Source organism: Mesocricetus auratus, unplaced genomic scaffold, assembly GCF_017639785.1.
Source record: "Mesocricetus auratus isolate SY011 unplaced genomic scaffold, BCM_Maur_2.0 Super-Scaffold_100028, whole genome shotgun sequence".
Taxonomy (NCBI): Eukaryota; Metazoa; Chordata; class Mammalia; order Rodentia; family Cricetidae; genus Mesocricetus; species Mesocricetus auratus.
Window position 1 is genome coordinate 19,538,649 of NW_024429209.1, and position 142,250 is coordinate 19,680,898.

Here is a 142,250-nt window from a genome sequence, read left to right on the forward strand (position 1 = left end):
TGAATTGTTTGTTTAAAAATAGATCAGGGGTGCCACCTGGTGGCCAGCGTCTCAGCCATGGCCACCTCAGCCCAGGCCTCTGTCCTGGTGTGTCAGCGTCCCAGGTGGGCTCAACAAGACAGCCCCGCACGCCCCCCAGTTAGCACGGGTGCTCTGTAGGTGTCACGACAGGTGAGGGGCCCTAACGACATCCATGGGCTGGCGTTTCACACCCGGGCCCAGCCCCTCTTCCCACACACTCTGATTCCCTTCCAGGCTTTCCTCCACACACCCAGGTACTTTCTAATGTAAGAAGTGATTCACGGCCCACAGAGTCAGGAAGCTGCTGGCTCCCACGCGCGGAGAGACGGGGCTTCTCCCCCTCTGTCGGCTGGGGTTCCTCCTGGCGGGCAGAGTGGCTCCGTGATGCCACCAGGCAGATGTTGTCAGCAGCCAGGTGAGCTTCCAAGGTGTCCTCCTGTTCTGCCTCCACCAGGAAGATTAGATGGCCACCGCCTTCAGCAAGAGGCCAAGAAATAGACAGATGTCACCGCCCACCCTTCTGTCCACGAGGGTGGCATCTCAGGACATCCACTGACCTTTGACTGTCCCAGGACCTCCCTGACCTGTGGTCCTGCCTGCAGGAGGTGGGCACCTGGGAGCCAGGACAGAGCAGACCCAGCCACGAGGCACCTCGGGCCCAGGAACTGCCAGCGGGCACCTGCAGTGCTTCTCGTGGGCTGCTGTTGGGTCACCGTGGCCGGTCGTCCCGTTCCCCCACTCAGAGGACTTCAGAGCCTGTTGCTGACTGGGGCACTGGAGCAATCTCCACAGTCGCCAGCCTGCTCCTGTCGCTGGCTAAAGAGGCTGCATGGGGACCTCCTGGCAGGAGGCCATTGGTACACCAAGTATACTCATCCGTTGCTTCTGTGAGATTAACTGTGAGGCAGCCGCTGACACCGGAACCACGCCATCCTGGCCACCTACAGCCCTTGAGACTCATTTAAACTTCCATTTTACAGATGGGGAAACTGAGGCTTGCGGCGGTGAACAATACGCTGAGTCACACATTTGTTGAGTGGCCAGGGACCATTTACTTCCCTCGAGGAAAAGTTCTGGGGGGCTCTCCCTGGGCGTGTGACACAGGTGATGCAGCTGTCTATGTGGAGACCTTTCCGGCCCAGGCGCTGTTGATCTGTGAGTAGAAAATGGGTCATTTAGTTTAGAGGACACAGTGGTCAGAGGACAGCCTGGCCCAGCACTAACCAGGGGCTCCTGAGGTCTGGCTTGTAAGCCCTGCTGGAGTGGCTGCCATTCTCAAGTCAGGTGTGGGATGGGAAGGAGGGAGGGTCCCTGACAGCCCTAGGTAAGGTTTGGTGATGGTGGGTGGTGACAGGGGACATTTGAAGGATGAACATGGCCAGAGATTTTCTCACCTTGTCCTACAAATAAGCCCAGAGGGAGGAAGGTGGCGGTCCCATCTAACAGACATGGAGACTGAGGCGTGGAGACTAGGAGCCTGCTCAAGGTCACATGGCTGGAAGATGTTGGGGCTAGACCCTGAAGCCGCAGTGACCGAATTCCTGACCTCGGTGGACTTGAGCCATTACCCACATGGGGGTGGTTTGAGGGGTTGTGGGCTGGGCGTGTGCCCTGAGACCTCATGGGTAAATCACCACCCTCGGCTGGGACCCAAGTTTCTCATCTTTGCCCCACCCGCCTGGAGGTGTTTCCACAGCACAAGGGGCTTTTCCCTACCCGCAAGGGTTGGTAGCCCTCGCTCCTGAGTTTAATCCTGATGGGCATTTTACAGGCTCTGCTGTCTCTGGCAAATAGTTTTAACATCTCCGTGCTTCTTGGAATGGGCAGTTCTTCACAAACAGGCACGGTGGGTTAGTAAGCTGGTGTTTGTAGGAGTCTGATGATGTCAGCGACTGCTGGACGAACTGTGGGCTTCAGGAGCGATTAAGCGAGTCTTGGGTGGGTGGGAGCATGGTGCACCGCTATCCCCTAAGAGCGCAGGGTGCTGGTGCTGCGTCCTTTTCCTTCAACTTTGAGCATCGGTGTGCCCTGGGGAGAACCCTGTGGAAGGGCAAACCTAACTTTGAGTCTGTTCACAGCTTTGGTGCTGGAATGCAGAAACTCAGGAACATATTGTATGTCCAACCACGAGGGTGGTGGGCTCTGCAATCCTCCATCTGGCTCGCCAGAGACCCTGAAGTTCACCAGCCAAAGTGAGTATATGGGGTGGTGGTCAGACAGTGCATGGCCAGCAGAGGGCGCTCGGACCAAGGCTGTGAATCTGCAAGAGCCAGGACACCAGCAAGGTGGCCACTTCCCTATACAGCACCTCTAGTCACCAAGAGCGGCCAGAAGGCAAGGCTAGGAAAAAATCGATTGTGTAGCCAGGAGGACTAGGGTTCCTGGGTGCTCTTGGTGTGTTCAGCTGGTGGCCAGCTGAGGTGTCTCAGTTCTGGGGTTGGGGGACTCCAAGGATGCTGTAGTGACCCTTCCCACTCACACAGCCGAAGCCTACCTTGTCCCTGCGCTGGTTTTGGAGTGACCAGGTTGTTGCTCTGGGGTCTGCCCTCACATTGCCCTCCCCCTTGTTCCATTTTACCAAAGAGAAGCCTGGGGGCCAGAGGAGATGGGGGTGGGCAGGGTCCTTCTCAAGTCACATCTGGTTACGTACACCTGGGATGTCTCATCAATCCTGATCCTTTTGTTCATTTTCGTGGTATCAGCAAGGTAGACAGACAGATAGACAGACAGATGTGGTTCATCCTTGGCTAGAGGGCTGTGTGTAGAGCCTGTCTTGTGATTGAGGGGCACTCTGCACTGATATCCCGAGACGCTGATATTCCCAGAGGCCACAGTTGTTACCTTACCCGTAGATGCATATTTTTCAGGATAACAGTTAAGTGTCCTGAGGCAGGGGATTGTCCTTTAGGTTCAGAGCCGTTAAGTGGGCTATCGAGGTGGCAGCCTCTGTCCTGACTCCTAGGCAGGCCACGCCCTCCGGGCTACCTGTAGACGTAGCCAGTGGCCTGGTGTCTCCAGAGCACATTAAAGTGGGAGCCAGGAGTAACCAACTCCTCACCCCACCCTCTGATACCCCGGACCCCAAGACTGTCCTCGAGAGACAGTCGCCTAGCCCAAAGGATTGGGGGGACAGCAAGTGAGCCATGAAGACACTCGGGGAGGAAGATGACCACAGAAGTGGACTAGGGGTGACAATTACGTCTAGGGGCCTTGCAGTCTGGGGTTGAAGCCTGTCTCTGTCCCTTGAGCAAAGGCCTAGACTCTCTGTTCCTCGCTTTACCTCCCTGGGCAGTGGTGGCTGCTCTGGGCCTCGGGGCTACGAGAGGGTGAAGGGGAAGCCCCAAGTCACACAGGCCCCCACGGGAGGAGGGGTTTTTCAGGGAGTGAAGGACACTGGTTCTGCCACTCCCTACTGGACACGGCCTTGCTGGATATCAGGGGGCCTGGTGGGCAAAGGGCTCAGGCGCAGGAGACAGGAAAACCTGGGCTGACTGAGTGTTGGGGTAGACCCCACGCATTAGCACTGTACCTGACTGAGTGTTGGGGTAGGCCCCACGCATTAGCACCGTACCTGACTGAGTGTTGGGGTAGGCCCCACGCATTAGCACCGTACCTGACTGAGTGTTGGGGTAGGCCCCACGCATTAGCACCGTGCCCTTCTCTTTCCTTATTCTTTAACTTTCTATTTAAAATGAAGTTGTTTTCGTACAGTATATTCTGATCACAGCTTCCCCTCTCTCCCTCATCTCCCATGTTCTCCACGCCCTTCTAACTCCCTGCCTTCCTTTTCTCTCTCTTAAGAAAACGGGCAAAAAAAAAAAAAAAAAAAAAAGACAAACAAGGATAAAACAAAGTGAGAAAACTAACAAACAAAATGAAAAAAATGAAACAAAAGAGCGTGAGAAATGCATACACAGACATACAGACACACACACACACACACACAACCACAAAACCCACAAAAATGGAAACCATGGTGTAGGAGGAAAACAATGCTGGCATCAACCATGTGACTTACTAGAGGCACACACAGATGAGGTAATAAAAGGGCGGTTTACCACACCGCTAACCACACCCACTTTAGGCATGACTAAAGACGTATACGGACGGACGTAAAGATATATACATACATAGGCGGTGAACTACGTCACTAGCCAGGCCCACTTTTGGGCATGGCTAGGGGGCGTTACGAGGGAAGGCATAAAAGATTGAACAACGGAAGTCTTGGTCTCTTTTTCTGGCTTACGGCTTCCAGTTCGGCAGTGGAAAACTACTCGGCTCATCTGGGTTACTTGTTTGGTCTCTTGTGAGTAATTTCTACAATAAATACTTAGTTTTACTTTCAGTAAGTGTGCCGCTTATCGTTACAGCATCACCATGGTATACAAGTAAAATACCAGTAAGGTTAAAAGAAAAGAAGTCCACAGAAAACAGCATGAGATAAAAAAGTTCTCCAAAAATAACCCATGAATTAATTTTTTGTTGACCATTTACCTCTGGGTATAGGGCCTCCCTTAAAATGTGGTTTGTATATCCAATGAGACTCCCTTGGGGAAACTAATTTCTCCTGTGTGGCAGACTGTCACCTGGAGACAGCGTCTCTGTTACGGACGGAGATTGTGTCCACCGCCGCACATTAGCGCTGGGACCGCCTTCATGCGTGCTGCCCGTCTCTGCGAGCTCACGTGTGCATCAGCCCTGCTGTGTCTGGAAGACACTGTCTCCTCGGTGTCCTCCATCCTCACTGGCTCATGCAACCCGTCTGCCTCTTCTTCCACGGAGCTCCCTGAACCCCGAAGCAGGGCATTGCTAGAGACACCCCGTTTAGGTTAGGACTGAGTGTTCTCTCCCACCTACTCCTCTGACAGTGGCTGAGAGCACGCTGACCTTCGAATATAGGCAGAAGGTTTTTGTTTTGTTTTGTTTTGTTTTGTTTTGGTTTTTAGAGACAGGGTTTCTCTGTATTGTTTTGGAGGCTGTCGGTCCAGCCTGGCCTCGAACTCACAGGGTTAGAAAAGCAGTTGAATGATTTAAGTGCTGCTTATCGGCCATACCAGTAGGAGCATGGAAGACAGTGGTGATGGGGTGATTTGAACTGTGGGGGCCTGACTCAAGAGGTTTCAGAGGAGAAGAATATTTATTTATGTGTGGCCTAGGCACCACTCTTACGATATTTTGGTGAAGGATATGGCTGCTTTTTGCCCTTGTCCAAAAAGTTGGCCTGAGGATTAATTTTGTTGGCATGTGGTTATTAGTGTTCACTCTTATGAAGATCTGTAATGGAAAGGAGCAAGCTGAGCAAGGAAAAATGCAAAATGTACAGTTCAAGGAGAAGAGGGGACACCGGGAAGTGGAATGGAGCTAAACCCTGTGTTCAAGGAGACAAACAGATTAAAGGAAAGCCTGATATTAGATGGAATAAAGGGAGTGGTGACCTCAGGGCAAGATCCTGCACAGCTACATTTCCAACTTGTGAAAACGAAGTAAAGAAAAGCTTAGAGCTGGGGGTGCACACCTTTAATCCTAGCACTCCTGAGGCAGAGGCAGGTGAATCTCTGAGTTTGAGGCCAGCCTGGTTTGCACAGGGAGTTCCAGGACAGCCAAGCGTAGGCTGTGAGGGAAATCACTGAAAACAGACAGCTGGTGAAGATGTAATTGAATGAGGGGTCCATGTTCCAGCCCCAGAAAGCAGCAGAATTCGGCGGCTTCAGCCAAGTGGTTCTGGCTTTAGAGTCAAGGGCAGAAGAAGGGGACTATGGAGTCTCCAAAGCTGCTGAGGCCAAGTGTGTGTCAGGGTTGCCCCAGTATGGAAGCCCAGAGAGGCTATAAAGGTGAAGCCTGGATTGCCTTGGAGACCCCAACATGACGGAGATGCCAGAGCTTGGGATGCCTGCCGAGGAGAGCTGCTAACAGGGAGGGGAACCAGCTCTGGAGAAAAGAAGTGTGTTGCAGTCAATGCTGAAAGGAGTTGGAGAGCTGAAGAGCGTTTGACATCAGACATGGAGAGGCAGTCTGGAGCTTGTCCAGTTGGCTTTCAGCCTTGCTTTGGTCCAGCATTTCCTCACTATGCTCCCTTTCCTCCCTTTATAATATAGATGTGTATAATAATATAGATGTGTATCCTGTGCCGTTGTATGTTGAAAGTGTGTGATCTGCTTTTCATGTTGATTTTACAGGGGATCACAGTTAGGAGACTGCATGAATCTCAGAAGAGACTTCGAACTTTTGAGTTTTGAGACTGTTATAGACTATGGGGACTTTTGAAGTTGGGCTAAATGTGTTTTATATTATGTTATAGTTATAAACCTATGGGGCCAGGGAGTAGAGTGTGATAGTTTGAATTAAAAAAAAAATCTCCTATAGGCTCACAGAGAGTGGCACTCTTAGGAGGTGTGTTCTTGTTGGAGTGGATGAGGACTTGTTGAAGGAGATGTGGCCTTGTTGGAGGAGGTGTGTCACTGGGGGGGCAGGCTTCGAGCTCTCAAATGCTCAAGCCACTCCCAGTATGGCGGTCTCTTCCTGCTGCTTTTGGATCTGGATGTAGAACTCTCAGCTACCTCTCCAGCACCGTGTATGCCAATGTATAGTCATGCTTCCCACCATGATGACAATGGACTAAACCTCTGAACTGTAAGTCAGCCCCAGTTAAATGCTTTCCTTTATAAGAGTTACTATGATCTTGGTATCTCTTCACAATAGAAACCCTAGCTCAGACAATGTCCAAGAACATATGGCTGGATCTTGAGCTATATTTATTCCCAGCTTCCTGAGGAAACCACCACACTGGTTTCCACAATGGCTGTACAAGTTCACACCCCCACTAACAAAGGATGAGTGTTCCCTTTCTCCACACCCTCAGCATGAGCTTTTACATGTTTTATTGATCTTGGTCATTCTGATAGGTTTAGGATTAAACCTATCAGATGGTAAGGTTGTTGAACATTTTTAAATTGTCAGCCACCCGTGTTTAATCTTTTGAGAATTCTCTGGTTAGATCTGTACCCATTTTTGATTGGGTCATTTGTTTTGTTTTTGATGTCTAGTTCCTTGAGTTCTTTGTATGTATCATTTCTCTTTGTGTATATTATTTCTTAGTAGGCATTAGTTCTCTATCAGATGTGGAATTGGTAAAGGTCTCTTCCCACTCTGTACGTTGCCACTTTATCTGAATGACAGTGTCCTTTTGCTGTGCAGGACCTCAGTCTCATGAGGTCTCCCTTATTAATCGTTGACCTTAGCACCTGTGTTATGGTGTTCTGTTCAGAAAGTCTTCTCCTGCACCAACGAGTTCAGGGCTATTCCCCACTTGCTCTATCAGGTTTTGTGTTGGGTGTTTGAATCATTTGGAGTTGAGTTTTATGCAGGGCAAAAATGTGGATCCATTTGGTTTCTTTTACATGCAACCATACTGCTTGACCCCCAGTATTTGTTGAAGATACTTCTTTTTTCCAGTGTGCATTTTATTTTTGCTTCTGTGCCCAAAGTCAGATGTCACCAGGTGTGTGGACTTATGTCTGGGTCTTCAATTCCATTGATCAGTGTGTTTGTTTTTATGCCAATACCATGCTGTTTTCTTATTATAGCTCTGCAGTGCACTCTGAGGTCAGGATGGCGATACTTGTGTCAGTATTTTTGTTATTCAGGGTTCTTTTAGCTATCCTGCTTTTTTTTCCTGTTCCCATAGGAAGCTAAGAACTGTCCTTCCATGTTCTGAGAAGAATTGTGTTGGGATTTTGATGGGGACTGCAGTGAATCTGTGGATTGCTTTTGGCAGGATGGGCATTTTTACTATGTTAATCCTACCAGGCCATGAACATGGGTGATCTTTCCATCTTCTGATATCTTCTTCAATTTTTTCTTCAAAGACTTGAAGTTTTTTAAATCATACTTATCTTTCATTTGCTTGGTTGGAGTTGCACTGAGATATTTTATATTATTTGAAGTTATTCTAAAAGGTGTTGTTTCCCTGATTTCTTTCTCAGTCTATTTATCATTTGTATATAGGAAGGATACTGATTTTTGTGTGGTAATTTTGTATCCTGCTATTTTGCTGAGTATATTTCCTGGTGGGGTTTTTACAGTCATTTATATTATTTATGATTTAATAAAGGTTTCCTGAGAGTTCAAGATGCAAAGCCAGCCACTAGCTATAGAGTTCAGGCAGTGGTGATATACACCTTTAATCCCAGCATTAGGGAGGCATATAAGACAGGAGCAGGGTCTCAGAGCTGACTTCGGTCTGAGAATCAGTCTCTAGCCACACTGAGGAGAGCATAGCAGTCTGAGATTTGGTGAGGAGCAGTTCAGTCTGGAGATGCAATCTGAGGTTCAGTGGATCACCCTTTCAGTCTGAGGTGGCGGTAAGAGCTAGGGACTGGCTGCTTTGCTTCTCTGATCTTCAGCTTGAACCCCAGTATCTGTCTCTGGGTCATTTATTTTTTGTTACACACTTATGTATAACATCGTATCATCTGCAAATGAAGAGACTTTGACTTCTCCTTTTCTAATTGTAATCCCTCGATCTCCTTCAGTTGTCTTGTTTCTCACTCTGCAGACCAGGCTGGCCTCGAACTCACAGAGATCCACCTGCCTCTGCCTCCCGAGTGTTGGCATTAAAAACATGTAGAAGCACACCCTGCAAGTTATCTATTTTTCTAGCTAAGACTTTAAGTACCGTATTGACAAGGTATGGAAATAGTGGACGACCTTGTCTTGTTCCTGATTTTAGTGGAATTGCTGTGAGTTTCTATTTAAGTTGATGTTGGCTGCAGCCTTGCTGTAAATCGCCCTTATTATGTTGAGGTATGTCCCTTGTATCCCTGGTCTCTCCAGGACTTTTATCATGCTGAGGTGTTAGATTTTTGTCAAAGACTTTTTCTGTATCTAATGAGATGATCACATGGTTTTTTTGTCTTTCAGTCTGTGTGGTAGATTATTTATCTGTTTATGTATATTGGACCATCATTTCGTCTCTGGGATGAAGCCTGCTTGATCATGGCAGATAATCTTTTTGATGTGTTCTTGGATTCTGTTTGAAAGTATTTTGTGAGTTTTTGCATCTATGTTGATAAGCAAAATTTGTCTGTAATTATCTTTCTTGTTGGTTCTTTTATGGTTTAGGTATCAGGATAATTATGGCCTCTTAAAATAAATTGGGAATGTTCCTTCTGTTTTTATTATAATTTGGAGAGTATGTGTATTCATTTTTCCTTAAAGATCTGATAGTGTTCTGTGCTGAATCCATATGGCCTTAGGCTTTTTGTTGTTGTTGTTGGTTGGTTAATGCATTTTTAATTACTGCTTCTGTTTCACTAGGGGTTATGGGTCTGTTTAAGTTGCTTATGGGTCATTTATATCAAGAAATTCATCCTTTCTTTTAGGTTTTGTGGAGGACAATTTGGTGGAGTACAGGTTTTTAAAGTATGTCCTATGATTCTCTCGATCTCCCCAGTGTCTGTTGTCATGTTTCCCTTTTCATATCTAATTTTATTAATTTGGGTTATTTCTCTACCTTTTAGTTAATTTGGCTAAGCGTTTATCAGTTTTATTGATTTTCTCAAACAACCAACTCTGTTTCACTGATTCTTTGTATTTTTGTTGTTTCTATTTTATTGATTTCAACCCTGCATTTGGTTATTTCTTGTCATATACTCCTTTTGGGTGTGATTTCTTCCTTTCTTCCTTCCTTCCTTTCTTTCTCCCCTTCTTTCTTTCTTTTTTGTTTGTTTGTTTTGAGACAGGGTTTCTCTGTGGCTTTGGAGGCTGTCCTGGAGCTAGCTCTCATAGACCAGGTTGGTCTTGAACTCACAGAGATCCACCTGGCTCTGCTTCCCAAGTGGAATGCTGGGATTAAAAACATGCGCCACCAACAACCAGCATGATTTCTTCTTTTTGTTCTAGATCTTTCAGATGTGTTAGCAAGTTACTAGTATGATTTTCTCTCTCTCTCTCTCTCTCTCTCTCTCTCTCTCTCTCTCTCTCTCTCTCTCTCTCTCTCTCTCTCTCTCCCTCTCTCTCTCTCTCTCTCTCTCTCTCTCTCTCTCTCTCCCTCCCTCCCTCCCTCCCTCCCTCCCTCTCTCTCTCTCTCTCTCTCTCTCTCTCTCTCTCTCTCTCTCTCTCTCTCTCCATGCAGGCACTTACTGCTATGAACTTGCCTCCTATCATTTCGTTCATTATACCCCATATGTTTTGGTATGTTATGTTTTCATTTTCATTCAACTCCAAAATGTCTTTATCTTCATTTTTAACTTTTGTCTTGACTCGTTTTTTCACTCAGTAATGAGTTTTTCGGTTTTCATGCATTTATATATCTCTGATATTGTTAATATCCAGTTTTAATCTGTGGAGTCAGATAGGATGCAGGGTATTGTTTCGATTTTCTTGTATCTCTTGATGCCTGCTTTGTGCCTAAATATGTGGTTAATTTTGGAGAAAGTTTCATGAGCTGCAGAGAAGGTATGTTCTTTTGTATTTGGGTGGAATGTTCTGTAAACATCTGCTGGGTCTATTTGGTGTATAAAATCATTTAGCTCCAGAATTCTCTGTTTAGTTTTTGTCCGGATGACCTGTCCATTGGTGAGAGCTGGGTTTTGAAGTCACCGCTATCACCGTGTGAGGGTCAATATGTGATTTTAGCTGTAGTAGTGTTTCTTTTGTAAACCTTGGTGCCCTTGCCTTCATTACATAAGTGTTAGAATTGTGAAATGCTCTTTGTTGGCTTTCCCTTGGCTGGCATGCAGTGTCCTTCCCCATATCTCCTGACTAGCTCTGGCTCGAAGTCTGTTTTGTCAGATATTTACACAGCTACACCAGCTTGCTTCTAGGTTCTACTTGCCTAGAATATCTTCCATCCTTTTATCATGAGGTGATGTCTGTCATTTCAGGTAAGGTGTGTTTCTTGGATGCATAAGGAAGATGGATCCTGTTTTCTGATCCACTATGTTAGCTTGTGTCTTTTTATTGGAGGAATTGAGCCATTACTATTGAGAGTTATCAGTGAGTAGTGTTTATGATTCCTGTTATTTGTTGTTTGCTCTGGAACAATCTTTGTACACGGTAAACATGTATTACTCTCATTGGTTAATAAAGAGCTGACTTGTCTGTAGCTGGCCAGGAAGAGATTGGACAGGAGAGCCAGACTAGGAGGACACTGGAAAGAAGGTTGGCAGCTGAGGAGTCTCCTGAGCTACTGGCCGAACATTTATAACTAATATCAAGTGGTTATTTGAGAGTAGCTGCTGAGACACAGAGAAACTGCCCCTACAATTGCTTATGGTGTGTGCCTCCCTCCTTTGATTTTATAGTCTAGGATTATTTATTCTTTATTATTTTAACCTGATTGAAGCTTTTCCTCTAGAGATTTCTGGAGAACTGGATTCGTAAACACATACTGCTTAAATTTGGTTTCATCATGGAATGCCTTCCTTCCTTCCTTCCTTTCTTCCTTCCTTTTTGTTGTTGTTGTTGTTGTTTTTTTGAGATATTGTTTCTCTGTGAAACAGTCCTGGATGTCCTGGAACTCACTCTGCAGACCAGGCTGGCCTCAAATTCTCAGAGATCCACCTGCCTCTGCCTCCAGAGTGCTGGGATTAACAGCATGCACCACCACCACCCAGCTGAATGCTTTTCTTTCTCTGTCTATTGTGGCTGATAGTTTTGCTGGGTATAGTAGATCCTGTGACACCTAGAGACAGGGACTCAATGGAGCTGGGGGTGTGATAGGAAGAGGGGATCAGTATGTTGCAGTAAGGCAATGCATTGTTTGGAGAGACAGGAATCAAAGGGTTAGGGGACCCTGAGTCTGGACCAAGACCTAGAGTTTCCAGGGAATGGAGTTGAGGTGGGGGAGGGCTCATGTAATCAGGCTGCTACTGGGCTGAGGATGGGAATGGAGAAATGTGTTGGAGGACAGGAAGACAGTGTGACTCGCAGACCTGAGTCCCTGCTGGGCGTGGTCACCGGGAATCCCAGGTGGAAAGTGTTTCTAGGTATCAGTGGCTGACACAAAGCACCAGGTGCCAGGATCTGGGTCCTCCAAGCCAGGTTTGGAGGAGTCCCCAGGGAATGGCTGTGTGGAGGGGGGAGGGGTCCCTGCAAGCATGCTGCCACAGGGGTGGGAGGAGACTGAGCAAAGTGGTGGGCAGGGAGGAGAGAGGAATCTGTTTGCTTCTTGCAAGGCAGAGCTCTTGTTAGAGGGTCTCCGCGTAGCCCCTGAGAAGGTCACTAAGCTACACTAGGAGACAAGCCCCTCCCCAAACAAAAAACCAGCAATCAAAAAAAAAAACACTGGCAAAAAGCTCTTTATGTCTTAATTCCAAAGTTCCACACAGTGGGTAGCACTCTAATTTGCTTTTTTTGTTTGTTTGTTTGTTTTTTGTTTGTTTCCAAATGCCTGGTTGAGGTTTTAAAATTCTTGATTGGGGTGGGCGAGATGGCTTCACAGGAAAAGGAGCTGGCAACCAAGCTTGCCAACCTGAGTTTGACCCCTGGGAGCCATAAATTGTCCTCTGACCTGCACACATGTGCCCTCCAGAACAAGATACCTAACATGCAATTTAACCATTTTAAATTCTACCACTCCTGCCATGGAAGCAGGTCGGGAACTCAGATCTTCATCTCCCCCTGTGTCCCTGACCCAGTGCCCAACCTCATGCCCAGTTCTGCAGCAGGACACCCATGCCAGCGTCCCTGCCCTCTGCCCCATCTTCTGTGGATCCCACAGACCTTCCCCCTTCTAGCCCCCACCCCCCAATTCATTGTTTTACCCTAACCCCAACCCCAGCAGGCACCCCCTGCTAACCTCAGGCCACGCCTGCCAGGGAAGCAGGTGAGCTGATTATTACAATAAGGCGAGAGGGAGATCTTTTCCGGATTATATGGCAGGCAAGGGTGACCGAGGTGGAGGGCCAAACACGCCAGGCAGACAGAGTTTAGAGAGAAGTTTTTCTAGAAAGGGAGAAAAGAGGTAAAGAGACAGAGAGGACAGAAGAGAAGAGGAAGACGGGAAAAGTCCTGTCTGCCCCAGAGGAACAGCAGGAAGAGAGAGGGAAAGAGAGCATAAGTGGGTGGGGTCTTTTAAAGGGGTCCTTTGCACCTGCTACTGCTTGAGTGCATTCTGCCAGCTGACAGGGGCAGGCCAGCATAATGCCCGAATCCTTACACTTACTCCGTCTGCACCCCCAGACACAATCCCCCAGCTTCATGCCTAGCTCTGTAGCAGAACACCTAATGTCATCACCCTTTCCTCTCTGACCCCATCCCCAGTGGTTCACAAAGATCCTCTCCTCCAACATTCCTTCCCCCAGCTCATCCCACGACTCCGACCTCCAACACCAGCAGGCATTCCTTGTGAGCACTCCAGCAGAGCAGGCCAGGGAAACAGGTCCACAGAAATGTCCTACCAGGAAATACACAGACATCACGCTCCCTTAAAATCCAGACAGGAAACAGAAACCAAGGACCATAACACCTACCTTACAAAGATCATGGCAGATATCATTACTGTGGTAGCATGAATGTAATTGGCCCCCATGAGCTCACAGGGAGCGACACTCCTGGGAGGTGTGGCCTTGTTGGAGGAAGTGTGTCGCTGTGAGGGCGGGCTTTGCGGTCTCTTTTGCTTAAGCTTTGCTCAATGTTGCTTGTAAGATACAGCACTCTCAGCTACTTCACCAGCACTGTGTCTGCCTGCGTGTCGACGTGCTCCCCGCCGTGATGATACTGGGCTAAACCTCTGAGCGGTAAGGAAGCAACCCCAATGAGATGTTTTCCTTTATAAGAGTTGCCGTGGTCATGGTGTCTCTTCACAGCAATGGAAACCCTAACAAAGACAAGTACCTAGACCTGTAATCATCCCAATCCCAGATGCCTAGATACCAGTGTAAAACCACAAGCAACAACATGCAGGACAATATGTCTCCGCTAAAGCCCAGCAACCCAGCAGGCTAAGGATATTCCAACACAAATGACATGCAAGAAAAAGATCTCAGAACAGCCCGTATGAAGATGATAGAGGTCCTCAAAGAGGAGACAAATAAATCCCTTAAAGAACGTCAGGAAAATACAGTGTAAGGAAATGAATAAAACTGTTAAAGTCCTGAAAATGGAAATAGAATCAATAAAGAAAACCCAAACTGAATGAAGAAATCTAGAAATGAAAAATGTAGGAATTTTAACAGGACCTACATAAGGAAACTTCACCAACAGAATACGAGAGATAGAAGAGAGAGTCGTAGATGTTGAAGATACAATACGAGAAATGGACACATTATTCAAAGAAAATATTAAATTAAAAAATGATACAAAACATCTAGGAAATCTGGAGCATTGTGAAAAGACCAAGTCTAAGAATAATATATGAATAGAACAAGGAGAAGAAACCCAACTCAAAGGCCCAGGAAATATTTTCAACATAATTATAGAAGAACATTTCCCTAAACTAAAGGAGTCACCTATCAAGGTATAAGAAGATTGGACCAGAAAAAAGTCCCCTCGGCATACAGACATACAGAGCAAAGAAAGGATATTAAAACCGCAATGGGAAAAGACCAACATATAAGGGTAGACCTGTCAGAGTTATCTGACTTTTCAATGAACGCTCTAATTTCCATAAGGGTCCAGAGAGATGTGCTACAAACCCTAAGCGATCACAGACACTAACCTAGACTATTATACCCAACAAAACTTTCCATCACCATAGATGGAAAAAAATAGGATATTCTATGATGAAACCAAATTTAAGCAATATTTATCTACAAATTGAGCCATGCAGAAGGTGCTAGAAGGAAAACTCCAAATTAAGGAGGCTAATTACAACCATGAAAACACAGAGAATAAATAATCTCAAACCAACAGAATCAAAAGAAGGGAAGCACACACACACACACACGTGCTCACACACACATGTGCTCACACACACGCACACACACGTGCTCACACACACGCGCTCACACACACATGTGCTCACACACACGCACACACACGCACATCATATGTGCACACACACTCATACACGCACACACACACACGCACACGCACACACAGTGCTCACACACACGCACATCATATGTGCACACACACTCACACACACTTACACACACGCTCACACACACACACACACACTCCCCACCACTACCACCACCGATAGCAACAACAGAGTAACAGGAGTCAACAATCGTTAATCATTGATATTTGTCAACAACAACGGTCTCAATTCCCCAATAAAATGACACTGGTTAACAGAATGGGTGTGAAAACATTCTTCTGCTGTATACAAGAAACACACCTCAACCTCATGGGTAGAGATTACTATGATGATATATTATTTATGATTTACTACAGCTTGCCTGAGGATTCAGAAAGCAAAGTCAGTCACAAGCCATAGAAGCCAGGCACACAACTTCAATCCCAGCAGCCAGAAGCTAGGAGGTGGTGGTTCACACCTTTAATCCTAGGACTCAGGATTAAGATGTAGATGGATGTCTCTGAGTTCAAGGCCACCCAGGGATACATGAGATTGAATCAGTCTAAAAGAGAATTACAGCTCACACATTTAATCTTAGCACTAGAGGGGTATAAAAGACAGGAGCAAGGAATCAGTATAAGGCATTCAGTCTCTCCAGCCACTCTGAGGAGAGAGGTTACAGTCTGAGGCTTGGTGAGAGCTCATGGAGATGCGATCAGTCCATTCAGCCTGGGGTAGAGCTAAGAAGCTAGTGGTCGGCTGCTTTGCTTTTCTGACCTTCAGCTTGAATTTTTGAATCCCAGTATCGGTCTCTGGGTCTTTTATCTTTTCCTGTTAAAGATGACTTCAGAGTAAAGGGTTGGAAAAGGATGTTATAAGCAAATGGACCAAGGAAGCAAGCTGGTGTAGTCATTTTAATATCTTATAAAACAGACTTCAAAGAAAAAGCAAATCAAAAGAGATGGCAAGGACACCACACACTCATTAAATGAAAGTACACTGAGATGTACTTAGCATCTATGCCCCAAACACAAGGACACCCAAGTTTGTAAAACAAAAACAAAACTACTGTAGCTTAAATCACATATTGACTCTTATGCACTGATAGCGGGAGACTTCAAACAGCCCACTGTCACCAGTAGACAGGTCTTCCAGACAAACACTAAGCAGAAATGCTGTCATAAACTAAACAGAGCCGACAAGTATTTCCCCCAAAGAACATACATTCTGCTCTGTACCTCACAGAACTTTCTCCAAAACTGACCACAGACTTGGACACAAAGAGAGCCTCAAGAGATATAAGGAAATTGAAATAACTCCCTGAATCTTATCTGACCACCACAGATTAAAGTTGGCTATCAACAACAGAAATATTTTGTTGCTGTTTTTTTTTTCATGACAGGGTTTCTCTGTGTAGCCCTAGATGTCCTGGAACTAGCTCTTGTAGACCAGGCTGGCCTCGAACTCACAGAGATCCACCTGTTTCTGCCTCCTGAGTGCTGGGATTAAAGACATGTGTGCCACCACTGCCCGGCTAAACAACAGAAACCTTACAAACTCATGGAACTCACTACTGAATTAAAAAAATTGGCCAAGACAGAAATAAAGGAAGAAATGAAAAACTGTCTAGAATTCAATACAAACGAAAACACAACACACCCAGACTTAAGGCACACAATGAAAGTGGTTCTAAGATGCCTGTTCACAGCACTAAGTGTCTACATAAGAAACTGGAAAGATCTCATATTAGCAAATTAGCAGCACACCTGAAAGATCTAGAACAAAAAGCAGAAAGAATCACACCTAAAAGGAATAGATGGTAAGAAATAACCAACCACAGGGCTAAAATCAGTAGAATAGATACAAAGACAACAATACAACGAACCAGTGAAACAAAGAGCTGGTTCTTTGAGGAAAGTTAGGCAAACCCTTATCTAAATTAACTAAAAGGCATGGAGAGAATAGCTAAATTCACAAAATCACAAATGAAAAGGAGGACGTAACAACAGACACTGAGGAAATCCTGAGACTCATAAGGACATTCTTTAAACAACCTGCATCTACCAAATGGGAAAAATGTAAAAGAAACAGATAATCTTTTCCATAAGTACTATGCACCAAAGTTAAATTCAGACCAGATAAACAATTTAAATAGATCCATAACTCTAGTGAAATAGAAGCAGTCATTAAAAGTCTCATAACCAAAAAAGTCCCAGGGCCAGATGGTGTTTTGTTTTGTTTTGTTTTTATGCAGAATTCTACCAGACTTTCAAAGAAGACTTAATGCTAATACTCCTCAAATTATTCCACAAAATAGAAACATGTGGAATACTGCCCAACTCGTTTTATGAGGTCACAGCTACCCTGAAACCCAAACCACATAAAAACCCAACAAAGAAACAGAATGATAGGCCAGTTTTCCTTCTGAGCATAGAGTCAAAAATCCTCAATAAAATACTTGCAAACAGAATCCGTGAACACATCAAAATGATGTCTACAATGATCAAACAGGCTTCATCCCAGAGATGCAGGGATGGTTCAATATGCAAGACTCAATAAATGTGATCCACCATATAAATAAACTGAAAGAAAACCGCCACACGATCATCTCATCAGATGCAGAAAAGCCCTTTGACAAAATCCAACACCCCATCATAATAAAAGTCCTTCAAAGACTAGGGGTATAAGAGACATAGCTCAACACAATAAAGGAGATTTACAGCAAGGCCATAGCCAACATCAACTTAAATGGAGAGAAACTCAAAGTAATTCCACTAAAATCAGGAGCAAGACAAGGTTGTCCACTTTCATATCTATTCTATATAGTACTTAAAGCCTTAACTAGAACAACAAGACAATTGAATAGATTAAGGGGATACAAATTGGAAAGGAAGAAGTCAAAAAGTCTGTTTATTTGCAGATGATATGATAGCATATTGAAGTGTCCCTAAAAATTCCGCCAGGGAAATCCTACAGCTAATAAACACTTTCAGCAAAGTAAATGGATACAAAACTACCTCGCAAAAATCAGTAAACCCTCCAACATACAAATGACAAATGGACTAAGAAAGAAATCAGGGAAACAAACACCTTTCACAATAGCCTAAAATAATATAAAATATCTTGGGGAAACTCTACTCAAGCAAGTGAAAAACTTGTATGACTAGAACTTCACATCTTTGAAGAAAGAATTTGAAGAAGGTATCAGAAGTTGGAGAGGTCTCCCCTGCTCATGGATTGGTAGGGTTAACACAGTAAAAATGGCTGTCCTACCATAAGCACTCTACAGATCCAATGCAATCCCCATCAAGATTCCAAAACAAATTCTCTTCAGAATTTGAAGGAATAATTCTTACCTTCATATGGGGGAAATAAAAAACCCTAACAAACCCTGGATACCTAAAGCAATCCTGAATAAAAAAATAACTGATGAAGGTCTCACCATTATGGATTTAAAGTTGTACTGCAAGAGTTACAGTAATGAAAACGGCATGGTATTGGCATAAAAATAGACACCCTGGCCAACGGAATTGAATTGAAGACCAAGACATAAATCCACACACCCATGGACACCTGATCTTTGATACGGAAGCCAGAAATACCCACTGGAAAAAAGACAGCGTCTTCAACATGGTGCTGGTCAAGCTGGTTGTTTGCATGTAGAATACAAGTGGATCCATTCTTATCAACCTGCACAACAGTTCAACTCCAATGGATCAAAGACCTCACAAGACCAGATACACTGAACCTGACAGAAGGGTGTCTTAGTTAAGGTTTTATTGTTGTGAAAAGACGGCATGGCCACAGCAACTCTTACACAGGGAAGCATTTAACCTCTGGCTTACAGTTCAGAGGTTTAGTCCTTTGTTATCATGGCAGGAAACAGGATGACAAGCAGGCAGACATGATGCTGGTGAGGAGCTAAGAGTTCTACATCTGGATCCACAGGCAGCAGGAAGAGACACACTGTTCAGGCTTGGACATCTGAGACTTCAACGCTACCTCCAACAAAGCCACACCAACTCCAGCAAGGCCAAATATCCTAGTTGTGCCTCTCCCCGTGACCCTATGCGGCCATTTTCTTTCAAACTACCACAAAGGGAAAGTGGACAGTCACCTTTAACTCATGGGCACAGGAAAGATTTTCACAGGACACTATTGTCACAGGCACCAAGGTCAACAATTAATGAATGGGACCTCATAAAACTGAAAAGCTTCTGTAGGGCGAGGGACACATCACCATTTGAACAAAGCAGTAGCCTACAGAATGGGAAACAATTTTTGCCAACTCCAAATCTGATAGGAGATTAATATCTAAAATATATTTTAAAAACTCAAGAAATTAGTTATCAAAAAACTCCAAATACTGTGAGTGAAAATGGGGTACAGATCCAGAAAGAGAATTTTCAATAGAGGAAACTAAAATGGCTGAGAAACACTTGAAGAAATGTTCAGCATCCTTAGTCATCAGGGAACTACTTTGAGATTCCATCTTACACATGTCAGAATGGTCTAAGATCAACAACACAAACAATGGCTCACACTGCTGCTGGTGTGGGGGTAAGAAGAAAACTCTTCCATTGCTGAAGGGAGTGCAGACTTGTGCAGCCACTATGGAAATAAGCAAGGCAGTCTCTCAGAAAGATGGGGCTTGGATCTACCTCAAGATCCAGTTATAGCATTCTTGAGCACAAACCCAAAAGATGCTTCATCCTACCTCAAGGACACTTGCTCAACCATGGTCATTGCTGCTGTATTCATAATAGCCAGAAATGGAAACAACCAAGATGTCCCTCGACAGAAGAATGGGTAAAGAAGAGAATGTGGTACATTTACACAATGGAGTACTACTCAACTGTTAAACAAATGACCTCATGAAATTTGCAACCAAATGAATGGATCTAGAAAAAAATCATCTCGAGGGAGGTATTTGCTTATATGTAGATATTAGTCATTAAATAAATGGTGACCAAGCTATAATCCATAGACCCAGAGTCATAAAGGAAGGGACTACAGAGGACACACGGATTTCCCTGGGAGGAAGAAATAGAATAGATTTTATGTGCGGACTGGGGGTGGGGTAGGAAGGGGAGGATCAGGTGGGAAGGGCAAAGGGAAATGGGATTCAGGAAATCAGCAAGTCGGTCTCTCAGAAAGATGGGGCTTGGATGTGGGGATGGACAGCTAGAATAGAGGGTCATTTGAGGGGTGGTATGTAAACTTAGTGCAGCGGAAACTTCCTAAAATATCAAGGGGATTCTAATGAAGTCTCCAAATAATGAGGAACACTGGCCATCTCTTTTCACCAAATGAAGCTTCCAGTACTGCGACATGGTAACATCCAACTGGGTTATTGGCCAAAGGACTCCCATGAAAATCTCAAACACCCCAGGCTGTTGCCAAGACAATAAATAGGTTGCTCTCCCCGACTGACAGCAGGGCCCCACTGTTGAAGACAACACCCACACAACCCATTGAACATGGAGCTGGTGCCTACACAGAGCCTTTACCCACCATGTTCTAGGGTCTTTGGTATGGGAAGGTACATTGGAGGCTACCAAAGCAGAGATGTGAATATTAACCTTGGCACAAGACCTCTAATCTACAGTCTGCCCTTCTTGAAAATTGTGCTGTGGCGATGATGGCTCAAAGCTTGTGTGAATAACTAGCCAGTGTCTGATTTGACTTAAGGCCCAGTCCACGAGATGGAATCCATACCTGACACTCCTTGGATGACCAAGAATCAGAGGCTAGACATCCCAGAGAACTACAGTAAAACCAAATACTGCTGTTCTAAAAACAAAACAAAACAAAAAACCAAAAGTAACAATAAAGTAGTTCTTAATGATGTCCTGCTACCCTCACAGATCGGTGCCTTATTCAGTCATCATCACAGAGAAGCTTCCTCCTGCAGCAGATGGGAACAAATACAGAGACCCACAGCCAGGCATTAGAGAGAGAGAGAGACAGACAGAGAGACAGACAGAGAGAGACAGAGAGAGAAAGAGAGAGGGAGAGAGATATACAGAGACAGACAGAGAGAGAGACAGAGAGAGACAGAGAGAGAGAGAGAGAGACCTTGGAGCACACACCTCTAAATGGGGTGTCTCCATCAAATCCCTCCCCTCAGAGCTCAGAGAACTCGGCAGAAGAGGAATTAAAAAGACTAAGAGCCAGAGGGGATGAGGACACCAGGAGATCAAGGCCTCTGAGTCAGCGGGGCAAAGCCCATATGAACTCGAGAGACTGAAGCAGCAAGCCCAGGAATCGCAGGGGTCTGCACCAGGTCCTCCGCCTATGTACTGTGGCTTACAGATGTGTGTTTTTATGGGCTCCGGAGTGTGTGAATGAATGCATCTCTGATTCTTGTGCTTCTCCTGGGGCTCCTTTCCTTCTGTTGGCTTGTCCAACTTCCAGGCAACAGTTTTTGTTTTGCCTTATTATTTTATTACATTAAAGGAATAAATATATACAAAAACAAAAAGACTTAATTCTTTGTTTCCATTTTCTTGCTTGGAAAATGGAGAAAACTTCTGCCTTAGTTTGTTTTCTGCTGCTGTGACTAATGCTATGACATAAAACAACCTAAGGAAGGAAGGATTATTTCAGTTCACAGGTAACAGTCTGTCATCCAGGGAAGCTGAGACAGGAACTGAAGGCAGGAACTTGGAAGCAGGAGCTGAAGCAGAGGCCATAGAGGAGTGCTGGCTTGATCCCCATGGCTTGCTCAGCCTGCTTTCTTATACACCCAGACCCGTCAGTTATCAAGAGAATGCCCCATGGCTGAGCATTGGTGGCGCACACCTTTAATCCCAGCACTCGGGAGGCAGACGAACCTCTGTGAGCTCAAGGCCAGCCTGGTCTACAGAGTAAGTTCCAGGACAGGCTCCAAAGCCACAGAGAAACCCAGTCTCAAAAAACCAAGAGAGAGAGAGAGAGAGAGAGAGAGAGAGAGAGAGAGAGAGAGAGAGAGAGAGAGAGAGAGAGAGAGTGAGAGAGAGAGAGAGAGAGAGAGAGAGAGAGAGAAATACAAAAATATTAAGATACGCAAAATAGGGGCTGGAGAGATGGCTCAGTGGTTAAGAGCACTGGTTGCACTTCCAGAGGACCCGAGTTCAATTCCCAGCACCCACATGGCAGCTCACAGCTGTCTGTAACTCCAGTTCCAGCAGATCTGGCATCCTCACACAGACATATATGTAGGCAAAACATCAATGCACATAAAATAAAAATAAATAAATAATTAAAAAAGATACACAAAATAGGGATGTTCTATGATATTTTATTGAGACAGAAATCACTTACGTGAGAAGCCAAGAAAGCCAAGAACCAAAGGTCTGCATACTGCTCTCCAGGCCACAATCAGAACCCAAAGAGAGAGAGTCTCCTCCCCCTAGCTCTTTTTATCCTCCTTGTACATTCTACGTACCTGTGAACACACCCAAATGGGTGTGGTCAGCTCTACGGATACATATACCTCTCCCTACAATTCCCCTTTTACTCTAAAGATATAGACTTAAAACAAAACTAAATTGTGTCAAGACACAAAATGTCTCAGACATATATAAACCATATATATGTATATATATATTAGCTCATAAACAAATTATAATCTACCTATATCCTATCCTAAACATATCTATCCCACCTAAACCCCAAACTTATCTGAAAGAGATGCCCAAGTCTGAACACCTCCTTCCATTCCCAGCCCTAAATAATGGAAAAGTAACTCTAACAGGTGTAATGTCAACAGTAGGGAAAGGGGGTGTAGTGTTCTCAGAATTACTTCCTGCTGAAATGGGACAATGATAACCTTATAGGATCCTGTAGGAATAAATGTTAGTGTAGTGAAAGCCTCCAGTGGACTGGCTACAACATTCATACCCAGTCTCTGTTTGGTGGGAGATGCTTGACTGAAGTTCTTGACTGAAGTTCTATTCTTGATTGAAGCTCTTGACTGAGGCTCTGGCCAGAGTGTAGAAGATGCACCATATCAGTTCATTAGTCAGGAGTTGTGTGGAGCAATGTAGTCCCAAACCGGTTTCAGGGTGGTAATTGTCAGTTCAGGTGCATCAAGTTGGATCAGGTGGAATCGATGAAGTTGGGCCCCATTTTCTTTCCGAGGTCTTTGAAATGCCTTGTTCTCTGTGGAAAACTCAAATGTTGATGTCAGCAAAGAAATTTCAACTTTTATATGTATGCATACTGGGAAAAGCAACAATAAGGTAGATGGTAACTGTGAGGGAAATTAGACTTTTAGAGAAAGAACCTAGTATAAACAGATGACAGTCCCTAGACTTGGTTTTCTTCTGTCTTACACCAATTGACTCCTTGATATAATACAGGAACTCTGAATTTTATTTTAACGACATGCTTGGATTTAGAGAAGGAGAGTCAAATTCAACTCCAAAGCCAGCATTGTTTTAAGTGACTTGGGGCCAAAAGAGTATTAGGAAGTAAAAGGAAATAGTTATTATAAGGACAAAGTTAAGAGAATTAGACATAGGTACCAAACATCAGATTCTTCTTTGTTTGATGGTCCTTTGGGTAGGCAACCTCTCTTCTTTAGGTATCCACCCGTTTAGTATCTTCTTGCTGTTTGGAGATGAGTGTTCCTGTGAAAACAAAACAAAGCACCTCCCTTTCATTTTGTGAGGTCTCTTACACATCATAGAATATGACTTTGTGGATGAGCTGTCATATTTCCTCCTCCCTAGGTTTCTCCTGTACGGATCGAATCTTGATCAATTTTGATAGAATCCAAAGCTTTTCTTCTCCTGTGGAAACAAAAGCAAAACCCTCTCCCCAACGTAACACCTGGTTTCCAAACTGAGGTCATAACATCCTTGAAATACTCTGGCTGATTTAGTTCAGAAGTTTTTTTTCTGTAGTTCAGCGTCTTTCTGCAACTGTTTGTCCTTTTTAGCATTAAGAAAGTTTAATGTTAATAAAGCATTATGTAATCTGTGCTTGGAGGTCTTTGTTTCCCCTGGCTGTTTATGGAGCATTTCTTTTAAAGTGCGGTTAGATCTTTCAACCACTGCTTGTCCTAGATGTGAAATCCATAAGTACCATGAGAACGGTGTACAACTCTACTTTTTGTAGAGAGTTGTAAGGGCTTTGAACTACTTTACTTATATTTCCTGATTATAACCTGCTTTTCCTTACTTGTTTGCATCAGTGTAGAACATAAGAACTTCAGAGATTGGCATTTTTCTTACAATACATGGAAGGATTCAAATTGTTTTCTTTATGAATTTGATTCTCTCTGTTTTGGGATAATTGTTACTAATTGTTCCCAAAAAGTTACTGCAAGCCCTTTGCCAATATTCATTATCCTTTCACAAAGAAGAAATTTCTTCATTAGTTAAAGGTACAATAATTTCTGTTGGGTCACTTCCAGTTAGTTGATGAAGCCTTAATTTATCTTTTAAAATAAAATCAGAGATCTATTCTATATATGTCTTCAGTTTTTTATTTTGTTTATGTGGCAGTCTAGTTTTGGATCCACACAGTTTGCATGTGCTTCTAGTATTCTCTTTTCTACCCATTCTAATTTTTTTCAGCCTCAGCTGATAATATTTGTGGACTATTTAAGTCCTTGTCTCCTTTTAGGACCATTATTAGGTGTTTTAAATCATGCTTTCTACTCCAATAATTGTCTGTAGTTGGGAAATCTTTCCTAGTAGTTTTTGAAGATCATTAAGAGTTTGGTAATGATGTCTCCTGATCTGTACTTTTTGCAGTCTAATTTTCTGCAAATCTATTGTATAACCCAAATAGTTAATAGAGTCTCCTCTTTGTATTTTTTCAGGGGCAATCTGTAGTCCCCAGTGAGGTAAAATTTCCTTTATTGCCTTAAACATCTTTTCCAATGTTCCTTCTTTCAAATAACCCAGCAGTATGTCATCCATATAATGTTAAATTATGGATTGCAGAAATTGTTTGTGAACTATTTCTAAAGGCTTTTACACAAAATACTGGCACAAAGTAGGACTATTTAACATTCCCTGTGGCAAAATCTTCCATTGAAATCTTCTAGCTTGTTGAGAATTGTTATAGGCAGGCACTGTGAAGGCAAAGTTTTCACTTTTTCTAGTAAAGGTATTGTAAAGAAGCAATCTTTTAGATCAATTAGTATAATTGACAGTCCTTTAGGTATCAGAGAAGGTAATGGCATCCCAGACTATAGAGAGCCCATAGGTTGAATTACTTTATTGATGGCTCTCAGATCAGTAAGCATCCTCCATTTATCAAACTTCTTTTTGATAACAAATATAGGAGACTTCCATGAACTGAGAGATTCTTCATTATGTCCAGCATTTAGCTGTTCCTGAACCAGCTTTTCTAAAGCTTCTCATTTCTCAGAGGTCATAGGCCATTGCCCTACCCAGACATGTTCATCTGTTAGCCATTTTAAGGGTAGTGCTTTTGGTTCCTCTGTAGGTTTGGCACTAGCATCCTGTTTCTGTATAGACTGTATGTTTGACATCTGTTTTCTGTAGTGCCTTACAATATTTTTTCTGCCAGAAATAGCTTGTTTATGATTCATATCTGATACAGAAAGAATGTTAATCTGGGTATTCCATTGTTGCAATAGATCATGACCCCAGAGATTTATAGCAATATCTGCAACATATGGCCTCAGTCTTCCTCTTTGTCCTTTGGGCCCTATACAGTTAATCCATCTCATGATTTGTTTTACTTGAGATAGTGTTCCAGTCCCTAAGAATTGAACATTTACTTCTTGTAGGGGCCATTTTAGAGGCCAAGATTCTTGAGTTATATTAGTAACATCCTTTCCTGTGTCCACCAAGCTTACCAGCATAATGTTATTTATCTGCACTCTTAATTTTGGTCTTTTATCATTTATAGAAATCTGCCAATGTATACTTTTTTGTTTCCTCCAGTTACCATTGGTTCATCCTCAGTAATTAATCTATCATCCAGAGTGTTAGTATTCTTTACAATAGGTACTGAATCTTCTAATTGTCCTGGGAGAGATTGTCCTCCACAGTGGCTGAGAATGACCAGACCACTTTGGTAGTCTTTGAGAGTTTCCCAATTGTAAAGGGTTACCTTGTTTGTCTGTGGTCGACCTACATTCATTGGTCCAGTGTGGGTCTTTGACACATCTCCTACATAATTCAGAAGGTTGAGGCCTTCTGTTTGGATCATTCCTAGGAGGAGCATTATTTCTAGTAATGCTTTGCCTACAATTCCTACTTAGAGGTCCTATTATACCACAGTTAAAACATATGGTATTTAATGTCTTTTTAACTTCTGGAAATTGTTTCTCCTACTCAAGTTTCTATCTCCTCACAGTTAAGGCATTTGGCATCTTGGTGCCTCTTCAAACCTTTAGAAATTGCATCTCCTACCCAAGCTTCTGTATCTTGATCTTTATACTCAATATTAGCTGTATACAAGATCCGTTTGTCCAATGGTGCAGATCTGATTTTTAATGGCCAAAGTATCTGTTTGCATCATTGATTTGCATTCTCATAAGCTAGAGATTCTATAAGGATTCACCTAGAATCTGAATCAGTTACCTGTAATTCTATTGCTCTGGCCATTTTTTGTAAGAATTCAGTGAACCTTTCTCTTGGTCATTGTATCACCTTGGTATAAGACTCTATTTTATCTCCTGGTTCATGAACCTTATTCAAAGCACTCAGAGCTGCTGTACGGCATAAAGACAAGATGTGTTCATCATATTCAGCCTGAACCTATAGGTCAACATAAGCGCCCTCACCAAGAATTTTATTTTGGGGAGCTTCATAACCTTTCTTTAGGCCTTGAAGCTCAAGGGCCTTCATCCCTCCATAAAGCTCTCCATTGTATTTGAGATGAATTTTCTAGTACAGCTGAGATCAATTGACTCCAATCATTTGGGATCATTCTAGTCTGAGAATTCAGTAATTCCCTGACATAAGGATAGTGAATACAATAATAAACAATGGCTTATTTGATCCCCTTAAGGTACTTCATCTGTATTAGTTCCCACTGATAAGCAACAGAACCATTAGGATGCCTCCTCGTTACTGGTTTTTCAGTCATAGATACTGGGAAGGCCATAGGAGATGGCATAACAACCTCAGGAAGATCTTCCCGGCATCTGAGAAGTGTAGGTAAACCTCTGTGATGACCTGCTGCTAGTGCATCTGAATCTGATGTATCAGATTGTAAGTCTTCTAAGACCACCATTTCTCTGAGTGATTGAATTTCCTGGGTCAAAAATTTTTCTAAGGACTTCATAGAGTCTGTCCATTTCTTGGATTCATCATTTATACATGATTCCAAGCATTTAATATTCTCATCCTTAGATATTATGTGAATGGCATGCAAGTTACCTTCTAGGTACAGTGTTCTCTATCTGATAACCAGTCATTATCCTCAGACACAGAATGAATTGTTTCAGTAAGTTTAACAATCTGTTTTTCCAGCTTTTGAGTTTTATTAGTCGAGTCATCAGACATGGGAGTTGTTTCTGCCAGCCTGATAATATCCTGCTGAATTGATTCCATTTTGGTCACAAGGGCAGTAGGCATGGAATCAATTCTCTCTTGTAAGTGGTTATGTTTAAGTTCCAAGGTATCTACTTTGTTAGACATTTCACCACTGACCTGAAGATTTTGAATTTTTGTCTCTAATTTACCAATAGTTTGCACAACTTCTCTGCTTTCTGCCCTATGATCAAGTCCTCTCTTCCAGGATATTATGTGGATTATGAAGCTAATTTTTAACATTAGACTTAAATATATTTGGGGCATATTATAATCCTCCTATGTTCTGCATCATAAGATTATCTGCCATTGTATCAGCTTAAACTACCAGAATGCAAAACTTACCTCCAACGATACGGGGTTGAGGAAAGAATTTTTACCTGCAATAACACAGGTGTGCCACCAAACACAGCTCTGCCACAGGTGCTCTGCAATTTTTCCCTGTGGATTCTGAAAAATCCTAAGTAGCTTTTGCAAAAATTTAGTGAGGAGGATTTTATTAAAAGGAAGGGAAAGTGTCCTGCACAGATTGTGGGAACCTGCAGGTATGGAATACTGCCGAACCTTGCAGGCAGGAAGGAAAGCAAATGCTGCCTGGCTTTCAAGACTCCTGCTTTGGCAACTGCCGATAGAGGCGCGGCAAACAGCCAGGGGGAAGCTGCAGTGTTTAGCGACTACTCAGGGGTGCTAGTTCCGCAAGCTCCCTGGTGAGGCGGAAGTGATTTCTGGGTGGGCGGGAGGGCTCCAGGAACGGCAGAGGTCTTTGGCGCAGCCAGATGAACAAAAGGGATGGAACCCGGTTCGGTGGAAGAAAACAGCGCCGAGAGCAGGAGAACGGGACTGAGTTGGGAAGTCCCAGTAACTTAGGAGAACCTCCCCGGGGCACCAAGAGGCACCAGGCCATAGGAGGGAGGCAGAAGACCAGGAGGCTGGGTAAACTTACTTGTTGACACCAGATAATGCGGAGATATCAAGAAACACAAGATAGGTATGCCCTATGATGTTTTATTGAGAGAGAAGTCACTTACATGAGAAGCCAAGAAAGCCAAGAACCAAAGGTCCCCCTGCTGCTGTCCAGGCTGCAACCAGAACCCAAAGAGAAGGAGTCTCCTCCCCCAGCTCCTTTTATCCCCCATACTTTCTACGTACCTGTGAACACACCCAAACGGGTGTGGTTAGCACTACGGGTATGTAGACCTCTCCCTAAGAGAGACGGGGGGGGGCCCACAAATTCTCTCACAGGCCAATCTGATGGAGGCCAGTCCTTACTTGGGGGGGGTCCCCAGGTGACTCTCATTTATGTCAAGTTGACAAAAATGACCGGCATGCTCACATTCGCCCTGTCACCACTCCAACTGCCCTTCTGTCTTCCCACAGGGCACCTTCCTTCTGTTCCAGGCTCTACCTGGGGCAGGAGCACAGATGGGACAGTCTTGAGGAAGCACCTGCACCCCCTTCTACTCCAGCCACCAGGTCTCTGCAGGGAGATGGAGAAGGGAAGTGTGAAACACCATGTATCTGTGAAGCCATCCTGTACCATTTGAATTCCAGAACGTTCCTGTGCACGGCCAGTTTTTGCTTCTCTAAAGTATCTTCTTAATGATGATCTACTCTCTACATGTGTGTGTAGTGGCAATCTTGCTTTGCCAGTGAACGTGTGGTGGTGGCCACATCCTGTGGGCATGGTTTCAGGTGTGCAGATGTGACCCCTTATAAGGAAGAGGAGAGGCTGGCTCACGCTCTCGGGTTGCAGAGAGAGAGAGCATTGGAAGGGCAGAGGCTGCAGCTTCTGGAACAGGAAGACCACGGCGGTCATGTACTCTTACCTGTGTAAGTCCTTCCCTAATAAATACCTGTTTGTCATTTGTCTTGGGTCTGGTGGACTCACGCGAACCCCGCCTTCACAGATGGGTGTTTTGCTGTATGTATGCCTGTGCATCATGTGTGTGCCTGGCGCCTGCAGAGACCAGGAGTCACAGGATCCGGTGGGACTGACATTATGAGTGGTTGTTGACACTGTGTGGGGACTGAGCACTAGACCCTGGTTCTTTACAAAAGCACCCGTGTGCTCAGTCACCAAACCACCTCTCCGCCCCTGACTCCTCCTTATCTCTGGTTTTGGGGTTCCCCCAACTAGTGGCTCTCTCAAGAGCAGAGAGACTTCTCTAAGGGGAACACTGTTGGAAAATGTCCCACCGAGGGTTCTCATTGGTCAAGTATGGGTCACATGATGATCTTTGAACCAATCAGAGGGTAGAGTTTTTCTCCCCTGTAGGAGGAAGCCTGTATGCCGCCATTAACCATGTGACTTACTAGAAGCGCATACAGATGAGGTAATACAAGAGTGGTTTACCACACCGCTGACCACACCCACTTTAGGCATGACTAAAGACGTATACGGACGGACGTAAAGACATATACGTACGTAGGCGGTGAACTACGTCACTAGCCAGGCCCACTTTTGGGCATGGCTAGGGGGCGTTACGGGGGAAGGCATAAAAGACTGAACAACGGAAGTCTTGGTCTCTTTTCCGGATTTCAGCTTCCAGTTCTGTAGCGGAAAACTACTCGGCTCATCTGGGTTACTTGTTTGGTATCTTGTGAGTAATTTCTACAATAAATACTGAGTTTTACTCTCAGTAAGTGTGTCGTTTATTGTTACAGCGTCATTTGGAGCATCACTCCCCCCTCTAGAAATTCATAGTTTCCCATTGGGGGAAATAAAACAACTTTTAAACTACAATTCATAGTTCCCACCTTTCCACACTTTTGTGCTTGAGCCGCTAGAAATCCAAGCCCCTAGAAACTTTTCACACACACTGGCTCCCCCTCCACATTGTTGTCCTCCCTATAAGTAAGGCTTCAACGGCTGTTCCAGTTTCACCTCTATTCCCGTGGCAAAATACCCTGAGAGCAATTTAGGAGCAAAGGGGATTCGCTCAGTTCACAATTCCAGACTATACAGCCCAGCATTGTGGGGAAGTCAAGGCAGGGACCAGTTAGCGGTTAGCGACACCACATCCGCAGTCAAGAACAGAGAGAAATGAATGCGTTTCCTGTTTGCCTGGCTGCTGGCGTGCAGTGTCAGATCTCTCCGCTCTGACGCAGTCCAACATGCCGTGCTTAGGGAGCGTTGCTGCCCACAGAGGGCTGGGATTTTCCTCTCGTCGGCTGCCTTAATCAGACAATCCCCTACAGACATGCTCCCAAGCCAACATATCTAGACGATCTCTCATTGGGGCAAGCCTTTTATAAACAATCTCTTCCAGTCCTTATGCCACACTGAAAAATGTTTCCTCTTCGGCACAGCGACACGCAGACTCCCGTCCTTGTCCCCTAGGCATCCCATGCCAGGCTGACCAGCCTGCTGCAAGGCGGCCCCCTCCCCCAAAGAGTGTTGACACAACAGGTCAGAAGCCCCTCTGCTCACTGCTCCCCCCCATCCCTTGCAGTGCCCACACCACAAGCAAGTCCGAGGTATCAGGAAAAGAAAGACCAGATGTCCAGCTGTTTGTACGAAGAAGTGTCTTTATTTTTGCAAGTGCTAAGAGGTCTCTCTCTTATAGGAGGGAGCAGTCATATATATAGTCTTACAACACAGTAGAAAAACCCCCAGGACTAGAAAACAGGATGCACCTGTGGCTATCAGCTGACAAACAACTCAGAGACCCTGTGGGAGCTAGGCCCCAACAATTCGTCTAAGACCTTGACTTTGCTTCTGACTGTCATGTTTCCGAGTTTCCTTTAAAAGAAATACTCCAAGTAGAAGAGGGTTTTCTGCAATCTTCGGGGCACTTGCCCCGAGCTCCGCTGTGCACATGGCCCAGGGTAAAACTGCAGCTGAGCTCCAGAGTGCATGCCTGGCATGCGCAAGTGCAGGAACGTAAACCCAGTGCCAGCTGGGCTATCACAGACCCACAGTTCTGCAGAGGCTGCAGAGGAGGAAGTTCTGGTGTGGGACAAGAAGGGTCAGAGGCCACCGTCACAGGAAGCTGTTCTGTGAGCTACTCTGTGTCCTGTAGCTGGTGTCTCTGTGTAAGACCCCGCCCCTCCAAGCACAGCCAGCCCGCAGCCCGGGAGCCCACGGGGAGGCCTCAGCTGAGCCTGAGTCTTTGCCATCCCTTAGCCGGCCTCCACATCCCCACTGCTTTCTAGTGAAGGCACTTTCCCTTCCCTTTAAGAGTCTTGCTGCATTCTGAGGGTTTCTAGAAACATCAACAGCTGTGGCTGGAATGGGCTCTGGTTTCTGCCGGGCTGAAATTGCTTCCCTCTTTCCTGGGACACGCTTCGCAAAGGAACTTGCGCTCGTACACCAGCAGGGAGTGAAATTTGGCTAGACTGTCACCTTTCATCGTTCTGGACAATGGCTGGTTCAAGGATAACCATGTGACCTGTTCCCAACCAAGCGGAATCCTCTGCGGGACATTACCTGGTATTTTTCTACTTGAAATCTCTGATAACTGGCGAGGGTGTGCTGTAGGTGGGTTGAGTGCCTGGGTACAGCAATTCCTAAAGCCCGCTGTCCTATGGTTTCTGGGGTACTCGACTACATCCATTCAACGACACCTGAGTAAATGAAGCTTCTGTCGCACAAAGCCAACGGGACTCTGGCCCCCTTTCCTAGTCTCGGCTTCCAGTGTTAGCTGCTGGTCTTCTGAAAACATGGGTGAAGGGCCCCGTGAGCAATGCAAAGCCGTTTCAGCATGAGCGGATCACACAAGCCCCCATCTCCCATCCGAAGGCCAGGTTTACTCCTTACCCCGAGGTGGGGGTGGGCAGGTGGGCCGGAGAGCTGAGGGCCGAGGACAGGGCCGAGGACAGGGCCGAGGACAGGGCCGAGGACAGGCTGACTCAACCGCTTCTTGCTTTTAATGGAGCCTCGTTAATTCCCTCCTCTGAGAGATGGCTTCGGCCTTCACCTCCAGCCCCCATTAGCCGCACAGTGCTTTGTCAGCGCATTTATGAAACCGTGCCGGGCGGCAAGGACTCTGCTTGGGCAGGCTCAGGAGCTCCAGCTTGTTCCCAACTGACAACTGGCCCCGCTCAGCTGTGGACCTCAGGCCGGCTCTGAGATCCACCCCTGGCTTTTAGTTTGGTGCAGAAGGAAGGAAGCCGCCTGGGAGAGCCAGCCACCCGTGGTGCTCTAAGCTCGCATTGACAGTGGGACGTCCCAGGGCAACAAGCTCTGGAGACTGCGGCATACCACCGTGACCAAGAAGACTGCGCACGGCGCAGGATCCTAACTGACATCGAGCCCCGCTGCCCACCTGCCAGGGAACACATTTGCGGGCCAGCTAAGATTTGTGAAAACCTGGCCCTGACTCCTCCTTTCACCAGTTTCGTCCCAAAGGGCCCACCTCATCTCTGTTGCCTTACAGTGAGCTTCATGCTCTGGTCACGCTGTGTCCCCACAAAGTACGGTTCACATCCCAGACGTACTCAACCGAATGTAGACCAGAATCTAGAGTCCTCAGCTGCCCAGCCTGGCTCCGGGGCTCAGGTCCTGCCAGCCTGTGTTCCACACTCCTGTTGTCTGTTGCAGCCGTCCCTGCCGACAGGAGCCATTGCCGTCCGACTCCCTGTTGTCATACTTCTTTCTGCAGTCCCAGGGCCCAGCGCAGGCTTTAGAACGGCATGCAAAGGCCCCAGAAGATTGAAAGTGAGGAATCCAGGCCATGAGCCATGGAAGTCTGTTACGAGAAGCTTTTTCTTTGCTAGCCGCTTTGGTTTATCTCCCGCCAGCCGCCTGGGCTCTGCTGCATTGTAGTCCCCAAATAAACACACAGGACGCTGTATTAATTATGAAGCTGTTGGCCTTGCTTGTTTCTTACTGGCTAGCTCTGACTTAAGTAATTACCCCATAATTGTTAATCTAAGTATGTCTCTTACCGGAGAATAGTTCCGGGCTCCTACCCCATGGCGTTACATGTTGAACTCTCTTGTGTTTCTCCTTCCCAGAATCCTCCTGGACTCCTAGTCCCACCCATCTAGATTCCTATTGGCCAACAGTGCTTTATTAACAAATGTACAGGACTTCCCCCATCAGAAGTCCCTGATGGGGGATGTCCTTCTGGATATATGTTTCTCTTATTGATTGATGAATAAAACACTGTTTGGAAGGTAGGCAGAGGGAGCCCACCAGGACAGACTCCGTATAGCCATCAAAGGAGTAACAAAGTCCAGGCATTCTCCGGGGCAGTCTGAGACCATGTGGAAATATATAGATTAGTAGTTATGGATTAATAATTAGGACTGAGCTAACCAATAAGAAGCCCTAGTCATCGGCCAACAGTTTAATAATTAATACATCTTTGTGTGCTTATTTGAGGCTGAGAAGGGCGGCAGAACCTGGAGGAACAAAGAAAACGCCACAGCAAAATGGCGCCGAACGTGAAGCATGAACCATGACCCTGAGACTAAGAGTCTTGTGTTTTACTGACTGAGCCAGCCAGGCTCCCTCTGCCTACCTTCCCCAGAGTTCTCCTCTTCTCCTAGTCCCACCTATCTTCTTGCCTCATTGGCCAAACAGTATTTTATTTATCAACCAATAAGAGAAACACATACAGAAGGGCATCCCCATCAAATCCCCACTCAAGTGGCTCCTGGGGCCAGGCAGAAGAGGGCAATGGATCCCCTGGAACTGGAGGTATAAGCCATTGTGAGTCATCTGTTGTGTGTGCTAGGAACCAAACTCGGGCCCTCTGCAAGACCAGCAAGTGCTCTTAACCACGTAACCATCTCTTCTAATCTAAAAAATGTTTTAAAATTTCCATTTTTTTATTGGGGGTGTTGTGGGCACTGTGCCCCAGGCACACCTCTGTAGGTCAGAGGATGGTTTGCACAAGCCTGGTTTCTCCTTTCACCATGTGGTTCTTGGAATTCCAACCTGGGTCGAGAGGCTTGGCTGCAGGCCTCTCTTGTGCTGAGCTGTCTCACTGCCCCTTGTTTAATTCTTTAACTCAGTTTTCTGAGTGATTTAGATGCTCTCTAGTCAGATGAAACACTAGCTGTGGGGGGGGGGAGCTGATTTTATGTTTTCTTTATAGCGGGGGCGTTTAGGCACTGTATGTGGGTTTCAGAGGCACACTTTTTTGCAGACATACATCGCTCTCAACCAATGCTCTTCCCCCACCCCTTGTTTCCTCTGTCTTCCTGTTGGTCCCTTTCACCCCCTGGCTAGCTTTACCTCTGCTTTGGTGTCACATCCACAAGTATAATTCTACATATCTATGCAAAATCTAGGAGCCACGGCCATGAAGTGGTGGCGCATGCCTTTAATCCCAGCACTTGGGAGGCAGAGGCAGGCGGATCCCTGTGAGTTCGAGGCCAGCCTTGTCTACAGAGCTCCAGGACAGGCTCCAAAGTTACAGAGAAACCCTGTCTCGAAAAATTAAAAAAAAATAACAAACAAAGAAAAACCAAGCAACAAAAAAACACAAAACAAAACAAAACAAAACCAAAAATGAAAACAAAAAAAAATCTAGGAGCCACAAATGAGAGAAAACTTATTTTTTTCCTGAGGTGATTTTATTCACTTAGCATGGCGGTCTCTGGTCGCATTCACTTTCCAGCATATGACACAACATCATGATTTTGTGTGGCTGTATGCATACTCCGAATTTCCTCTACCCAGCCTCTGTTGGCAGACAGCAAGGCTGGCTCCGTTTCTCAGCTGCCGTGAACAGGACACAGTCAACACGGATGGGCTGATATCTGTACGCTGTGTTGACTTGTCCCTTCTGGTGAATACCCAGGAGTGGTAGAGCTGGCTCATACGATTGATTGATTGGTTGATCTTGAGGCAGGAAAGGTTGTTTTGGCTCATGGTGGCAGAGGTGTCAGCCCACGGTCTCATGGCTGCATCGCTTTCTGGCCTGTGGCAAGGCAGAGGAGGGTGCTCACCTCAGGACAGGCAGGGAGAAAAGATGGGCAGGCATACTGCAAGGGGCATGGCCCAAGCTGGGGCTGTGGCTGTGCTGGCAGAATACTTGTGTTCCATGTGTGAAATTTCATCCTTAGCATCTCATGAACTGGATGCGGTGGTACCCACCCTTTATCCCAGAGCTCCTCATAAACTAGATGCGGTGGTACCCACCCATTATCTCAGAGCATCTCATAAACTGGATGTGGTACCCACCAGTTATCCCAGCACTCAGGAAATAGAGGTCAGCAGATGAGAAGTTCAAGGTCATCCTTGGCCACATAGTGACTCAAAGCCAATCTGGACTACAAGAGACCCTGATGTCTTCATGGACACCTTTCCTTCCTCCTCTTAAAGTCTCTACTCCCAACAATGTCAGACAGCAAACCCTTCTAGAGACCGGAGTGTGGGTGATCTCAGGGCCCTCAGAATCCTGTCACTTCATAGTGATCAGTCCTGGCCTGGGGTCAAGCTGTCAGTAAATACCTGGGCCTCTTCAGGAAGGGTATCAAATCCAAATCACAACAACAACAACAAAAAACAAGAAAAAAAAAAAAGAAAACCTAGTCCGAGCCCCGTGCGCAGCCACATGAAGTCCCACACAAAGGCTGCTTGCCTGTGCCCTCCCCACCTCTCCCCTCTCCCCTCACTCCTGCGTCTGACCACTCCCCGTACCGGGGGCTCCATCCTCCCTCAGCACAGGTTCTGTGGTCTGGGGGCCGCTGTCTCCCAGAGTCATAGTTCCCAGCTCAGAAGTGAGGAGTCTTGAGCTGCTGGGGTTGATGAAGCAGCTTCCGCCGGGCATGGCGTTAGAGCTTGTGTCTGGAGGGAGGAGAGAGAGGGCAGTGAAGGGGCAGGTGAGGTCTCGGGTCACCATGTCATTTAGCTCACCAGGAGTGGCAGACATCCTGCAGGCTCCTGGGGGGGGCGCCCGCAGTCACTGTGGTGGGTTTCTGCCTCATGGCTTTGTTCCCAAACTGTCCTTGCGGAGACTTAAGCCTCCCCCCACCACATACATCTATGTATCTATCTATGTATCTATGTATCTATCTATGTATCTATCTATCTATGTATCTATGTATCTATCTATCTATGTATCTATCTATGTATCTATGTATGTATCTATGTGTCTATCTATGTATCTATGTATCTATCTATGTATCTATCTATCTATGTATCTATCTATGTATCTATCTATCTATGTATCTATCTATGTATCTATGTATGTATCTATGTGTCTATCTATGTATCTATGTATCTATCTATGTATCTATGTATCTATCTATGTATCTATGTATCTATGTATCTATCTATGTATCTATCTATCTATGTATCTATGTATGTATGTATGTATCTATCTATGTATGTATTTATCCATCCATCCATCTATCTATCTATGTATCTATCTGTTTGTTTTGTGCATACTTGTGTGTGTGGGTGGGCTCAGATGGTAATGGGTGGGAATTGTTTCTCTCCTTCAACCACGTGGGCCCTGGGTATCGAACTCGGGTCTTCAGACTTTGCACCAAATGCCCTTGCCCACTGTGGGAAACATGGATGCCACATCACGTGCCTCTGTCCACACTCTCCAGGCCTCCCCAGTTCATTTCAAATGAGGTGGAGACATCTCACACACGCCTTCAGCCTCTGAAAGACGGGGAGGGCACCCACCAGGCTCCTGGGTGTCCACCCCTCCTGATTCCCAGACTACTGACCCTTATGCTGCTCCCACTTGCCACCTGAGGGGATGGGGTGGCATTGGCACCTGCTATGTCTGCACTTGCAAATCCCCACACAGAACTCCCAAAGCCTCCCTGAATGCAGGGCTCCTGCGCCTCTCCTCGTAGGGGACAGCCAGGCCTCATCCCTCCTAAAGGGCTCCTCGCCTGGGCCGGGTGACTGTGACCCACAGCAATGGCCTGTTTTCACAGTGTGAGCCATGCAGCAACTCCACCACCGGGAATGGCAGGGTGGGGAGGGGTCCACTCGACATCCACACATCCTGGTCCCTTCATGCTGACTCTAACTATCCACTCGAGGGACTGTTTACGTGTGATTCTCTTACTCCAAATCCCAGAAGTCTCTGCTCCCGTCCTGCCCAATGCCTTTCTCCGTCTCCTCGTCACCTTGGTGAACACCTGGCGCTGCATGCTGCCGTTTGGTTTGCCCGCTGAGCCCCAGACCCGAATGTCCCTGCTCCGGGCCCTTGCCTGACGGCTGTGTGAGGTGGGCACTCACACAGACAACCGTCTGTGCTCGGGGCTCACCTGTGCCTCCCTTCGGCTCTTCGCTGCCTCCAGGCTCCACGACCCCACCCTCTGAAGTAGCGTGGACGGTCATCTTGTTGCTGTTGCCGATGGTGGCGTCCACCAGCAAGCAGGATTTGATGAGGACTTTCTGGGCTGTGTCTGCGTCAGGGTGAGGAGGGCCTGGCTCAGGCGACTGCATGTTGAATGAAGCCCCTGGGTCAGCAGAGGCGGCTGAGACTGCAGGAACACCGAAGAGAAGGCGGGAGAAGCGGGCACCAACACCCCACCCGGCCGTCCACCCTCAGGGCTGACTCTCACAGTGACCACGCAGGTCTGGCGCACAGCCTTTGCCCAGCCACCTGCTTTCAGGTCCTTTCTGGGTGTGTGGGGTGGTGGAGGCCGTGATACCTGGGGGGCTGCCACTAAAGCTATAAGCAGTGTGTTCCACTGGGTCCTCCGGGAGGGTCATCTCATTGCCGTGGCCCAGCTGCACACGCCTGAGCATGGATTTCTCCATATGGATGAGCTGAGCTCCCCAGGCACCAGCTGGGGTGTCCTGAGAAGAGGGGTCCTCTGGCACAGGTAGCGAGAGAGGATGGCGGGGCCTGGGGCCTGGGAAGAGCAGAGTTAAGGAATTGCTAGAGGTGATTCTAGATTGTTCCAGCTGGAGCTGGGCAGCCTGCGGCATTTCCAGCTGGGCTCAGCGTATTGCTGGGGTACCCGCAGATCCAGGGGGCCACATGCCACCTGCCTCCTGGATCTCCTCAACCTTTCACCCCCCCCCCATCAAAGGCAGTTCCCTGCATGGGGAATGAGTCCTCCATGCCTCTTGACAAGAGAGTTCGAGTCTTTAAGCACAGCCAAAACAGCTTAGTTGGGAGAGCGTTAGACTTAGGAGAGTTCGAGTCTTTGCCCTGGTTTTAGTTCCCTGGAGCTCATTTTTAGCCTCACTTTTATGATTTTCAAATTAAGGGAACGCAAAAGCTTTCAAACACATTTGAGTCTGAAAAAATGGTAAGCCACTTAACATCCATAAGTGAAATATCCAGACAGGACGGCTGTCAGAACCAGGAGAGTTATGGTTCTGAGGCCTGGGGTAGAGCAGATTTCTCCCAGGGGCAGGGGAGGGGGATCTGGGCTTGGAGCCGATGCTGTTATGTGTGGGCGAAGGGCTAGGGTGTGAGGCGGCCCGACACCCTCTAAGCCGCATTGCCTGTTACAGAGGAAACTGGCTGGGAAGCTCCAACTTCAGCCAAACCAGGGTGCTGAGGGATGGCTGGGAATGGGTAAGAGCACTGTTGGGAGAGCATGAAGACCTGAGTTTGGATCTGAGCATCCTCATAAAAAGCCAGGCGTGGCCACATGGGCCCGTACTTCTGGTGCTGGGTGACACTGAGACAGGGGGACTGCTGGGGCTTACTGGCTGCAAGGCTTGCTCCAGGTTTAGCGTGACACCCTACCTGGGGGCAATAAGGTGGGAATGACAGAACAGGACACCTGACATCCCCCTCGGGGTCTGAATGGACTTCACTAAACACACACGGGCACATACACACAAATACATGCATACACACATCACACACACAGTACCACACACAACCACACAAATACATCACACACACACCACATACATCACACACACCACATACACCACACACTATCACACAAATACATCACACACACCACACACATACCTCATACATCACACACACATCACATATACCACACACACATCACACACATGTAAACACATATACACCCCATGCACACAGCAGGGGTCCCCGCCAGGCCCTCCTCTTACCGCTTTGATCACAGGCTAGCTGCCTTAGCATGCTATTCCCATGGCCGATCTGGATGGCTTTTGACTCAGCGATGGAGATGTGGTTGTTGGTTCCTTGCTGGGAGATCACATTGGTCGGATTCTGCTGGTAAATAATCACAGCGGACTCTTGTTTCGCTCCAGGATGAGCTACGGAACAATGTTCCATTAAGTTCCTCTGTTTCAAGGGCACGGGGGCACTTGGATGAGCAGCACTAAACTTCCCTGGGAACTTGCTGCAACATGAGACCAGACCCCGTACTGGGGGGCCAAGAACGAGGGTGCCAGGTAAGACTTGGGAGCTATCTGGTGCTGGCCACAGCCTTCCTTCCCTGTGTTTGATGGACATTGTGGTACCTCAGAGGGAGCCTCCCCTGAAATCCCTGCATCAGGTACCTTACCTGTGTGTCCTAGCCACAGTGACTCACAATGGACACTCTCTGCCTATCCTGCCTCTGCTGATGGAGCCCTCCAGAGTCCCCCCTGAGCCCTCCTGAGCCCTCCTGAGCCCTCCTGAGCCCTCCAGAGCCCCCCTGAGCTCCCCTGAGCCCTCCAGAGCCCTCCTGAGCCCTCCAGAACCTCCCTGAGCCCTCCTGAGCCCTCCAGAGCCCCCCTGAGCCCTCCAGAGCCCTCCTGACCCTCCAGAACCTCCCTGAGCCCTCCAGAGCCCTCTAGAGCCCCTTGAGCCCTCCAGAGCCCCCCCTGAGCTCCCCTGAGCCCTCCAGAGCCCTCCTGAGCCTCCCTGAGCCCTCCAGAGCCCTCCTGACCCTCCAGAACCTCCCTGAGCCCTCCAGAGCCCTCTAGAGCCCCCTGAGCCCTCCAGAGCCCCCCTGAGCTCCCCTGAGCCCTCCAGAGCCCTCCTGAGCCTTCCTGAGCCCTCCAGAGCCCTCCTGACCCTCCAGAACCTCCCTGAGCCCTCCAGAGCCCTCTAGAGCCCCCTGAGCCCTCCAGAGCCCCCCTGAGCTCTCCTGAGCCCTCCAGAGCCCTCCTGACCCTCCAGAACCTCCCTGAGCCCTCCAGAGCCCTCTAGAGCCCCCTGAGCCCTCCAGAGCCCTCCTGAGCCTTCCTGAGCCCTCCAGAGCCCTCCTGACCCTCCAGAACCTCCCTGAGCCCTCCAGAGCCCTCTAGAGCCCCCTGAGCCCTCCAGAGCCCCCTGAGCTCCCCTGAGCCCTCCAGAGCCCTCCAGAGCCCTCGGTGCTGACCGAGCTCCAGGCTCTTCTCACTTCAGCAATGGCCGGAAGATGACTCCTATGTTTTGTTGGGCTCTGTTGACTTTATTAAAGTCTTAGCTATGTCCCTGTGTTTAAAATCTGGCTACCATCCACACTGTCAGGCTTCTTCCAGTAGGTGAGACCCACCTGAGAGAGGGGGAAGGGGCAGGCCCCCACCAGCCAAGGCCAGCCACCTGCTCTGTGTTCTACATGCCTGCTCAGATTAGAGTTCTGTGAGTCTCTGTGAGCTCCCTTCTCCATAAATGACTGTGAGCTCCCTTCTCCATAAATGAAATTAGCCAAGCATGCTGACAGACACCTGAACAGTAACAGGACAGACACCTGCATGCTGATAGACACCTGCATGGTAACAAACACCTGTATGGCAACAGACACCTGCATGCTGACAGACACCTGTATGGTGACAGGACAGACACCTGCATGCTGACAGACACCTGCATGCTGACAGACACCTGCATGCTGACAGACACCTGTATGGTGACAGGACAGACACCTGCATGCTGACAGACACCTGCATGGCGACAGATATTTGTAACCCCAGCACTTGGAAACAGGAAGATGAGTAGTTCAAGGTTATCTCTGCTACATGAAATTGTCTCATGAAAGGAAAAAAAATTAAGCCATGCTTTCTACCCATCTTTGTGTAAAGACAAACATACTTAAGCTGGGGCATTTTTGATATTCATTATTAAAAGGTATATTTCTTTATCTGGCTGTAAAAGACATTTTTTCCAGGTGTAGTGGTACATGCCTTCAATCCTAGAATTTGGTAGGCATATCTCTGTGGGTCTGAGCCCAGCTTAGTCTACATGGTGAGTTCCAGGACAGCCAGGGCTACACAGTGAGGTTATCTCTCAAGAAAAAAACCAAGACATTTAAAATGAACATGCTGGAAGGTCCCTGAGAATACTGGGGCTCAGACTCGTTACCAAGTCTGACTCCAAGGCTGGAGAGGCGGCTAGGCGGTTAGAGCACTGGCGGCTCTTGCAGAGGGTGCGGCACTAGGCACCCACAGGGCACGTGGTCTGCCACTCCAACTCCATCCAGGAGATCCGGTTCCCCCCTCTGGCCTCTGCTGCCACCGCACGCATGCGTTGTGTATACATACTCGCAGGCAAACACTTATAAGACATAAAATAGAATACACAAATCCAAAACCAAAACGAAACAAAATCTGACCCCAGGCCATCCAAATCCTTACCCTTGACTTTTTCAATCTGACCCTAGATGGCTTAGTCCTGATCCTTGATCTTCCTGACCTGAACTTTGAACTTCCCAACCTGACCCTAGGCCATCCACCCTGACCTCCCCAAACTGACTTTGACCTCTCATACCTAGCTCTTGAACTTTCCGACCTGAGTTGTAGATCATCCATGTGTTCCCATCGTAGCTCAGAAGGTGCCTGCTCCTCATGGCGTACAGGTGTGGGTTCACCTCTTTGGCCGTGTTCATTCCCAGAGCCTTGGCGATGTGCAGGGCCCTGTGAGGCCCGCTGGTCTCCAGGAATCTGAAGATCCTTTCATCTGCAAGTGAGGGGTGGCCGTTTAGCAGGAGGAGGGCCCTGGGCTTGCATCTGTCCAGCAACCCCTGGCTGTAGCCTGAGATGCTTATGAAGCCCAGGGGCCATGGTCCTGCTTTGTCGGAGGCGCATGGTCGTACTGGGTACAGTGTCACCTGGAGACCAGATATGTGCATGAGGCTCTCACCCTAGAGGCTGGGCTCAGGCTGGCACACGCGTGTCAGCACCTGTAAAGTAAAGACCCTTTGGCTTCTGACACCGAGTCTGGCCTGAGATTCCTGCGGAGCCTGGGTGGTGGACGTGATCCTGAACACCCATTCCCCTTGTGCCCCTAAGAGTAGTTTGGCGAGGCCTTCGGTGTGCACGGAGCTGCAGGCCAGGACTCCCTGGAGCCGTGCCTACGTCTTTGGGGTCTTGGGACTGGAGGAAGAGAGATGTGTCCATTGGAGACAGGAGATGCTCTGATCCACTGAGCAATGGAACACTTCCACAGGAGAGCTAGGGGACAGGACATTAGGCTGGGGTCCCAGGGTTTCCCATCTGCGTGGGTGGGTGGGTCACAGCTGCAGAAGGGCGGGGTCTTGAGGCTGCCTCCTCTCCTGGCTCCAGCGGTGGGAGTTACTGAAGGCAAGGCAGCCTTGGTACAGCACCAGCAATGGACTTGCGAGCCCTCGCCGCTCAGTGGCTGTCAAAGTCACCCGAGGGCTCTGAGTGAATCCCTACCATCAGCACTCACTGCCATTGTGACTATTGCCTGGACAGTGTCTTCACTATTGCTGGCGTCTGTCGTACACCCACCACGTACAAGCCCTAGGCTCTACATTAGCTCCGTTGGCAGAAAGAAATCAAAAGTGAGAGAGAGAGAGGATGACAGACTTGAAGCCAAGCCTGGACCTGGACTTGCCCACTGTTGAGATGGCTCTTGAGGGGAGTCCGCTTTGTCCCCAGATGACAGATTACCGAGGCTAGGCTGGGCAGTGGGGTCCTTAGGGATTGCAAGGGCCTCATCTCCAGGAGCATCCCCGCCTAAGCACCATGTTGCAGGGGCTGGGGAGTGCACTTGGCCCTCCTTCTTCAGGCGGTAAAGGACTTGGTTGAGTGTTTTCTTGGGCACTTGGCACTCCTTTACCAGCTTGGCGATCTTCACAGGGCTGCCGGCTTCACTCAGTACCCGTAGGATCGTTTTCTCCAGGTTGTCTTGGGGAGGGACAGAGAGAAGAGCTGAGTCAAGCCCATGGGAGGCTAGCATCCAGCTCCAGAGGTAAGAAAGATCTGGGAGAGAGCCCAGAGCGGAGAAGGCAGCTGTGGTCTGGGCCAACCAGACTGCATCGAGGACGTCACTGAGAGGCAGGATTGTCAGACCGAGTGGACCCAGGCCCCACAGCCGAATGGTTGGAAGGTCATATGGTACAGGAGTGTGCGTGCTGTCCTGTGTATTGGTGTGGAACCCCGGACAGGTAGGAGCCCTCAGCTCTCAGATGGGGAGCCAGAGGGAGAGGCATGGAGCCAAGCCTGGCCCGGAAGCCCCTCCGTGGTGCGTGATGCCTGTCCCAGCCTGTATGGGGGAGTCCCTTTCTCTCCCTCTCAGCACTCACATGGATGGCATGGGCATTCTCATGTCTCCCTTCCCATGCCAGGTGGATCAGGAGCCCTGAAAACCTAACTCAGATGTCTCCCACTTCCCTTTTATCCCCTATCCCAGCCTCAACGACATCTTCCTGATGGCATCACTAGTCTCCCAGGTGACCACCGACTCCAGAAGGGTTCCCGACAGCGCCCTTGACCTAGAGGTCAGGTGGACCGCTGCTACCCAGCCTCCTCTGCGCCTGACCCCAAGAGTCACCCAAGTTCCACCTCGTGCTCCTTCTGGTTCCTTCCGTCTGCCTGCTCTTAACTTTCCTTTAATCCCCCCCTCTTGGGACAAGGCCTCACCACATTTCTCAGGCTGGCCTGGAACTCACAGCGATCCTCCTGCCTCAGCCGCCCGCCTCCCCTGCCGGGATTATAGGGTTGAGCTTTTTCCCTGCTGGGGAGTGTGTCCTGCAGTGGGCGCTCCGGCCCTCCCTTCCCCTACTGACCCCTGAGGGCAGCGCTTTCTCCAAAGGGAGATCGTGAAGGGATGATAGAGGTGACTGCCTGGCCGGGGTGGTGTTAGGAAGCCACAGGGGCCAGGCAAGGGTTACTTTCTGGTCTTCTCTGCCTGGTCCCGAACCTGCCACCTGGCCTGGCTCCTCCCCCTTTGAGCAACATCCCCTAGAACGGTGTGAGGATCGAAAGGGGTGGCTTTTGGGGGCTGGAGAGACGGCGCAGGGGTCGAGAGCAGTGGCTGCCCTTCCAGAGGTCCTGAGTTTGGTTCCCAGGGACCACACAGAGGCTCACAACCCGCCTAGAATGAGATCTGGTGCTCTCCTCAGAAGCGCAGACAGACATGCAGGCAGAACACTGTATGCGTAGTAAATAAACATATCTTTAAAAAAAAATTCAAAACAACGAAGAAAAGCAGTAGAATAAATCCTGTCCACAGCCGCACAGCCTTGCCCTCAACAGTTTGATAGCCTTGCCACGCCCTGCCCCGCACACCGCCCGGCACCCATAGCCTCGCACCGCCCTGCACCAGGGAGAAGAGCGTGAGCATAGGATCAGAGCCAAATATTCTTACCAAAACAAAGTCCCCTCACACAGCTCAGAGCCCAAAGCCTGCCACATGCCTTAGTGGCCTCATCTGTGAGGTGAGAGCTACCACTTTTACCTGAGGGCTGTTACGAACCAGCCCAGGGGTCAAAGTATGAAGCACAGGATCCTTTAAGCAAGCTGCTTCTCATGGTGCTCTGGTGTCCTTGGAATATTGCTGTTGTCCGGGTCAAGGAAAGAACTAGAAGGAGCCATATAAACCCACCCAGGGTCGATGCTGCTTGAGGGAAGGAAGAGGCTCGCCCAGCTCACCTCCTGTGCTCAGATCAACAGCAGCTCCTGCCATGCTCACGGAAACCTCGGGGCACCTTTGGGGGGCTGGGGGTGGCAGGTCCCCGCACTGTGGCCAGGCCTGAGGCTGAGTCCACAGGAGAAGAGTGGCTTCTCAGAGTTGCAGACACCATCTGTTTCCACCCGGAAACAAGCACCCATCTGGCCCTATCCACCCAGCTTTCTGGAGAAAGAGAAAATGAAACTTTGGTGTGGTTCTCAGAAGAAATGATGAAATCAGGGTGGGTGAGCAAGTTGAAGCTGAATAAGTGACGAGGAAGAGAGGAGCCTTGGCCTCTGGGGTGGGGACTGCCCATCTGGACTCCTACTCGAGGGGGAAAAGATGCCTACTGTGGGCTCCCTACATGCCCACAGGATGGGGCTAGTACTGTCAACCCATATACCTTCTAGAAAAGGGGCCCCTCACTTTCACGCATTCTCAAAGAGGTCAGTGATCCCCGAACAGTCCAGAAACACTCTGTTCCAATCACAGGCTAAGGGACCGAGCTCATAGAGATGGCCTCGCGCCCACAACTCAGCCTACTATATCCCTGAATCTGGGTCTCCGCTGCTCGTGGGAGACAGGGTGCAGCAGGCAGGTCCTGGGCACCCCTGTAGCATTGGTGCATAGGGCAGGGCAGGAAAAGGAAACCAGCAGGAGGTATAGATGTTCCTGCAAAGTGTCTGCAGTCCACACAGACAGTTCCGCGGGCCTGTGCACAGCGAAGCTTTAAAATTCCCAAATGATTTTTATGACTTCCAGGGGGAAAACCAGAGCCTGCAGAAGTGGTCAAGGGAAACAGAAAATTGTTGCGGCCCAAAAGAAATAAGGTCACCTTTTAAATGCTCTCAGCTGAGCCAATTGAGGGACATCACTCCGGCTCCCTAGAAGGGGCTGTTTTGAGACCAACCCCCAGGTGGTGCCCACTCACTAACCAGCTCTTGCCTGGGGGTCTCAGTGCTTGGCCAAGCTGGCTCTGGCCTTAGAGTGCTGGGCTTCAGGATGTGCCTGCCACCAGAACCTGACACTGGGGTTCTGCTGAGAACATCTCAGCATTCACCATTCTTTATTCTTCTTTGTTTTTGATACAGGGTCCCACTCTGTAGCCAAGCCTGAATTGACATTCTTGACCCTTCCACCATCTCTTCTTGGTTGGCGGGACTGTACCCCAATCAATGCCTGCCTGAAGCCCCCTCCCATCCCTGTCCCCCCAGACAAGGTTTTACTGTGAAGCCCTGACTATCCTGGAACTCGCTCTGTAGCCCAGGCTGGCCTGGAATCCAAAGAGATCCGCCTGCCTCTGCCTCCCGAGTGGGGGGGGGGTTTAATGCATGTGCCACCACCTCCTGGCCAGAAGCCTTACTTCTAAAGGATTATTTCATAGTCTTTGTCTTTGTTTAGGGAAAATCTCGAGCCAGTGTTCAATACTGGGAGCGCCCCTAGCCTCCCCAGCAGTGGACTAGGCAGATGTACCTTTCCCTCCTGTGCACGTCACCGGCGGCAGACACCCAGCTTCCTTTTCAATCTGCTGCTCTGCCGCCATCTGCAGCCTCCGTGCTTACGTTTCGCAAGGGTGGCTGGAGTCCCACCTATTACACGGGCACTCCTTCTCGCAGGAAGGGGCAGAGGACGGGTAGCCAAGGCAGCTCCAGCAGGCAGCTGAGGCTGCAGGGTTGCCCGGGTCCGATTGTTTGTGGACACGTCGGTGGGAGAGAGACTATCGTGACTGCTGGTTGGTGTGAGAGGACCCAGACCACTGCGGGCGGCGTCATTCCCAAGCTGCCTGTTCTGGGCTGTGTATAAAAAGCTGGTTGAGCATGATCTGGAAAGCGGCACCCTCTGTGGTCTCTGTTTCAGTTTCTCACAGCACTCCTTCCTGAGATGGGCTGTGAAGCATACGCCAAAATCAGCCCTTTCCTCTCCAGCTGGCTTTCGTTTGTTTGTTTGCTTGTTTTGTTTTTTTGTCACAGTGTTTATCACAGCAGAAAAAAAATACAGTGGACATCTCCCTTTAAAGAACACATCCTGTAGGCCCCCACACCCTGTCCACTCATATCCTAACAGACGGAAGTTAGTCTTATGGTCCCGACATCCGTGGAATGCTGGGAAAGGGGGTCTGTATGCGGGATCATTGTGTGCCCAGGTAAAATTGGGGTCACATTGCTTCAGATCACAACAATATCTATCACAACAGATGTTGGCAGAGACCTAGGTGTCCTTGTCAACTCAAGGGTCTTCCTCAAAGACAGAGGAAGGGCATGTCCCTTTGTGTCTGCATCGAGGCCGTCTCCTACCCCACCCAGCAGTTCCCAGCTTCTTTCTCTAGCAGAAGCTATGCTGAGTCTGAATCTGATGAGGTTCAAGGCCATGGGGAAGGAGGGGAGGAGGGAAGGAGGGAAGGAAGGAGGGAATGAGGGAAGGAAGGAGGGAAGGAAGAAAGGAAAGAAGGTAGGTAGGTTCTTCCTCCTCCAGGGAAGAAAGGGCCCAGACATACAAGATGACATGCCAAGCTGGTCTCTTTTTATCCTGGAGAACACACTCCTTCCAAACAGCTCACGTTTTTTCTAGAAACTATTAGAACTCTCCGCCCAAAGCAGGGGATAATTACATGTTACTGATCTCAAGTCTTCAGGTTTTGTGATCTTTCTTTTAAAAGAAATATATTTTTATCACATATTGTGTTGGCAAAATCCACCTCCTATCCTCCCCATAACCAGACTCAGGAAAGAAGGAAGGAAGGGAGGGAGGGAGGAAGGGAGGGAGGGAGGGAGGGAGGGAGAGAGGGAGAAAGGAAGGAAGGGAGGGAGGGAGGGAGGGAGGGAGGGAGAAAGGAAGGGAGGGAGGGAGTGAACTTAGTTTGGTCAGAGACCAAACATGGTTGGTGACAGCAAGGTGTCTCTGGTCCCTGCTTAGAGCCAAGAATAAAGAGGATTTATGACAGGTGTGTTGGGGTGACAAGCCCCTCTTCAAGTCCCTGGGGGTGTGGGTCCTGCAAGACAGAGCGATCTGTGGGTCTAGTGTCACGCTGTCCACTGGAGTCGGGCTCGCTGGGACATCCCTTCTCAGCCCTGGGCCTCGAACATGGCCCTGATCCTGATGGGTGCTAGTTCCCCTTTGGCAGTGGGATCCCACAGATCCTAACCCAGGACCGGCTGTGTCAGAGGTCCCTTCCGAGCACTGAGGACATGGGTACAGGCTGCTTGCACTTTTGCCACTGTCCCCAGCTGTCTCTGATTTGGCCAGGATGGCTAGCCAGCAAGCCCCAGGATCTCCAGATTGTGCCAGCCCTACCGCTGGCGTGCTGGAGCTGTAGACAGCCGATGTTACGTGGGGTCTGGGGATCCGAACTCAGGTCCTTATGCCCGTACGGTCAGAACTTTACTACTGAGCCATCTCCCCGTGCCCCAGAAAGACTGTTAAAGGAAAATTATTTTCCAGATTATCTGCCCACAAGAGATCCACTTAGTCAAAGCTGGCCACGATCTCCTCGCCAAGTATCACACTTGGGAATGCTTACTGGGTGAGACTATTTCACCATAAATTCTCCTCAGCTATAGCGAAGTATCATGAAATTTTCATGACAACTAAATGGAACGATTAATGAATTTGACACGATGCTCAGGTTTCCAGACGGTTAATTAAACATTTACTGTGGTTTTTTTTTTCCTCCCTCTCCACAGTTTGAGGTCCAAACTCTCTTTCATACTCAGACTCTCATCTGCGGGTGCTCAATTCTAAGCTGCTGACCTGGGCACCTGTAGGCACACAGCCAGCCAGCACTGGCTGTCCATGGCTGGGCTAGGTCCTGGCTCTACCTTGGTGTTTATGGCTGTCTGTGAATGATCCAGAGGCTCATGGGACACCTGATCACAAGGTGCTGACAAGGGTGGCTGATGTGTGGGGTAGGTGCCATGGGTGATGGGGGGACAAGCTCCTTAGGCCCCTCCTAGATTCTCTGTAAGGAAACTTGCTTTGAAGATGGGCGGCCAAGTGTGCCTGGCCCAGAAGGAAACCACAGCAGTTCCCAGAGGACTGATCCATTCACACACGCTTAGGTAACCCTGAGCTGAGCTGCGGCCAAATGGCAGCTACTTGGCCTTCAGCCTCCATACTGACTGATGGTTTAAAAAACCCTGGGCCTTAAAGATGGTTCTGTGTAAAAGTAAACTGTTTCTGTACTAGGTGGTGTGTGTGTGTGTGTGTGTGTGTGTATGAGCTCTTTTAGGGGGGCTGTGTGCCCCACTCCCAGCATCCAAGAGCTTTGTGTTGAGCCTAGCACCCAAAGGTGGTACCCACCCCCCATGTGCTGCCAGGACCCTTCTCTGCTCCACTTTTTGGGCTGGGCTTGGTGCTTAGCATTCTGGGGTGTAGCTTACCCTGCAGGATACACTGTTACGAGCCTGAGGTTGGACTTGACCTGCAAACAGCTTGCTAGCCCTCCTCCGCTGGGGTCAGGGGTGACATTAGACCTCTTGCACACAAAGTCTGTGTCTCAAACTTCGCAGACCTTATCTGAGTTTTCCTTAGGTAATGAGTGATCATTTTCCAAGACGGTAGACACGTTGTTAATATTTGGGCAACTCTTTTAACCCCATCAGGTCCCCCTCCCGCCCCCTTTATTGGAGCAACTTGTGGGAGCAAGGATTTCCTGATACACACACACACAAACACACACACACACCCATACCACCTGATCCAAAATAGAGGCTGAACAAACTGTTTAGGGCCTCCAGCAGCTACTGTGGCCTCTGTCTTCACATCACGTGTCCTGGATTTTGCAGAGGATGGGAGAGGGCAGGGAGCGTCACACAGCCAAAAAAGGGAGAAAATTCATTCTCCAAAGAACTGTAAAGTTTATTTTGCATTGCATCTTTTCATAATGCTGTCACTGGCACCAGGGATTATAGGTACACAGAGAACAGCTTCTTCAGGCCTGGGCACAGTCTCCCACAGTGGCGTGCTCAAGGCATGGAGGGGAAAATCCCAGGTGTTGACCAGGAATGGAAGCTGTGAGGGCTGCAAAGGAGGGCATCCCAAAACCAAGCAACAGCGCAGCAGGGCGATGTGCTGAGGGAGGGGTGTCGGGTGACACTAGTGACGCACGCGGCCCGCTAGACTCCGCGGTGCCGTGGCATTCCCGGCTCTGAAGCACGGGTTGTCGTCCCAATGTTCTATGGTTCTGGAAACTGAGGGGCACATGGAGGCCTGTTACGTGGGTCACAGCAATGACCAAGAACAGAGAACGGGTCTGGTTTCTGACCGGCTCTGATTTTTGTTATAGGTTGGATATGTGGCCGTGTTTTAACTTTTTGCTAAAACAGACTTCTGAAAAATCTCCTTTTGCAGCAAGCGGAGTCACGCAGCCCCCCAAGCTCTTCAAAGCTGCACCACCAGCCCTGGGCTCTGCAGGGAAAGCAACTGCAGAGAAGTTGCTTTCCCTGCAGTGAGCATTTGAAGCGGACTTGTTGGACAGGGAGAGCGGTCACTGTCTCAGAACCTCATGGAGCAGCAGACCCCTTCTCCCCAGGCAACCAGGTCGGTCCCTCTCTAACCAGTCACTTCCCAGCACCTGCATAACTTCAAGACTAGTGCCAGAGATGAGAGCCCAGAGCTCAGGGTCCCAAGGCCAGCAGCCTGCATGTTTGCAAAGGACACTGGGTGTCCTGACTTTGACTAACCCCTCCCCCTTCAGGCTACCACAACCCACATCCAAAGGATCCCACTTTTAAGTCCAGGGTTGTTATCAGAGGGGGTGGGCCCGCCCCTAAGTCAGATGGGCTCAGCAAGGTCCTGCAACAACCTATACAAAGAAGCATGGACACCCAGTTTTGCTCCAGAGGAGAGTGGGCACATTTCACCCGGCTTTCAGCCCAAGCCACACACACAAACAAGGTTCGCTTGTCTAGATTTCCCACCCGGACGGAGAACCACGTGCAGTATTCCACAAGAAGGCTGCAGGGACAGCAGGAGGCCTCACCAAGCAGGGAATGATGGGGACAGTTGAATTCCAACACTACCCTTGGCGGACTGGGCCTGTGAACGAGACACTGCCCGGAGGGAGATCGCTTCCTCACTAAGGCTTGGGACATTATACACACAGGGAAACATGGGAACATGTTGGTGACAACAAACTCCGGTATCTCTACGTGACATTTCAAAAAATCCTCTTTGAGAGAGGGGTCAATTTTAGGTGAACCCCTCATGGAGAAGCTGGTCCGAACACTGACAGGTGTGGGGATTTTCTATCAGGCAGGTCTGCAGAGCTCCGGGCTCAGAGGCATCATGGGGGCACCCTACATTTAAAATATGTGTGTGTGTGTGTGTGTGTGTGTAAGCAGGCATGGTGGCCTGAATCCAAAAGTAATAAAGAGTGCTGTATGTAAGTTATTGCCTCTCAACTTGTTTACACCTCTGGATGGGAAGGGGTGGCGGGGTCACTTTTGCTCCTGCTGAACCCTAGGGGAACTCACTCCACACCCGTCTTTTTTCTTGTATTCACATAGGGCAGAACAGCAATCCTTCTAGGAGTCCCGTCACACCCCATGCACTAATTTATGGGAAATGAGACCCTGACCCCGCAAAGAATTGATGAAAACAGTCAAAGGCTCACATGGAAAACAACCGTTTCTGGGTAGAAGAGAACGGTGCCAGTGAGAGAAGGCAAATTGTTTCAGAGCCTGAGGTATGGGCTGGAGTTGGTGGGCAGTCATTTGTAACCTTTTCAGGCTTCCTGGGGCGGGTGGGGGACACCGGGGCGACTGTCCCTTTTCCATCTCAGATTGACTATTAATTGGCTTCTTGGAGTGAAAATCAATATAGAGTAGAAATAGATTGTCTGAGGTCAAGCAGCTAACAACCCCCCCCCCCGGGGGGGGGGGGCTTTCCTACGTGGCAGCGTAGAACCGCATACACCCAGCCTTGGCATGCTGGTACCCAGGCCCCTTCTGCAGGAAGCGAGCTGCTGGATTCCCCCAGCACCAAATGCAGCAAGTAGCTTTGGTTTTTGGGGCACACCAGGCCCCTCCCACTGAACCTTCATAGTTTTTGTGTTTTAAAGAGGAAGAGAAAAAAAAAAACTAAGATTCCTTCAGTAACAGTTTATTTTCATATGGGGAAAAGCATCTGCTATCAGGTACCTCTGTGGGACAGCCCTGACTCAGCTGTAACCCAGAGGGACGACGTGGGTCCCCTTCGGCAGGGAATGTGTAACTGCTCACAGCCTATTTGGGCAGAAGCATCTGCTGGCTTCAGGCGCACGGCCCTGGGGAGCCCGACTTTCTTGCACTGGGGCGGGAGGGGTCTCTGAGACCCGGAAGGACACCCCCACTGCTCTGTTCAGACCAAACTCAACATTTCTCCTTCAAATCTCAGCACACCCTCTAGAAGTTTTCATCAAACAAGCACTGATATATTATATTAAAAAATAGTGCAAAATCTCAACATTTATATAAATAGCTCTAAACCCCTGCTTTGTAGGTTTTTTTTTCTTTACAAGGTAAATACACACTTTCGGAGTTGGCACTCAAAAAAATTGCCATTTTTTTTCTCTTCTAGATCAGAAAACAACTTTTTTTTTAATAGGCCTCTTCTAGTACAAAAATACTCCTGCTCTCCCACACAGTGTCTCTTATTTTATATATATTTATATATATATATATAATATTGCAGATCTTAAACAAAGGTTTTGTGCAAATATGTCTTTAAAGTTAAGTGAAACCATCATAAACAAAAGAAAGAAAGCATTCACACATGGAGCTCAACTAAGAACAATGAAGAAAAGACTAGTGGAGGATTTTCTCTTTTGCCTTCAAGACACGGCTCGACAGAGAAACGCGGTATTTTTTTTTTTTTTGCAAGCTTTCTGAGCTTCTGCATTCAGACCACACAGAACACGTAAATATTTATACACAGAGAGGAGGGCTGGCCCGCGTCACACAGGCCTGTGCGTCCTCTGCCTTCCTGTCCCTTCTCTCTCTTAAGTGCGGAGTGTTTCTGCCGTTTGCCTACAGGTGCCCCGGCCCGCCCCCCCACTCTCAGAGGGGGTGACCTTTCTGTTTCTCCTTCTCTTTGTTCTCCAGGGGGACGACGTGAGGGTGATGGAGCCGGGTACCCTCTAGCAGGGAGGGCGGCCCGTTACTCTGCTGGTGTTGGAAGGAGGACCCTGGGTAGTGACCGATGACCTCACTGTAGGTGGGGGGCGGCCCCTCCACGCGCCCACCGCTGCCGTAGCACGCGGCGCTGATGCCCGAGTTACTGCTGGGGGGGCAGGGGCCTCCCAGCATGGCGCTGTCCATGAGGTCGCTGTCGAAGATGGTCCGGTTGGGGGGTGCGCGCACAGACTCTCGGTTCAGCTCCAGCTGTTGCTCGGGGTCCCGTAGCTGGAGGGTGCAGGGACCCTGGTAGGGCGGGGGCTCCTCCCCATCAGACAGTGAGATGGTGGGTGGAAGGGCGATCTCCTGCTGCAGGTAGGGGTAGGTGGGCTGGAAACGGCTCCGCTGGACGAAGGGGGGCACGGCCAGGCGGTCCGTGGGTCGAGGAGGGGCATAGACCTGTGGCTGGAAGGGGCAGAGCAGGGGTCAGGGAGGGAAGCAGGCTCAGATCGGGTCCCCAGATTCAGAGAGAGACTGGGCTGCGGGCTCAGTAGGGGCTGCCCCAGGTGAACCCCTGGAAACAGGGCCAGCTGTAGATGCCACTGCCCACTCCTCCCACCCCGACCCCATCCCACGACCCTGAATCAGGGAGTGAGTGTGTGTGTGTGAGATCCTGGACAGTGCCCAGCCTCTGAGAGCAAGGGGTACCACAGGAGGGAAGGTGAGGTGAGGCTTGGTCTTACCTCCGGCATTCCGGCTGACACCGTACTCTCTGAGGGCCAGAGGCATCCTTCCTACAGAGTAGAGAGGGATACAGGGTCAAACAGGGTCGACAGTGGGCAGAGCTGTCGACGTGGGGTCCCACCCACCCTAGATGCAAACTTGAAGTCTTGGGCCCATCCGCTTCTCTTCCTCCACCCTCCCCACGTCTGTGTGGTCAAGAACAAGACAACATTGGCCTTCTGGGCTTCTCCCGTTGCCGTCCTGTCAGGCTTTCTGAAGCACACGTGTGATCCGTGAGGCGGCACCCTTTTTCAACGCCTGCAGGCAGCCTCCCCCGGCATGAGAGCAAACCTGGAATTGGCGGACAAGGAAGCCCGGCGTGGCCTTCCCGCCTGCCTTCTCCACCAGAACTACGCGCTCCCCACACCATCTCGCCCAAAACGTTTAACTTTGTCCTGGCGGGTTCGGCTCCTGAACATGGGGATACATACACTCGGCTGCAGAGGTCCGTGAATTTAATGTTGAACATCACAATCACCTGACCCTCAGGGACAACAGAAAGTGACAGGTGCCACCGCCCCTCCCCCCATTCATAGAAACCAGTGATGTTCAGTGCCCAGGTCTCTGTAGAGCAATGGACCTCAACCTGTGGGTCGTAGCCCTTTTCAGTGTTGGGTATCAGATATCCTGCACATTAACATTTATTGATGATAGCCAATGTTATAGGAGATACAATATATTTATTTATCAGAGAGAGAGCCACACAAGCTAGGAGTTAGAAGCGTGGCTGGCTTCCAAGAGAAAGAGAGGGTCTTTTTCCTTTCACTTCCTTTTATATCTACCTGTGCTAATTTACTTGTCCCCACCCTCATGGGCGGATAGCTTTGTGGGGTTCACTCCTACAAACATTACGATTCATGACAGTATCAAAATTACAGTTATGGAGTGGCAATGGAAATAATTTTATGACGGGGGTCACCACAACATGAGGGACCCCATTAAAGGGGCCCAGCCTTAGGAAAATGGAGAACCACTGCCATAGAGTCTCAAACGTCTTTACGTGGAGCGGCTTGTGTGATGACTGTCACTGGGAAAAAGGATGCCTGGATTTCGGCTTCACTGAGATGTTCCTACAGAAGTAATGCAGCTGAACATTTAAAGCTTACAATCTGGTCAAATGCCGCACCCCATCACACCACAACCCATCTCCCTAAAACTGTCCTGGGCTGCTACTTCACTGAGTTTGGGAAAGGATGCCCAGCCCTAAGCTGCAGAGGCTCGCAGTTCACCCAGTGGCCACTAGGCGGTTCCGGGTCTGCATCTGTAGGCGGGAGATTATGTCTCTCCCTATGCAGTGAATGGCCCTGGCTACCCAAAAGTTGTACCGGCCAGCTCCCCTGCTCACTGGAGCCTCCCTCAGCTACCCCTCCCATACACAGCCATCCAGTTGACCTCCCTGGACGCCTCTGCCTGCCGGATAGTGGGGCCTGAGCTGGCCCCCCATCCCTATCTTGCAGATTAAGTCAGGCACACACTTAGGGAGATGGGAGCCAGCCCCATATACTGCACCCCCAGGGTCCTGGCTTTGTTCTGCCTCTGCAGCCTCCCACAGGGCCACTCCTTTCTACCCACGCCCTCCCCCAAACCTGCACAGGATAAGCGGCCAGCCCCACCTGCCCACGGCCGCTCCAGCAAAACTCACACCCTCACGTGTGTTTCCTTGCCCGTAGCATGTATGATGCACACCTCCCCTACCTCCCAGCCCAGACGTCCTGGATAATTCTTACTGTCAGTTTGACATGACCTAGAGGAAGGAATCTCACCTGAGAAACTAACTGCCTTAAATCGGGTTGGCCTATTGCCAGCCGGTGAGATGCTGTCTTGATTGATGATTGATAAAGGAGGGCCCCGCCCACTGTGGGTGACACCACCCCGGGGCAGGCTAGAGGGTGAGGCGGAGGGCACTGCTCCTCCATGGTCTCCGGTTCAGGTCCCCGCCTCGAGTGTCTGTCCCGGCTTCCCTCAATGGTGAGCTGTGACCTGGAAAGGCGAAGGAAGCCCTTCCCCATCTAAGATGCCTTTGGTCACAACGCTTTATCACAGCATCAGAAAAGCACTGGCCCTCTCTCTCCCTTCCTACACACGGCCTCACCATCTCTGCCCGCAATGGCCTGTCTACATACCTCACTCTCTCTGCAAAGCTGCAGCCATGCCAGGAGGGGCTGCCATATCCCCCACGCCCAGCACGCAGCGTGGTTCGTAGCACACACTCAAGTTACAACCATGCACCATCACCTAGTGTTCCCTAACCCTGGGGCCTCAGGAAGTCACCGTGTCTGGAGGTAGAGGCCAGCCCCAGCCAGCAGTGAGGATGGCCCCTCCCTCCCTCCTCCTAGAACTGTATTCCTTGGCCTATTATTGCTCTGGGGCTGGGGTGTTGGCTCCTGTTCTGCGATCGGTTCTCAGCTGAGTTGCCCCAAGTTCACCATGGCTTCCCCACAGGCTCCCTGGACCTCCCCAAAGCAGGTGTCTGCCGGCCATTTCCACAAAGGTTCAGAATAACATCTCTGTATGCATGAACTCTCAAAGAGCAACTAAAACATTATACCAGAAGAAAAAAACAAAAACAAAACTCCAAGCAGTTTCTGCTTTGTTAAACTCTAATAGCTCAGACACTAACAAGCACGGTTGGGTGCCAATAAAACTTTATTCACAAACCTAGGCATACAGCCTTTGGACCAGGCCAGTCTGTTGAGGCCTAATAGTGCCTACCTGACTCCAACTCCAGATCGAAAGCTACTACCTGGCTTCCAGGCAGGGATCTGATTGTCCCCCTTGGCTCCATAGTGACAATCGTTCCCTCCCTGTGGGCAAGCAGTCATCCAATTCTGCAGAGCAAACCCCTGGCAGGTGGAAAGCTGGGACCCACCCTGACACAGGCTTTGAAAGGCCTGGATGAATCTCTTTGAGGCTGGGTATGGATCTAGGCCTGAGCTCCCACTGACCCTTGTGTCTGGTTTCGCTATAGTTTTGCCTTTGGCTCCAGAATATGAACTCTAGGCAGGCTAGGCTCCATGGGGAGCAGGTGACCCTTGCCTAGGGTTGATGAGAAGATACAGCCTGGCTTCACCCCAGGCCCTAGCTGGGCTTCTGGTCTGAGGTGACCTCAGGGGAGCGACTCCCGGGGAGGGGGGCACTGAGGAGGTGGATGCTTACATCCAAGCCCAGTGGGGACAGGCACAGGCTGTGCGGGACGGGCAGGGCGTCAAGGCAGGGACCCACTGTCCCAATGGGCAGGGGAAGGACAGCTGGCGGACGCTTAGGAGTGGACCCTCAGGCCGACCGCCTCAGAGAGAGACTTGGTGGCCGGTGTGCCGCAGCAAGGGGAAGATGGCGGACGCCGAGGCCTTTAGCCAGGCGGTTCTCGCATATAAGGCAGGAGTCCTGGGATGGAACTGTGGCCACTCACACAGGTAGGAGAGGGCCCCCAACTCCAGGGCCACCTTGAGAAGAAGTCACTGTCAGAGACATCCAAGGGACAAGGCCTGCACGGGCAGGTGAACTAGTGAGACACACGGAGCCCAGGCAGACAATTGTTATCTAGGTCTCTCTGGGAGGTCACAAGTTCTGGAGATGCCTCAGACACACCACGTGGGAAAGAGGGGAGGGTGTCCCAGGGGAACTGTCACCTTCTGCTCCAGGCCTCCCCTGGGCTCCCTGTTTATGCAGCCAGGTGACACTAGGGACGCTCTCTTTGAGGCCTGGTGTCTTGGGAGGAAGGTCAGAGTCTTGTCTGTGTCGGCAGCCGAGCTCAGGTGTCCACACAAAACAAGCCGTCTGCCACGTGCCCCCAGAGCCCCTGTGTTTCCCCAGCCCACTCTCTCGGCTCAACCTCACCCCACAATGGGCTGTGGGGCCTTCACAGGACACGGCCGTGAGGGCTGTTTGGCCTAGGGCAAGGGTTCCACCTCTCTGAGCCCTAGTTTCTCCTCTCTGAGGGAGTGAGCCCTGGATGTCGCTCACGGCTGGCACTGTGTGACCAACACTTGCCAGGCAGACGGCAACGCCTGTTGCTAGGTAACAGATAACAAATGAGCCAGGTGAGCCAGGGCATGGCAGGCAGGGTTCCTACACGGCAGGTGCCAGCTTTGCCCTCAGGGTGTGTCTCGGGCCTCAGCAGGGAGCGTCTGTGTCTCTGTCACGGTTCTCGTCCCGATAAACTGGTGACGGCCCTGTAACCGGGCCAGACGCGAGCAGAGGTGCCCAAACCTGCCAGGGACAACCCTGCTGTCTAGGGTGATGGCCAGTTCTTTCTTGGCTTAGCCCTTAGGATCCAGGTGCCTCTGCCAGCCTGGGACATCCCTCAAACTTGGGCACTCTGCCCAGCATGGCCCCTCGTGATCACCCCACCCTCCTAGCACCCGCTCAGCCATCCTGGAGACGGACTGCCCCCATGGGCTGCTCACGTGCTAGCTCCCTCCTGCCACCGCTGGCCTGCCCAGAGAGCAGCTTCCTACCCCGCACTGCGAGCCACAAAGAGAATACACCTCCCTCCACCCCGCTGCTGCCGACGGTGAACGCCCGAGGGCAGGTCAGAGGGTCCCCTAAGGCCTGATGCCACAGTCAAGCGGGCAAGTGCCACCCACAGGAGATCGACTATCTAGTGGCAGTGACTCTGGAGTCCAGCGGGGACGCTATTGGGTCCCAGGACATCCTTGATGCTCACAGCACTAATGCATCAAAACACAAGCTATGTCAGGAGGGGCCCCTCAGGCGCAGCATGGTTGTTCCTCTGTACCACAGGGGTGGCTTCAGGGTCCCCAGAGGTACTGAGACCAGTTTTGTTCAAGCTCATGTGTGTGTGTGTGTGTGTGTGTGTGTGTGTGTGTGTGTGTATACCCGCACGCGTGCGCACGCTTGCTTGCACAGAGACCAAGCAGCCCCTCTGGGTGCAATAAGTTACTCTAGGTGACTGCCCCCCGATAGGACGTAAATAAATGACCTGCAACTAGTTACACAGTGTCACTCAGGCTAGCAAGGGGCCCGGCACACACAGGGATGCTTGCTTTCTGGGCTCTGAGGATGGCTGGGACCCAAGACCCTGACCTCAGACCCCAAGGATAGCTGCAGTCAGTCCTCTCTCCCTCTGAGGAGTGCCATGTCTCCAGCTTGTAAGGCCTCAGATCTGCTCACCCGCACCAGCCCTCAAAGCTGGAAGCTCCCAAAGCGGGGAGCCCCTTATATGGAGCCCCTGCCTGTGATCTCCTGCCACACATGGCCCTGGGGTGGTCCTGGCTGTCCCCCGTGCCAGGGGAGCTGGAACATCCAGGGAGCCCTCAGCAGAGAGCTGGCAGGTGAGGCATCACATGGGTGAGGGAGCCTTCTAGCCAGAGACAGCTAGCTTACTGTGTCAAGCCTGAATTACCCAGCAGGTGCCTTTGCTGCCTCCTCAGGTGTGAGGAGCCAGATGAGACTGAGGCCCAGGAAGAAGATTCTCGGGTGTCCGGTTGCCTCCATGGCCTCCTAAGGCACTTGGACTACACTGTCCAAGTACTGGCAGTGCATTGGTGAGAGGGTAGGACTGCTATCTAGGTCACAGCCACAAGATTCGGGGCATCTGTCCCACACCTCTGTCCTGGTTGGCACCCAGTCAAGCACCAGCTGCTTGCTGTCTCTCTGCTCTGTCTCAGCTAGCTTCTCAACAGCCTTGGGAGGCCTGACCCTGCCACCACATCCCCCAACCGTCTCCCACCTCCCCGCTCCCCGCAACCCCGAGCCCATTCAGTCTTTAACAGCGGAGCTCCTCGGTGCGGCTCTCGGGAGCCTACAAAACCAAACTCCTGCTCCCTCTAGGAGTGCAGCAGAAATCTCTCTGGCGCTGCTGCTGCTGTCCCCAGAGTAGTGCTGCGCACGTGGGCTCAAGTACATCTTCCCTTCTGCCCTCAAGGTGCACATTTCTCCAGCCCAAGCCTCCACACGTCCCTGGGCCGCCCGCCCCTCAGAGCGTGCAGAGCCTCCTCCACCTGCTCTGCTGACTGGAGAAAGCCAGGGGTCCCCAGGGCACCCACGTACGGTGATGCGGTTGTGAGGCTAGAGCTTTCCATGCAGCTGGGAACCCAGGCTGCTGCCCCAGCAGTCACTTACTGAGGACAGTCCGTCGTCTCTCCTCCTGGCCTGGCTGTGCCGGCTGATGAAGGAGCGGGCGGAGAGCTTGTAGTGACTCAGCAGGCATGTGATCATCACCACCATCACCATCATCACCACCACGATGACCACTATCTGCACGAACTCCAGCTCCGCTGTGGGACAGAGAGATACACGAGAGAGAGAGAGAGACGTTAGGGCCAGCCTCCACAGCTCCCATCTCCAAAAGGCTGAGGACTCAGACACAGGGGCGAAGTCAGCTCAGAAACCCCGTCCAGGATTCGGCCAGGCCATCCGTGGACGTGTGAAGACACAGTCTCAGGGATGCCACGCATGGCCTGGCTCTCAGCAGGGAACTTGGGCTTTACATCCCCTGTGCCTGGGGTCTTTTTACCTATGGGGTCCAGGGAATAATGTCGGAAAGGGGGAGCTCATGAGGGCCAAGGGAATGCTGGGTAGGATGTGGACAGAAGCAGAGGTACTACATGGGCATTGCATGTACACAAGACCAGCCCGGTGCAGGGCTCTCCAGTACACACACCCCGGCAAGCAACGTTTCAACCTTCCCACCCAAGACAACAGCCACTGCTCATATACACCCCAATATTCCAAACCGCCTGTGTATCCCAAAATAACTTCCCAACCTCCTACACACCCCCAAACGGCCCAATATTCCAACACTTCATCCCCCAAACAACAGCCCAGTGTTTCTATGTCAACACTCTCATACTAACACCTAAACCCTCCTAAACACCCCGGAATAACAGTCCTGTATGCCAATGCTCTTCTTCATATCAACTTTCCAACCTTCCTACGCTCCCCAAAACAACAGCCTAAAGCATGTACATCCTTTACACCCCAACACTCCCATGATGGGGGTGACATCTCAAACACCCCAGCCCTTCTACACCCCTCAAAACAGCCCACTACTCTTAAACACCAACACCCCCACATGTACCCCCAAAACCACACCTCAATATTCTGACACTCGAACAACAGGCCAACCCTGCGTCACACCTCAAGACATCCCAGGAAGCACAAGACAACACACACACACACACACACACACACACACACACACACACACACACACACACACACACAAAACCCATAAGCACATACACTACCCAGTCACACAAACTTGCACCCACTACACAGGGTCATGTCAGAGGCTCCTCCCAGTGAAGGCCCCCGACGAACCCTAGGTACTGCACAGACTGCTTCCCTCATTTGTTTTTTTTTTCTTCTTCTTCTTCTTCTTCTTCCTGTTTTCAGTCTTGGTTTACTTCTCCCCTAGAAAGAGGAAAAGCCCTCAGTCTGGTGCTGGGAAGGGAAGAAGCTATTTGGATAGTTTAAGCGGTTGGTTCTGCTGAGTCTGGCGGGCCAAGGCTCAGCAGCTGGCCACAGCTGGTGCCAGCAGAACCCCCCGGAAACAGGCAGGATGCCAGGAGCCTTACAGGGCACTGGATTCGCCAGACCCCCAAAGGCCCTGCTGGAGGTGGGGACACAGTGATGAGCCTCCCCTGCCTTGGAGGAAAGACCTGGGGGGGGGGGGAAGGATGCACTCCCTGATGCAAGAGAGGAAAGGGACCCCAAGGCAACAAGTTCATCTGCAAGGGTAACTGACTCAGCTGGGGGCTAACCAGAGACGACCTGGGGAGGAGGGTCGAAAGTCTCCATGGGCCCAAACCTCAAGCCCTGCAGGACTCACCCCTCCCATGGCTTCCCCATGCCTTGAGCAGGACAACGGCACACTCACTGCGGGCGCTTTACTGTGAATGGGCAGAAGCTTGCAGGACCTCTCTTTCTCTCCCACTGCCCCAGGCTATCCCTCAGCCCCAGCATCTCTCCCACTGTCCCAGGCTATCCCTCAGCCCCAGCCAGCCTCCAGCATGCATACCATCTTCCCTTCCTGTTTCCAACACCCCACGGCTACCCGCCAGACCCACAGGCCTGTCACACCACTGTCACTGCTATGACAATCGTCTAGGCAGGACCCACTCTGCTACTGGAATCCATGAGGCTGAGCTCGGCCTTCCCCTGACGCAAGTCCCTTCTCAGGCCCCGTCCGAGGTCCGGACCTCAAGCTGAAACAGAACTGTGGAGGAGATGATCACAAATTCCAAATGCCCACAGCTGGGACTCCAACCCAAGTCAGGGCTACAGCTGGAGTTCCCGAACTATGCTCTGGTGGAAGCTTGGCCCCCAAGCCCCCCTCCCCCATCCCTCTCCAGACCCTGCAGCCTCTCAGAAGACCAGACAAACGATGACCCCTCCCCCGGAGATGCTCAAGACCACTCCCACAGGGTATTTAAACTGCTCCCTGCCCCCCCCAACCAAAAACAGATGTGTGGTTTTCTGGTCTCTTTTCCCTCTCCTTTCTGGGAACTGGGAATGGCTGGAAAATCATCTGGGAACGTTGTATCCATTAAACTTTTCTAATTCGGTTTGATTTGGTCTGATCTGGATTGCTGTGTTGGCGGAGAGGCTTATCCCGGTACAGAAACTTTTCAGACTAGGCCCATTTTCACCTCGCCCTGGAGGAGCCAGGTACAGGTGAGGCAGAGAGGGTGAGCTACAAGGGTTCTGTTGGAATTCACCCATTCCTCAAATAAGGACCCCCTCTAGTGGGGTACACGGCCCGAGTAGGGCCATGGTGAGGGAGACCAGGTCACTGTGGCCACGCTCCTGTCTCCCCAGGAGAGGCAGGGCCTGTGCTGGGTAGCTTGGCCTGAATGTGCTGGGCACTCAAGTCTGGCTGTGGGAACCCAGGATAAAGCGGTGCATTCAAGGGACACAGGACCCGCTTTGTGCAACACCCACGTTCCCCCAAAGGGCCCTCAGCCCCTCCTCCTCCACTCTGTACTCCTCACCCCGGCCTGAGACACCCCCTCTGGCTGTCTCTGGGGCTTCTGCCCACTTTAGACCTAAAGGGAGCAGGGGATGTAGACAGCCTTTGTTCCTGGCCTCTGGCAGCCTGAGGCAGCTCCACTCCTCCAGGGGCCCTGGGAAGACTGGTGAGACAGGAACTGAGGCAGCAGGGCTGGCAGAAGCTGACAGGATGTGGGGACAGACAGTGAATGAAGGCCCTGCAGGGCTAGCTGGCGTTGACAAGTCTGGGTTCCTGGGTCCGCTCCCCCAAAGTGAGGGGAGGACTCTGTACCCACAAATGTGACCACCTGGTTCCATGACTACCCAGCTTTAAGCAAAGACACAGACCCAGAAATTTCATATAAGCCAGGAGGAAGGAAACATGGGTCCAAAGCAAGAAACCGAGTGCGTGCATGGAGATGTCTAGCAAAGGCTTGTGTTCAGTGTGGCTGGCCACTGAGCAGAACAGGAAATGCCCACAGCATGGCCCTCACGGTGCCTGACACACACCGAGGCAAAACAGGATGCTGGGTTAGGAAGAGAATACAAAAAAGTCCTGGTACCTCCAAGGCAGGGCACAGATAGACACACACGTGGCATGAGGACCGCTTCCTCAGCACTCACGGAGGCCAGGTACAGCTGGACCCATCCTGGCAAGGCTGGACAGACAAGGAAAACCAGGGCACAAAGGTCCAGACCACACTGCCCGCAGCAGAGCTGAGAACGCACTCTCCGGATTGAGGGCTTAAAAACGAAGCAGAGCCGGGCATGGTAGTTCATGCCTGTCATCCCGGCACTTAGGAGGGTGAGGCAGGAGGGTTGGTACCAGGTCAAGAGCAGCCTGATCTATACAACGAGCTCCAGGCCAGCCTGGTTCACAAGGTGAGACCTTGGCAGTAAGAAAAGGGAACCAATGACATCCTAGCACAGTTATCAAACTTTCAGGCAAGAGCGGGAAGGGAGCCATTCTGTGTGGCAAGAAAGGACACCTCCACAGCTGGTCCCTGGTGCTGACAAGGCTAGCCTTGGCTACATGAGAACGGGTCTCAGAACAAAACAAACCGGGTATTAATCCCAGCACGGGCCTGGAGCTTGCGTTTGTGCCAAGGAAGCAGCACTCAGTTCCGGCTGGTTCATGTAAAGGTGGTATCCTTTCTGCCAGCATCTTTGGTGCCTGTTCTAGTGGACAGAGCTATACTACATGGAGAAGGAACAGCGTTTGACTCCCAGCCTACAGCTCCTTCCCAGTGCAAATTGGGGGGGGGGTGTAGAGCAAATGGGCCCAACCACCGGGTATCGGCGTAGATACCCTCCCCCTCCCCTACCTTCCAGTTAAGAGTGGAGAGCATTTGGGGCTGGAATGCTAAGCAGATCCACCTGGCTGCCTGTAGCCTTAGGTTTTCCTGCACCAGATGCTCTCTACGAGCCTGCCCCTGGGTCTACCTCTGGGGAGGGTAGCAACCTCCTTCCTAGTTAACAAGCAGCCCACACCCGGCCCTGTCTGGCCTCCTGGCCGCACACGGAGGAATTAGGAATTGGCACCGTCTGAAATTTATGAAAATCTAATCTCGTTAGGCCCGCCTGGTGGAGACCCGGCGGGCGGCCTCATTGTCATTCCGAGGAGCCCCAGTCGCTGGGGTTCCGGCTACTCCATCATCATCCCTCCCCCACTGCCTGCTGTATTTGAATATGCGCTGGCTCCCCCATGCCCTTGAATTCAAGTAAAATTAGACCAGACGTCAAAGGAATAGCTCTTGCCATCTCTCGGGTGCCGTTTCAAACACCCCCAAAGGCGCATTTATTTCTTAGTGTAAGAACTTTCATGATTTTTTAAATTGCTTTTCCTCCGAAGGATTGGGGAGCAGGCAGCAGGTTGTGCGGCATTTTCTGGTTTTCAGGACAGACTGCCAGGCTCTGATAGGTACCTAGCTCTGGCCAGGTGACCTTGAATGGCGAGGTGACACCCCCCAGCTCCCTGCAACTTCAGCTACTGTTGCCTTGAGAGCAAGAAGACGCACCTCGAGGGTTAGGAAGGACCCAGCTCTGCCATTCTTGGCAGTCTTTTTTAGGGGGAGGGGGTCGTTTTGATTAATTTCCTCCCCTTCTGAGACAGGGTCTCACTATGTAGCTCAGGCTGTCCTGGAACTCACTATGTAAACCAGGCCGACCTCCATACTCACAGAGATCCACCTGCCTCTGCTTCTCAAGTGCTGAGGTTAAGGGCCTGCACCAGTCACGACACCTGGCTTGTTTTGAGATAGGTTCTTACGTAGCCAAGGCTAGCCTCCAACTTGATATACAGCTAAGGGTATTTTTGACCTTCTGATCCCTGCCTCTCCCTCTCACTGAGATTACAGATACCAAGCTAGACCCAGGGAATGAAGTCCAACTCCAAGATCCTGGGCTCCAATCCTAGCCCTTTCTCTGCTACTCACTTCCCAAGTCCATTTCTCCTGATAAACCTGCTCTGGGACTTTCTCCTCTGACACCTGTTTTCTGTTGCTAGGCAGCAGCCACCATGTCCCCATCAGGACCTTTGCTGCTTCCAGGAATGACTTTTTTTAAACACTCACATGATTGATCTCATCAGCGCTTTCTGGTCGTTGCCCCGGCACCTCAGGAGGTGTTGTCCCCAGGGCACACTATCTAAAACAGCCCTTCGCACCCATGCTGAGGGGCACCATCCCTTTGGTTTATCTTTCTCTGCAGCATTCATTGAGAATTCTCAATCTGACCCAACAGTTCTAGAACACAGATCTAAGCTTATTTACTCCCTGTGGTGGCCCAGTATTCAGGAGAGTGCATGTAACACACGTGTTCAATCAATACACACACACACTCTCTCCTGTGAAAGGGCTAGTTCGCGCACCTCTGCTACTGATCCCTAGGGCTCAGGGGCCAGCTGGCCAAAGAGCCCAGGTCCCAGTGAGAGACCCTGCCTCAAAAAGCTCCTGAGAAACAACCCCAGAGGTTGACCTTTGGCCTCTACTCCTGAGCTTGCACGCCTGCAGCAAGCATACACAAATGTATTCCGTTAAAAATGAAGGGAGACCTGTCCTGCACAGATCCTACTTTGAGGGGCACTAGGGGGACCCAGAGCACACCTTGTCCCACCCCCAGCAAAGGGGATGTCCCCTCCACGGAAACACAGCTATGAACATGCACGGTTACATGTATACTTAAAAGACAGAGGGAGAATGAAGAAGCATGTGCGTTTTCCAAAGAAACCTAACCTAATCCCAAACTTCTGAAGGGTGAGAACAGGTTAAGCTGTTGCACCACATACACCCTGGGGAGGGCAGGCAGGGGCATGGGCGTCCCCAGGTTCCCAAGGGTGCATCCAGACAGTCAGCTCGTCCTTTCCCAGAGGCCTCTGCTCTATCCGGTCACACTCCCTGTGATATAGCCAATGGCCCATGGCCTATCCTCAACACAGGGAGGATTCCAGAGCCAAAGGTGTGAGAGGAGAAGGCTCTGAGAATGTTGCTTTCCCGTCACGTTCCACAGGGTGGTCGGGACCCGTCTGGTCTCCCCATGTCTCAGTACTCTTCCCACCCCGCCAAATAAATAAATAATATACATATATAATATATACATATATTCTTCCATCCACTACCACCACCCATTCACCCATCTATTATCTTCCCATCCTCATCCACCCACCCACCCATCCATGTTTATGTGTGTCTGTCCATCATCCAACCACCCACCCATGTTTATGTGTGTCTGTCCGTCATCCAACAACCCATCCATGTTTATGTGTGTCTGTCCGTCATCCAACCACCCACCCATCCATGTTTATGTGTGTCTGTCCGTCATCCAACGACCCATCCATGTTTATGTGTGTCTGTCCATCATCCAACCACCCACCCATGTTTATGTGTGTCTGTCCATCATCCAACCACCCATCTATCCAGGCTACCGTCCACTCTCCACACATCTTCTTCTCCTCACTAGCATCAAGACTGGCGTTGGGCCTTGAGAAGTTCAGACCACGATACCCACACCTCCCTGCGCCTCCTCGCCAGGCTCAGCCCCTTCCTCAAACTGCTGGAGTAAGTGGGGGAGCCCTGGGCTACCCCTCCTCTGGGCAGGGAATCTTAAAAAACGATCAGGCACACCTCAACTACACAATCCCTTCAGCCAGAGCCCGGCAGGGAGCGAACAGCAAAGTCTCCACGGGGTCTGTCCACTGAAGGAGGGAGCACCAGCAGGCACTTGGGGGCCAGCTACCAGAGTGGAGGCAGGGTCAGCTCTACACAACCAGCCTGCTCTTGCTTGCTTCTCTCCGGGGCTGCAAAGGACCGTCAAGTAGAGGCGAGCTGCCTTCTCCGTCAGTGGCAGAGGGTGCTTCCCTGGTTCCTCACTCACCACAGAGAAACACAGACCCAAACACAGACCTCTGCCCCCACGCTAAGTTGCTGAGGCATGCAGGAGGCGGCCACGCAGGAGGCCAGCATTGAGCCAGACCTTATGTGCATGCAGGGACCGGGCCTGTGAGATAGAGTCCCGGGAAGGTGACAGGCCTGCCTAATCACTTGAGAGCCTTGTGATTAAATGCTGCTTCAATAAGGGAAGGCAAAGCCGCACCCTTTATCTTTCTTGCTATTACCCAAATGGAAAGAACTAATGGGCTTTTTTTTCCTATTGTCACCGGCATTGAACATCTTTAAACACCCGCTGTCAGCACAGCGTCAATCCTGTTCCTGAGTTATTGGCAGGGCAGAAAGAATTCACAGCGAGTGAGTGCCTCCAGCCACGTGACTGGGGCTGTACCCAAAAGGATATTTAAAATAAGTCAGATGGACTTGGCTCATTAAGCAATTGTGGTGGGAGGGCCCGGGACCGGAGCCTGTCTGAGGGTGGCAGTGTGGATGGTCACAGCTTTGAAAGGACACTCTGGCACTGACTGTTAAAATCAAGCATACTTGTAACCTTTCAGCCCTGCAATTCTAACTTCCAAAGTGGCATTGACAGAATCAACAGGAGTCCCCTGCTGATAGCATACGTGTGTGTGTGTGTGTGTGTGAGTGTGTGTGTACGTCTTTTGGGAGTGTGTGGTGTGTATGCGTGAGTGTGTGTGGTGTGTGTGCGTGAGTGTGAGTGTGTGTGGTCACTCTACATGGAATATTCCTGAAATGGACAGCTAGGTGTCATCCCAATGTCACCCAACAAACCGGTGCACACGGTTATTCCAGGATTCAGCGGCACTAGTCAAAGATGGCGTCCACCTGTGTGAGGACGACTCAGCGTCCACGTGATATACGTCTGGGGCTCCACAATCGCCACCGTGGGGGCTGCTCTGCACATGCAGGGTGGGCTCTGTCCACCCACTAGATGCCACAGGCCCCCTTGCCTCCCTGGTGACATGTACATGTGTTTCTAGATGCTTCCAGATGTGCCCAGGGCACAAATCACTCCAACAGAGAGCTGCAGATCCCCCAGACTGTCAAGGGAAGAGGGCAGTTATGGTCGGACAGGAAGAAAGGGACACGCGACAGAGACCCACTTCACAGGAAAAAAAGGTAAAACTTGAGCTAAGAATGGTGGCATCTGAAAGAGCAAGGCTGTATCTTTAATCTTCTGTACGTCTCTAGTATGCGTGCACACGCATGCCGGTAACCTTGCAGTCTAGAGGTGTTGGGTCCCCCTGGAGCTGGAGTTACAGGCGGTTGTGAGCCACCTGACCTGGGTGCCGGGAACGGAACTTGGGTCCTTTGAAAGGTCAGAGGACACCTTTAACCACTAAACCATCTCCAAGCCTGATGTCTGGCTTTTTTTAAAATGTGGGCTTAGGGAACTGAACTCAGGTTCTCAAACTTGCCTTCTGGGCCATTTCTTAAGGCCCACTGTTGGCCTTTTTAAGAGAACATTAATAATTTATTTATTATATCCTTCGAGACAGGGTCTCTCTCACCATACAGATAAGGCTGGCCTCAAACTTACAGCGCTCCACCTGCCTTCCAAATGCTGGCCCAGTGCACCACGCCCGTCTACAGTCATCATTTTAAGAAATCTTAATGACACGCTCAAAAGATCCCCTGTGTGGAGCACATGCCTGCTTGTGGACGTGAGTTTCTGAGCGTTGGCCAACAACGGGACGCACGATGCCCTCGCCCCGGGAGGCGCCTGCGTTCCCTAGAAACCAACATGTATTTTCCTCAATTACTGATCTTCAAGGGCCTGGTATTTCCCCACATAAGTCGGGACTTCAGCACCCAGGAGAAGGGAAGTGAACCGGAGCTCTGTTTCCAAGGCTTTGGGACAAAAGGCTCAGCTCTGAAGCTGGGACACAATGCGGTATGTATTGAACCCCTTCTCAATGGCTCCTCATTCAGTCCCAGGGGCCTCATTGACACCGCCGCGTGCAGAGGAGCCAAGGGTCAGCTGGGAGGAGTCTTAGTGCTCACTGGGGGGGGGGGGGGGTGGCCCAGCCTTTCAGGACCAGAGAGGGGCAGCTTAGCTATTCTTGGTCCTGCCTGGGACAGAGGTGGGGAGGTGACCGAACTTAGACACCCTGGAGGCTAGAAGGGGTGGTGAGGACCTGCCTCTGTCCCCACTCCAGATTTCTGCAATTTACAGACTCCCCGGTAGTAACATTTCCCAAGCACCTGCTCCTTCTCCATAAGGCTTCGGTGATGATAGAGTCAACAGCTGTATATAAAGTGCACTTTCGTGCGGCAGACCCAAGTTCAGTCCCCAGCACCTACTTGGGACGGCTCACAAGGACGGTTAACTCCAGCTCCAGGGGAACCAGACAGCCTCTTTTGACTTCCTGTGTTACTCACACATATTTGCACAGACAGACAGACAGACAGACAGACAGACAGACACACACACACACACACACACACACACACACAGATAACCTTTTTTAAGTGCAGGAATGGAGCTCTGCATGCCACTATAGGGAATAAGATTGGCTGTTCAGTGAAGTCCACTGGGAGGGAAAGCCTACCACACCTGTCCACTGCCTGTCCAACGAAGGCAGGCCTGTGAGGTTCACCACTTATCACTTGTGGCTTCCTGATAGCTTCATACCTCTCTAAGCCTGGGCCACCCTCTCCCCTGCCTACTGGCTCATCCTGTACCTTTTTTTTTTTTTTTTGTATTTTGCTTTTGTTTCCTTAGGAACTTTAAACTCTTCCACGAGGGACTTAATTTTGTGAGTGATTACCGCTTGGCCTGTCTGGTAGCCTCTGGTAGTGGTGCTGTGCCACACGTAACCTGGTTCAGCAATCACCCACAACCGGCATGAGCCTGAAACAGGGTAATGGAACTTCTCGTCACCCCTCAGGACCCAGCACTGGCTGCCCAAGAGCCACTCCTAGGACCACTATGGTGCAAGACCAGACCACTGTCAAGGGACTTCCAGAATGCCCCGTGCCAGTCTCTCCTCAGGGTCGAGGGCTACGGGGCGCTCACATGGCAAGGAGAGCGGCAGCCGTCTATCCACACACGGCCAGTCAATCAGCAAGCACCTGCCTCCTCCGAGCGCTGTGGGGACTCACAGGCTCCCCCCTGTGTCCTATCTTGATGCTGCTGCTCACTCTGTGTGACCCCGAGGACCTCACCTTCAAGGGCTTGTTGTAAACACTTTCCACCTTTGACCCCTTGTTAAGAGAGAATTTTATTATGTTTCATTTATTTAGTGGGGGTGGCATGGTGCATATGGGGAGGTCGGGGGACAACCTGCAGGGGTCGGTTCCCTTCTTCCGCCTTGTGGGTCCCAGGGATTGAATTCAGTTTGTGCCACGCTTGGTAGTACGTGCCTTTACCTGTGAACCACCTCACCAAACCTGGAAACTTTACATGAGAAATATGTACCTCTGGGCATACAGGTATATAAAACGAGTATGCAAATCAAACAGTTATTGATAATACATCACAAAGAAATATATTTTAAAGTAATTCTTTGGCACATGTACAACCTTGCTATCTATCAAGTATGAGGGCAGCTGGCATACTAATGCAATGGACATGCTTATTTATTTTACATAAGAATTAAATCCTGGATGAGTATCGGTCCTGGAGGATGGAACACTTTAAATACTTTTCAGGAGTTGACTGACATTTTGACTTTGTAATAGTGAACACCGAGAAGGCATATTTGCATGAATCATAGTATAAAGCGGCTGGCAGATATTTGGGGCCATTTCTGAAATCACTGGAAATCCTGTCTTAATACCAAATCAGAATTCTGGAAAGTGGGCTCCATGGTTTAGAGCACTTTTGCTCTGCCAGGACTGGGGATTGGTTCCCAGCACTCATAACAGGGGACCCTGAGACTGTCTGTAACTCCAGTTCCAGAGGATGTGACCGTCTCTTCTGGTCTCTACACACAGACAGAACATATTCATACACACAGACGAAACACTCATACACACAAAATAAAAATGAGTATCTTACATCTTAATGCAATCCAAAGACATGCTACCTTGATGTACGCTGAGGATTGGCGGTAGGGAAACAATTGAAAGTCTTCGTTTTCCATAGTTAAGCCCTCATATCTCAATCAGAGCAGAAAGCACTACTCATACGATATAGTCTTATGTCTGAAGTGAGGAGATTTCAGGCAGTGCTCACTGGTGACACATGACACAAGGGTACACCCAGTGCAGACGGAGTCAAGGCCACGGAGGCACTGGACCCTCGAGACAACATGGGGAAGCCTGCAATTCACCACCAAGCGAGGTTCATTCAGGAACCTGATCCCGTTGCCAGATTTTCCACAACCCCCACATCCAGTCACGCAGCTCCATATGGGGTGGTGGCCCACAGTTTATGAAGCTGTGGCGTCCCCACCTCCAGACCCCATGACCAAATGGTGCTCCCCTCGTTCAGTAGTAGGCATGAGAATCCCACGGGGAACTAACCGGACTGCACGATGCCCAGTTCACAAGAAACCTGCAAGACACAGTTTACTGTTGGAAAAGGGGGCTGCGTGTCATTGTGCAACCCTCTTTCACCCCAACATTTGTACACTGGGGTCTATCCGCCACCAGGCGTACCTGGAGGTGTGGCTACAATGTTCCTAAGGCTGGGGCCCTGACCCAAAAGGTTCAGTACCTTCTTAGAGATCCGAGGAGCTCAGGGCTCCTTTCCCTGTCTCTCCAGGGAAATGACAAGGCGGTAGTCAGTCCTCATCTAGACCAGAATGTGCCGGGGACCCAGTTCCGGCTCTGTTCTCAGTGCCTCAAGAAGACACTTGTCTGAGTCACACAGTCCCCAGCGTACTGTGGTCTGGTGGCCTGAGGTGACTGGGGCACTGTGTACAGACAGAAAGATGGCCATGGGCTGGGCTGTGGATGTCGGAGCCCCTGCACTGACACAAGCCAGGGACACCTCTCGGGGACAGGGCACGTCAACCACCCGCCCGCTTCAGTCTGCAAGCACGGAAGCCGAGAACCGCCTCACGTGGGAGGCTGTCTCCTGCTGACGGGTCTGTCCTCGGGGCCCTGGCCGTGCCAACCCACTCATCTGAGTAGCACTGACCTGCCTGCTGCCAGACCCAGGCCCCAGAGCACATTAACTCAAAGTGTCAACCCCCGCAGCGTCCCGGCTGGGCTCACTTCTGGCTGGACTCAGCGACCTAGAATCTCCTATGGCTATTGACAACATCAGAAGTGTAACCAGACAGGTGCAGAGTTACCGTCATGTCTCCCGATTGTCCCTTTGGCTCTTCAGGATGGGCCTTCGTCGTCTTGTTACTTCCTCCGAGGGACAAAGAGTTGGAGACTTAGAGAGGCTTTGTCCCGGGTCACATGGTTTAAAGGGGACACAGGGACGGGGCGGTGCGGTCACACAGACATGCTCTGTTAAGTGAGTGTGTGAGGGGTGAGACAAGGCATATTGTTGACTGACCCAAAGCGACCACTCTCAGGCCAGCCTCGCCCCCGGCTTTCCCACCTTCAGTCTCCAGAAGCAGCAGCAGGAGGGCGGTGGCCTCAGTCTCTGGGCGATTGCTACACTGAAAGGTTAGGTCGCGGTGACACATGTTCTCAGGATAACCTACTGACCTAGGCTGCACCTGGTGCACAGATTAGCTCTTTCTGGCTGGCTGACAGTTTTGTTGGGAGGGTCCCTGAAAACAATGTAGGCTATACTCTGGCTAGCCATCAAAGGGGGTGGGGGGTGCCTACAGGAAAAGGTGCGGCTAGGCTGGTGGGCTCACCATCAAGAGACTCGAGAGATGCCAGCCACAGAGCTCACAGGAGGGTTTCCGGAGTCTGTGGGTCCCGCCCTCCCAGAGCTGCTCTATCCCCTTAGGTTTGTCTGGGATATAAACCCATGGAGCCCTCCCCCACACCTCCAACCGTTCCCTTCCATGCTACTTGCAAAGCCAGCCCCAAGAAGGAAGGGTGCGTGCACACGCGCAGTCTGCCAGCTGCCTGCAACTCGGGACCTCTCACAGCCCTGGCTGTGCTTCCTTTCCACGGAACCCCAGAAGCAGGAAGTCCCCATCCTAGGAAGGACAAGACTCCCGCTCAGTGGCTCCAAGGTTCGCATGAGGCTACTGTGTCAACCTCATGAATGGTCTGTGGAGTACCCAAGCTAGGACTCACATCCTAGCCACCCCAACACCAGCATTAGGTCACAAAGCCAGCAGACTGACTGACGGGGAGGGGACATGAGTGGCAAGGATGTCAGCTATGTGTTTAACGCCCTGTGGTGGCTGGTACGGGACAGGACGGGATGAAGACTCGGTTTGCAGGATAACGGCAGCTACGGACAGCAAGTAAGAAACGGACAGAAACCAAGAACTAAAACGTTCCATCTCAGGACAAACCCACTGGGGCCCAGAAACGGTGGAGGTGGCCTTTCCTGACCTCAGGACTCGTAGCTGTGGGCTCCACCTACACCCTGTCATGGCTTAAGGGAGCATGAGGACCCGGGGCTGTGGAGATCTTGAGGGTCGCCCCTCAAGAGCAAAGGCTTTATCTATGTCTTTGTCATCCTGCTTTATCTGTCTGTTGTAGTCCCCTGCTCCCTCTCCCCAACTGTTCCGACCCCAGCAACGACAGGGATTGTTAATAGCCACGGGTGGATTGTTGATGACCCCTCATCGCACACTGAAACTCTGAAAGACGCCCTCTCCTGACCATCACCGCACTTCTCAAACCTCCCAGCCCCGCTGGCCTGGTTGCTGCCTCCTCCCCAGGACCTTAGTCTGTGGTTTTGCCTGCTAAGAGCACCCTCACTGGGAGCACCCTCACTGGGAGCATCCTCACTGGGTCTCTCAGCACAGCTACACTCTCATCCCTCACCCGCTCTGAGTCAGCAGGAGGTCTGTTTTGGTTAGGAGGGACTCCACGGCATCTGCTCTGGAGTTTCCCCTGCGCTGACTGCCTTGCTTCCTGGTTGAGAGGGCAGCTGAACCTCTTGGCCTGCTGGAGGACTGCTAAATAGTCAGAGTGTAGCCGGAGCAGGCGACACTGCACCGACAGCCAGAACTCTCTCTATCCCTCGGCCTGCCTGGTTACTGGTGTCTGAATACCGCCTGCTGGGAAGCACGTTGCAAGGGCCCAGGTCTGTCTGCTTCCCAGGTCCATCTGCTTGAGTACCCAGGCAGCTTCGCAGCAGAGGTTTCACAGAGCAACTCTGACAGTCAGGGCTCCACCTCCAAAGTCCTGGCACCAGAAGCCCAGAAGGGTTCAGTGGGGGTGGGGCGGGGAAGGGGGTGTTAGTGAGAAACAAAAGCTGAAACTCACACTCCTGGGCACTGATCCCGAAAACAGAGGCTTCTATTCACCCCATCCCTGGGCCCTAGTATTCCCAGAAGCTTTATCAGCAGCCAACAGCTGGACACAGGCTAGGTACCCTTCAACAGTGAGGGGTCAGATAAGCGCCCTACAGCCACACCCTGGAATACTACTCAGCAATTAAAAGGGACCAGCTGCGCCTTTGCCTGGAAACCTGGGTAAACCTTTTAGGGAATTACGTGGAGTGAGAAAAGCAATATCTGAGAGCTATACACCGTATGATCCCATTTATGTAACATCCTTGAAATGACAAAATTATAGAGATGGAGAGCGGATTAGACGCTGTCGGGAGAGGAGGAGGCGTGTGAGGCTATAAAGGGAAGGACGCAGCGTCTCTGGGATGGGACTGCTGTGAGTTACACAAATCTACACAGGATTAAAGGACACACAACAAACACATAACACCTCAAAGGACAGTTGCTCAGCGGAGAGCTGGAATGGTGGACCCCTGGCCTTGGCGTTTTAGCTGCAGAAGGTGGTAGAAGCTGGGTGATATGGTCACTGTCATGTCAAACGACGATTTTGGGTTTTTCCCCCTCTTAAGTGAATAGTCTGGGAAGGCACCATCCCTTCAGGTCACTGGGACACCCTGCAGAGGGTATCCCCAGCAACCATGCCTGGGGCACAACCCAGCCAACCCCGGGGTGGCGGTGTGCTACACAATGTGTGCTATAGGAGAACAAGTGCCAAATGGAAGTCCCTTCCCCTTACTCCCATTCTTGCCATCTCCACCCAGGCTCCCCCTCTTCCCAGCTCAACCTCTCCCCTTCTCCTAGCCTCTCCCTCTCTCCACCCCAGCCTTCCCTTTTCTTCTTCCCAGCCTTTCCCCCTCTCTTTAGCCTCCCCCTCTTTCCATCCCAGTCTCCCCATCTCAGCGCCCCCCCTTCCCACCCCTGCCTCCCCCTGCTCCCCTCCCAGAACCTGCCATCTGGCTACTGCAGGCAACCACATGGAACCAGCCCTCGGCTGTCATCCTTCAACTTGAAGTCTGGCTCCCAGTTTGAAGATTTAATTCTAAACACACCACTTAAAATTTAGAACCGAAGAGGGAAAATTCTAAGTCACCTGGAGGTGGCGGCTCCTGCTGTCTCTCCGATGAGAAAAGACCCTTCAACCTTATTCGTAAAGGTGGACAAGAGCCAGTGGGGGAGAAGACGGAGCCATTGCACCCTGGATGCCATCAAGCACTCCAGTGCCAGGCAAAGAGTCAATGTATCAGCCATGAAAACACTCAGGTGTGTTCAGGGTTATGCACTCTAAGCTGCAACAGTTACAGCCCTATGTAGCAAAATATGCCAAGTAGCACTCCAAACTGTCAGTGTAACCCCTGCACAAGCAAGGCCCCCTAAGGGACTCAAGTGCCCTTGCACCCTCCAGGGACAGGTCTTCCTCCAGCTTCCAAGTTATCTTTCAGGGCAATATGAGGCTGTGAGCACTGGGGCGGAAGGCTGAGCCAGCGGTCCTGATCAGGGACGGCCTCTCTGAGCTGGTGTAGGATGAGGGGAATGGGGAAGAGGTAACAAACTCAGAATTCCCAGTGCAAACATCCTGAGGCAGGAACTCTGGTCTCATTCAAAGAAAAGAAAGCCCTGGGGCTCGGGACAAGGAAGAAGGCTGCTTAGGGGCCAGGCAGGCAGGCAGCATTAGGGCTGGTGGGGGGAGGGGAGTAGTGGTCCTGTGTGTAGTCAAAGCACAGGCAGCACAGACAACTGAGTTGGATTTGGAGAGGGCTCTGCAGTGTGAGTTTGAGTCTAGCTTACAGATCAGCATCACTAGAAGTCTCACGTCTAAAGCCAAACCCACCCCTCAAGTGTCCACTGTGGCCTGCCTGGACCCCACCAAGCTTCTTCACCTCCTCCGGCTCAAATGTTAAGAGGAGATGCTGGGGCCAGCTGGCCTTAGGCAGCGCTGAAGTCCTTTGGTGATCCCAGGGAAAGGCACACCTCCTCTATGCCAGGGATCTTTGGGGTTAGAGGATTCAGGAGAGGCCAGAGAAGAGGAAGGAGTTGCTCAGAGAAGTCAAGAGCTCAGCAAGCAGAGTCGGTGCCTGGATAGGCTGGCGCACACTCGAACACAGCACAGAGCCTGTCTCACACCAGGGAGCCCTGGTGGGGCTTCTGCTCAGACACACCCGTGCAAGACAGCATCGAGCAGGTTCTCTAGACCACGCTTCCTTCCCATCTGCGTTGGCCAGACAGGGACCACGTGGGCAGGTGTGCCGAACACGCCACCTGCGCCCAGGGAATGCCTCGGGAAAACCCAAATCGTGTGTGCATTAAAGACACTCTGTGCTTTATGAAGGAGGGTTCTGGAAGCTGGTGGGTCCCTCTCTAGGGTGACATGGCCAGCTGAGTCTTGGATGCAGTCACCACAAGCATATTAAGAGACACCCTTCCTTTCGGCATCTCACTCTGCAGGAGATGATCTTTCCACTCCAGCTGCTACCCCCACACGGCCTCCTCACCCCTACCCATCGCTACTTGACACTGCCTCCTTACCCCTATTCACCACTACCCCACACGGTCTCCTCACCCCTACCCCACACGATTGTGTGATCTCCAGCACGAGGCCACCTGAGACTTCTCTGCCTTTCCTTCGCCTCTAGGAAGGTCTTAGCTGACCAGGGCCAGGGATCCTTTATCACCAACCCAGTCCCTTGAGCAGCACACAGGGCTTCGTTTATGTGACACTCAGACACACGTGGCCAGGCTGAAGCAGAGGCCCCGGTGTTTAAAGGGAGATGCTTGGCATGGGACCTGAACAGTCAGGCAGGAGGCCAGTTCAGCCATCAGAGCACCGTGGGACCCCAGGCAGGCCACCCTGGCTGTTCTCACATGTTCCCTTTCCAACCTCAACCCAAAATCTCTGTGGACTGAGGGGGGTGGTTCCCGACCTGGATCCTTCCAGATGTCAGGGGTCTGATGCTTGCTAAGTTTCTCCCAAGTTCGGCTTTCAGCTGACACCCCCACAAACCCAGGAAACAAAAGGATGGATAGATGTGCCCCCTTGTTCTGATTTCTGAGATGTCCCTGAAGCAGCCTGCTCCCCCATCCAGGAGTCCAGATTTCCCCCCTCCCCTCCCCAGCAGCAGAAACCATTCCATCCCAGAGGAGGAAGGAGTTCAATGGAGCTATAAATACCTCTGCTAAAGGCTGCTGGGGAACCGGGCTTTCTGCACGAACAGGCCCAGTTGAAAAGGAAGGCAGCTCGCCAGATTTGTTCCGAATTATGAAAATAGATGTTGTCTCCCCGCCACATCTGTTTTGCCTGACACATGAGCAGCAACTCGCCTCCTAAATACAGCAGTGCCCAGAGCCAGCTTCAAACCCGACTTCTCAACTACAGGGAGGGAAGGGGGGAAGCCCAGCCATCCCAGACTTTGCCCAACTTCTCTCCTGGGGTGTCTCTGTGCTGCTGGGAGTGGCCTTCAGCTCTCCTTGAGCAAGATGAGACTGCTCATGATAGAGGGAGTGGGGGTCCCTTGCCACTTAGAAAGAGGTCACTAGACATGATCATTATTAAAAAGTGGGGAGGGGGAGTCCCTCCGACCGCCCAACTCTACCTGAGAGCACAGTTCTTAATTATTTACTTTTACATTTTGTCTGCTTTATTTATTGGGGATGGGGAGTTGCCGTGGCATTGTGGAGTGGAGGTCAGAGGACAATTTGCAGGAATCAGCTCTCTTCTCTCACGTGTATGCACCCTGAGAAACAAACTCGGGTGACCGGTCTCCGCAACGAGCGCCTTTACCTGCTGAACCATCTCCTGCCTGAGGGTGCATTTCTGACGTGGTGAACGAGGCCAATTCGGAGAGAGGAACAGCCTTACTATCCCACACTGGCTCAGTGACTGGTCACCATCATCCTGCTGTGCCCATCACTCCAGAACAGAGCCAATTACCACACGGTCATGGCTACCAGTGGAGAACCCAGAACTTTTGTGGGTAGCCCGGTCCCTTAAGGCCCATGCTCGAGGGGTCCTGGGGAGCAGGGACAGAAGTGTGGGCGCACACATGCCTTACATGTCTGTCCATCCTGGCTTTGTTCCTTAAGTGTCTTCCCCTCAAAATACCTCTTTTTGGAGTTTTCACCTTAGAGATATTATTATAACTATCGGGACCAGAAGAAAAAAAATCTGTGACATCTGAGTTTAATTACAGCCAACTGGTCACCCATCCTCTGTGCTGCCCAGGAATCTATTGACCTCTGGGCTGGGGGGGGGGAGGGGAGTAAGGAAGAAGAGAAGAGTGTGAAGGGACTCAGCCTGGGAGCACACTGGTGACAAGCCGGCTGGAGCGGCCCTCATGCCTCCAAGTCACACCCACTGCTGGACAGTAAGCGGCAGCCTTCTGCTTGGGTGTTGGGGTGCATACATAGGGTTCAGGCCCAGAGGGGACCACCTCCTTCATGTGGCAGAAAGAACTTCAGGCCTAGGGATCCCTGGAGACATCTGGTGGGCTGAAACCCCTGATTCCTTCCCACATTTTATGCCCCCCAACTGTGTAAAAAAACAGAAGGGAGACTCACACTGCAGGAGGAGGGTGGCAACTTCCGCTTCACTGTCCTGAGGACAGTTTGGGGAGGGGAGGGAGGGCCTGGCTAGAGCTGGACTGGACAAGGCAGGCCTCCATGGGCAGCCTTCTCTCTAGAAGAGGCCTGTAGTGCCAGCTACAACCCCAGCCCTGGGCCTAGACAGACAGCTAGACCTCAGCTCCACTGGGCTCCCAAGTCCACGGGCTGTGGTAGCCTCACAGGGCGGGGAGGCAACCACTGCTCTCCTCTTCACAAGGAACTGGGGAGAAGGCTGTCAGGGAGGTGCAACTCGGGAAGTTGTGGCACCAAGGGACTTGACTGGTGCCTGGATTCCTGTGGGAATGGGTGGCTGGGGGACCCCAGCCTCTCCACCAAATCACTCACCCCCTTTTACCCCTGGCAATAATGGCCCAGTCACTATGGCAATGAGGCTAATTAAATGACTTTATCTAGGAGAACAAAGCCTCGGCCCATTTAAGTAAGCCCAATATTTACTTCCTTGAGAAGCCACTCTTTGGTATCTGTGCAAGACAAAAGGAACTGAGGGTACAAGTTGCAGAAGGGAAGGTGGGCTGCCCACCCTCAGAAAGGAGACCGCTCAGAAAGTTCCAGCTTCTCCTCCCCCGCCCCCGGCATAACATTGGCACAGGTCAACTAAATGTGTCATAAACATAAAGACCCTGCGGGGAGGCAGAGCACTTTAATTTAAGGGGCTACGAGGAGGGCATTCTGGGGAAGGGCAGGCAGTCCACCGGGAAGCATGGTGTCTGCAACCTTCCACTTAGTGTGGGCAGAGGGAAAAGCCGTCCTCCGCCCCCCCCAAAGAACAGGCATCTGCGGGACGTCTAGACAGTCATAAAGAGGACAATTACACAAGAAAGACGCTGTACAGCACGCTCCCTCAGCCCTAGCCGGGGCACGACTGCACCCGTTGCTAACTGCCCAAGCAGGCGGAAAAAAAAAAAAAACCAACTACAGAAACAAGAAAGGCAGAGGCCGGGCCCACAACGCTTGATGAGCCAGGGCTCTGAAACCCCACTTGAAATAAGCCGGTAAATGAACCCAACCAGGTCTCTCCCCTCACACAGACCAAATATTCCGCAGGCGTGCAGTCTAGACACACAACAAAAGACTTTTTACAGCTCATAGGGACCCGCTGACAAAGTAGCCATTTACAGACCCGGTTGCTTTCTCTGGCTACAATTTGTCAGATGGACTTAAGTGAAAACGCTAAGTTATGGATCTGCTGATGGGCGGGGAGGGGGAGTGGGCTGGAGAGAGATAGAGAAGAAGAAAAAAAATCACCTGACTTCTGCTTTCAGGACTGTTGTCCTGGCAAGGCTCTGACTAACCCAGCTGTGCTGACGGTGCTCTCCCGCCTAGAAGCCACGCTGTAGGAGGTGGTGTTCACTTAGAGTGGGTATTAGGCAAAGGGCTCTGTTGGAAGGCTTGGACAGAGCTTATGTGACCGGGGGGGGGGGGGGGGGGGTGAGAGGGAATTTTGGTGTGTCCTTCCACTTTGCGAATGGGGTCCTTCCTTGTTCTACTGTCTACAGTCACTCGGAAGAGTTTTCCTTTGTTCCCAGTAAGGGGATTGGGCTCTGGTGTGTCCTTGGGGCAGACTGATGGTAACCCCAAGCCCCTCTACTCGCTCATACTAGGCTCAAAGGGAGTTAGAATCACACGCTGGAGGAACTGGGCTCCCGCACAGGCCACATACACCACTTCCTATGTAAGGATCTGGCCGCCACCAGGGACAGGGTCCCCAAATGGGGGCCTCTAATTTGTTTTTTTTTTTTTTTTTGGTTTTTTTGAGACAGGGTTTCTCTGTCTCCCTTGGTAGTCCAGGCTGGTCTCAAACTTACAGAGATCCGCCTGCCTCTGCCTCCCGAGTGCTGGGATTAAAGGCGTGCGCCACCAACGCCCGGCAATTTTTTTTCCCCTAGGGGTTGCTACCCTCTGAGCAAGACTTGTGCCTGCCAGGTGCACGGAGAAGGTCATTCCCTCCTGCAGCCTCTTCCTTTGTCATGTGACAGTCACACGACAGTCTACAGGAAGTGGCCTCTGGGCCTTGTCTGCTCTCCTTCCTGTCCCCCTCACCTCCCCCCACCCCGACTGTCCGCATGCAGATATGGGACAGATACACAGATCAGTGTCCCACCCTACCACTCACAGGCTGTGGTCCCTGTCCAGTTACCTCTGCCTCAATTTCCCCAACTGTGAGGCTCAGTTCCAAACACCAGACTACTGTCACAACCACTGCCCCCCCCGTATGATACAACCTTCGTTTTAGAAGCTGACTTCCTTTTCAGAACCAGTCACGTAGTCCTCTGTACCTGACTGGGGTCGTGAGTAAAGTAGGTGACATGAAGTACCCACCCCGGTCCCCTGAAGAGGAGGCAAGGAACTCAGGAACCAGAAGCAACCCAGTGTGGTGCTGGTCATGGTGTGTGAAGAGCTGGGCACAGGGAGAACCTCCTGGCCCTCAGGGACCTACCTCACTTCTCTGTGTGGCAACCCTGGCTGTCCTGGAACTCCATCTGTAAACCAAGCTGTTGAACTCACAGAGATCCGCCTGCCTCTGCCTCCAGAGCGCTGGGATTAAAGGCATGTGCGCCACCAGCGTCCGGCCCACGCTCTCATTTTTAATGGTTGCTCCTCATATGTTCTTCCTGTACCAACAACCATGGCTCTGCTGTCTGGGGAAACCACCCAGACTTATCCAGACAGACAGATAGACAGACTTATCTAGATGGACACCCAGACTTATCCAGACAGATAGGTGGATGCCTTTCCTGGGAGCATCCACCAGGGAAAGGCACAGAAGACCCTGGAACAGTGTGACAGGAGTGAATTCCTTCTTATCCCTAGATAAGAATTCCTACTTATCCCTAGACTCGCCCCAGGCTCCAGAGCAGGAGACTTGCCCAGGGTGCCCCAGGCATGATGATAGAGAACCTTTTGCATCTGTGAATCCCTGCTACACACACCCCTTGTCTCGTCACCAGGGCAGACAAAACTAATCAATTACCACACCTTTCTCAAACAGCCCTGCCCTGGCTTTGGAAGCTCCCCTTGCCAATGCCCTGGATTGGCCAATCAGGCAAATAAAACCTGTCTGGCAGGGTTTTCCTCCAACCTGAAGGTAAGTGGTGAATTAATTATTCAGGGGACAGAGGAAAAACCCAGAGGGATGTGTTCAGAGTTCTCTTCAGGAGCAAAGGAGGCAGTGGGTTCCAGGAGCCATTCACAAACCCCACAGCCCCCTTGTGCACAAACCCCACAGCCCCCTTGTCAAGCAGGACCTCGTGGTTCACCATCGTCCTATGCTTGGGACTCTGTCCAGGGACCAGACTCTCACCTCACACCCACCCAGGCTGGGGGTCTCATCCATGAACACTAGGGGTGTTATTAGCCCAGGTGGCCCAGGGCAGTCTCTGTGGCCTCTGCCTTCACCATAACCTCAAACTTTCCCTTGAACCTGGCCTGGTGATCCATCCCCAGTGCCCTGGAGCTCAGTTGATGACCCTTGTTTGCCCCTTCCTCTGCTCTGAACCCCACAGAAGTCTCCAATATGTAAGGGACCCTGAGACCCACTGAGACACTGCAGGGTCAGTCCTGTCCTTGAAGACCTGTTCCTCCTTATCCCCCAAGGGCCTGGGGGCTCCGCCCCAATGTTGATGGCTCCCGTAACACTGGCTTAGATGGTGATGAGTCCCTGTAACTCTCCAGTCGGGGGGGCCGGGGGCGCACTTCTCCTGGGCACAGAAGAGCTTCAAAAGGCCTCAGCAGAAACCAGCAAGAGACTCCCCACCCTCTACCTTCAGGTGACCCCTTCACTCTTGGGACATGCTCTTGGGGCGGTTGGCCATGGCACTGTGGCCTCGGAACCTGAGGGCTGCTTGTCTCCCTCACCCGGTAGCTCCACCCCTTTCCAGCCAGGCTCAGACCAGTTTCCCATTTGCCCTCTTTTAATTACAGCAGCAGCACGCTGGGGATGAGTTCTTTGGGTCTGGACTGCACTAAGTCCCAATTCCTAGGATGCCCATCCTCAGGAAGAGATCCTGTGTATGTGGCAGCAATGGCGGGCGTGTGCCTCCTGCGTGCGTGCGTGTGCGAGCACGTGTGTGGAGGGGGTTGTCCTGTGTACTGTGGGAAGTTCAGCTGAGCCCCAGGTCCTACCAACCCAGTGCCAATAACACCCTCGGCACACTCCTACTTTTGAAAAGGAAGTCTGTGGATGTCGCCAGAGCACCATGTTCCCAGCAAGGCAACTGAGGCTCAAAGCAGCGAGGACCCAGCTGAAGAGGAACTAGAGCCTCTCCCGGGCTAGCTGCGGCTGGCGCTCGGTCCATGCTGGACCTTCTTGTCACCAGTGGGCACGGAGACTTGGCAGAGCCACGGTTCCTGTCTCACGAGGGCCTTTTCCGCTTGCCTCTCTCTCGCCTCAGACATCCTGGCCTCCCCTGACTGGGCAAAGGCGGGCACAGAGCGCCTGGAGTTCCTCTGGCACAGCCCTGGCCCGACGCTGCCTCTGCGCCTTTGTCTCCGCTGGCAGCCTGCCCCAGACTTATTGGCACAGGCTGTGGGGTTTTATTTAGCCGGTGTCAGCTAAGCAGTGCTGGGCACACAAACCCAGCGGGTGTCGGCTGGACTGGGCTGCAGGGGTGTCTCTGTAGGGAGGGGCCTGGGTTTGGTGGTGGGCTGCTCACACACTGCGCTACCACCTCCTTTGAAGCCAGCTTCTCTGGCCCACTACCCACCCCACCCCTTTCTCAGCCCAAATCCCACTAGGGATCACCCCTAAACCCCGGCCCTTCAGAACCAAAGAGAGCAAAGATGTCTAGACTGCCAGTCTCAATGTGAGACAATGTTTTTGTGTGGTGGGGAACTGGGCCTGATCTCTCCAGGGAGAAATGTTGGTTGGGGAGCCTGGCATTATGGGAGATGACCACTTCTGGGACACTACACACAGCCTAGCCCTTCCAGGGCAGGGATACAGTCTTAACTCAGCACAAGAGCTGAGACCTGGCTGAGTCTTTGTGAACTTGGGAGCCTGGGACCCTCTGCCTGTACCAGACAGTTCTCAGAACAGCATCCATGCTCTCTCAAATGGCCGCACTAGTCCTAGTCAGTTAAGTGCAGTCAGGTCGCTGTGACAGACCAGGCCAGGGGTCTTCCTCAGGGAGGAAGCCGCGTGCTGGCCCCTAATGACCCTCCGTGGGCCTTGGGAATCACGACCAGTAGAGTCAGGCTAGGATCATACAGTGGTCTTAATTGCTCGACAAGCCTTTGGTTCAGGATGAAGGCCCTACCCAGACAGCCTGGCTCGGTTGCAGAAGGGGCTCCTGGAGATGATGGCCACATTGCCCAGCAACAGCTAAGGTCTCCCAGCTGCTCTAAACTCGAGACTCACTCCTTCCTCAGCAACACAAGTCTGGACATTTCCATTACCTCATGCATGAGAGAAGGAGGCTGAGGCCCAGGCCAGCCTCATTTCACCCTGCTTCCAAGCTAGGAGTCCCCACACCAGACTCTCAGGCCCGACCAACCCAGCAGACAGTGCACCCATGGAAGTCCCTGGAGAACCTCCGGTCACACACATCCAAGGGAGCAGTGTATCTGGGACACCGACAGCTTGGTGGGAACACGTCTTTACCCCATTAAGAAATGGCCACAGGTGGGCTGGAGAGAAGGCTCAGCAATTAAGGGAACTGGCTAGGAACTGGCTGCTCTTCCAGAGGTCCTGGGTTCAATTCCCAGCACCCACATCTGTAATGGATTCTGACACCGTCTTCTGCCTGATGCCCTCCTCCATCATGCGGGCATCCAGGCAAATAGAGCACTCGTGTACATAAGTATGTAAATACAGGAGTGGCCGTGGGGAGAGGTAGGCCTGTGAGCATTCCTTGTGGCGCCCACGTCCATGGTCACGTACACCCCATGGTGGCTCATTCATCCCTGTGGGGACTCAAGGGGCAGACTACTTCCCCACGGGTGCCCCTGTGACTGCCCACTTCCTAAGGTCACTCATCCCCTGGGGCAACTCACATGGGAGCCCTTTTCCCTGTGGCCAGCCATTCTCCACGGCGGCTCACGTGGTTGTCTGTTCCCAGTCACAATCAAGTGACAGTCTGTTTTCCCATGGCCACCCACTCCCCGCCGTTACTCATCCCCATGCTTATCCACTCCCTGTGGTAACTCAAGGACGGCGCACGCCCTGTGGTCCCGAGTTCCCATGACAACTCCCATGCTCCCCCATCCCCACGTCCTGCCCTTCCCCAGCAGCCACACCTGAAAATGCACAACAGCCCCAGCTCCACGAGACGACGATTAGGAACGCTTTGACTTCTGTCCTTATCGTTCATCGAATTCCTTGGATTTGGAGTCAAATAAGGCGCTCTGTTGTCTTGTCGTAAGAATCAGGCCATTGTCACTAGGGATTGAGAAACACACTGGCTAGCCCTGTCTGGAGTCTGTCCTTTGAATGGTCGCTTGGACACGCTGTGCCCATGTTCACAGCATAACGCTTTGGGCTCTTTCTAACAATCCCTCTGGGTGACTTATAACACACTTCAGTAGGGAGAGGGGTTTGAGCTGGTTGGGAGTAGAGCACATGATGTTTCGATGCAGGGTACCCGAGTTCTAGGCCCAGCCCAGACATATTACCCAAGGCAGTGAGGGCCGTGTGTAACTCCAGCTACTGTTCGGGGACAATGACAAGGAGGAGTCTTACACATTTTCAAACACTTTCTACCTGCGTGGACACCAGGACCGAAATGACCATCAGGTATATGCGCAGCTGGGGTGTCCACTGTACTGTCCTTTCTGTCCTATCCCAGGGTACACTCAGGTGGGCTGCACACCTGACTTCAGCACTCCCGTGACATCTTCCCCAAGATGTCCTGAGCCACCATCTCTATTCCAGACCAACACTGACGGTTCAGGTCAATCAATTCAGGCTGGGACTGTCCACTGGCCAAGCACACAGCCCACTCCTGCAAATACGAGAGGGTGCTGGGCCCAGGCTGTGGGGACCCGGCCACCTACCAGGCACAAGAACTAACACAGAAGCACTTCCGCAGCGTCGGGTAGGAGGGTCCCCTGACACCGAGTCCCATAGGAAACGTGAGACTCAGGCTCCCTGAACGCATGAGGCTTAGTTCGGGTATGTCTCCGGAACCCAAAGGGGCTGCCTAACCCCTGCCGATGGACTTGAGAGCTCCCTGCAGCCAGCTATTCAGCCCAGGCCTCCAAGATCCCATCTTCCTGTAAGCAGTTAAACGGAACTGGATCAGAATTCACGGGACAAAAAGTCAGAGCACACGGCAGTGTCACGATCCCCAGACGAGCCCTGAGCGGCACACGCGGGATGCCCCCCACTGGGCCTGGGAGCAAGCCAGGGGCCCTTAGCCAACATCTGCCTGTCCAAAGTCGGCCCCACACCTGCCAGATCCAGGTGGCTTAGCATTCCAGTCAGTCAGCCTCAGTGCCCCCGTGGGCTGCAATAAAAATTCCTAGACAGGTAGTCAGGTCGGAGGCCAGAGCAGGATGAGCAGGGAGGTGGGGAGTACGGGAACTCCCTCCTCGGCCCCTAGGCTGTCTGTTGCCTGCCTGTCCCGGTGCTATTCTGGGTCTGTACCAGAGCACAGGCTCTAAGGCCTGAATCAAGGCTGGCTGAACCCGCCATGCTGTCCCCGCAGAAAGTTCAAGTTCAAAGTCACGGCTGGGAGCCCAGGGCCACATAGGTCACTGCTTCACGTCTTCCTAATGCACTTGCTCAGGGAGGCCAGCCAGCAAGCCACACTTACCAACCATGGAGCCACTCAGACCCGAGCACAACGGACGTAAGGAGAGAGGAACACTCCCGGAACTCACACAGGCCCCGTTCTGGGGGTTGTTAGGGCCAAGTCATGTGGTAGGGTCACTGGGCCCCCGTGGGTGTGGTGAAAGCCTGCTGTGGCACCTTGCGATTAAAATGGAGGTGTCTGTGCTGTCCCTCTGCAGGTGAGGGAAGTCCCACGCCGTCTGCACGGCTCTCCAGCCCCTGCCCCATGTAGGGCCTGGGCTTGGGCCACTAAACTCCCTCCTTCGTGGCTCAGACACAAGCCACAAAAACATTCCTCTGGGATCTGACCTGGTAACCTTGAGTTTCAGGTGTCTGGGTGACCTTACTGTAGAAGACCACACAGCAAAGCCTCCTTTTTAAGGGGAGCCCTGTTTCTGCAGGTGCTGTGTTTTCAGACGGAGTCTGCCTGTGCAGCCCCAACTGGCCTCGAACCACAGAGACCCGCCTGCCTCTGCCTCCCGAGTGCTGGGATTAAAGGCGTGCGCCACCACCGCCCTGGGAAGCAGCTGCCTCGTAAAGACCAGCAGGGGCTTAGCATCCTGGACATGGCTCCCATATGTCACCCGCAGCCTTGTCTGTGTTTGCCAATTCCAAATACTCTATGAAAGGAATTAAAGCTGCCTAATGCTTCCCAACTGCAAAGAAGCAAAACTTTTATTTATTTATTTATTTAGCTTTTTTCTTTGAGACAGGGTCTCATGTAGCCCAGGCTGGCCTCAAACTCCCCATGTAGCAGAGGATGCCTTTGAACCCCTGATTCTCCCGCCCCTTTTGTGCTCGGATATGAGGCGCACCACGACACCACGCCCAGTTCATCCAGGGCTTCGAACTCGCTGGGCAAGCACTCTTAGCTGAGCTACAGACCCTGCCCACAATTAGATTCTTTTCCTCAGTTGCTTCACGCCCAGCTCTCCAGCTCCTTTCCACCCTTTACCCTTTCCTTGAACGTCCAGCCTCATGAGGTCAGTTCTGTGTGGGCCATGCTTCCCTTGTCCGCACTTAACAAGAGAAACCCGACCGAGCACAGGCCTGTTAAGCGTGGACAATATGGCCCTGAAAGCGTCTCTATGGAAGCAGGCTGTCACATCTCTGAAGGCCTCTGGGGACTTTCTTGGCAGGGCGGATACTTGAAGGCTCGGGTGCCAGCCCAGCCAATCAGCAGCCACCTACCCTTCTCCCCTGAGCCTCAGTCTCCCTGTCTGTAAAATGGGTTTAGGGGTCCCCAGGGGTAGCATGTGACACCATGCCTCGCATTCATCAGACACAAGCTGCATGCTGTCTACACAGCCCTGTAGGTGGCAGGACAAAGGACCAACATGCCCATTTCACAGGTGATGCGTTGAGATCTGAGAGCCACGCCACTCTGCAGTCCCATACCCTGACTTTGAGGCCACTGTCTTTTCCTCTTCAGGAGGCTAGAGTAGAACAATGGAAGGGAAATCTTAGTCTGTCACACACACAAAAAAAATCACTCCTCCCGAGTCCCTTGGACTATCTGTTTCGACAGCCACGCCCCAGCCCAACCCCCACAGGACAGGCAGCTCCATCCTGTGATCCGGGCTGTCTGGGAGCACAGCAGCTTCTGAGTTCACCACCTCTGAGTAACCGCTTCCTCAAGACATGACTCACACCTGTCTGGGGTCACCCACATCCTCATTCCCTGCAGAGGCACGCAGGCCAGGTGAGGCGGGCAGATGTGCTTTGAGCTGCTGCTGCTGCTGGCCTTTGGAGACGCATAGTCTCAGAAGTGCCAAACCTACCATGACTACAAGGCTCTACCCCGTGAGTCCCCCGGGGCAGAACAGGAGACGGAGGCCTTGGCTGCAAAGTGACTCTCATCTGGAATTCTCCTGAACTCATGGTAGCCTTTCTGCGTGCCCAATGTGGCTGCTCCCTGGGTCACCCACACTGCAACATCACGGCCTCAGAGTCAGTCACCAGGCTGTGTGGAAGAGCTGACAAGGGCAGTGAGCGAGAGAGAGAGAGAGCGCGTAGGGACACGGGACCCACAGCCGGACGGCCTCTGGGGACAGGTACAGAGGGAAAGAGGGTCAGGGACCTTGAGAGAGACAAAACCTGACAAACTGAACATTCCGGCATCTGCACCCCCAGCCCTTACGGATATCACAGCAGGAGCTGGGGCGAGAGTCTGCCCCGCCCCCCACCCCACCCCTGAGGAGCTCAGTCTGCAGCGGAGGTTAGGGCCTTCACACACTCTGACAGAGAAGGACGGGAGGGAGGCAGGAAGGGAGGGAGAGCCGAACTCAGGTCCTGCTTCTGCCACAGACCCTACTTTCAGGATGGGCTTATCGACACCTTGCTGGCCGCTCCTTGGTGATTCCCTCTCCGCTCCGTCCCTAGCACCCTGTGGGTCACAGTGACCCCTTTTCCTCCAGTTGCAACCGGATACCTGAGAGTTCCTGCTCCTAGTCACAGGGATCACTGCCCGCTGGCTCAGCGACCCTTGGGGGGGGGGGCCAAAGGGACGCACACAGACCCAGCTGGAAAAGTCTGAGAGGGTAAAGAGAGAGGCCTCAGATCCACCACACCCCTGACACCACAACAGGTGGCTCTTAACGCTTGGCTCTGCCCGGGCAAGCTAAGCCCAGCTTCGGGAACCCTCAGCCCAGGTTCAAATCTGCCTTGCAGACTCTGTGCTGAGTGATCCTTGGCAAGTGACTTGGCCCCGCCTCCTCCTGTGCACTGAGGTTGCCATGAGGATTAATGATGTGGGGCGTGCCAAGTGCTGTGAGCATCTGCCACCACTCGCTGTCGGGGGAGCGCCTGGAACGACCCCCCCCAAGCAGACAGCGCCGGCCATGAGATATCAGGGTTGTTTCTCCCAGGGACCCCCCTTTCTCAGTCCTGTTTCTGAAGCCCTCCACCTCCACCCGCCCCGAGCACCTGAGTCTACTCCAGAGCCAAGCCCTCAAGCTTCTCTCTAGACAAGGGTAGAACTTACATCTGTGGGAGAAGCAGGCAAGATAAAACACAAGCCTCTATGCGGACTCTGGCGGGGGTGGGGGTGGGGGTGGGGGATGGGCTCTAGGGGGGTGGGGGGCGGTGCTGGTTTTAAAGAAAGGTAAATGAACCGTAATCAGGGAATTGTTTCGCTTAATGGTATCTTACTCCAGGTGTCTAAAACCTGAGAGCAGGGCTGTGTCATCTGCGGGTAGGGACTCAGCAAAGGACAGCCTCAGGGTGTTAAGCGGCACAGGACACTCTACATTGACAAGGAGAGGCCAGTGGCTTCTAGAGGGAGCAGTCCTTGGCACTGCCAGGACTCTGCAGCCTCCACTGCTCCACGCCACCCAGGAGCGCCAGTGACATCACTGCTCAAACCCACTCAAGAACACACCAGGACAACCACTTGGGTAAGGATCTCTCAGTCCAGCAAGAAGATGCCACGATTGATTAGCAATGTCTGCCAGGAGCAGCAAGCGGAGTACTTAATTGAATGGCAGGTACTAGGCAGTCCGGATCTATACTTTGAAAGAGTCACAGAGCAGGCCAATGAAGTCACCAGCAAGTCTCTCGCTACCAGGCCAATAACTGGACAGTGCTGATGTGTTCCGTGCCCTGGCCTGGCCCAGGAGCTGCAGACTGAGACTACCCAACCAGGAATAAATACCGCAGAGTGAGTGGGTGACCCATCTGTAAGCTGTGCTGACCAGAGTTCATGAGAGGAGATCAGCCAGGGTGGGGAAAAAAACCGCACAGGCAGAGAAATACTCAGGTAATTATCAAGTCTTGGATCTGCGACTTATACTTGGAGCCTTGATTCAGGGCCTTCGGAAGCTGGCTGCATAATTACACCTCTGGGCCACGTGGCAAACGGCTCTAATTATCTCCTAGATGGGACCAAAGTGACCATTTTAATCTAGTGCCCAAAGCAACTAGTAAAATTAGACAGCAATAGCGTGGCATGCAAGTTCACATGCCTGACAGCTGTGCAATGACTCTACTACCGTGACATCTAATAATCGCCATCAGAGATGGGGCAGGCAGCAGAGTGACTTCTTTCACGGACCGTGCAGAGCTCCAGATCCACACTCAGGAACGTATTCGGTGGGTTCCCACCATCCTTGCTAAGACAACAGCAACGGTCCAGGCCAGGCTCAGACACCCCTCATCCCCTGCTCCCATTCCATAAATAGATTAGAGAAACAGCTCCCTCCTATGGCCGTGACCCCAGGGCCACTGAGCTTGGCCCCGATGAATCAGCGGCGGCGGCTCACCATGACTGCATTCCCAAGTGACTGAGCGATAAGGAGGAGGCGCAGACACCAATAAATGAATCACACCTTCCACAAGACCAAACCTCTGGCTCTTGCAGACACCAATTACAAAGTAGAAAGAGAAGAACAAAGAAATTACTCAGGGTGGTTGCACAAAGTTGATTCATAGGTTCACAGAATTATTGCCGACTAAATTGTTTGTGGAAAGGCAATTAGAGCCATGACCAAACCAGGGAGCGGGGGACTTGCAAAGTGGGAGCACATGCGCACATTCCTGGGGGCTTCCAGGTTGGGGGGCCCCATCCCTTTTCACCATCTGACCCCGAGTTCCACAGGTGAGCAGGCAGCCACCTGGCGTGTGGAGGAACTAACTATATAGAGGCCGAGCAAGTCCAGACACACTGGCAAGACTCAGAGACTGCCGTGCTTTGGCTGGAAGGCTAAACACCCAGCCACCAAATTCTAACGTGCCATCTCAGTCACACCCACAGGAGGCTTAGATCATTACCTGTCGTGGAGCCTGTCCCTTAGAAAAGGGGTCTCCAGAGAGTCAGTCCAGGGGCTGGGGTTGGAATCTCACAGAAAAGCTTTCTCAGACTGTGTATTTTCATTCCCTGAGTCAGGGGCATCCCACGCCGGTGAGGAGCCTGGTTTGAAAGAATTAACTGTATCTTCCACCTGTCTCCTGCTCCCAGGCACAGTCCCACCTGGCACTGTCGCTGTCACCCCCTCGCCAGTCACTGAGCACCCACTTCTTGACAAAGAGCTTAAGGGTGACTTCTCTAATCACTTCAGCATAGGAGCCAGGCGGTGGCTGGAGACTGCTGGGAACTATATCCCGTGGAACGCTATGGCCTGGATGGTGCTTTGAAGGAACTGAGGCCTCTCTTGCAGTCTCAGTGGCTAGGGGGTGACAAAGTAGCCACATCCACTGGAATAGAAGACCTCAGGGGAAGGACAGATTGTTTTGCCCAGATTTGCTTAAAAAAAAAATGGATGTGTCTTTCCACGGCCCTTCTGCCTAGGACAGCCTGGAAGCTAACTTTACTTGTCCAAAGCTTAAGGTAATTCAAGCCAAAGGAAAGTTCAGGCCCTGTGAGAACCAAGCAAGGGATTTCACAGAACCCACTCCCTGCTGTGGGGGAATGCTTACACTTTTATTCACAGACAGGAAGATGTGTCACTCTGAGGGCCAGCCAGATGCTCAGCGGGTTAATGATGCTGCTTGCCACCAAGCCTTAATGCCCCGAGTTCAGTCCCAAGCAAGGGCATAAGGTGAGAACAGACTCCCCCAAATTTGTCCTTGGGTTTCCACACGTGTGCATCTGCACCGTGTTGAACCTGGACACCCACACACACCCACATCTGGGTCCGTCACTTCTGTAATGCCCTCTCAAAGCCAAGGATGAACACCATCCCTCCCAGATCCTTTAGGGACCAACAGAACTCCTCAACCCCGAGAAATGAAAAGCTATTGGTAGCAGGAAGGGGACAGATGCCACAGGCAGACCCCAGCATGTCCCTTCACAGAAGGCTGCCCTCGTGCTCCTGGCAGCCATGGGAAAACTGGTGTGGGGCATAAACCCATGCACTCCCCAGTTGGTTTTCTGTCTGCTGCCCAGCTCTGTACCAGGATCGATCCTGGGTCCTACCAGTTCAGCTGGGGCCAAGCACAGCCCACTCCCACCACAAATGTATGTATTAGGGATGGGCGAGACGCGGCAGTTTCTCCAAATGTGAGCCACGGTACGCTCCAGATCTGAGCTGTGTCTGCAAGGGGAAGGTAGATGGTGACAGTCCCTCCAGTGACAGAAGAACCAGAAGATTCTTGCTCCTGCCTCTGTGAGAAACAAATACCTGTGAGAAAGAGAAGCCTCATGGTGTGGGACTATCATTCTAGTTACTCAGGAGGCTAAGGCAGAACGATTACAAGTTCAGAGCAGGTCTGGGCTACAGGGCCACCTTGGGCAACTCAGTGAGAGCCTGTCTCAAAAACAAGAATTATTTGTAATGACTGGGGAATGCAGCTTACTGGTGGTGTTTGGGATCACCACTTAACTCCTTGGCTAAGTCACAAGCGTCCAAAACTTCCCTCAAACTCTCAGGGATCCAAAGGCATCTACCCCAAAGGTCCAGCTCCAAAACTTTGTCCAGGAACAACTCGGTCCTCATTGCTCTATAAGGTCAGCAGCTCTCCAGGTCCTCTCCCAGGGTCTTCATGCAGGAGACAGTATCATACTTTTGTCATTCCGAAACCCTTAGTAGGACTGCAGCAATGGCGGCTGGTTAAGTCCAGGTTGGAAGACATCTGGGTTGTGGTGGGAAGGCACAGGCGCCCAGCTCAGCTCCTGCACCTTGACTCTGCTTTGAAATCTCTGAGTCGGTGGGTAGGAGGCGGAAGGCACAGCTTCCTGCCCCAAAGAATTAGGAACTTCTGAGCATTAGAAATAACTTGTACTGGGGGAGCTCACGGCTCAGCAACTGTCTTGACAACCCCACAAAGTGGGTGGGTGTCATGCCTCCCTCCATCTTACAGAGGGGTAAGTGGAGACACAGGAGGGATCTCGTTTGAAGCCTGTACCTTGACTTCATCCTGATCGGGTCTGGGAAATCCTAGAAGCCTGCTTATTCAAACAGGCAGGAATGAACGCCTCCGTTCCCAGAGACTTCAGGGGCCAACACAGACTCTCCTGACCCTGGTTAACAGGAATCAGTGACTACTTGGAGTGACGGGTGTCACTCTGCATGTCCTAACCCTGCCTAACCAGCGCTCACGAGGCACTCACTCATCGGGCTCAGGCACCACCACAAGGGACAGACGCAGGCTGCGGCCTCTCTGAGATTGGTGACCAGCAAAACAGACACCAAATGACTACTGTACAAGCATCAAGTGACTACCAGGTCAGGTGTGAAGGTTCTCAGAGAGAGAACCTGGAGCCCAGTTGGGGCTTTCCCGATTTCCTCTGCCCCAGGAACTGGCAAGGCTCTTCAATGGAACCTTCTTCAGAGGCTATCGTACTGTTCCCAACTGTCACATTACCTGAATGACACAGGGCACAGGCGTGGGACAAATGCTATTAAATGCCAGAAGCCTTCTGTGATGTCCCCTATAATGTCTGGATTTGGTCCCTCTGGGGCTATTTGTTAGTCCTGTGTCAAACTCCACGGTAACACAGTAATGCTGGTGTCCCAGCAGACACTCTGTGTGCCCCCCCAACCCCAAGAGGCAAACACATTTCCAGGGATGTTGAGGCCCCAGGCCAAGAGGAATGGCCCTGGTAGCTTACTGTGGTAGCTGATGGGCTACAACTCTCGACCAACAAACAAATAATGCTACAGAGGCTTGCAACCTCAGGGCTAACGAACCCTTGTCAAGAGCACCAGGACTTGGGTTGGAGTCTTAGCTGAGCAACAGATCCCGGCTGTTGTGACTTGGGGAATGGCTTCTCCCCTCAGATCCATTCTTTTCTATCTATCTGCAGGTTGGTAGTAACAATAGCTCTCTCGTGGGGTTGTTTGTAAGGCTGAGGGGGGGATTCATCACGAGTACCTGGCACACAAAAATCTCTCCCAGATCCAACTAGCAAAAGGAAAGGAGATAAACACCTACTAGTCACCCTGGGAACAGAGGGAAGCCATTCTGCAGCTCCCAGAAAGCTGACACCCCAAACTTTTGCAGGTTCCACCCCCCCTTCCCTGCCGTGGTGCGGAAGCCATGCTATGAGCAAGCAGCCCTGGGAATTCTCCTCAGCCTGGTGACAGACAGTGGCCTCTGTGACTGACAAGACCCTGGTGAGACCCCCTCACCCCCCCACACACACACCCAAGGTGTCAGGGTTTGGCTTTGTAGTGTCACCGGATGGGAAAACGAGGCTGTCAGTGCTCGGGGTTGCCATGGCTTCCTGAAGGGGGGCAGCCCGCTTTGGGAAGAAGGCAGGGAGAACTGGAAGAGAGGCCCTATTCCTCCCACCCACAACACCATCGGGGCACCGAGTGCGGACCCTGACTTCCCAGACCGTGGGCCTCTCATCTTCCTGCAGGCACGAGTCTCATGAACTGGACCCAGTGAGTATCTGGATGTCACAAGGCAGTGATTTCACGGCTCAAGTTTGCGCCTCCCCACTGCCTCTGCTGCAGCATCTGGGGCCCAAAGCTGCCAGGATTAAGAGACCCCTGCTGGCAAGCCCTAAGACACTGTCTGGACCTCCTGCACCAGGGCAGGCATGCTGGGGTTTCCGCCAGCTCTGTCTGCGGTGGGCCTGGCAAAGACAGGATTATGACACCAATATTCAATTACCCACATTCAAGGTCAGCATCCCAGGTGGGCCTGTGGATTCCAACATTCCCAGCTGGTCTGGGGATGGGGAAACCTGCTCTCTGCAAAGGCTTTCTAATCAGGCAGAGTGCAAGGTTGTGACCAGCAGAAGACAACCAAATAGTCACGGGTAATCTGAGCCCACGCCCACCCTGGAAGAGGCCACCGTGCCAGACAATGCCCTCCAGATCCTTGCCCCATCCCAGGACAAAGGGGAGCTATGGCAGAGCATCCTGATAGGGCCCGGGACAGAACATGGCAGCAACAGCTCTGGGCTTCTCTGTCCCCCTGATGCTTGGGCCACTCCCAAGTCACTCAATGGTACACTATGTCTGTGGGTGAGCTTCATAGGCTTTCTTGGCGAGAGAAGAAAAAATAAAATAAAAACTGCCAGCATTTAGAGCCCAGGAGCGGCAGAGGCTGTGGTCTGGAGTAGGCTCCTTGCCTAGCAAAGTCGTGGGTTCCACCCTCAACCCAGAGAGGAATCAACCCGACAATCAGTCTAGGAGCTCGACACCTACACTTCACCACCCAGGCCCTCTGTAATTGAAAGGTCTGGTCCTCGTGGACATGCGCGTGTAGTAACAGTGCTTAGAGGAAGCGGAACCGTTCCTATTAATTAATTGCGTGTTTATTTTGTAGTGCTGGGGATGGAACCACAGCCTCACACAGCAGGCCAGTGCTCTGCCACTGAGCTACACTTCCAACCCACAGTGGCCTGAGGGAGACGCTTCCCAGCGCCGAGTATACAACAGAGTGACGGTGATAGCCTTCAGCCATGTTATGCCAGGCCTCTGATAGCGCCTCCCAGGGATGGGGGAGGATGCAGCGTGGTACCTTCTTCAGGGCTCCCTGGGACACAGAAAGCAGACACGCAGCTCCACGTGTGTGGGTCACACCCGTGTTATGCTAGACTTTCAAAGAGCAAACTGGAGGCTCTCACCTCCTGCCCTCCGTTTCAGCATCTTGAAAGATGCTGATGGGGGGTGGGGGGCTCAGCCTCCCAAGTTCCATTTTAAGAGTCCCAGGCTGCCTGTGGATGTCTTTGCTTTTAAGTAGTCAGTTGCCTGGGCCACCTAGTCAGGGTTCTGGGTTTGCCAGCCTCAGGCCCTCCCTCCCCCAAAGCCCCTGGCTGCTGACAATCTCTCTTTCTGGGTTTATCACCCCCCAACACACACATACCGCCTCACTCTCCTCTTTACAAGGACAGCAAAATTGTGTGTGTGTGTGTGTGTGTGTGTGTGTGTGTGTACACAACTTATAGCATCAGGAGACTTCCTTGCTCTCCCCCTAACTCAGAGGGAAGGCAGCAAGGGACAGCAGCTGTGTGCGCAAGCTCAGGCCCACAGGTGTGAGATCATTCCCACGAGTGTACGAACAAACAGTTGTTTTGCACCTTGACAGACTCCAAACTGGCCCGCCTGTCTGGTCCAAGACCACAGTCACAACACACAGCTCCCTTGCTGCCTAATGACCTAAAACCCAGACAGCAGGAACCCTGTGGGTTAAAAGTCCCAGCGCAGAAGTAGCTGCAGTCAACAAGCATTCACCCTGGACCCAGAAACAGCCTCCTGCCCTGGGGCCAGAAGCTTCACCCAACACACTCAGGCTGGAAACCATCTCCAGATGAGGCACTGGTGACTCCCTTCCTCTGTGGTATGGGCGCTCAATAAAAGCTGGCCGGATGAGTGGCAGGTGTCAACAGCAAGGACAGATGGCTAATTTCTGAAAGGTCCCTCTCCAGCACCCAAGTGTCTCTATGGAAGCCAAAAGTGGTTCCTAGTGCGGCATTTGTAGATAGCTGGAGACGGTCTGTGTGTCACAAGTAGGAGAGAGAGAGGTGCCAGAATCAGGTGGGTAGAGACCACCTGCATGGTCTCCCTCCCAACAGCTATCTGGCCCTGTCTGGAGCCTGAGTACCCCGAATTCAAACACTGTTAAGCACAGTGTGCACCTGACAAACCAACACGGAAAACTGGATGTCTTATGAGTAGCTGAGAGTTCAGAATGGTGTTGCATAGCGGGTGGGCGCAGGCATACAGGTATACAGGCATATGCCTGCGGAGGCCAGAAAACAACACTGAGTGTTCGTCCTCAAGTGCTATTCACCACAAGCTAAAAACGTTTTTAAACATACATTTATTTAGAATGTGAGTGAGCCTGTAACTGTGCACAGGTGTGTACAGGCTCCTGCGTGTGAGCACACGTATGTCTTTGGGGAGTTGGTTCTTTCCTTCCATCATGTGGGACCTGAGGTTTGAACTCAGATCATCAGTCTTGGCAGCAATCGCCCTTATCTGCTGAGCCACCTTGCAGACCCCTACTTTATCTTTTGAGACAGGGTGACTCACTGGACTCCTGTGTAGACTGGCTGGCCGGCAAACCCTCAGACCTCTAACCTCCCCAGCCTGGGATTACGACTGTGTGTCACCAAGCTCAGGTGTGCGCTGGGACCACTTTAACCACCGAGCTTATCTTCCCAGCCCTAGGATGAGTTAGGACCGGGGGAAGGAACCGGCAGTTGGCGGACCCTGGCCAGACAGTGGTATTGAAGACTGAGCATGTCCTGCCACCAAGGTGGGCCTGGGGCCCTGGTAAAATGAAAGCAAACCCAGCCAGGACTAGGGGGGATCCCAGCACCCAGTCAGCCCAGAAAGTACTCTTATTGTGCTTCGGTCTGCTCTGCAAGCCACAGGTAAAGGAGGAGTAGGAAGTCAGGGGTTTGAGACAGAGTAGCATGGGAAGAGTTGGAAAGTACCGGAAAAGTGTGTGCATGGGGCAGGGGGTGGGTGGGTTCCTCAAGGCTGGGGGCTCAGTTGGTTCCCAAGAGCTCTTTCAGGTTCTAAGCCTAAGGTGGGCCGACTCTGTCACCCAAGTTCCAAGTTCAAGGAACAGCACATGGGGTCCAAGAGAAACAACTCCAATCAAGGACTAGACCTTAAGCCAAGGGTCCTACGTTGGTTCCCTTCATCTCTACCTGAACACAAGAGCTCCAAGCTCACTCAGCCCATCCAGGTCTGGAACCCAGGACGTCTGAGGAGTGCACAGCACAGGGGGGGTGGCCCAGGGGGCTGGGGAGGAGCCGCCAGCACTGCAGTCTCCCAGAGTGCAGGGGTGGAAACAAAGGTTGTAGCTCAGGTTTCCAGTGAAGAAACTGAGGCTCGGCAAGGCTTACAAGTCCCGTTTAGGCGAGTGCCCTTCTAGACAAGTGTCTGGAAGAGTGTCCTTGCAAGCAGGAACTTCCATCCCGTTAGGGAAAGCAGCCTGCAAATCCTCGTAGGGGTTACCAGGAAACACCAGGCCTTAGGGCTTCCTCAAAGCACACTTTTAGGGAACACTAGCAACAAACTGTTACATTATTAAAGCGAGCCTCTCCCTGTTTTACTCTCTTTTCATAAGCAGACTGTGCACTCACACTGTCGGGACAGTCCTGAACTAACCCGGGAGGGGGAGGGATTTCCAGACACTAGCCCTGTTGGTGAGGGAGAACACTGGAATACCACCAAGAATTTCCAGCCATCTTGGTCTCAACCAAGACATACGCAGGGCCAATTATGAGTCCTTTCTCTCCTTTTGGGCACACGGGTTCCAAGAGCTGAGCACGGGTTGCCAGGCTTGGCAGCACCCGGCGGGCACTAGGGTTGCTCCAGAGAAGGGACAGAACTAAGAATGATGCATTTTGTTGTTTATCAAAGTCTAGAAAGCAGAGAAAAGGCAAGGCCACAACGTCCCACAGTGCCTAGACTTTGGAATGTGGTGTCATATGAAGTGGGTCCCTCGATTCCACGGGAGGTCCCCTAAGGCGATGTGAGGAGGGAAACGGCACAACCAGGGAGCTGCGGTCAGCCTCTCCCCATACATGTGTGGACTTATTTTAATAACGTCCTGGTGGATTTCACGAACCTCCCTACATCACACTGGGGCTCCTGGGGAGCAATAGGGTTTGGCGCCAAGGGAAGACCACAAACACTGGCTCTTGGCAGGCTCTCTTGACACCTCCCGGCTTGGGGGCAGCCCAAGGCAGCAGGGGAGAAAGGGGATACAGGAAGACCAGGGCTTTCAATTCCAGACTGGGAGTCGAGGCAGGCATGAGGACCCACCGCCCACGCCTGCTTGCCCTGTCCCGGTGGGGCTGGGCTGGTCGTTGTTCATTTTTACCCCTTATGCTTTACTGTACAGACTGGGTTTGGAGATGGGGGATGCATAAACTGTAGCAGCTGCCTGCGAAACCAGCTTATGAGTCACCTAGCGACTGCCCTGTTCTGTGGCTGTTGCCCCTGGGCTCCGCCAGAGGAAGGATGTCTGGGTTAGGGAAAGGCTTGGGTGCCCTTTTGCATGGAATGTTTTGGGGTAAGATGGGAAAACTAAACAGGTAAAAGGTGCCTTCCACCCCCTCAAAAAAAAAAAACCGAGTTAGGGGAAGGGTGCAGATTAACAGGCAGGTGGCGGGGGTAAGGTTTCAATTCTTTATCCAACTCAGCAGCCATCTGGGTGGGCCACACAGAAGGAAGTAGGTGCTGTCTGATATCAACTTCTGGAGGTTCAGGATGCTGACAACAGCCTAGGTTCAAGCATGGCACTTACCACCCGGGGTCTACCACCTCCGTGGAGGTCCCAAAACAAACAGCCCCCAAACTTTGACTCATTTGTAACCACCATCCCAGGCAGAGTGAGCCAAGCAGTCCAGACAGAGGTTATTTATAGGAGTCCGGGACAGACATTCACAATGACACACACTGGGGATCCGCGGTGGGCTAGACGCACCAGCGCTGAGCCTTGGATTCAGACACCTGGACATAAACGCTCCACAGATCTGCCTGGATTCAGACCATATCGACCCCCCGTCGCACGCACACACCAAATCAGACACCCAGTGATGCAGGGGCACTCGGACACACAAACCGCCACAGACCGCGACTCAAATCCACAGACATCCAGAGACGCGCCGAGACTCAGACAGACAGACCAGCGCACTCCCCAGACGCACGGAAACCCGGGACGCATCCCCACGGCCACTCCAGACACACGCCAGGGGCCCCAGACACCTCCTGGGCCAGACAGTGTCTCCCCCGCCCGCTCCCCCCGCCCAAAGTTGATAAAAAGCCTAATTGCTCCATCGCCTCGGCCCCTGGGGGAAACAGAATGGAAACTTCTCGGGCCCGGCCCGCCTGGCCCTCCCGCGCGGCGCGACGTCCCCGCCGAGTCCCGGGTCCGAGTCGGGCCAGGCGGGGCGCGCGCAGCGGGGACCGTGCCAGGCTCGCAGCGCCGCGGGACAAAGCCGGGCCGGCCGCCAGCTGCCGCGAGCCTCCGGGAGGGCGCGCCCCGGGCGCGGCGGGCGCAGCCGGGGAACCTAGGCGAGGCAGGCGCGCGGCCCCCGAGTCCCCACGCGATCCCGACGTCCCGGACCGGGGATCCCACGGGGCTGTCCCGGGGGTAAAGGGCTCACTTACTGATCTCCATGCTGGGGAACAAAGAGCGCTGGCAGTTGCACGCGCAGGAGACATTGGGCTGCCCGGCGGCGGCGGCGGCGGCGGTGCCGTTGACCCCCATCAAGCGGTCACGGGCGGCGCGGGGCGCGGGGCGCGAGGCGCGGGGCGCGGGGGCGGCTCCGGCCGGCGCGCGGGGCTCGGTCCCCGCATACAGCGAACGGCGCGACGCGGGCTCCGGGCGCCGCCGAGGTCCCCGGGGCGAGCTGGGTCCCCCGGCCGCCGAGCGGGAACCCCGGGGCGGCGGGCCGTGGCCGCGGGCGGCGTGCGGGGCACGGGCGGGCGGCCGGGGCGCGGGGCCGCCGGGCTCAGCCTGCGCGCCGGCCGATCCGCTGCCGAGCGCCGCCGCCCGCTCCTCATTCAAGTCCAAGGAGATCGGGTTGCGCCGCGCGCCCGCGGTCGGAGGCAGGCAGACGGTCTGACGTCAGCGCTAGACGGGGCTGCCGGTTCCCACCGCGCGGGGGCCGCGGAGGGGGCGCGCGCTGCGCCAATCCCCGCCGACGGCCCCCGCACCCTCCTCGGCCCGGGGGGCGGGCCCGCCGCGCACGGGGCGGGCTCTTAAAGGGCCCGAGCCGGGTGACCGCGTAGACCCGGCGCCCGCGCTGCATAGACCCGGCGCCCTCGGGAGTCCCCGGTCAGGCCCCCGGGGGTTCCCAGGCCTGCAGCGGCCGCAGCCCAGAACAACACTCAAGACAAGAAGTTAAAGTGTTCTCTCCCCTGGGGAGCCCTGGGGTCCTCCACCTAGGCTTTTGGGGGACTCCCGAAGACTTCGCGGTTTCTGGGGCGCCTTGGGGGCTCAATGCATGGAAATCAGAGCATGGTGAGCCCCGGGGTAAACACCCACCCGGGCCGGATTTCTCAGGAAACTCCATTTTTCCATTTTGTGGCCACAAGAGGCTCCAGCTCCCACCCCCCACCGCCCGCCACTTTAACTGGGTTTTAGATAGACTGGGACTCCTGTAGACACGCCCTGGATTGCTCTGGGAGAAGCACCCTGGGGCCCTAGTCTTGTAAATTAGCACCCCAGTACTAAGAGGTGTGTGTGGGGTCAGTCCTGGGGCGCCCTAGCAGTTACACACCCTCTACCTGCTGCCTCAAGGACCACCCCTCCGGCTGGGGTGTGTGACTCGGAGTGAAAAGGGGGTCACGGGACTGTGCTTTTGGTTCATTAAGTTTTAATTAATTACCCGAGAGCTACGGGAACCCATGCTCCAGCTGCAAAGATATTAACTATTACGTAAGAGGCCTCCCATCCCCTGTAATGCCAGCCTCAACTCTGAAGGGTGCCTCTTTGACCCCTTCCTGAACTTCCACCAGCTCGTACCGTGCGCCTACTGGGTACCGGAAATGCGCAGACAGTAATGTCCCTGCAGCTACTTGGGGAGGCAAAATATTACTTGACTTGTCTGCATTTTACAAGCGGGACAAGTGGTCGGAAAAGTTCAAGTTGAGGGCGCAGGAAGTCGAAACCTGAGTTCTGTCCACGAAACCAGGGGTCAGGGGTACCTGTTCCCCATACATGCCCCCACTTTAAGTCTCTACAGGTCGTACCCCCTTGTCCCCTTGCAGGGGGGAAGGTTTTACAAGTTATTGTTACTTTATATTTAATAAACGGGATGGAAGAGGGGCTGAGAGAACATTCTAGAGTTTGCAGCCCGGAAGCGGGTTCTGCTGCCCTAGCTTCGGGACTTTCCTGGAGGATCCACCCTGGAGCCCAGTCCTGCCCGAGGGAGATTCCAAGATGCCCATTTGTTTTGAAATAGCAGCTCTGTCTTGGTTTTTATATGTGTATGAGGTTTTTTTGCCTGTGGATATGTCCGTACACCATTTATACCGGAGGTGTGTGATCCCCTGGAACTGGAGTTACAGACGTCTGTGAGCCACCGTGCTGGGAACCGAACCCCGGTCCTCCGGAGAACAGTAAAGAACCCTTGAGGGCTGAGCCATTGCTCCAGCTGCAGCGAGGCAGTCTGGAAGCCACAACCAGTCCAGGCCAAGGGCTCACCATGAGGCTGCCCCGCCCCCAGCTTCAGTCATTTCCCCGGCTGGGTCTGGCTTGGGAAGGTGAGATATGACTCGTGTAAATGGAAGGGAAAGTTCTAACTAATCTTGTCTGGGAGGGTACTGGGCTGGGTGGTGAGGTCATCCCAGGCCTGCTCACCTCAGCCGTTGGCACTGAATAACTTCCCAGTTGCACCAAGAAAAAAATTGAAAGTAACTCCCAAGGCATTTTCCCCCAAACAGTGTTGGGCCATGACCCAGACTGGGGCAGGGTTTTCACTTGTTTTCTTATTCTAACACAGGGGGCAACTGTATCATTGCCCCATAGGCGGGGTCCAACCTCAGTCTTTCAAGATTGGCTGGTTTTAAAAGAATCTTGACCAGGGAAATCAAGGAAAGTAACCGGGATCTGTTGCTCCAAGGCCTTAAAGTTGGGGGAAGGGGGGACTTTTTGAAACAAAAGGTGGGGGGGTTTACATAGATTTTTTAATATAAATTGAAGGAATTTAAAGATTTGGATTCCTTTTCATAAAAGTTTCTACAAGGTGTGTGTGTGGGGGGTGTTGTGAAATATTGGTCATTGGCAGGCTCGCTTTTATAGAAAGAAAAAAAACATTCTTTACTAACTCAGTGGAGACTGCTAGCTCTGCCCTCCTTTCGGTAATTCAGTCAACAAACTCCCCTGGAGCTGGGGATCTTGGCAAAGTATCCCAGCAGTGGCCTCCTGTTCTGCAGAGGTCTTCTTGCAGGGGACCCAGCGTGTCCATCCCTGGGAAATAAGGCTGTTTGTAATCTAATGTTTACCTACGTGTGTGTGTGTGTGTGTGTGTGTGTGTGTGTATGTGTGTATGTGTGTGTGTAACACTCATGTGGACATCAGAGAATGACTTGCCAGAGTTGGTTATCCTTCCATGTGGGTCCCAGGAATTGAACCCAGGTCCTCAGACTTGGCAGCCAGTTCCTGCCCACTGAGTCACCTCACTGGCTTTTATGCCAAGTGTATGTGGGCACCTGGGGAGTCTGGAGTTGCAGGCAGTGGTGAGCTGTTTGACATGGGTCTGGAAGCCTGACTCAGGTCTTCTAGAAGACTGGTGTGTGCTCTGAACCCCTGAGCCATCTCTCCAGTCCACGAGGTAGCTTTTACACGCGGAGGCTGAATGGCAGCTGGTAAAAATAACCAATTAATTCAGTAAACTGAAAAGCTCCCATTGATCTAGCCGGGCGTTGGTGGCGCACACCTTTAATCCCAGCACTCGGGAGGCAGAGGCAGGCGGATCTCTGTGAGTTCGAGACCAACCTGGACTACCAAGCGAGTTCCAGGACAGCCTCCAAAGCCACAGAGAAACCCTGCCTCAAAAAACCAAAAAAAAAAAAAAAAAAAAAGACTGAGTGGGCATGGCTGTGTGAACTCGGTCGAGTGTCTTCACCTCTCTGACTTTGGTTTCCCCATCTATAAAATGGGGCCATTGATGGCACCAACATGTGGCAAGATCCTAATGGGGGAGGAATTCGGAGCCTTGAGAGTGTGGGTGGGTAGAGGGCGTGGCAATTATTGCTTCTCGAACCCTCTGGCCACCCCTAGGGAAGAGAGGAGACGGCTGTCACTGAAGTCCATTTTACAGGCCAACAGACTGACAACTTGCTTGTGGGCAGCCCCCTGGCTAAGGCAGACAGCAGAGGAGGGCAGAACTTCTCTGGAAGGAACGCTGGCCACCAGCATTCATGGTAGCCTTCGGGTGTGAGAGCTGCCAGGGAAGATCCAGGACAGGTGGTTAAGTGTGTACTTCAGGTAAGGCGCGTGCAGGAGGAATATATCCCACACGGTGTCACACCTACAGCAACGTGTGTATTTCGGTCAGTGATCACAGTTACCTGGATGGCTGTGGTTTTTCCTCTTTGCTGACCCTGCTGAAGCTTGCCTATGAGAGGCAGGGCCTGCTGTCGCGGTGGGCACATACTGCCAGGAGTGGTGTGCTCTTCACCACCAAGCTGAGGGAGACCCCTCCCCCTCCCTCCTCCCTCCCCCTCCCTCCCTCCCTCTCCTCCTTCTTCCCTCTTTCACTCCTCCCTCCCTCCCTCCCTCCCTCCCTCCTCCCTTCCTCCCTCTTCCCCTCAGCTTTGGTTCCTTTCCCTTTGTCGAGTACCTGGGGTTGACTCTAGAGCCTTTCCATGCTAGCTAGGCAGGTGCGACACCTGAGCCACACCCATGCCCTTCTTAATTATTTATTTCTTTACTTACTTGTTTACTTATAGACGTGGTCTACATTGTCCTGGCTGGCATGGAACCCTGCAATCCTCCTGCCTCAGACTCACAAGTAACTGTACCATGCGTCATGCCTGGCTGGCTTATTTGTTCGTCAGACAAATAACTGCCCTCCTACTCTGCGCTGGGCTCTGTGCAGCCCACTGGCATAGGGCTGAAAAGCGAGACAGGCCGGGACCTCAGACACGGGAGCTAAGCTGGGGCCAAAGCCCAGAACAAGGGGTTCACATGTGGAGAGGTTTTCTCACTCTGAAGGCCAGGTGGGACCCAGCCCGTCCTGGGACATGGCCCTCCTGAGGGGAATATTCTTGGAGGGGACAGGCCCCACTGTCCGTGTGTGAACACGAATCAGGTGATAACTCGGAGAGAAGCCCCGCCCCGGGAGATCAGACGGCAGAAGGGCTGTGGCCCGGAGGTTGGGGCAGCCTTTCTGGGAAGGCGGGCGCTGGGTATGATTGACAGGGGGGGCAGCAAGTGCTGAAGCCCTGGGTGGTTTGGGAGCTGAGGGCCCTGTTGGTCGAAGAAAGTCGGGAGTTTGAGATCTATTTCCCAACCCAGCTTTGGTCACGAGATTGTGAAATGTGTCTGTGTCCCCAGGCAACTGCTGGGACAGGCCTTTCGGGGACTCCAGACGGCGTGGCCCTGTGCCCTACTCCTGGGCTGGACCTGCTCCAGAGGAACATTCAGAGAGAAATGGGCTTGTCCTGACTGTAGGGGGCTTGGCTTTGCTCTCAGCCACAGCGTGACACGGGCCGGGGGTCAGGCTCGCTCTCCAAGCTCCACACGCACCCTCCCTAGACCCCAGGCTCACCCCAAAGGCCTCGGGCTCAGCTCCCTGCGGTGTGTTTAGTGTTGTCTCAAACTGTATGATCATTAATAATTTTTGAGCAAGGGCCCTCGAAATTCCTGCGGCCAACCTTGTGCCGATGCCAGGTCCAAGCTGGCAGGCGGAGGAGGATGAGTGGGAGACAGCGTGGGTTTTGCCTGGGGCTGGTGGAGGCTGGCAGTGTCTTCACGATGACCTGTGAAGGCTGCCTGTGGTTGGACACTGAAAAGTCATGGCTCAATCAACAAAGGACCTGCTTTGAGACTACTCCCTGGGGCTGGCCCTGCCCCCTCACCTCTGGCCACCACTCCCTTGGGGGTGGGGGTGGGGGGAACCAGAGCTGCCTTCAGGAGAAGCAGTCCCAGGCAGCCCTGGGTGGTTGGGTGACACACCTACACACCTCTTCTCCTGGCTTATGACCTTTGAAAGTCCTAGCAGAGGCAAGTCCCCCAGGTCATTCCCAGCATGCATCCAGCCCTGCTTAGCCTCTCTGGACTTCCTCCAGTCCTGTTTTACTTAATGTTTATTGGGGCCTTGGGGGGGCGGGGCTAACTGTCTCTCACTTCTTGTAATCCCATAAATATTCTCCCGGGTCCCACAGTGAGCTAGTTCTCTGGGCACTGTGTCCCCAGCCTAGGGTCTATACCTTTGTAGCAGGGTGAGCCTGAGGCCGGCTGGAAGATTCCAGATATTCCACCTGCGTTCAAATCACTCCCCCAAAAGAATTGTCCCCACGCTGATTTCATGGGGCAGAGATACCTGCAGAAACACTTGTGTCCATTGTCAAGAAAAATACTGTAATACTGGTGACTCTTACCTGTGTGAATGGCTTTGGTCTTCCCTCCCCCTCCTCCTCCCCCTCCCCCCTCCCTTGTTTTGTTTGAGACAGAGTCTTCAGGCTGGTCTCAAAGTCTTGATCCTCCTGCCCTAGTCTCTTGCATGCTAGGGTTGTGGCCTGCAGGGCTCAAGGTCAAGGTAGGGGCTTGACACTCTGGATGGCTGTTGGGAAGGGCTTGAGTGTGCCCAGGGGCCACCAGCCACAAAGCATGAGGTGAGGCTGTACCGTATACCAGGCTCTGTGCCGGGCTCAGGGTGCACACGACAGTAGCAAGCCAGGCTCTGCCCCCAGCAGAGTTCACCCTTTGAGGGGCTCACACGCTCGCTCGTGGGCTTGTTTCCCAGACTTTGATTCTCAGTTTCCGGAACTGCGAGGTTACATAAGTATCTGTTACTACTGCCGACAGTGTGTCCTTATTTGGAGATGTCAGGCCTCAGTTTCCTCTCTCAAATGGGCTCTGAAATGTAACTACTTGGCAGGGCCATTGTTAGGATCCAGTAGGGACCTGACGGGCGTAGGGAGGTCTGACTGGGAGCAGCTCTGGAGTACAGTCTCCGAGACTCGCAGCCCCACACAGGCCGCACGCAGCCCCTGTCCCTCTGGAGACTCTTTCCTGCATTTGATTTGTTCTGTGTCTTTAGTCCCAGCTGGCTGTCCCTGCCTGTCCTTAGTATCTGGTCCCAGGAATAGCCGCTTTATTGTTCCCAAGGCCCTCAGAACGCCAGAGGAATCTGGTACCACAGCAGCCCACCAGCCCCTTCCTCCCCAGTGTGTGGTGCTAGGTTGACATGCCAGGCACTGCAGCCAGGCTGGAGAGACCCGTCAGTCCTCAAATCTGCAGCACGAGCCTCCTGCAACGGGATACTGCCCTCGGCCATTGCAGGGTTTGGGGAGAGAAAGTCCAGACTCCGGTCTCACAAAGAACTCGGCGCTGCGTTACGAACTAGAGGCCAGCCAGCAACTCTGTTTGGCTTTTGTCCCCTGCTGCCCACGAGTCTTCCGGCGGTGCTGCAACACAAGACAGCTCAGTAAATTAAATAGCGGCTCGACAGAGGAAGGGGAGGAAGCACCGTGCGGCCAGGCCTGCCCCAACATGCCAGCTACCCATGTTCTTGCCAGGTGGAGGCAGGGGGATTGTAGCAAGTCAGAGGTAAGCCAGACCTACGGAGAGTACTAGGTCTGCCTGCTCTACCAAGTGAGTTCCTGCTTCAAACCACCCCCCTCGTCCAGAAACAGCAACGTAGACCAGGCCCTAACTCCGGCGTCAACGTCTACCTCAGAAGACAGGAGTGCTGATTTTATTCGTTTGTAAAAAAGAAACAAAATTCAAAAAATGGGGTGGGGTAGGCAATAGTTGAATGAAGAGAGTCAAAGATAAAGCCGCTGGCCGGGTGTGGCGGTGCACACTTGTGGTCCCGTCTCCACTACACAGCAAGTCCCGTGCCAGCCTGGGATACACAAGACCCCGGCACAAGCAAAACAAAAGGGAATTTGAAAAAAAATAATGCAGCTGATCAGAATTAAGTCTTGCAAACGTTGTTGTGTTTGCTCTGTTTCCTACTGCAAATAATTACAAAGTGGCAGAGGAGGCTGGTGGTGGTGGTGGTGGTGGTGGTGGCGGCGGCGGTGGTGGTGGTGGTGGCGGCGGCGGTGGCGGCGGCGGCGCACACCTTTAATCCCAGCACTCAGGAGGCAGAGGCAGGTGGATCTTAGTAAGTTTGAGGCCAGCCAGGTCTACAAAGTGAGTTTCAGGGCTGCATGATAAGACACTGTCTTTATAAACGTGAATAAAAAATGTGGTAGAGTTCTCGAATGCACATCCCTAGCCTTAGTCCCCAGTAATGCATGAACGCAGCATGGTGGTGCTGGCCTGTAATTCTAATGCGTGAAGGGCGGGGAGGGGGGAGGGGGACACGACCATGACCAGGAATCCCAGGACACAGCACATAAAAACTTTAACAGGAGTGAAGACACTAACAAGGTTGGGGGCCGCCAGACACCAGTGACATCACATGGGAAGGACCAATCCCAAGTTCCAGTTCCGATAGAAGCCAATTCAATTGGACATGAGCTCTGGTAGCCTGGACCAATGGAGCAAGAGATGAGCTGCAGGCATGAGCTCTAAAATCACATGACAGCAGGGGCAACCCTAGGCGGCTGTGGGCTTTGTTCCCTTCCTGAGTGTGGGTGCCACCCGCCCCCCCCCAATGGCTTAGGATCCTAGCCAGATGACTCAGCCTGACCGAGCCTGTTTCTATTAGCCAGGTTTTCTGAGGATCAGGAAATGGCTTTGGTTTTTCACCAAGCACCTTCTTGTGTGTAGTTCTAGCCAGCCTTGAAATTGTGATCCTCCTGCCTCAGCCTCCTTCGTGCTAGGATGACAGGCTGGTATCCTCGACCACGGTATTGCTCTCCATCTTCTTTTTTTTTTTTAGGGCCCTGGGAAAAGTCCTAACAAACCAGCTTGAGCTGCTGAGACAGGAGAGCAGCTGTTTGGAACTGCCCGGTTCTGCTCAGGGAGTGTGAACAGACGGTCTGCCCCTGGGCTGCTCCTCCCGCAATCAGACCTTCCACAGAGCCAGGCTTGTGTGGACTAGAGTGGACGCATGGCTGGCACACGTCCTGTCTCTCCCCCCCAGGGGGCTGGCAGTCCCCACTGGTGATGGGACAGAGACGGTCTACACAAGTGCTTTGCCTATCGCCTGAAGGATTTTACGAAATCTCTTTCCAGGCTGGGTGTGGTGGCGCACGCCTTTGATCCCAGGATTTAGCAGGCAGAGGCAGATGAATCTCTGTGAGTTTGAGGCCAGCCTGATCCAGGCTAACCAGGTCTACACAGTGAGATTGTTTTTAAAAAAATTTTTTTTAGCTTTTCCCAATAATCTGTCACTGCCCAGACCCTTCCTGTTTCTCCAAACAGTCCTCATTCATCTGTCTTGAGTGCCTCTGGCTATGTCTGTCACCTCGTGTACCTAGGGAAAAAGCCTACACTGGGGTACAGGCACCTCTGCAGTTGCAGGCTGGGACTGTCTTGAGTCTGTCACCTTGTCCTCTGTCTAGACCTGCAATTCCAGAATGTCCATTGGGCTACGGAGTCCCAAGCCTCCAGACAACTTCCCACTGGGCCCTGATGTCCCATGGGCTCCGGCTTAAAAATGTAAGAACTGTAGCTGGCAACAGACACTCCGCCAGTCAGCTGGTCAGGCTAATAGGGCCTGCTGAGCCTCAGGTTTTCCTTGGCAATATGAGGGTCTTGGTTTTGCCCTCGTGGGTTGATTGGGGGCATAGGGGCGTGCCAGCACACAGCAGGTATTCCCTAATGGCTGCCTGTCTTTCTTCTGGAGGCAGCAGGTTTTGAGCAGGGGGAAGGTTGTGTACGCCTTTAGCCTTTAATCCCAGCTCTCAGGAGGCAGAAGCAGGAGGATCTCTGTGAGCTTGAGGCCTCCAAAACAATACAGAGAAACCGTGTCTCGAAAAAACAACAACAACAACAAAAACCAACCAAGGTTTTCTGTAGGCAGAAGTTTCCTGTCCCAATTGCCTGGTTCCCAAAAAACTGACCCAGAGGCTGAATATAAACTGCAAATGCTTGGCCAATAGCTCAGGCTTGTTACTAGCTGACTCTTACATTTAAATTAACCCTTTCATCTATGTATTGTCACGTGACTTGTGGCTTTCCCAGTGCTCTAACACGTCTTCTCTCACTCTGCCCTTCTCCTTCCCATCATCCTTAGTTTGTCCCCCACCCCCCCACTTCTGACTACTGACCAGTCAACATTTTATTAAACCAGTTGGAGTGACAAATCTTCCACAGTGTACAAGACGATTATTCAGCAGCAGTTTTCCTTAGCTGGAGCGAGCTAGGCCTGCTTCGTAGCTTCGGTAACTTTGAAGAACTCCTAGAGGCAGAAGCTTCCACAGAACAGTCTGGAAACCGAGGGCCTAGCTCAACATCATATTTGTAGAGCTAAGTAAACTAAAAACAATGTGGGCTCTGTTCAGAAAATCGAAGGGTTTGAGGCTAGGGTGTGACTCTGTTGACAGGGCGTTCACCTAGCATGTACAGAGCCATGGGTTCTAACCACAGCACGACATAAAGGGCATGGTGGCTCACACCCGCAATCCCAGTGCTCAGGAGGTGGAGGCAGGAGGGGCAGGAGTTCCAGGGCATTCCTGGATACACAGTGAGTTTGATGTCAGCCTGGGTGACACGAGGCCTCATCCAGAAAGGAAGGAAGGACTTTAAAACGGTGACAGTGGTGCTCAGAGCCCTTCCAAAAGCAGTGCTATGCAGGATGGCAGGGTGAAGGCTGCTTCCTATGGGCTCAGAGAGGCCACCAGAGCACAATGCCTTGGTCCTCGTGGCTGCAGGTTAAGAGGGAATCCTGGTTCACGGGACGGTCCCCCAGATGCCATCTGTGTCTGGTTCCTTCTCCACTTTAGCTTTTGTTGTGACAGAACAGGAATACAGTGAACAACTCTAGAGCCTGCAGGCAGGTCAAGGCCCAGGACATGTCCACTGTCCAGAAAGTTCCAGGGACTCCTACCCTGATGCTGAGGCACCAGGAACCAAGATTCTGAATTCTGAGTTCTTCCCCTTGTGGACATTTCTCTTGCCCGTGAACTTCACAGACAGCTCCCCGTGTGTCTGCTCAGATCCTCCCTGTGAGGCCCAAGTGAGGGTCATGTGTCTGTAGCCTCCTACTGCTCAGGAGTATTCCTTTGCTTGGCTGTTCCGCCATCCCCCCCCCCATCTCCCACTCACACCCTGGGCTTCAGCTGAGCGTCTATAAAAATGTTTTCTTTTTCAGTGTCCAGGACCCTGGGTCACCAGATTGTGAGAGGAACAGCCATAAACTAATTGTGAGACCCAGATCAAAAGGGACTTCCGAGTGCACACATACACACAGACACACACACAGAGACACACATGTACACACAGACACACACAGAGACACACATGTACACACAGACACACACACAGACACACATGTACACACAGACACACACAGACACACATGTACACACAGAGACACACATGTACACACACACACACACACACACTTTATCCTTCTGAGAACAGAGAACAGAAATCGTCAAGAACACAGACAAAATGAAACCTCCTGTCCCAGACTCTGTTGAGAACTCTGTCTTTCTCTCTCCTCACCCCAACCCTGACCAAGCAGCCAGCAGCTCCATTACCTCTTGACCACAGACAAGAAGGTCACCTTTTCCCTGCTGAGAAACAAATCAGGCTCGACTGACGTTGTCTGGGTTGTCTGGGAGGCACACAAGGTTCTCTTTCATTCAACACCTCCAGGTGACCCAAAGAGAGCCAGGCTTCAGCTCCATGGCCCCTGCACTCTGCCCCTGAGGGTTTAAGTGACGTCCCTACCCCATGCCTGGGGCTTGAGGGCCAGGACCCAGACACCACCTAGACGACCTGATTTCCTCCCCTCTGCCGTCTTAAGTAATAGGGATTGCAGCTTCCTCCCACTCGGCGCCCTTTGCCTCTGCTGGAGTGTTGCTCTCATTCAAGCAGCTGCTCACTCGCCACTGACTTGGGATCCCTTCATCTTTCTTTCCCCTTAGGGTACCCTGTATCGGATCACTTGTCTGCCGCCTTAGCCCTTGTGGGTTCACTTGTTACCCCAACTTCTAAGCCGGTGCAGTGAGGGCTCCGTGTGAGTGCTGTGGGTGTAGGGTGACTCCAAAGAGGGGGCTGGCCCCAAAGAGGGGGCTGGCCCCTTGGGAGGCCACCTCCAAGTGGCCTTTCCCAGAGAGAAGGCCATCACACCCTGCATTTACAGCACCATTTGCTTTGGCCCCTTGTGGCAAGGTCCCAGGTTCAAAGTGACTAGGGCAGCCTGTGTGGGGAGGTGAGAGGCAGCTGTCCAAGGTCGGCGGCAGGGCTGCAAGTGTCTCTCTGCCAGGAAACACCCTCTTCCTTGAGAAGCGAGGTATCACATCTGTGCTGGTGGCGTAGGCCTATGGTTGCCGATGCAATGGAGCCAGGATAAGAGGAGCCTAAGTTCAAGGCCTGTCTGGGTCATTTAGTGAGATCCTAAGTTCAAGGCCTGCCTGGGTCATTTAGTGAGATCCTAAGTTCAAGGCCTGCCTGGGTCATTTAGTGAGATCCTAAGTTAAAGGCCTGCCTAGGTCATTTAGTGAGATCCTATTTCAAATAAAATCTAAAGAAAAAAAAGAAATAAAAGGGGGGGCTGTGGATGGGGATATTGCTCAGTGTCTGGGCACTTGCCTAAGGTGCTGGGAGGTCCTGGTCCTGTTCCCCATATCACGAAAATTATAACAGGAAGGCACCAACATCTAATATCCAGCCAATAGCAACACTCTCTTGGTTCATTGAGGGGAGGGGTTCCCAACACTGCAGAGACAGGTCAGGTGGTTAGGGCTCCCTTTGTGGCATGAGGTCTGCTGTTTTTTTCTAGTAAGTTCCCTATCTATAGATGGAAGTTTCTGTCCCACCTGGTCCTGCAGCCCTTTAGTACCAAATAAACACACAGAGGCTTATATTAATTATAAACCGTTTGGCCGACGGCTCAGGCTTCTTATTGGCTAGCTCTCTCTCTTAATTATTAACCCATTTCTATTAATCTATGTATCTCAACGTGTTCTTGGCTTACCAGAGAATGCCCCGGTGTTCTACCTTCCTGGTAGCTACATGGTGTCTCCCTGACTCTACCTACTACCTTTCTCTACCCCTGTTTGGATTTCTCACCTGACTAAATCCTGTCTGTTGGCTGAAACAGCTTTATTGATCAACCAATAAGAGAAACATATAGTCACAGCATACAGAAGGACCTCCCCCATCATCTGTCATCCATGTAGGAGCTACATTGTGTCAGTCCACACAACACAGCCAGGCAACCTCTCTGTGTTCATGGCCAAGAATGGCTGAGGCTCCTAAAGTCCATCGGTCCACAGACTTGGAAAGAGCAATGGCTTCCACAGAGACTACGACACACGGAAGAGCCCAGGTCTGCGTCACGTGTCAGCCTGTGCCAACAGCAACGGGGACACAAAGGCAGCGGAGACTCAGCCTCTGTCCCTACTGTGTGCAGCATGCAGTAGCAACAGACCTTCCCCTGCACTGTCATCTAGACCTTTCCAGATCCCCGTGAAGTGGGTCTGACGACTGTCCCAGGGAGAGTAAGAACTGAACCCAAGCGGCAGGAATGGAATATGGAGGGAGCTGGGGTGAAGCTTCAGCGGTAGAGCGCTTGGCTGGCATGAATGGAGTTATGGGCTAAATGCAAAAATAATAAATGTGTGAATAAACACGTTTAGTAGATGTGGACGCCCTTATCTCCCTTATCTGTTAATAGAAGAAAGCACAGTTGGAAGCAGAACACAGGGGGGGGGGTTGTTAATGAAGATGACAATGGCAGTCATCGGTGTAGGGCAGCGACCAGACTCTAGAATTGAAATGCTACTCTGCCAGCTTTGCTTTCTCCGCCCTCCAGCAGCTCTGGGAGGTGAGCCCACCCGACCCAGCTGCCTATGGTGCCTGGAACCTGAGTGCACAGGCACATGGCCACTCAGCAATATCACATACAAGCCTGAGAACTGCGAGTGAGCTGCCCCATCCCTCCTGGTCTCAGCAGGAACCCTGACTACAGACAGACAGACAGACAGACAGACAGACAGACAGACAGACAGACAATAAATAGCCAACTTACTGCAGCCCCACCTCATTTGCAGAACAAGGCACATGGCAGATGTCACGTGTCCCAGAAGGTTCTTCGTCAGACTCTTAGCTGAAACAGTGAGCCAGCCCCAGTTAAACGCTTTCCTTTATAAGAGTTGCCCTGGCCGGGCGGTGGTGGCACACGCCTTTAATCCCAGCACTCGGGAGGCAGAGGCAGACGGATCTCTGTGAGTTCGAGGCCAGCCTGGTCTACAAGAGCTAGTTCCAGGACAGCCTCCAAAGCCACAGAGAAACCCTGTCTCGAAAAAAAAAAAAAAAAAAAAGAGTTGCCCTGGCCATGGTGTCTCTTCACAGCAATGGGAACCCTGAGACACTCTCATAAACATGTCCAGATTTTTGTTTCTATGGTGTGCTGGCTAGTTTTTGTGGGGCCAGGGGAGAAAGAAACTCCAGCTATGAAATGGTGTCACCAACTTGGTGCAAGAGTTTCCACGGAAAATGGAGTTGCAATGGGCTTCCTAGTCTCACAGACTCATGCAGGCCATGGCGCAGGGACACCGTAGCAATCAGGGTTGAATACGGCATGACGGCATGACTGATTCCCACCAAGCCACGGTACAGAGAGGCCACATCTCCAAGCCACAGAGTATGTTGCATGGCAGATTCAACTTTCACTCATACAGACAAAAAAAAAAAAAAAAAGGTTTATGGGCAGCGTGCTACACACTGCTGGATAGTGGCATGGACAAGAGTCAAGATGGTGAGCATAGCTCCCAGCGCTGGTGGTAAACACCCCCCCCCCACATGTTGGGAAGCCAGCAGCTAAGATGTCATCTTTAATCCTAGCAATGCTGTTTAGCAGATTAAGAGTCATGTGATCAGAAAAAGATAAGAGTTATATAGTAAAGACAGACTCAGAGGGAAAAAGAAAAACCTCTAAATTTTTTACAGGAATGTTTAAAAATATATGTAGACTTGGGAGACAAAAGAAAAAGGATAGAGAAAGTCCTTAAAAAAAGAAAAATAGATTAGCTGGGTGTGGTGGCACATGCCTTTAATCCCAGCACTTGGAAGGCAGAGGCAGGCAGATCTCTGTGATTTCAAGGCCAGCCTGGTATACAGAGTGAGTTCAAGGACAGCCAAAGTTATACAGGGAAACTCTGTCTCAAAAAATGAAAACTAAAAGTAAAAGAAATAGAGTAATTAAAAAAAACCACATAAAGAAGGAAAATACACAGAGTCTAGACACTACATGTTATAGTGTTGTCTTTGAATTATTTGATTGCTAACAGACATTTGCCTATAAATGCTGCTGGATTAATCCAACCTATATATTTTCAAAATGCCTTAAATTCTAAATTTAAGTCTAAGGGCATGTTACTTTGGAAAAGAGATTTTGTTTTGTTTCCACAGAAAATGAAAAGCTGTGGATTCCTTTCAGATGGTTTGATCAAGCAAGACCCCCTAAAGCAGTGGCCAAGGTGATCCAGCATCCAAAACAGCTGAGATGATGCAGCCTTGCAGACCACTACAGCCAGGATTTGGACAGCTTTCTGTATTTTCTTTCTTTTTTTCTTTCTTTCTTTTTTTTTTTTTTTTAGTTTTTCGAGACAGGGTTTCTCTGTATTGTTTTTGGAGGCTGTCCTGGAACTTGCTCTGTAGACCAGGCTGGCCTTGAACTCACAGAGATCTGCCTGCCTCTGCCTCCTGAGTGCTGGGATTAAAGGCATGCACCACCAACGCTGGGCTGGTTTCTGCATTTTCTATCCCCATGGTTTCAACAGCACCCCCAACCAGCAGGAAGCAATTTGGAATGAATGACGCCCAGATTCCCAAATTTTTTTCTTTATAAATGTTTGTTTTTATTTAAATGGGTTGGTTAGAAATGGTTAATGATCACAACCAATCTCTTTTTAAAGGAAAAAGGGGGAATGTGAGATAGAAATGAATACTTTGCACTGGTATGGATTTTGGTTTATTGATACAAATTTAAGGCCAGTTTTGTTATAGGTATAGTTCTCTTGTTTAGGTATTGTGTTTGTACAGCTCTTTTAAAAATGTAATATATAATTAAATAGATTGTAGTCACAATAGTCAAAACTTATAGTTATGTTAGTTAAGATTTCCTAGATATATAGAGATATATTTCAAATGGATATTCTTCAAACCTTTCAAAGACGTGCAGAATATGTCATTTAAAATGGTTTATTAGGGTTTTTCATGACAGTGAGACACAACTGCTCCTGACAATACCAATTACTTCAGAGAGGAGTTTGCCTTCAACATGGCAAGACTAGCCATTTGGGCAAGAAACTGCTCTTGCCTCGACTGTTTGACTGTATAAACTAGACATGCAGGATCCACAGGAAAGTGACTGCTGAACTTGATGGACAGTTCTGTAGGGTTTCTGCTTCATGGAAGAGTCTGCCAGACATTCTGCAGGACATGGAGAAAAATGACTGACAAACTGCCAATACAGGTGGACAGTTTAAAATTTCCTGATTCACTGAGAAGTCTTCCAGACACACTATGGCCTATGGGCTGAAGATGGATGCTCCAACATTACAGATGAACTTCTGGTGACTGACCAGACAGCAAGATGTCTCTTTCAATTCTAGAGTTTATATATTATCCTTCTGTGGTCTTTGATGGAGTTGAAGACACATAGCTATGCTTTCATTAGTTATGACATATAAACATTTAGACTCACAAAGATAGGATAGATGGTGAAATATTTTTTTAAAATTTTGCCAAATGTTAATAGACTAAATATTGTTAACTACATTTCTTACTTGATAACCGTCTTGCTGTATATAATTTTGCTACGTTAATGTTAAAACCTTTCTTTTTATTTAGATGGAAAAGAGGAAGTGATGGGGTATGTCCTTCCTTCTGTATATATGTTTTTCTTATTGGTTGGTGAATGAAACACTGATTGGCCACTGGCCAGGCAGGAGGTAGAGGTGGGGCTATGAGACAAGGGGAATTCCGGGGAGAGGACAGAGAGAAGCAGCCAGGGAGAGAGGAGGAAGAGAGGTTGTGCTGGCATTCTCTGGTAAGATAAGGCTATGTGGAAATACTAGTTATGGGTTAATAATTAAGAGAGAGCTGGCCAGTAAGAAGTCCTAGTCACTGGCCAACAGTTTAATAATGAATACAGTGTCTGGTTGTGTTTATTTGGGGCTGAAGCAGCTGTGGGACCAGGTGGGAAAGAAGTTTTTATGTTAGCCTGAAACAAGCTAGAGTCATCTGAAAAATTTTCCCCATGAGATTGGCCCGTGGGCAATTTCATGATTGATGATTGACGTGGGAGGGCCCCGCCCGCTGTGGGAATGCCACCCATTGGTGATCCTGAGGACGATGAGAATGTGAGCTGAAGGTGATGGGAGCAGAAACAGAGACCCACAGCCACACGTCAGTCAGAGCTCAGTGAATCCTACGAAAGACGGGGTGGGGAAGGATTGTAGGAGCCAGAGGGGTCAAAGACAGCACAAGAAAAATCAGCTAAGCAGGGCTCATCGGGGGTCACAGAGGCTGACCTGACAATCGGGGAGCCTGTGTGGGTCTGACCTAGGTTCTGTGTATATATTGTAGGTTTTTTAGGTTGGTGTTCTTGTGAGACGCCTATCAGTGGAAGCGGGTGCTGTCTCTGACTCTGCTGCCTGCTTTTGGGACCCTTTTCTCCTACCGGGTTGCCTCGTGCAGCCTTAATATGAGTCTTATTGCAACATAGTATGTGGTGTTCTGTTAAGAGAAGCTTTCCTTGAGAGGAGCCTTCCCGCCTGCCTGGTTCCAGATCCACATCAGTCCCAAATAAACACACAGGAGGCTATATTAATTATGAAGCTGTTAGCCTTGCTTGTTTCTTACTGGCTAGCTCTGACTTACGTAATTACCCCATAATTGTTAATCTAAGTATTTCTCTTACCGGAGAATAGTTCCGGGCGTCCTACCTCATGGTGGTTACATCTCGAACTCTCCTGTGTTTCTCCTTCCCAGAATCCTCCTGGACTCCTAGCCCCACCTATCTAGGCCAGACAGTACTTTATTGACATATACACAGGACTTCCCCAACAGTGTTCTGTTGATATCTCTGGGAGGCCTGCCCTTTTCTGGAGGGACATGGGGGAGGAATGGATCTGGGGGAGGGGAATGGGGAAGTGGGGGAAGGACTGGGAGGAGAGGAGGGAGGGGGTTCCAGTAGGGATATAATAAATGAGAGAAGAATAAAAAAAGGAGGAGAAGGAAGGGATGGAGGCAGGCAGGAAGGAAGGAAGGAAGGAAGGAAGGAAGGAAGGAAGGAAGGAAGGAAGGAAGGAAGAAAGGAAAGGAAGGTGGGCTGAGCAAGCCATTGAGAGCAAGTCAGTGTGCAGGGTTCCTCCAGGTTCCTGCTCCAAATCCAGCAGTGATGCACTACATATTGTAAGATGAAATAAACCCTTTCCTCCCATGGGAAGGGCTTTCTTCATGGCGTGCACCACAGCAACAGAGATCCTTACTGAGGCATGGGGTGATTCTACATCCCACCAAGTTGACAAGATTCACCAGGACCCCATATAACTCCAGGGTCCCACAGGGACAGTGTAACTCCAGGGCCCCACAGGGACAGTGTAACTCCAGGGCCCCACAGGGACAGTGTAACTCCAGGGCCCCACAGGGACAGTGTAACTCCAGGGCCCCACAGGGACAGTGTAACTCCAGGGCCCCACAGGGACAGTGTAACTCCAGGGCCCCACAGGGACAGTGTAACTCCAGGGTACCCATAGGGACAGTGTAACTCCAGGGTACCCATAGGGGGTATGACTAAGTCTTACCATGTTAGCTTTCTTTCTTTCTTTCTTTCTTTCTTTCTTTCTTTCTTTCTTTCTTTCTTTCTTTCTTTCTTTCCTTCCTTCTTTCTCTCTCTCTTTCTCTTTCTTTCTTTTTCCTTCCTTCCTCTCTTTCCCTCTCTCAATGATTTTTTAAAAATTTTTATTTCATGTGCATTGGTGTTTTGTCTGTATGCACATCTGTCAGATTCCCTAGAACTGGAGTCTCAGTTGTGAGCTATGATGTGGGTGCTGGGAATGGAACCCCAGGTTCTCTGGAAGAGCACCCATCTCTCCAGCCCTAGTTACTTTTTTGTTGCCATGACAAAAACACCATGGCCAAGGAGGGATAGAATTAGAGGGGGGGGCTGCATGGACTTTGAACCCTACCCTCAGTGGCACATCTCCAACAACGCTACACCCCTAATCATCCCCAGAAACATTCTGCCAACTGGGAACCAAGCATTCAGATATACACGTCCATGGGGGCTGCCCTCATTAAACCACCTCACAGGTATACACTGAGGACCACATCACCTCCGGATACAGTCATTCCATCATGTGCTGAAAACTGAATCCAGACAAGAAGTTGGGTTAGGTAATTGTCTTCCCAAAGCCCCTTCCCCTTCAGGAGGGTCCCCTCTGTTGCCATTGCCAGCCTTGAGCACGGCACTGTGAAGTTACAGAAGGAGCCTGGATCTGGCATCTGAGTCTGGCCCTGCTCTGAGGCCAGTCTCCCACTAACTCCTCGTCAGGGTCCCTTGGTGTCAGAGATGAGCCATTTGTGATTCCAGTGGTGATATGATGAGGAACAGGACCTGGGTTGGGTGGGACCTATCCCAGGAAACCAGCCCACCGTGGGTGCTGGGACCATCTAATTATAAAACAAGAGAAACTGGAATCAGGGTCCGTCCAGACAGCCACACGTGAGTCCCCTACCATCAGAGCTGGGCCTGACTTTGGGCCTTTGAGAGCCGCTGGCTCCCTTGGCCAGGAGGGCAGGTGCTCTCCCCAGAGCCGACCACAGGGTTTCTTGTCTCGTTATTTCAGCCATGGGACATCCCATTGCCACTGTGTGATTGAACATCGACAGCTTCTAAGTCTCTGTTGTCCCTTCCAACTTACGTGTTCATGGCCCGTCACTGCCAACACAGGTCTGCTTTGCACAAAACTCACATCCCCCTGCCTCTCAACAGCATCTCCCCCTCCTCTGCCCCATAGACACCCAGGTTCGACACTTCTATGATTCCCAGCCGTCCAGCTCCAGCTTTAGCTTCTCCGTGGTGGAGAGGGGCAGCGCAATAAAGACTTCTCAACCCACAGAAACTAAAATGTCTCTCTTCCCTAGTCCTTTAAGGGAAGCTTGTGCATTCTCCGGCTAGACCCACAGGGCCCACGTGACTACGCACAGGCATCACCATGCCTGGTGCCCAGGTCCAGCAGCAGAGAGTCTTACTTCATTGATTAAGGGTGCAGCCTGGACCTGGGACGTAAAGAGCTTCCGGAAGGCTCTGGTGGACATCTGGGTCAGCGGATGTTCTTCAGAAGCTGCTGAAAGCTACAGCTCTTCTATGCTGTGCCTGCAGTGAGTGTGTGTAAGGCACCCATAGCCAGGCCGTGGTGGCGTGCGCCTTTAATCCCAGCACTCGGGAGGCAGAGGCAGGTGGATCTCTGTGAGTTGGAGGCCAGCCTGGTCTACAGAGCGAGTTCCAGGACAGCCTCCAAAACAATACAGAGAAACCCTGTCTCGAAAAGCCAAAAAAAAAGACACCCACAACTCGTTGAGCCCTGTGCCAGAGTGACAGGTGCCTGGGCTGCTGGGTTACTGAAGAAGCAGACAGGTGTGGTGGGCAGGTGAGCGGGGGCAGGCTTTCTCGGGCCTCCCTGCACACAGCCAGCGTGAGGGCAGGGAGGAGTCTCTGCGTGGGTCTGCAGCCACCATGTACTAACCATGGACAAAGTGGCTCCCGTATCCCAGACATTTGCCCTGTGACGACCCCCGGTGTCCTTCAGCTGGGCGAGTTCTCCCCTTTGCTAAGCACATACGGCAACTGTCTGGGACCTGAGATGGCTCAGTAACCTGCTGGCCCCTGCCACCAGGCCCCCTCAGTCAGGAATCCTCACCCAGGATTTCAGCAGGCACGGCTGGGTTATACATTCATAGCTCTCATTGCACCCAAGGGCTCCTCGTGCCTGCACTTGGTGTCCAGAGGAGAGACCCAGGTCTGCTTGGCAAATGACAAGTGTTATAGCAGTGGTCGCAGCAACGTCCCGTGGCTTCTCTCTCACACACACATCTTTTATTTTTGGCCTAAGACAGCTAATGTGTGGCCAGTGTCTCCAAGGAAACCAGGACGCTCAGAGCAAGCTGTACCCAATCTCCACGCTAAAACCATCCCATAGCTAATCCTGGCCTTGCTGGTTGTTTGTGTAATTGTTTTTAGACCCTGAGTATCATTTTACACACCTTCCTGACAAACGCCACCACCAGACTCACGTGTGCAGACCTGTGTCTGTTTCTTCACATGTGCTGTGCGTGTTTTCTATGCACACGGACATTTGTGGGCACGTGCTCATGGATACAGATGTATACGCCACATGTATCTCTGATTGCAGTGTGTGTGGTATGTGTGTATGCTAAGCATGTCACCCTGTGTTTATATGTGACTAGGTAATGTGCTGTATGTTTCCATGCTATACACTCTGTGTCTGTGTACATGTAGCCTGTTTTTTTTGTAGTTTATATGTTTTTGTATGTGTATGTGTTACATGTATGTGAATTATTGGTATTGTGTGTGTGTTATATTATGGTATGCATGTGGGTTTTGAGTGCTGTGTGTGGTGTGTCATATGTGTGGTGTACATGTATCTACTGCATGTACGTTGTCTTAGGGTTTCTATTTCTGTGAAGAGACATGACCTCGGTAACTCTTATAAAGGAAAGCATTTAATTGGGGCTGTCTTATGGTTTCAGAGGTTCAGTTCATTATCAGCATTGCAGGAAGCATGGCGGCATGCAGGCAGCCACGGTGCTGGAGAAGGAGCTGAGATTTCCACATCTTGATCTGCAGGCAGCAGGGAGAGACTGTGTGCCACACGGGGTGTAGCTTGAGCATGTGGGGCCTCAGACTCACCTCCACAGTGGCACACTTCCTCCCACACGACCACACCTCTCAATGGTGCCTCTCCCTGTGTGTCAAGCATCCGAACAGTGAGTCTATGGGGGACATAGACTACCTCACTAGCACCGTGTCTGCCTGCATGCTGCCATGATTCTTGTCATGATGATAATGGACTTCATCTCTGAAACTGTAACCCAGCCCCAATTAAATGCTTTCCTTTATAAGAGTTGCCAATGGACATGTGCCTCTTCACAGGCTAACCCTATCCCCGTGTCCCTGGGTCCACAGACCTGGGGTCCTCCTGACATCTGTCTCCTTTCCCCTTGCTCCCAATCTGCTCTGATGTAGGCACACGCCCATGAACTCACCATCGCAGAATGAGCCCACGCATTGATGCTCCCTCCACGAGGCTGTGTCCTTGATGGCCCGGTTCTCCTGTGTCCTCGATGGCCGGGTTCTCCTGTGACCTGGCTCTCCCAGCAACCACTGTTCTGCTCTTGTCACACTGTAGCCGACTTCATTCCCTAGAGTTCAGCGAAGCGGTCTCGCTCAGTATGCACGGCTTGGGGTCTGGCTTCTCTCCTCTCTGTAACGGTTTTGGGTTTTGTTCATGCTGGTGCGTGCATTTGTCCCTTTGACTCGAAGCGGTCTCCTGCTGTGAGGGTGACACCGCAGCCACCTGCTGACTTATGGTGCGATTATCTACCTGAGTCTAACATCCATACAGGACAGGGTGAAACCCACACACACAGCCAGGTGAGTGGGTTTTCTTCAAGTGAGCATGCCCAGGTAAGTGATGCTCAGAGAAAGTGACAACATAGGAGATGGGGAGATGGCTCAGCAGGCAACGTTGCTTTGTGTGCAAGTACAGGAGCCTGAGTGTAGACCTCCACACCCACACCAGAAGCCAGAACACCCACACCAGACCTCCACACCCATACCAGAAGCCGGAACACCCACACCAGACCTCCACACCCACACCAGACCCCCACACCCACACCAGACACCCACACCCACACCAGACACCCACACCCACACCAGACACCCACACCCACACCAGACCTCCACACCCTCACCAGACCCCCACACCCATACCAGAAGCCGAACAGCCACATGAGCCTGTAACACCAGGGCTGGATGGAAGGTAGAGACAATATCACTGTGGCTCGCTGGCCATCAGCCTAGCTCCGGATCTCATGAGAGACCCTGTTTCTAGGAGAAAAGGCAGAGAGCAGGGGAAGAGGACAGTTGGTGTTCTCTTTCAGCCTCTGCATGCACATGCATGGACATGCACTCCCCATGTGTACACACACACACACACATACACCCACACACACACCAGCAAGATGGGTATAGCGGGTAAATGAGCTTGCTGCCAGCTTGATGACCTGAGGTCCTTAGGACCCACATGATGGAGGAGCAGAATCCTGGAAGTTATCCTTTGACTTGACTGTCATACAAATGTGGTATGCACACATAGGGGCACACACACACACAGACACACACACACACACACACACACCTCAAATATTTAAAAGATACAATGAACATGACGAGTGCCTTGTGACACCTATGTCCACCTTCCAGGTTCCGCCTCCCAGTCCAAGGCAGCACTCCCTCCGGGCTTTAATACCTGGGATGCACACAGCACATGGTGTCAGTGTTGCTCCTAAGTCCAAATGTGAAACACCTCATCAGCTTGGTCACCCAAGGCCACTTGACCCAGGGAAGGAGCGGAGCCCAGCGGCCACCCCTTGGCATCATGGTCCAGCTTCATCGCTTTTGAAACCTCACCAAATGTCAGAGAGTGACAGGAACAGGAAAGCCATGACTTTGAGAAGCCGGGGCCCTCAGGCTGCAGGAAGTGAACTCAGGGAGCATGGTGAGACAGACCTCAGGCTGCAGAAATAACACATGGAGCGTGGTGAGACAGACCTCAGGCTGCAGGAATAACACAGGGAGCATGGTGAGACAGACCTCGGGCTGCAGGAATAACACATGGAGCGTGGTGAGACAGACCTCAGGCTGCAGGAATAACACAGGGAGCATGGTGAGACAGACCTCGGGCTGCAGGAAGTGAACTCAGGGAGCGTGGTGAGACAGACCTCAGGCTGCAGGAATAACATAGGGAGCGTGGTGAGACAGACCTCAGGCTGCAGGAAGTGAACTCAGGGAGCGTGGTGAGACAGACCTCAGGCTGCAGGAAGTGAACTCAGGGAGCGTGGTGAGACAGACCTCAGGCTGCAGGAAGTGAACTCAGGGAGCGTGGTGAGACAGACCTCAGGCTGCAGGAAGTGAACTCAGGGAGCGTGGTGAGACAGAGTGCACACGAATGATAGGCAAGGTCAGTTGTTCATCACAGACAAAGGGCAGCCTAGCATCTGTGCGAACCACCCCTTCCCGACTCAGGAATACAGCCCGGGGTACATGGGGTCAGGTCGGCATGTGTCACTGTGGGCTGAGGGACTCTGAAAATACCCCGCCCCCTTCATGCCCCAGGTACCACCTGCAGAGTGTTGTAGAACACTAGTTCACCAGGGAGGAGGACAGAGGCAGCAGAAGCAGACGCTGCCTGAGTCAGAGTGAGAACATCTCAGAAGCCGCGCTCTTCCTGCAGATGAACAGGGAGGGAGGCTGCTCTTGGGCAACGGAAGGCGCCGCTTCTGGCTGACTGAGCAGGCAAAGGTGAAGAGGTGAGACATGGCTCTGGGGAAGACAGACACCAAAGCCCTGTATCCTACCAGTCAGATGCCTCTCCCGTGGTCAAGTGACCCGGGGCTTGCTCCTCAGGGGTCAGCTGAATGGAGCAATGCTACACGGCATGTCTGTAAGATCCTGCTACACACGTGCCCAGTATCTCCCGTCCCTCGGTGGCCTTGGATGAGCCAACAGCCACAGCGACAGCATCTTGCCAAGAACCCAGGGAAACTAGAGACTGATTCTTCCCAGTCCTACAGTTAGTTCAGTGTCAGGGAAGCCCATGGCCCCAGGCACCACCTTGCTCTACGCTGTAGAACGAACTTCATCGGCCTGACCCTTGACCCCTCACTTCAGGATCTCTAAGATGATAAGATCAGGGTCTATAAGCTGCAAGGTTCATGCTAATTTGTTGCACAGCAGGAGACAGCTGATACTAGGGTATACTTGAAGATTTGTCTGACTTCTCTGCAGTGTAGGGCTGCCAGAGCCAGCCAATCAGAGCACGCGATGTCCAATCAGGTATGAATTTCAGTTAACCAGGAACTGTTTTCAGTGAAAACATTTCCTGGGTGATATATGACACATACTTATAAAGATAAATCACTTGTTGCTTATTTGAAAGTGAAATTTAACTTGGTGTCTGATATTTAATTCACCACTAGACCTCTTGGTAAAGATGCCTAAGAAGTTAGAGAACTGAGCACATGCTATCCCTACCCATGCGGTCTTGTGGGTCCTGCCAGGGACCCTGCGGACAGTTGTACAGGTTACTTTGTCAAAGTGCAGCATGTCTGCATCTTTGTGTGGGTGATTACCTACACTCTGGATCTCCAGGACGTCCAGCAGAGGATTGCCTACCCAGGCCTCTTCTGTCCTCTGGGAAGAAGCTGGCCACAGCCACATACCTCCTTGAGGCCCCCAGCTCCAGCTCTGGGTGAATGAGACACAATTATCCTTCGCAGACATATGGCCCAGAAGAGGAGAGCCAGGGAAAGAAGGAAAGAAGAGAACGGAAGGCAGGAAGGCCAGAAGGAGAAAGGGAAGGAGAAGGAGGGCCAATACACCCTTCTGCTTCTCCCAGGGCATCATGGGAACCACATCCAGGCTGGGAGATGAGCAGACACTTCCTGGAGAAGGCATGGGTCAAGTGATGCCTTCTTACTTAGCAGAACACAGCAATATTGCCAAAGGTCCCATTCTTCTGCTTCTTTTTTTTTTTTTTTTTTTTTTTGGTTTTTCGAGACAGGGTTTCTCTGTGGTTTTGGAGGCTGTCCTGGAACTCGCTTGGTAGTCCAGGCTGGTCTCGAACTTACAGAGATCCGCCTGCCTCTGCCTCCCGAGTGCTGGGATTAAAGGCGTGCGCCACCAACGCCCGGCTCTTCTGCTTCTTAGACCTTGCTGAACCACAAGGTTAAGCAGAATAGACGCTGTTAGGTTATGTTCCCTTAGAGAAGAGAAAGGGGGTGCAGACGGTACACCAGAGGCCTGTGCAGGTATCCATGGTGCCTCTGGGCCAGACACCACACACTGTTGCCAATGGGTGAGTCAGCAGGATGGACCACTGAGTACCAAGGCCTTTCAACAAGACCCCAAGCCGCACAAGCACCAAGGGTTTAAGCCCATAGGCTGTGCCTGGACACTTGCTGGCTGGAGTTGGTACCAAGGGCAATAGCAGGATAGGCATCTTCAGCACACCTATGGCCTAGTTTTGCAACTCTACAAGGGTTAGGAACCAGAAAAATGCAGGGTGTGGTGGTGCACGCCTTCAATTCCAGCACTCCAGAGGCAGGCAGATCTCTATAAATTTCCAGGTCAGCCAGGGCTCCACTGGGGTCGCACAACCACAGCAGTACCCTGTGAGGGAGGAGACGGGGGCAGGGCTGGTGTTAGTGGACACTGTGGGACGTCCAAACAGAGTTTTCCAGGCCGAGCTGGGACTGTGGGTCTGAGATGCCAATGTGGGCTTGGGGTGCAGATAAAACAAGGTCGCTGACACCATGCCTGTCTCTTTCTGTTACTGTTTTTACAGCCAAGGAACTTCTGGGCCCCAGGGTCATGTTGTTGGTCGCTGCAGGAATGCTAGGCTTCAGGAGGCCCAGCCCTCCTTAGACCCTGAGACAGTTGACCTTCACTGTCAACCCCATTGCATTTGGAGTCACCTAGGAGGCGCAGCCCTGGGGATGTCTGTGACAATGCTTCCAGAGGTGCTGCGCCCATGGGGGGACGACTCACCCTGAATGTGGAGAGCGCTGTACTGTGGCCTGGGTTCCTGGTCTGAAGGCAAATGAGCTGAGCACCAGCATTTCCTGCTCTCTGCTTTCCAGTCTGTCTAGACATAAGGGTAACAGCTTCACCTTCCTGATGCTGTGAATTCTGCCACGCCCTTAACACTGTGGAGAACTTCACACCTGAACTCCTGAGCCAAAATGAAATCCTTCCCTTAAGCGGTCTCTGTCAGACATCTGATCGATGTGGTGGGGAAAGCAACTACTGCGGAAAGTTGCTACCAGGAGTGGGGTTGTTGCCAAAACTCACCTGACCAGATGGTTCACAGGCCTTTGGAGCTGGCTCATAGGAGCAACGTGGAAGGGTCTGGAGTGTTAGACCAGAGCTATTAAATACGAACAGATCTTCATGACTGCTCTGGTGGGCGTTTGGAAGACAAGGATAACAGTGTCTGGGAGTTTTGGGAGGAGAACAAATACTCAGGGGTCCGAGACAAAGGCCACTCACTCCTGTTCTGACAGAGACTGTGATTGTGTTCTGCACACATCCTGAAAATCTGGCTGAGGCTGAGCTCAAAAGCGATGAGCGAAATTGTTTGACCGAGGACATTTAGAGACCACACCGCATTCAGACTGTGGTGCAGCTGCCGCTCACTGGGTGTTTGAGGCTTATAGTGACAGTCCAAAGTAGGGAGGCGTGAAAAGCAAGCAGTTTGGTAAGGAAGGGAGCAGGAGTGATGCGAGCGTCTTTGACAGGGCAGACGGACTGGGTACAGATGAAGCAGATATAACTGGTTTTTAGAAAACAAACAAACAAACAAACAAAAAAACCCAGATAGCATTGAGGGGAATCCTTGTCCTCTGCACAGAAGTAATGGGGGCAAAACTATCCAAAGACGGTTCCCGCTTGTAGCCCTCTTTGACTTGAAAACAGAGAGCCTGAAATGAGAATGATACCATGGGATTCTCTGCTCCCAAATGGCAAACCCCGCGTGAGTGCTTTCTTTGGTTTGGTGGTGAAGGCACCCAGAAGTTTTTGCAGCTGTGGTCCAAGGGGACCAGCCTGCATCTCAAGCAGGAAGCCGTCTCATCTTTCACGGGGTGCCGGTTGCACAGGCACACAAAAATACCCCAGACTTAGAGAGTCACTGAAACTTCGCATCAAGGTTGTAGACGGTGTCTCAGGTAGGACGTCTGTGGCATGGCTGGCATCCCGATAGGAGGTCCCAGGTGCGAGCCTGCGAAGCTAAAGTTCAGGAGATGCTGGGGATGCCGGGACCAAGTGATGTCCACTGAGGAGAGCTACAGGCATGGAGGACAGGTGGCCTAAGATGAAGACAGCGTGTGCTACAGCTGTGATAGCGCCGAGGTGGGGTGGGGTCACCGACCAAGGCCGCTGGTACCCGGATGGTGCCTCTACAGTCCTCAGGATGCTGGCATGGAGTCGTAGGGTGTGGAGCATGAGCTCCTGGGTTGTTTTCCTTAGGTCTGAACTTCCCTTGCTGTCTCCCCGTTCCTCTCTTTTTGCGATGGAAACCCTTACCCTTTGCCATCGTGTCCTGGAACTATGTAACCTACTCTTTGATTCTACTCACAGGTCACTTGGGTCTTTCAAGAGACTTTGAACCGTGGTGCCGGTCTCCAGACAGCTACAGTCCACCTGCCACCTGGGATGCAGCGCCAGAAGGAGCCCTGAGCTGGGACCATCAGGCCACACGGCCCTGAGTCCCCAGACACAAAAGCCGTAAGAACAAGCGGCTGCTGGCTCAAAGGGCTATTTCAGGGTGTAAATACCTGGGTTCTAGTGTTCGTCCTTGAAGCGAAAGGCTTCAGTGTAAGGCACAGGCTGCCGTTAGGCACTGCTCAAGACGGTAGCTCTCCTGCCCCAGCGGTCTTACAGTGGTCTCCTGGGCCTGTAGAGACTGTGATGGGTGGGAACCACCAGGCTGAGCCTCCTGCTCGGGCCTTGCTCGGCACATTCTCGGCCCCACAGTCAGGCCTACGCCTCCCACCCGCCCATCTGCTCCCTCCCTGCCCACTCCTCGCCCCCAATCACCCTCTTGCCTCTTTAGATGGGGGGGGGAGCATCTCACAGCTCCCCCCTTCCCCCATAACTCTTGTTGCATAAATAAGGGTATTGCCGTGATGAGGAAGGCAGAGCCGCAAAGATGGCGGAGGTCTTGCCCGCACCCTGTGGTTCTGGAAAGGCCATGGTTTGTCTTAAGTACAGAAAGTGAATTGCACATTTCTGAAAATGAAAATAGCTGGTGTTTTTTTTTTTAATTTCCACCCGCCCCCAAATATAAAAGCAGTACATGCTCGTGGTAAAAAATAGACAAAACAGAAAATTATAAGGAGAAAGAGAGTGGAAGGGATCCAGAATCTCACTGCCCAGCGACGCTACTTTTAACATTTCTCCGCATTTTTTTTCCAGGCTCATTTCTATGCAGCTTTGCACACGCGGGTATCTCTCTGTGTGTTTAAATATATATTGAAGCAAAAATAGAACCGTACTACGAATGCTGGTTAGTGGATTGCTTTTTTTCCCACTTAACTATCACAGCTTTCCACGCCAGTGAACACAGGTAGATAGTCATCTTTCAGGGCAGGAGCATGCGCATTTGGTAGCAGTGGGGGGGGGTCCTTAGGGCAGCCACTCACTGTGGCCAGGCAAAGAGCATCCTGGCGTTTGGCTGTCTGCGGCAGAGCCTGACTGGAATGGCTGCTTCGAAGGGCTTGCTCAGGTCGTGTGAACGGGCGGGGCGGGCGTTCTGAGGACTCCAGCGGAGGTTCTAGAGCGCAGGCCACAGAGTGGGTCTGGGCTGGTCCATCAACTCTCTTGTCTGGGGCAGGTTTCTCCTGCGGTCTCCACCGTTCTCCTCACCTATCCAATGTGTGGGTGGGGGAGGAGGGAGGACAGCCCGGTGGTTAAAGTGTTTGCAGTGCAGATGTGAGGACTGGAGTTCAGATCTTCAAAACCTACCCAAGCACAGGGTGGGTGTGGGGTCCCACTTGTGATTCCGGCCTTGGAAGGTGAGGATGGAGGATCCTCGGAGCAAGCTAACCAGCGAGATTAGCCGCATCAGCAAGCTCTGGGTTTGATTGAGAGACCCTGCCTCAGTGAATAAGATGAAAGATTAATCAAGTAAAACTCCCAACATCAACCTAGTGCATCCGCACTCCTGGGTAAGCACACACAACACACACAACACACACACACATACACACACACTCACCCACTTGCCATCTATGCCTGTACACAGGCAAACATGCACAACACACACACACACACACACACTTTCTATCCATGCCCACACACAGGCAAACATGCACAACACACACATATACACACATGCACACACACTCACACACACACATACACACACACTTGCCATCCATGCCCATACACAGGCAAACATGTATCACACACACACACACACAAATGCAAAAATTAAATAAAACAAATGGGTGGGATTTGCCGCTGGTCCTGGATTCCGGTCCATACACTTCTTGCCTGAGCCCAGGAGATGGGCCTCAGGGTGGGTATTCAGATAATGGAGAGATAAGGCGGAGACACCGTGTTAAGGCCTGCTGGAGCTAAAGCAGAACTATGGGCCATGCCAAGGGTTTGATATTCACCACAAAGGGAGAAAAGACTTGAGGAGCCAGAGGGATGCAGGGTCAAATCCTGACTGTCTCTTCAAATGCTGTTGCGGAGCCAAGTGAGTGTTCAGGGAGAAGGAACAAACGATTCGTGAGCAGAGAGAAAGTGAGGTAGCTGTGATTATGGCCCAGATTGGGGGGGGGCAGCTGGGGGAGCGGGTAGAAGGGGAGGGTTCTTGCTTTGTGTTGGGCGTGGGGCCCAGGGCAGCTTGGTACACACCTGCCGCTTGACCTCACTGCTGCCTTGACAAGCTTGATAGAGACCAGCCAGAGAGTAGGCCTGAGTTCCAGTTTTACCCTAAGGCAACACTGGCCTCCAGGAGAGACCACAAATTGGGACCACCCAGGCACCACTGTTACACAAATAAATAAAAGACCCAGAGACAGATATTGGGGTCCAAGCTTCACGATGAAGTTCAGAACAGCAAAGCAGCAGGCCACTAAGCTCTCACCTCTAGCTCAGGCAGAAAGGGCTGATCCAGGCATGAGCTCTTCACTGAGCCTCAGACTGCTGCCTCTCATTGGCATGGCTGGAGAGATTCCAGAGACTATCTCAGAATGCAGCCTGAGACACTGGGTTCCTTGTCTTTCATATACCTCTCTGGGGCTGGGATTAAAGGCATGTGATCATCTTTATGTGAGCTGTTTCTCTTTAGGACTGGATCAGTGTGGCCTTGAACTGAGATCTGTCTACCTCTGCCTCCCAAGTGCTGGGATTAAAGGTGTGTACACCAACGCCTGATCTCCATAGCTTGTGGCTGACTTTCCTTTCTGGATCCTCAGGCAAACTTTAATAAATCATAAAATAGTGGATCACCACACATCACCTAGGAATGGACCAATCTGCATCCAAGGAGGAAATACCTAACATTCCAACCGTTGTAGATAGGATCATCCTCAACCCAGAACACACCCATCCCCTTTCACCAAGATACCCCTAGACAAATGCCAGCCAATTAGGGATCCTGAACCTTAGAAATTCCCTCACCCCAACCTCTGCTATGATAAAAACTGAAATTGATCTAGAAACTCTCCAATCATGCCAACACATTGGACATGTGGACGGTCCAAGTTTGAGCTTGAATAAAGCCTCTTTGCTTTTACATATGAGATTCTGTCTCTGTGGTCTTTTGGGGTTCCTGCTATCTAGGCATAACACTGGCAGGTCTGGGAGAGTCTCCCTGAGGTCAAGACCTCTCAGCTGAGACCAAAGATAGTGTCTCCTTGGGGAATCAGCTGGAGTGAGGGGCATACTCTGGTGTGTATGAAGTCCATGCAGTGGGTGAGGTCTTGGGGAGGAAGCTGCCAGGGTGGAGGGAATATGTGATCTTGGTCTTCATATTACTACAGGAGAAACTAAGTCGTGATGCTGTCCATGTTCACAGGGGGCTGGTTAGGTTCACAGGCAGGACCTCCGGTGCGGGCCTTACTGGTTGAGTCTGCACCCTTCCTGGGGCTGTGAGCCGCACTTCTCAGCCTTCTGGATGTGTAAAAGAAGACAGAATCCTGATTTATATGTGAAATGTCCTGATATTTCAATTTTGGCAACCAGTTTAAAGTAAGTTAAAATAAATCAAGTGTGGAGAGCCAGCTCTGTGGGCCAGATGCAGCCCCGGTCTGTGATTCTGCAAGTTCAGTGGGCTCTTCCTGCTCCTCTGCCTCTTCGGGATGCAGCCAGGCGTAGTCAGTCAAGGCAGAGCACGGGAGGCAGGCTGGACCCTCCTCACCGTCCCCCAGGAAGCATGGCCCCTGTGCTGGTTACTCTGCTGCCACTGTGACAAAATACACTGACAGACACCTCAGGAAGCACAGGCTTACCCCTGCTCACAGCTCCAGGGCACAGCCCGCCAGGGTGGGGGTGATGCTGCAGACAGGAAGCAACACCACGTCCACAGTCAGAAAGCAGAGAGCGCCGAACACGGGCTGCCCAGCTCCCTTTTGGTCCGGGATAAAGAGAATGTGCCGCCCACAGTGGGCAGGTTTTCCCAGCTTAGCTAATACAGTCCTAATAATCTCCCACAGGTGTACCCGTCTCCCAGGTGACTCTGGGTTCTACAAAGTTGGCAATTAACACTAACTGTTATAGCCTATTTCCTCCCTACACACCACGTCTCGAGGGGACCTTGCAATGGCCTCTGTTCTTGTCCAGGCAGATAGGTCAATGGATCTCTTCCTGTCCTTTCTGTTTGGTACATCTGCCTCCACACCATCCTCCATACCCCATGATGACATTGGTGCCCTACCCATTAACCAGCACCCAAGTGGGAGGGGCACATCTATTCTGGCACGAGTGTCCAGACACCTGGACCAGGGTTCTGGAAACACATTTGAAACTTCAGGCCTGGAAAAACAACTTCAATGCCCACCACTAGGGTGTGGGGATGATTAAGTATGAGGGAATGGTAGACACTAGAATCTGTCTACACGAGCAGGACTAGAGCTGACCCCATAGCCGTGGCTCTCAGCTCTGTCTTCCCTGCCTATTTCTGTCGATAAAGTTTTATTGGTGTGTAGCGAAGCATACCTGTTCACATAGAGTTTCGTTAACTTCTAGTCCATGCAGTGGCAAGTGTTCATGGAAAAGTAAAGTGGAGGGCTGGAGAGGTGGCTTAGTCGTTAACGGCACTGGCTACTCTTCCAGAAGACCCCAGTTTAATTCCCAGCACCCATGTCAGGGGTCTCACAGACCCTGTGACTCCGTCTCCAGGGGATCCGAAGCCTGTCTCTGGCCCCCAAGCGTACTCGCACTCACATGCATACACGCGTGCGCACACACCTGCACATAATTCAAAAGGAAGGTAACGCGGCTGCAGAGGCTTTTCACTCTCTGGCCCTTCGAGAAAAAATGTTACTGACCTATAGATAACATCAGTTATCGCCAAGGTGGAAGGTGCCCCAAGACCCTCCGTTACTTGGGAGAAAGGCCAGAAGAGGAGGGGGGGGGAACGAAGGTAAGAAGGAGTGTGGGAAGCAGGAAGGGCGGGAGGAAAGGAAGGGAAGGAGGCAGGGAGGAAAGGAAGGGAAGGCGGCAGGGGGTTGTTTGGGCGTTGTGAGCAAAGAAAGGCGAATGAAACGCAGCTCCATGGTCCTTGTGTCTGACAGGTTCAGATGCTCCGGGATCTCAAAACCTTGTTGAATTCCACCAACTTTGAGACACCATGGAGGACACACAGGGTTAAAGTCACCAGATGAAAGCCTTTTCATGAAAGGTCCAAAGAGACAAAGTCAGCTACCTACCTGGGCTCACAGAGCTTTTTAAGTGCTGAGCTGGAATTCCAATCCAGGCCTCTTAGGAGAGAGAGAGGTGTTTTAGTTTACAAATATCCGTGTGTGTGGTGAGTGTGACAGCTACAGGTTGGGTCCACACAAGGCTGACTGCGGCACTCTCTGCCATTCCTAAGCTATCTCCTGGAGGCTATCTTTACCCAAGGAACTCAGATGCAGTCTTCAGGAAAGTCCCCTTTGACTTGGGGCCTGACAACCTGAGCTGTCACATTGGGGCCACCATCCTGAGCTGTCACACTGGGGGCCACCATCCTGAGCTGTCACACTGGGGACTCACCATCCTAGGCTGTCACACTGGGAGCTCACCATCCTGAGCTGGGAATCACCATCCTGAGCAGGTACACTGAGGACCCACCAGTCTGAGCTTGCACACTGGGGTGGTGTAGTATTTTCTGAGACACTGTATTTTACCGGTGTTCTCAGCATGCTGATATTTCACAGTACAAAGTCTCGGGGTGGCTGCTAATGCAACTCTAATGGCGCTAAGGTGATTAGGCGCGAGAGGCTTTTAGACAACGTGTTCACCAAAGGTGTTAAGAATGTCTTAAGTGCCTTAATAATATTCCCGCCCATCACAGACTGTGCCAAATTAGGCTGCTTCACTTTGCACTGCCCAAGGAAGGAATGAGGAATCTACTAGAAGGTAGATGGAGTGTTCTAGAACATACAAGGAGCTGTTTCCAGTTTGGGCAAATTAAAAGGCAAGGAAAAGTGCACACACATCCTACAGGAAGCCCACTTCTGGGAGGACCCTGGTCTCCAAGCAGGAGGCTGTGGGGCCTGGGCGGGGCCTGGGCTCCAGCCCTGCAGGCCCCTCCTAGGATGCAGGATGCTTTTTGTGTTCCAGCTTGTGACAGATCATAACCAGCAGCTAGACTCTCCCCATACGGGCTAGGAGCTCTGCAAAGTCCAACTGTGGTGACCCCTGTTGGAAAGTCACTGAGCTTTTAGAGGAGGTGACAATGAGGGCATTTCTGAGCTTGGGCCCTGTGTGACTATGGGTCACATGTTCCCAGAACTGCCTCCTATGCTGGCCCACTCTCTGCCCTCAGTGTCCTTGTCCGTAAAATGGCCCTAAGCATTTCCAGTGGCCTTGTTAAAAAAAAAAAAGTCATGCACATGGAATCATTTTAATAATGCCTTTTAAAGTTACACTTTAGTAGGAAAAAAAAAACAACCAAACAAATAAAACCCCCAAAACAAACATACAAACAAAAACAGTACCAAGCCCAAGGAACCTCCTTTCGAGGTTTGTTGGTCAGGGTAGTCCAAGAATCTCTCCAAATCACACGTAGGCTGTGGCTGTTGCTCCTGGTTGCCTCCCTGAGGTAAGTTCCTATTGCTGAAGACAGCATGCATTTCAGACCCAGGACTCCGAGGAAGACACAAGTTGGATCTGACTGGAAAGTCTCCTCCCCGAGGACTAGCGCATATAGCCCTATAGCTTCCAGTCCTACCCAGTAATGCCCAACATAGACGGAGGCTTCGGAGGAAGGAAAGCATGCATGGTACTGGAAAGCTAGGCCTTGGATCTCAGAGGAGACACTGCTGCGGACACGCTAATAAACCAGCATTATTTCCAGCCGTGCTCTAAAACTTATTCCTGTGCCCACAGGTAAGTGTGCCTCACCCCAAGTCAAAAACAAACAAACAAACAAACAAAAATCAATAAATAAAATTTCTCTTTGTAGTAGAAACCATCACAGAAGTTGTAACTGGCAAAACGCATCGATCAATGGATTGTTATGTGACCAGCCCCAACGGATATGTCTACAGCACAACTATACTTAAGGCTGTTGTAGAAGGCAGGGCAGAAAGACTCTAAGAGCCAGAGGACCAGGAGGTCTGATGTGAGACTGTGTCTCCTAGAAATGACCGGGAGGCGACACACAAGACACCTCAACGACGTGGTGGGCCAAACAAGACCCGTATCACACAACGCCAATAGGAGGAGGGAGTCCCAGTAGGCCCCACCCCCTAGACCAAGGACTGTGGGCAACTAATGAGAACTTCGAACCCCTAATTGCCTATCCAGTACCAAGTGGTCAGCCATGAGTTCACATACACACAAACCACACTAAACTGACACATCAAGTTGTGTTTACATATTTAACCGTGTGTGTGTGTGTGTGTGTGTGTGTGTGTGTGTGTGTGTGTGTGTGTGTGTGTGTCAGGAATAATCAAAGAGAAAAGGCCAGCAATTATTGAGAGGGAGGGGTTGGAAGGAGGAAAGGGGAGTAGGAAGTGATGTGATTGTATTTCAACACATTTTATTTACACCCTGACCACAGCTTCCCCTCCCTCCTTTCCTGCCAGCCCCTCCCCACAACTCCGCCTCGCCCCCACCCCCACCCCATCCGCTCCTCCATGTCTATTCAGAAAAGGGCAGGTCTCCCAAAACACCGCGTATTAAGTTGCAGTTAAGACTAAGTACCTTCCTTCCAAGGATCCACAAGGCTACCCAGTATGAGGAGTAGGGTCCCAAAAGCCAGCCAAAGAGTCAGAGACAGTCCCTGCTCCACTGTTAGGAGCCCCACAAGAGGACCAAGCTACACAGCTGTAACACGTATGCAGACGGCCTAGGTCAGGCCCATGCAGGCTCCCTGGTTGTTGGTTCATTCTCTGTGAGCCCCTGTGAGTCCAGGTCAATTGATTCTGAGGGTTTTCTTGTGGTGTCCTCAACACCGCTGACTCCTACAATCCTGTCTCCCCCCTCTTCTTCAGGTTTCCCGGAGCTCAACCTAACGTTTGGCTGTGGGTCTCTGCATCTGTTTCCAATAGTTGCTGGGTGAAGCCTCTCTAGTGACAACAGGGCTAGGCACCAATCTATGAGCATAACAGAATGTCATTACATTGACTTTTTTCCCCCATTCCGTTTTGTTTCTAGCCTAGGTCTCTGGGCCATGCAACCTCTGGGTCCTGGCACTGTAGAGAGTGTCAGGGGTCTCATCCTGGACCAGTGGTTGGGTGGACCAGGTTGGGTCCACCCCCACAATCTCTGCACTACACTTACCCAGTATGTCCCATAGGCAGGACAGACTGTAGGTTGAAGGTTATGTGGCTGGGTTGGAGTCCCAATCCCTCCACTGGAAGTCTTGCCTGGTCACAGGAGATAGCCAGTTCAGGCTGCATATCTGCTGTTGCTAGGTGTCTAGCTGGGGTCATCCTGGTAGATTCCTAGGCTTCTACCTCGCCCGGAAATGCCCCCTTTCCAGTCATCTCTTTGAGTACTCTCCCCATCCCCACCTCACCTGACCCCTCATGTCCCCATCCCCACCCCACCTGACCCCTCATGTTCCCATCCCCACCCCCCACCCGAAGTTTATCCCAAAGATCTCTTCTATTTCCCTTTCCCAGGGAGATTCATTTGGCCCCCTTGAGTCCTTGTTATCCAGCTTCTTTGGGGCTGTGGATTGTAGCCTGGTTGTCCTTTACTTTACAGATAATATCCACTTATGAGTTGAGTACATACCATGTTTGTCTTCCTGGGTTTGGGCTACCTCACTTAGGATTTTTTTTTCTAGTTTCACCCATTTGACTGTAAATTTCATGGTGTCATTGTTTTTTAACAGCTGGATAATACTCCATTGTGTAAATGCACATTTTTCTTTCTCTACCCATTCTTCAGCTGAGGGACATCTAGGTTGTTTACAGGTTCTGGCTATTATGAATAATGCTGCTATGAACACAGCTGAGCAAGTGTCCTTGTGGTAGGACTGTGCGTCCTTGGGTATATGAACAAGAGTGGTACAGCTGGGCCTTGAGGTAGAACAATTCCCAATTTTCTGAGAAACCGCCATGTTGATTTCCAAAGCCACTTGTACGAGTTTGTGCTCACGCCAGCAGTGGAGAAGTGTTCCCTTTGCTCCACATCCTCTCTTGTGGTTTTGATCTTAGCCATTCTGACAGGTGTAAGACAGAATCTCAGGGTCATTTTGATTTGCATTTCCCGGATGGCTGAAGATATTAAACATTTCTTCAGGTGTTTCTCAGCCATTTGAGATTCTCGTGTTGAGAACTCTGTTTAGATCTGTACCCCATTTTTAAATTGTATTATTTGGATTTTTTGATGTCTAGTTTCTTGAATTCTTTATGTAATTTAGAAATGAGTCCTCTGTCAGATGTGGGGTTGGTGAAGATCTTTTCCCATTTTGTAGGCTGTCATTTTTGTCCTATTGATAGTGACCTTTGCCTTACAGAAACGCTACAGTTTCATGAGGTCCCATTTATTAATTGTTAATTGTAGTGCCTGCAGCATTGGTGATCTGTCCAGGAAGTTGTCTCCTATGCTAATGCATTCGAGGCTTTTCCCACTCTCTCTTCTATCAGGTTCAGTGTAACTGGATTTATGCTTAGGTTTTTCATCCACTTGGACTTGAGTTTTGTGCAGGATGATAGACATGAACCTATTTGCATTCTTCGACATCCAGTTACACCATCACTGTCTGCTGAAGATGCTTTCTTTTTTTCCATGGCATAATTTTGACTTGTCAAAAATCAGATGTCCATCGGCATGTGGATTTATGTCTGGGCCTTCGATTCAATTCCATTGATCTGCCTGTCTGTTTTTGTGCCGATACCATGCTGTTTTCATTACTATAGCTCTGCAGCAGAGCTTGAAGTCAGCAATGGTGATAATTCTCGAAGTTCTTTTATTGTACAGGTTTGTTATAGCTATCCTGTTTTTTTTTCATATGAAGTTGAGTATTGTTCTTTCAAGGTCTGTAAAGAATTGTGCTGGGATTTTGATGGAGGTTGCATTGGATCTGTAGATTGGTTTTGGTAGGACGGCCATTTTTACTATGTTTATCCTACCGATCCGTGAGCATGGGAGATCTCTCCATCTCCTGACATTTTCTCCAATTTCTTCCTTCAAAGACTTGAAGTTCTTGTCACACAGGTCTTTCACTTGCTTGGGTAGAGTTACACCAAGATGTTGATATTATTTGTGGCTACTGTGAAGGGTGCATTTGTTTCTTTTTGCTCTAGAGCTGTCAGGTGTGCTGTTAAACTGCTGGAATGAGAGCTTTCCAGACTCTCTCTGAAGGCTCTCGGTACTGCGATCTCTCCCGTTAGCACTTATGTGGTGTGTCCCATAGGGTTGGGTGCATTGCACATTCATTTTCGTTGACTTTTAGGAAGTCTTTAATTTCTTCCTTTGTTTCTTCGACACAGTAATCTTTCAGTATAGAGTTGTTCAGTTTCCATAAGCTTGTAGGTTTTTTTCATTGTTTCTGTTATTATTGAAATTCAGCTTTAATCTGTAGTGGTCTTATAGGAGGCAGGGAGTTATTTCATTTTCTTGCATCTGTTGAGGCTTGCTTTGTGACTGAGTATGTGGGCAGTCTAGAAAGTTCTATGAGGTTTTGAGAAGAAAATGTATTCTTTTGTGTTTGGACGAAATGTTCTGTAGATACCTGTTAGATCCATTTGGTTCACAGTGTCTGTTAATTCCCGTGTTTCTCAGTTTAGTTTTTGTCTGGATGGTCTGCCCATTGGTGAGAGGTATCAAAGCCTCCTACTATCAATGTGTGAGGGTTTATTTAAGCTTTAGTAGTGTTTCATTTATAAATATGGGTACAATTGTTTTGGGACATAGAAATTGAGAACTGAGACATCATCTTGGTGGATTTTTCCTTTGATGAATATGAAGTATCCTTCCCTATCTCTTTTGATTAATTTTGCTGGGAAGTCTGTTTTGTTATATATTAAAATTGCTACACCAGCTTGCTTTTTGGGTCCATTTGCTTGGAAAACCTTTGACTCTTCACTCTGATGCAGTTTCTACCTTTGATGTTGAGGTGTGTTTCTTGTGTGCAACAGAAGGGTGGATCCCACTTTCACATCCATTCTGTTAGTCTGTGTTTTTTAATTGGGGAACTGGGTTCATTGATATGAATGACCAGTGATTGTTAATTCCTGTTATTTTGTTGTCGTTAGTGTTGTTGTTGTTGTTACTGTGTGTGTGTCACTTCTTTTGATTTTGCTGGTGTGAGAATACTTATTGCCTGTGTTTTCATGGGTGAAGTTAACTTTCTTAGGTTGGAGTTCTCCTTTTAGTTCCTTTTGTAGGACTGGACTTATGGAAAGATACTGTTTAAATTTGACTTTGTCATAGAATATCTTATTTTCTCCATCTATGGTGATTGAAAGTTTTAGTATTCTGCAGTGCTGGGATTAAAGTCGTGAGCCACTACCACCTGTCTTGGGTATAGTGTTCTGGAATGGCATCTATGGTCTCTTCCAGTCTGCAAGTCATCTGTCCAGGCCTTCTGGCTTTTTGAATCTCTGTTGAGAAGTCAGGTGTAATTCTAATTGGTCTGCCTTCACGTATTACTTGGCCTTTTTCCTTTACAGCTTTTTTTTTTATTCTTTCTCTGTTCTGTGTGTTTAATGTTTTGATTATTATGTGGTGCAGGGACTTTTTTTCTGGTCCAACCTATTAGGTATTCTATAAGCTCCTTATACTTTCATAGGCATGTCCTTCTTTAGGTTAGGAAAATTTTCTTCTATGATTTGTTGAAGATACTTTCTGGGCTTTTGCACTGGGCTTCTTCTCTGTCTTCTATTATTCTCTGTCTTCCTATTATTCTTAGACTTGGTCTTTTCATAGGGTCCCAGATTTCCTGGGTATTTTGAGTCAGGAATTTTGTAGATTTAACATTTTCCCTGACCACTATATCAATTTCTTCTATTGTATCTTCTACTCCTGAGATTCTCTCTCCCATCTCCTGTTGGTTATACTTGCATCAGTAGTTCCTGCTCACCTACTTTTTTTCCATCTCCAGGATTTCCTCCCAGTACTAGGGAGACTGAGGTAGGAAGTTACCAATTTTGAGGGAGTCTGTGTTATTTACTGGGACCTTGTCTTTACTAAGACAACAACAGCAACAAGGGTTATATTTAACTTAATATATCCAAAACATTTTTATTTCAACTTGCAGGCATAAGACTGTGTGAATAAATAGTTTACAGGGGCTGAGAAGATGGTTCAGAGGCTAAGAGTTCAAGTCCCCAGCATTCACATACAAATCCGGACATGGCTGTGGGTGCCTGTGACTCTGGTGCTGCTGGAAGTCCAGCCAATGCATTCAGGTCACTCAGTCGAGGTTCTCTGAGTGAGGGTCACCCTCCTGGGCACTGGGCTCTGGGCTGACAAGGAGGCCTGAGTCCTCGTCACAGAGCAGGCTGGCCTGTGAGGGACCCACGCTCCGGACCTGTTTGTTCCTTATGTGTTTGGAATTGTAGGTGGGGACGTTTTGGCAGGACCACTCTTGGATGTCACTGAAAGAAGAAGAAAGGCCAGGGTTCACTTTTTGCCCTGTCCTTGAGGTCCCGATGGGATGACAGCAGAGAGACCAGGCCCTGGCAGTGCTCTAAGGAGGGACAAGCCAGCCACTGTCTCCGCCCCCAGGAAGGGTTCCAACCTATGATGGCCCTGACAGCCTGGTCCACATCCCAAGCTGTCACTTGCATTTTACACAAGCCCTCACAGCCACTGTGCCTGTAGGACTTCTCACCAACCTCTGCTTTGGAACAAGTTTTAAACTTTTTTGCATCACCCTAGAAAAGGTTTTAGAGTGTTGGGGTGAAACCAGTGATAGAGAGTGCTTGCTTACCTGACATAGGCGAGGCTCTGGGGTCCACTC

General features: G+C 51.1%; 2 protein-coding genes and 3 long non-coding RNA genes across 8 annotated transcripts in view; all 5 read right to left on the minus strand.

The window, feature by feature from the left end:
* Positions 1-34,994: 34,994 nt before the first annotated feature.
* On the minus strand, positions 34,995-45,379 carry Zbp1 (Z-DNA binding protein 1). Of its 4 annotated transcripts, none has more exons than XM_040732910.1 (8): positions 45,173-45,379; positions 43,124-43,426; positions 42,066-42,233; positions 39,461-39,628; positions 38,068-38,271; positions 37,678-37,896; positions 36,086-36,232; positions 34,995-35,363 (listed from the first exon to the last, which is right to left on the minus strand). In XM_040732910.1, the coding sequence occupies exons 1-8, from the start codon at positions 45,204-45,206 to the stop codon at positions 35,341-35,343; spliced, it is 1,266 nt and encodes a 421-aa protein (XP_040588844.1). In that variant the 5' UTR covers positions 45,207-45,379; the 3' UTR covers positions 34,995-35,340. The 4 variants fall into 4 exon arrangements, with proteins under 4 accessions (XP_040588844.1, XP_040588845.1, XP_040588843.1 ...); XM_040732911.1 differs by having other exon boundaries at positions 37,678-37,818; positions 42,045-42,233; XM_040732909.1 differs by having other exon boundaries at positions 42,045-42,233; positions 45,173-45,378.
* A 6,894-nt stretch (positions 45,380-52,273) lies between these two features.
* Positions 52,274-101,310, minus strand: Pmepa1 (prostate transmembrane protein, androgen induced 1). Its single transcript, XM_005074473.4, has 4 exons — positions 101,166-101,310; positions 60,149-60,303; positions 54,025-54,075; positions 52,274-53,746 (listed from the first exon to the last, which is right to left on the minus strand). The coding sequence occupies exons 1-4, from the start codon at positions 101,263-101,265 to the stop codon at positions 53,225-53,227; spliced, it is 828 nt and encodes a 275-aa protein (XP_005074530.1). The 5' UTR covers positions 101,266-101,310; the 3' UTR covers positions 52,274-53,224.
* A 21,358-nt stretch (positions 101,311-122,668) lies between these two features.
* LOC110341723 lies at positions 122,669-125,415 on the minus strand. The gene is made up of 3 exons (XR_002383704.2): positions 124,362-125,415; positions 123,097-123,383; positions 122,669-122,795 (listed from the first exon to the last, which is right to left on the minus strand). It is a non-coding gene; the product is annotated as an uncharacterized LOC110341723 (long non-coding RNA).
* A 4,537-nt stretch (positions 125,416-129,952) lies between these two features.
* On the minus strand, positions 129,953-132,023 carry LOC110341708. The gene is made up of 3 exons (XR_002383691.2): positions 131,769-132,023; positions 130,637-130,765; positions 129,953-130,537 (listed from the first exon to the last, which is right to left on the minus strand). It is a non-coding gene; the product is annotated as an uncharacterized LOC110341708 (long non-coding RNA).
* Positions 132,024-141,503: 9,480 nt separating this feature from the next.
* The window catches only part of LOC121134595, a 1,318-nt gene continuing 571 nt past the window's right edge, over positions 141,504-142,250 (minus strand). Inside the window, exon 2 of the long non-coding RNA XR_005871699.1 lies at positions 141,504-141,885. This is a non-coding gene — a long non-coding RNA (uncharacterized LOC121134595). The remainder of the gene's footprint in view (positions 141,886-142,250) is intronic.

Excerpts from the sequence above, each read along its gene's own strand:
- Zbp1 (XM_040732909.1), bottom strand. The coding sequence starts at position 45,206 with ATGGCAGGAGCTGCTGTTGATCTGAGCACAGGAG. Across the intron at positions 39,629-42,044 it reads TCGGAAAGTTCAAGAGCTAG|CTCATCCTGGAGCGAAACAA; the intron begins GTATGAGAGGTC and ends ATTGTTCCGTAG. Across the intron at positions 36,233-37,677 it reads AGAGCCGAAGGGAGGCACAG|ACACAAGCTCTAACGCCATG; the intron begins GTGAGCCCCGAG and ends TCCTCCCTCCAG.
- Pmepa1 (XM_005074473.4), bottom strand. The coding sequence starts at position 101,265 with ATGGGGGTCAACGGCACCGCCGCCGCCGCCGCCGCCGGGCAGCCCAAT. Across the intron at positions 54,076-60,148 it reads GAGACGACGGACTGTCCTCA|GAAGGATGCCTCTGGCCCTC; the intron begins GTAAGTGACTGC and ends TCTACTCTGTAG. Across the intron at positions 53,747-54,024 it reads TGTCAGCCGGAATGCCGGAG|CCACAGGTCTATGCCCCTCC; the intron begins GTAAGACCAAGC and ends TGCCCCTTCCAG.